The sequence below is a fragment of the Anastrepha obliqua genome, chromosome 5 (assembly GCF_027943255.1).
Source record: "Anastrepha obliqua isolate idAnaObli1 chromosome 5, idAnaObli1_1.0, whole genome shotgun sequence".
Lineage (NCBI taxonomy): Eukaryota > Metazoa > Arthropoda > Insecta > Diptera > Tephritidae > Anastrepha > Anastrepha obliqua.
In genome coordinates this window covers 80,774,608-80,918,786 of record NC_072896.1, presented here as the reverse complement: position 1 = coordinate 80,918,786, position 144,179 = coordinate 80,774,608, and the positions used below count along the sequence as shown (strand labels likewise).

Below are 144,179 nucleotides of genomic sequence, written 5' to 3'. Positions count from 1 at the left end.
GTGAGTCTTGAGCCCCAATCAATGTGTTTTGTATTGAGATCTCCAGCTGCAATAAATCTATTGTTAAGCGTCTTTATGTATTTGTCATATTGATCCGAGTTTATTATGTGTCTAGGTGGACAGTATATGGAGGAGATAGATACTGGTCCATTTTTGTCATAGCTTTGTACTGCCGTGGATTGAAGATAAGGCGTCGAATATTAGAGTTGTTCATTGTGCGTAATGCTTGATTTAATAATTATAGCAGTCCCTCCGTGGGCTCTTCCATCAGGATGGTTTGTCACATACACTTTGTATTTAGGAAATTTCAGAAGACTTTTATCAGTGAAGTGTGTTTCTGCAATCAATGCTATGTCAATATCTTTTTGATTGTTTCAAAAATTGTTTCAGTTCTAAATAGTGCTGTGTTAGTCCATTTGCATTCCAAATTAGAATTTTAATTTTTTCACTTTTGTCCATTCATATTCTTTAAAAGCATTGTAATTATATTCATCATATTTGTCATTTGGTTGACTAGGGATTTTACCATGTCTTTAAGCTCTTCAATATCATTGTTTGATTCAGATCTGTTAATTATTTCCTGCTCTGCTTTATGTTCCCTTGAAGAAGATGCTACATCAGCATAGCTTACTCCGGGAATTATGTTTGTTACGGCTGTTGTTATTGGTGTATTATTTTTATTTGTATTTAATGTTGGTTCTTTATTACGCAGAGGTGGAAATCTTTGCATTTTAAGTGCTTTATAAATTTCGCATCCTTTGTAGTTGGTAGTATGCTTACCTCCACATAAAGCGCATTTAACTTCCTTTATTTGGTTTTTGCATTCCATTGTAAGATGTCTACCAGCGCATTTCACGCAAACTGGATCCCTTGTACAATAATTTTTTGTGTGAAATGGTGCGCTTATGGTGAGGTGCTTCAAAAATGACTATGCAGTTCATTAGCTTGTTTATATTGTAAATGTCTTTGTTGTTATCACTTGCTTGTAGTTCGATGAAAAATAATGGTAGTGGTTTTTTTGTTGATCTTTGTATTATATTAGTAATGTTAAGTACTTTGTGGCCTTTTTCGTTTAGTTCTTTTTTAATTTCTTCTTGGTCTGTAGAGTGGTGCATATTTCGTAAGACTACTTTAAATCCTCTTTCACTTTTTGGCCTAAATGTATACAGTTTTTCATGAATTAATTTTTTAATAAAAATTAGTTTTTAAAAATATTTTTTCAAAAAATCATCCTAATTGATAGAAGAGTTTAAAGTTAAAATTTCTGCTGTACAGATTTGAAAATTACTCCAAAAATTTTTTTTTTTTTTTACCTAAAAATTATTTTCTAAAATTATTTTTTTCAAAAACTCCCTAGTTGACAGAAAACTTTAAAATTAAAGTTCATTGGAAAATTCAATTTTTTTTGTCCATAAGTTTTTTTTATAAAAAACTAATTTTTAAAAATATTTTTTTCAAAAAATCACCTTAGTTGATAGGATAGTTAAAGCTCAAAATGTGAGCCGTACGGATGTGAAAATATTTTAAAAATTCCATTTTTTGTTTTTTCTAAAAAAATTCTTGTAAAATAATTTTTTTTTGTTGTATTTTTTTATAAAAATTAGTTTTTAAAAACCTTTTTTTCAAAGAGCCAGCCTAGCAAACTTTAAACTTAAAATGAAAGAAAGAAATAAAACTTAAGAGATTTTTTAGGTAATTTCAAAACGGCCTAGTTTGCCTCAAATATGAGCTGTAAAGATTTAAAAATGCCTCCAAAAAATTTTTTTTCAATATTTTTTTTATAAAATTTTGTTTTCAAAAATATTTGTTCCAAAAAATCACCTTAATTGATACCAAAGTTTAAACGTAAAATGTGAGCTTTACGGATTTGCAAATATCTTCAGAAATCAATTTAGTTCAGTAAATAATTTTTCTTTTAAAAATTAGTTTTTTTATTAATATTAGTTTTTAAAAATATTTTTTTCCGAAAAATCACTTTAGTTGGCAGAAAGTCTAAACTTAAAATGCATCATAAAAATGTTTAAACAATGTATCAAAGAAATAAAAATAAAGAGAATTCGATAGATAATTTCAAACCGGGTAAAATATGAACTGTAAGACTTGAAAATGTCTTCCAAAGAAATTTCAAAAAATGCTTTTTTTTAAATAAGTTTTTAAAAATATTTTTTCCAAAAATACAAACTAAAAAAAGTTTAAACTTCAAATCTGACTTGTACGGATTTAAAAATATCTTCAAAAATTCAATTGTTCTTCTGCATAAATTTTCTTATAAAATATTTTTTTTATAATACTTTTGTTTTATAAAAATTACTTTCATATATATATTTTAAAATTAAATAAAAGGCATAAAACAAATGTGGTTTTCGTAGGTATTTTCAAATCGGCCCGATTCACGGAAATCTTAATATTTCTGCAAAATATTTTAACAGTCGTCTTCAATTATAATAAACTTTATAAAACTGATGACAAACAGTAACGACTTGTTTTTTTTTGGTGTGAAAATTGATTCACCTTGGTGCATATACCGGGTGTTTTTTTAGCAGCATGTGTAACTATGGCTCGACAGCGGAGAAAAATTCAAAGATAGACATCTCCGTTCAGTAAGGTTCGGCAAGTCATCTTGAATTGGTTAACACCAGAAAAATGCTTCCAAATAGTGGAAATTAGCTTTGAAAAAAACAAAATTTGTTCGCGAAGTTCATAGAGCGAAGTGTTAACCCATTTTCGGCAGCTGGTCGATTTTTCGACCACCAACTTCGGACTCCAATATCTCAGAAACTAAATGTAAATTTATTGATCAGTTCTCATAAGTTTTAAATTTGGAATTTAGTTAATTTCTAGAGCATAATTTTTTAAGAAAAAAAGGTTCAGGGCAGATTTTTGTAAAAGAATGAAATTATCACTATTTTTACGTGTTTTTTGTGCAGATGAAAAAATAATGAAAAACAAAAAAACAAATAATTGTTACTAATTTATTGTGAAGAGAAAATATGAAATTAAGAGAATCAAAAAAGTAACATATCGATATTGCAATAATTTGTACTGTTTCATGGACGTAAACTTTAGTGGTCGAGAAATCGACCGCTGGCCTGGAACTGTCATGTAGGATAGAACAAAATCCAGCAATATGTTTTTCTTATTGAAAGAGATGGAAGTGAGTATCTTTCTGGAAGAAATGTTCTGAAATTGGAAAAAATGTTTCCTGAAATTGGTAAACAATCAATCCTTTTTGTATACGTATATATAATTGCACTATTTTGTAGGCTCAAAATCCCACTATGATCTCTTTACATTGCTTCTTGATAATAATATTATCACAACATCACGCCAATCGAAATACGTAGGTTTATTGGAATATTGTACCTATCGGGGTACCATACTTTGCCACACATTGACCACTACTGGTCTGCTCGACCGGACATGGGGGTTCCAATTGTGAAGCAGGCTATGAGTCGTAATCGGTTTAAAAAAATTAAGCAGTTTTTCCATCTTGCTGACAACACGAATTTAAACGCAGCAGACTGTTTTGCGAAGGTTCGTCCTATTACTGACGCTCTCAACAAAAAAATTTATCCAGTTTGGAGTCTTTAGCCATAATCTCTCTATAGACGAACAGATGATTCCATACTTTGGACGCCACTCCTGCAAAATGTTTATCAAGGGAAAGCCAATCCGGTTTCGGTTTAAAACATGGTGCTTATGCTCTGAAAGTGGGTACTTATTTTCTAGTTCATTGTACGGGGGAGCAGCAACCCCTCACGATAAAACTATTGGTATAGGCGCACAAACAGTCTTAGACTTGCTTGCCAACGTATCTGACCCTGAGTGTCACATCATTTTCTTTGATAATTTTTTTCTCTTCATACCATCTAATGTGCCCTCTGAACGAACGTCGATTTTTTGCAACTGGTACTATACGCGAAAATAGCGAATGGGCGATTCTCCTTTGAGAAATTTAATAAAAGAAATACGAGAAACATTTGACCAACTACTTCACCATCAGCAAGAAATATTGACTGTTCGGTGGAATGATAATGCTGTAGTCAATGTTATAACTAATAACTCCTCAGTCAATCCAATTATTAGCACTAAAAGATATTGTCGGAAGAAAAAACAAACTATCACTATCCCGCAGCCAAAAGTTATTCAAGAGTATAATCATGGCATGGGTGGTGTGGATCTCCATGGTAATGCGGTGGCAAATTATAGAATATGTATGAGAGGAAAAAAATGGTGGTGGCCAATATGGACAATGCATGGAAACTTCATTGTATGATGGCAAAAATTGAAAAGATAAAACCACTCTCACAATTTGATTTTCGTTCCAAAGTCACAACAGAATTATTGAATTACGACAAGGACGAGGACGAGTATGAAAACGAACATGGAGATGAAGGTCCATCGAACCTTCCTCGGATCAATGAAAGAGTACACGCCGTCATGAAAAGCATTGAAAACAAATTTCGGCGGTGTAAATTTTGCAATAAACATACTATTTTTACTTGCAAAAATTGCGATATTCCTTTACACACTAAATGTTTTGATGATTATCATAAAAATTTGTAAGCTGACTTTTCTATCAATAAAACAACAAAAAAATATTTGTATTTGAAATAAAATGAAATAAATTGACTTCGTGTGCTAAATTTTTTTCATAAATGTTGTATTTTTTTTTTAATATATTTGACTGTTTTTGGCCAGCGGTCGATTTTTCGACCAGTCCATATCTAAAACACCGATGGTCAGAATTTTTTTTTTTTTTAATTTTTCTTGATTATGGTCCTATAAGCACTGACTAAAAAGGAAATGGAAAAATTATGTCGAATTCTTGTAGCGGCCGAAGATGGGTTAAAGAAGGCGCCGAAATGTCGATTCGACGTCTTTCTCAACACGTTGGTCTTTCGCTTTTGCAAATCTTACGTAAGAATTTTGGCTTAGGTGTCTATAAAATACAGCTAGTGTTAGAATTGAAGCCAAATGATCATCGTTTGCGTCGCATCTTTGCTGATTGCGCTCATTTAGATTTATTGGAAAAAGTTATCAAAAATTGAACTAATCGAAAGAACCATGTAACTCGTAGCCGCGGCGGATATATGTATATTCATATTTTATATTCAAAAAATAAATGCCATGAAATCATCCACCAGATTATAATAAAAAAAAATTATTCCAAGAATTATTCTGTTTTGTAGTATGACTTCAAGCTTTTAAGCTCTTAAGAAAACACCCGATACATATGTATTTATGTATATAAGTATAAGGGCAAACATTTATTTCTCGACTCAAACTAATGTATTTGAAAAAATTAAATAACTGTATTGTGTCCTGCGCACTGGTTGTTATTAAAAATATTTGGCCGATGACAGAGCAGCGTTTTTCCGGGTATTGATACTGAATTGCATAATTACCATTGTCAGTAACAATACTGAATGCATAGGCATGCATGAAGGTGTATATAAGTAATGAAAAGTTCATTAACTGTTTTTTCCCCCAATTTAGTTTACTATTCTGAAACAAAATATTTTTTCTGCTTTTAACCGGGGTATTTAATTACACAGCGCAGCTTAAAGCTTGCCACCCATTGCAGATACATGCGGATATATGTATGTACTTCATTTCGTTACTTACATACACTTTGAGCTAAAAAATTACGAATACGCTTTATATAAGTAATCCGAAAATGGTTACAAAATCTTTATTTTTATTGTATGTTTTTCCGCTTCATCTAGCATGCGGAGTTGGTATTAAAGCTGTTTTTTTGTAACTTTATGTCTGAAAGCCGTAGACAAATATTAAAAATCGATACAAAGCATACAAAGTCGATGTCAATATAATTTGAAATATGAAGTCGAATTAGCTATTGCTGAGTAGTTCTCTTTGGTCAGTCTTTTTTCATATTTTTGGTATGAATACTCCTTCTGTTCTTCTCCACACAGTTGAAATGTAGGCCATTACGAGACTATCTTGAATTATTCCCATAAGATATGGTAGAATAACATTGCATGGCGGTAATACTACCGTGCGGATTCCATCAGCCCCAGGGGTTTGTATGGCTTAAAGCAGCAAACGACCCACTTCTGGATTCCTGGGTAAAGCGATATTTATACCCAGTCTTCAGTCCGATTGAGTCGACCTTTAGAACCCAGTACAGGACTGATGAATATGAGTCATTGTCTGTCTTCCTGTGTCATCTGAAATTTGCTTTCCTAATCTCCCTACCATATGTAGTATTTTTTTTTTTTTTGCGGGAAAACTAGCAAGTACAGCACTCAGACATAATTAAGTCCCACTAGAACTCCCTTCTAATTTTCTTTAAATCTACCCGACCTCCGAAGAAATTTGAGTAGATCTTGTGGTGCCAAGGAGCCAAGGTGGTCGCTTCTCAACATATCAGTGCCAAGGCTTTCAAACCTGATTCGAGCGAAGGCGGCGTAGATGCACAGGAAGTGGTCCGCCATCTCATCCTCCTCTTCACAAGCTGGTAGAATATACTGTGTGAGATGCCTTCCTTTTCGATGTTCTTCGCTCACAGAAAGTGGCCCGTCATCAGTCCCACCAGCAGTCTGCACTCCCTTCTGCTTAATGAGAAGAGGGTTTGCGACAGTCGATCGGGCATGCCAGGTAACATCAGTTTAGTCCATCTGCAGCCTCTCACAGCCTCCCAAGCTCGCTTGTGGGTTGTAGTAACCCATTTGCTAACCGTAGCTTTGATGCCTGCCGAAAGGAGTGGCAGAACGAGACCCATGCTAGCTCCAGACTATTACTATATGCCTACCGACATAGGTCAATCTGGATTTATAGGACTCCACTACCCCGGGGGGGCTGTCTAAGGCCATGAGCGCCGTGATAGAATAGAATAGAATAGAATAGAATAGAATAGAATAGAATAGAATAGAATAGAATAGAATAGAATAGAATAGAATAGAATAGAATAGAATAGAATAGAATAGAATAGAATAGAATAGAATAGAATAGAATAGAATAGAATAGAATAGAATAGAATAGAATAGAATAGAATAGAATAGAATAGAATAGAATAGAATAGAATAGAATAGAATAGAATAGAATAGAATAGAATAGAATAGAATAGAATAGAATAGAATAGAATAGAATAGAATAGAATAGAATAGAATAGAATAGAATAGAATAGAATAGAATAGAATAGAATAGAATAGAATAGAATAGAATAGAATAGAATAGAATAGAATAGAATAGAATAGAATAGAATAGAATAGAATAGAATAGAATAGAATAGAATAGAATAGAATAGAATAGAATAGAATAGAATAGAATAGAATAGAATAGAATAGAATAGAATAGAATAGAATAGAATAGAATAGAATAGAATAGAATAGAATAGAATAGAATAGAATAGAATAGAATAGAATAGAATAGAATAGAATAGAATAGAAACATCTCCTTGTATTTCAACGATGAGCCATACTTTGGTGGGTCAATCTTTAAAAATATCAATAAATTCATGAAAATCTTTAGTCAGGTCGCCAGTAACGCCGGCATGCGATCCCCATGCGACAAGAACTGAAAATTAGCCAGTAACGAGAACCGCAAGACTGGTTTCAAAGCTAAGCACGATATAAGGGTGCCACACGAATTAAGTAAGTATAACCATTTGAACCTTTTTCACATCTGTGTCTTTTTGCTGATAGGTGAAGAAGTCAACACATTTCTGAAACTGATATTAAATGATGTTGAAACATGTGTCACAGATAAGAAGAACAGTCGAAACTATCGTCGCTAAATTGCGGTGAGCCAGCACAAACAATTGCTGACCTCAGATGTATAGTCACGAATGTTTTTCGGCTTGTTTGCGGCAATTGAAAGAGAAGGATCCACTAATAGTTTTTCTCAGCGGGTCAAACACTCAAATTGGGCATCTACTGGTTATCTGATAGGAGCAGGTGATTACCTGGAAGAGTCAGAATATGTGTGTGTCTTTACGATACACTACGATGGTATTTGGCCAAATAAATTTGGTCACGAAATATTTTTGGCTTTTAATAGTTGCTGATACTTTTCTTGGTTAAATTTGAGGACAAATTCCATACAGTTTTATGCATAAAAATGACGACTTTATCGCATATGCCGTCTCACTATCACAGAAATAGGGACGAGAATGTTGGAAGAAAAAGAAATTTCGGAAATAACAGAATAAAATACTATGTTTACAACCACCAGTGTGACGTCTCATATTCTGTCTGAGAGCGGTATAGTGGTACGAGATGGACGCCACATATGTATTCTGTACATTGTGCATAGTCTCATTTGCCCTTAACCGGTTGAATTAGAGCTTTTTCTCTCTCTCTCCCTCTCTTTTGATTTTGTGTGCAAATAGGTGGCCAATAACTATGGTGAAAACAAAATTTTAAGGGGAACTTTGGCTGCCACGTCACGAGAATATTCGCCAGTCGAAAACTGCGCGCTCATTTCATACGTATTCACGTACTCGTCCAGTCAGTCTGATCAACAGACGACAGCGAAGTACCATGATTGAGGGCTGCGTTGACTTTTTTCGTACATAACCAACCTATTTCGTAACCAGATCGCTGTCATGACTCCGGTTACGTCAGCAAATCAGCTTATTTATTCAAAATCGCTTAAGCTACTCCCACTTTTCAAGAATATGAAAAATTTTCTGACACATAGTTGGCCTCAAATGTTGCATGCGAAAATGAGCTTTTTAAGTTTGTTATCAATAGGGATGATTATTTCCGGTAATCGCAGATTTACTAAGTATTCCTGAAAATCGCAAAAGCTATAGAGCAAAATGGGGCATATTTGATTTATATCGAAAAATCTTAACTACATTAATTCTATTGTGATAGTGGAGGTGGAGCAAAAAACGAACTGGGTATTTTATTTGATCATTAAATAAATGTATATTACATATTTGAAAAGAAAAAATTACATATTTGCCATATTTGTTCATTATAAAACTATTTCAATTCATGTCAAGATGATACGTGGTATCTGTTTTTTTTTGTTTTTTTTTTTTGCACATAGTGTAAATCTGCTCACATGACAGCAACTTGATACATCATTTCGGCTTTTTATAAATTTAGTTGTTATAGTATTTTATATATACTTATATATGTAGATATGTTCTTATGTATTCGTATCGTATTTTTCTCACTCCGCTCTCAGCCGACAATAATAATTCACAAAAGCGTTTGTTTTGTAACACTAACATAATCCATTTGGGTTGAATTGTATTCAATTTAGCTGCGTTATAATTCTAATTGAGTTTTGACTATTGATGGTTTCAAATGAATAATTACGGCAAAATTAAGCTAATGGCCTCAGAGTAGTCAAGTGAATTATTCGAATGCATTTACGAAACCAATACCCAAGTACCTAAGTGTATTGTATGTGTGTATGTATGTGCGTATGTGTGTATGTGCGTATGTATGTGCGTGTATATTTAAGTAAATAACACTTAATTGCTCTGCGAAATTTCCATAGAGAAGTTAGATCGCTTTCAAGGAAAATACTTTAATGGATACTGTGACACGTGGAACTATTTACACGCGATATAGGAAAATTAATTTACATACATTATAAAAAGCTCATTAATATAATTGACTGTGTTTGTGCTACCTGTTATCGAACACTGAGAATGAAAGCGGAATTGAACTTTTCAAGGATTTAATTAATTGAGGGCATTCTGATTGATTGCATTTGATGCAGTGAGTCAAAAGAAAGCTTTTAAATTTAATTATTCGATAACTAAAAATAGTTATTTTTGGTAGAAACTTTTATGAAAATATTTATCTATTTCTAAATATAGTATGTCGTGTGCACATTTTTACTACTGTGATATTACAAATGACTCTATTTTATTAAATGATGGTTAAAAGGAATAGCGTGAGTAAACCGAAGGCTAAGATATTCCAGCTTAATTGCGGTTACTCAAATTTTTTTTTCGATCAAGGGTTTGCTCTAGAAGCCACACTTTGACTTCCCGCATAAACGACGATCTTAGACTAATCGACCCGAAAATTTTACAAACCAGTCTGCGTGTCCAGGTTAACTGGTAAGTTAAGAGTATAAAAGAAATTCAAGTTCAATATTTTTTATTTCTTAATATTTTTGGCTAGCTCGGACTTCAAAATACAGGACATTTTGAAGAAAATAATTAAAATTTTTTTAGTTAATTAAGGCTTCAAAAAAAACAAGTATGGGAAAAAAGTAAATTTTATAGTTAATTCGAGCCCTAAAATTCAGGAAATAGCGAAGAAGAAACTTTTAAACTTTTTTAATTAGTTCGGAGTTCAATATAAAAGAAATGAATAACATACAAGGAATTTTGAAAGGAAAATTCAAATCTTTTAGCTAATTCAGACTTCAAAATACGGAGAATATTCAGAGATACAAATTTAAATTTTTTAGGTAAGTCGAGGCTTTAAAATATAGGGTGGGCCATGTAAAAGTTGCTTTTTGAAACGGCTATAAAAAAAAAAATAATCAATATTTTTCCAAACTTTTTTTTAATTTTTAAGACTGAACATTGTCATTTATGAATGAAAAATAATATCGATCAAATGACAGCCTCGACTAGCTTTGCAGTAGCCCATTCGAGCAACCCAATTTTTAAGCACATTTTCGATTGGTTGGGCTCCAATTTCATGAATGGCAATTTCGATTTCGTGTTTTAAAGCATCAATCGTCTCTGGATGGTTCGCATAGCATTTGTCCTTAACGGCTCCCCATAAAAAATAGTCCAACGGGCTTAAATCACAGCTCCGAGGCGGCCAATTGATATCAGAATTCAAAAACGGTAGTCAAAAGTTCGAGTGTAACTTTGGTAGAGTGACAAGTTGCACCGTCCTGTTGAAACCAAATGTCGTCCATGCCATCCTCTTCGATTTTTGCAAACAAAAACTCGTTGAGCATGTCACGGTAACGCTCGCCATTTACTGTAACCGCGGAAGAAGAAGAAGACTCACCACTTTGGAAATAGGTTCTCAATATTTCCCAATTTTGTTCAAGCGTATAGCGTCCCATTTCGTAAATGTCAAACTTTTAAGTAAATTATGAACACATTTGACATGCCATTTGTGTTACCATTTTCAAAAAAATAGGTGGTTCCAAAAGCAGACGTTATATGGCCCGCCCTGTACAAGAAATTTTGAAGACAATTTTTTTTCATTCTTTTCAAAGTACAAGAAACGACGAAGAAGAAGATTTTTATTTTTTGAATTAGCTCGGACTTTAAAATAGGAGAAATTTTGAAGAAGAATATTTTTATCTTTTTTATTTAGATCGGATTTCAAAATACAGGAAATTTTAAAGAAATATTTTTTTTAATTTTTAGCTAGTTTGAATTTCAGAATACAGAAAATTTTGGAAAAACACGTTTTTAAACTGGTTTAGTTAGTTCCGACATCAAAATACAGAAAATATTTTTTGATGGTTAGTAATACAGGGTTGGCCATATTAAACTGACCCATGTGATTATTAAAAAAATATGGAAAAAGAAACATTTTTTTGTGTTTCATTGTGAAAAGCATTTAATTTAGTTCAAGGAGATTCGTTTACATCACTTTTAAAATATGATATCGCGCAAGTGGTCGCCCTTAGCTCGTATAGCGTAATGTGCCCGTTTTTCGGCGTTTTCCATAGTTTTGGCCAGCGTCTCGGCCGATATGGCGGCTATTTCCCGTCGGATATTGGCCTTAAGTGCGCCCAGTGTCTTTGGCTTGTTGACGTAAACCTTAGATTTCAAATTACAGTAAAAAGTTATAGGGTTACTCAATGGGTCAGTTTAATATGGCCAACCCTGTATTTATATGAAGAGCGGTCCTATTTCCCTTTTTGATCGATAAAAATAGTAATCGAATTTTGAATTTATTAAAATATTTATTAGATTAAAATCGATAAAGAAAATTATCGATATTAAATGTAGTAAATTATTAGTAAAATAATGGCAGAAATGTTACATAAAAATACCACATGAAAAGATTTAGCTGTATTCGATAGCAATGGCCTGTTTTTCAGAAATTGGGTATCAAAAATTTATTTCCGTTAAAGATATAGCTAAGAATTTATGATCTTTTAAAACTGGATGAAAAAAAGAAAGGTCTAAAAGTCTCAAAAAAAAAACAATGTGTGTACGGTTAGGGACAAACTCGATAAAAAGAATTTATTTGTGTTAAAAATAATAAAGCAACGAAATGAACAATTCTTTAAAAATCGATACATTAAACACAATTCACTGTAAGTTCAAGAAATTTAAGAATAATTGTACAGAATAATCATACGAATGTTTATAAAAAATTATAGAAGGAAAATAGTTTAAAGCAGCGATTTGAGAAATTGATTAGAAATCGATAAAAATAAAAAAAAATCATTGTAAATGACTGAACCTATAAGAGAGGATATGCGATTAAGGAAGCGCTATTAAAAACTTAATCAAAAACAAAAACAATATACCAATAAAATTATGTTATCGATAAATTATTGATTATGAAATTAACAAACAAATAAAGAGTTATCGATAAAATGCTCTCAAAGCTTGATATATATTTGGGGCATTCTTTGCCAACCGGACACCCCCATCTGCCCAGAACAGTTTTTATAAAAAAAATGTTTCCCTATGCCGAAATAAAAGCTTATGTCATGTACTTTAATTTGTCATGTGGCACTTTTTAAATACTAAAAAGCCATTCCTTCCAAATCTCAAACAAAAAGGAAGTGATTATTAAAAGATTTTCCAATTCTCCAGAAGAAAAAAAAGTTTTACTGTGAAAAAAATCCTGTATTATGAAAAAAAAATCCAATTTCAGCAATTTCCTTCACCAAGAGTGAATTCTCGAAAAACCAATGCACTCATAAAGAGTGACTGTTTGGTGCGGTTTATGGGCCGGTGGCATCATTGGACCGTATTTTTCCAAAATGAGGCCGGTCAGGCAGTTACTGTGAGTAGTGTTTGCTATCGTGAGATGATAACGAAGTTGTTATGGCCCGAATTGGAAGATATAGATGTGGACGATATGTGGTTTCAACAGGACGGTGCCACTTGTCACACAGCTAACGAAACAATGGCTCTTTTGCGCGAAAAATTTGATGGCCGAATAATCTCACGTCGCGGCGATGTCAATTGACCGCCAAGATCAAGTGAATTGACACCGTTGGACTTCTTTCTTTGAGGTTATTTGAAAGAAAAGGTCTACGTCGATAAGCCAGCAATAATTCAAGAGCTAAAGGATGAGATAATTCGGCACATTAACGGCATAGAACCTCAATTATGCCTCAGTGTCATATAAAATTTGAACCGTCGGATGGAGGTGTGTCGCCGAGGCCGCGGCGGCTATTTGGCCGATGTTTTGTTGCGTACGTAATTGAGCTATACCAATATTATCATAATAAGAGAAATGATAATAATTTCCTAAAACAATTGTATTTTATTCAAAATCAATACCGACCCTTGAAACTTAACCACCCTTTCGAAAAGGGTTGTTATATCGTACATAATATTTATAATAGATTCTGGCTTGTGGTGCCATATAAGTTATGCTTGTCAACATTCATGAATGCATTATGCATTACGTATACGCCATGCCGGTCTCGACTGAGTAGTTATTGATGCTTAGTGAATAAATTTAATTAACTCTTTTCACTTTTGGTGGACTTCAAATCAATTCAGTCAATTCCGTAGTGAAATTGCATTTGAGACCATCACGGAAAATGACCGAAATATACCAATCCGCCTTAGGCTCTGAATAAACTGACTTTTTCGCATTCATTACCATAAAAAAATGTGTCGTGTCTAAAATGACAATCAAAATCTGCATTTCTGTCTAACCGCTGCAGACAGTTAGCAAAGAAAAATAAATGTTTTGTATAAAATTATGTTTTAGGCGATGGAAAAATTCGCTGAATTTAAAATTGAGTGCTAATGACTTGAGGGTAAAGTAATATTTCAACAAAATTAGAAGCAAGAGAATACAAACATTAGTATAATGATGAAATAATTCTTGCATTTTTATTTCGCTTTGTAGAATTTTTAATTTTTTCAGTGATACAAGTTTGTGTGTCGTTTAATGCTATTTAAATTCAAATTCATAATCAAATTCACCACGAAACTCGAAACTTTCTTGCGGTTTGTGAGCACTAAATGAAAATCGGGGGAAAAAAGAAAATCGCAAAATGTAAATCTACAAACAAACTAAGATGCTGTCAAACAATAAACAGACCGACTGGCGCACCATTAACATGGCCAAAACGGCCATTGTGGCCGGGAAAGCAGAAGCAGCAACAACATCAAAATCAACAATGCCATCAACCTCGCTATCAACCATCATTATTACTCTACGCAACCAAAAAGCGGTTTTACACATACACACACACCCCCTAAGAGGTGCGGTGGGTACCCACTCTGGCCACTATCACACGCTGTGCAAATAAAATGCCGACCACAGCACCCAATTTTAATTAGTGAAATTATTCTCTGTGTACCTTCGACAAACGCCTCGCCACTTATGCGGTTCCCCGCCTCTAAATTACTCACAAATACAGCGCCAGTGTCATTTCGTGTGACTTGAAGTAGGCGTGACTGGCTCACTTCAAATGTATGCGCGTAAGTGTGTGTGGGTGTACGTTGGTACGTCATGAGGGTCAGTCGCCTTTCGCTGAGGGCATTGTTCATTGCTTGTTTAGTTTTATTTTTTTCTATTTACTTTTGCTCTTCCTTTATAAACATATTTTAGCTTTTATGCGCTTAAGTACATTTTGTTAATTGTGACGTCTGGCTTGCTTTTCACGGCTACTCATTTCCACATTTTTCTTAAGTGCATATCTGTAGGTTTGTGTGTGATCTAAGTTAACTTGTTGACTTCTGTTTGGTGTTTATGAACACATTTGAAGTAAAATTTTGTAGAGATGACTTTAAAACCTATAACGGAATATGCGCTTAAATAAAAAAGAAGCTGAAGGAAATTATTGTATAATTTATTGAAGATAAGAAATTGTCTAGTAGAGTGGTCCATCTACACCCCCAAGCCAAAAAGGAAACTCAAGTTCGTATAAATGAAAAGAACGCATGGCGGCATTTCTTGAAAATGTTTACTTAGAATACTAGTCTCGATTGCCATATTGGGAAATACGCCTTATGCTAAAATAAGTTTAGTTATTAGGCTACGTTTTGGTATGTTATACACTGATGTCAGAATAGGGCTTTCAGATAAGGAGTCGCGTTAAACTTTGTTCTAAAATTTGGTAAACCTTTTACCCCAACTCACGCCATTCTTCAAAAAGCAAATAATTATAACGCAGCTAAAACGTCGCGCGTACCAGGAGTAAATTTAATGAGATAAAGTAACACTTGGTGACGATGAATTTTCAAGTCGCTCGTGTATTGGAATATCCCCGAAAACATTAAAACAGTGTGTGATTTCTTCAAAAAAAAAAAAAAAATTAAATTATATCTGAAAATCATTGAAACAGAATTTTGGATGTCTCAGGCAACTCACATTTTGACACGGTTTTAAGGTCTTCGTACGACCACTTTAATATTTGTGACACACAACTTGACACATCTCAAACAAATCTTTTGCATCGAGTATTGTATGAACATTCGAGCGATTGAGGGATCCAAGCATTGTCTTCTTATATTTACTTGTTTTAAGAATTGTTTTTTTTGTCCTGTAGGCTTTATTGTAATAGGAAGTAGAGGGAAGAAAAACTACAAAAAAAATATTATTTTGAGATTTGTTCAATGTTGAGAATTTTGGTATAAATTTTTTTTAAATGAAGTATCTTCGGTTCTTTTTAACATTTTAATAGAACGCGAACACCTCAAACCGTTAACTATTCTAAAACGTGAATAAGGCGAGAAAGTTTTATAATATGAAAAAAAGCGTTTCAAAGTTTGCACTTAGTTTGCATTGTGCTCAAATATCTCTGAACTTGGGGTAAGTAATGCTCCAATAGTTAAATTATGCGCTCTATTTGTGGTTGCGAGCAACGCGCCAAGCATTTCAATCGCAATTCCGCATTGGCATGATGTCTTAAATTTGCTGCATAAAAATGAATTTTACGAAACCTCTTTGCTTGATGTGAGAAAGATGGGTTGCTGAATTTAAACACGGGATAAGGCAGTGGAAAATCGTCGAGTGAGTGAAAGAGATTTAGTAGAAGCTCTAAGCATCTCATTGGGCAGTTGAAGCAATGTTTTGACTAAAGTATTGGGTTTGAGAAAGCTGTGTGCACAAAATTGGCGGCGCATTCCGAATACGCCAATAATGGAACAAAAACACATTCGAATGGGACTTTCTCAACAACATTTAGAGCATCTCCGAAAGGATAAAGTGGTTTTAGTGGTTCGATTCATCACTATGGATGAGACTTGGGTCTATCACCATGATCCTAAATCAAAACAGGAGACTAAAGAGTGATGTGAATCTGTTTCTTCGACTCCGAAACGAGTTCGTTTGCAAAAGTCCAGAAATCGGCCAAGAGAGTGCTCGCATCAGTAATTTGTGATGCGAAGAGAATTTTGCTGCGGGATTACTTGCGAACTGTCAAAAAATAAATTTTGAATATTGTTGTAACCTCTTAAATCAGCTGAAAGAAAAAAAAATCGTGAAATAAGACTCAGTAAGCAAACGAAAAAAAATTTTCAAATGCACAAGAGCATTTTGACAATGGCTAAAATCGATCTGCATCCACTGTATTCACCAGATTTGGCTTCTAGCAGCTTACATTTATTTCCCGACCTAAAAAAATGCATACGTGGAAAGCGTTTTTCATCAAATGATGAGGTGATAAGAGCTGTGGGCACATTTTTTGCAACCCTTCCAGGTTCTCACTGCAAGGATGGAATCAGTAAATTAGAAACTCGTTGGATCAAATATATTGATGTTAATGTAGACTATATTGAATAGTAAAGTGTATTTCAAACCATAAAATTGAGTTTATCTTATCGAACCGCAAACTTTATCGAACAAAATTTGTCCAACAGTGGAGAGAATTTTAGAAAAATTTGCTGAAAGCAAAGCAGGGTTGGGCATAATGCACTATAAAATAAATGCAATACCACTACTTCTTCAGTGATAGTTAAAACACGAATTTAATTATCACTGAGGGATAGTGAAAAAAAAAATTAAATATCACTAAACCTTTAGTCAACTGGCTTCTGGTCTATCGGAGAACAAGCCGCCAAAATGGGCATCCCTCACAACACATACTGTCATAGTTGTAAACAACCGGAGAAAAAGGAAAGACTATGAAAGGACAGAATGTTAACCCTGGGCAAACCGCTGTTCGAGAGTCTCGAGTAACTGTCTGGCATAGACGTCAACAGCCTAATAAGGTTCCTAAACCACACAGATTGGATATAGTCTTGCTGTAAGTAACTGTTAAACAAGTTGGTAACGAGGATGTGGCAACAAAATGGTGCGGAAGCGCTAGTTGGATTCTGGATGAATCACCACTCTAACCAACCAAACCTTTAGTGAAAGTGGAAAAAATATTAAATATCACCTTTAGTGACAGTGAAAGAAAATTGCACTACCACTAAATATTTAACGGCAGTGAAAATCTTTAGTGAAAATTAATATTTTTAAGTAACATAACCGGGCTTCTTCAGGAATGAAAGTAAGGTTATACGAGCGGAAAGATTATAAGGAAATGTTTTTACAATAAATAATAATATTTAGTAGAAGCTTCTAATTACACCCCACCAAAGCGGTGCAAACTATCATCTATTATCATTCTTAAAGTACAAAATAACTTCAGTTGCTATAGGTCCGCCATAGGAGTCTATAGGTTAGGTTAGGTTGAAGCGGTTGTCCTGTGGGACACACTCAGCCTCATAGCCCATTGTGGTGCCGCGTGGGGAGCTTGTCCCTATCTCTCCTAAAACCAGTGTGTGAACTGCGGTCTTCTAACTCATTAAAAAATTATCTACCCAGAATAGTAAACTTGCGTCTAGATAGAGCAGGGCAGTGGCACAGTAGGTGCGAGATTGTCTCTTCCTCGTCCTCATCTAGACAACTTCTACAGAAGTCATGTGTTTGCACACCCATCTTTTGGGCGTCTCTACCTATTAGGCAGTGCCCCGTTATGACTGAGATCAATGTGCTAAGACTGTGTTTATTTTGGCTTAGCAGAGATTCTGTGCGCTTAGCATTTAGAGTCGGCCACAGTTGACGTGCGATTTTGCAGGTGGCTTCATTACGCCATCTTTCGTTTGCTTTCTTTACAATTTCTTCAAGGATGTGTAGCTTACATGTTTGTAAGGATATCCCTATGTCATTATCTATGTGCTCGTCAGACAATTTAGTGCCGAGTCTTGCTAGTTCATCGGCTCTACAGTTACCCTCAATGTCGCGATGGCCAGGAACCCTTGTTACCTTTAGGTGAAATGACTCGGCCATCTCGTTAAGAGATGTGCGGCATTTCATGGCTACCTTGGAGGTTGTCGACTGTTTTGTGAGGGATTTTATTGCCGCTTGGCTATCAGTGAAAATGTAGATATAATTTCCGGATATCGCATCACACTGTATCAGTGTCGCGGCTTTTATTATTGCCATCAGTTCAGCCTGAAAGACACTACATTAGTCGGGGAGCCAAAAACTGTAGGAGATCCCCAGATGTTCAGAATATACACCTAGAAGTCTATAAGTATACAATAATTTTCAGCTAAAAAAAGAAGCTAAATTTAGCTGGTTGTATTATTTTATAAAATCAAATCGATGAGGAGTTAATCAAATTCGAGAAATAATGTGTTACGGCTGCAATTACTCTCTTCTTCTATCGGTTGTCTTTTGAACTTCAGGAGATATTCTTTAACTTTATCGTGACTTGTATATGACTCATCATTTTCTAGCAAGACTTTTCAAAATTTTAATTTGATATCGGGAACAATGCGATCCCAGGAGTTAGAGTGCAAACGAAAATATTTTTCAAACCTTTCCAGTAACATATTTTGTTCTCTTCAACGGAAGTCGAGAGCTTCCGCGATAAGTTGTATTACTCCTTCATATTTTTCCAAATATTCAATTTCTTCCTCATCAAAAGTATACATTTTCAACTTGTAGCATAGTTCCCCTAACTTGTTTTGGCTTCTGCAATTTCTAGAGTGTCAAATAAATAGATCTGCTAATGACACCAAGTCGTCGCGAATTATTTCCACAGATTTACTTAAAGGAGGGAGCCTGGTTTATAAGGTCAAAAAAATCAATTTTTTTTTTTAAGCGATTCCTAATATATGTATTTCAGAATATTCACACAAAGTTACAGAGCCTAATTCTCAATATTTCTGTAGATACAAAGCCAAAGGTAGGCGAGCGTTAGGTAGTTACGCTGTGACCGGACAGCTATAGTACAAACTTTATCTTCTTTTCTCGACTTTTCATTTTTATGATTTCTTTGAATTGGCGTACATGAATGAAAAAAAAACGAATGAACCTTTTGAAATGAATCATAGCTTGTTCCCTTCAGTATTAAATTCTCTTCTATTTAAACTATTAAAAAAAATATAAAAATTTTTCAAGATTTTTATACCAAGTTGAAGTGAATTTTTTCTTATAGAAAGGCATTTTTTTCTTTAAAACCTCCAAAGATTTGAAATTTTGGAGTTTCTCTCAGTTTTCTTAGTTCATCTAGAATAAAAGATCACGATAATTAGAAATCCATTAGAATTTCTTGCTTTAGATAATAATTACGAGCTGTATCTTGTACGCCAGTTGGAAACTCCAGCGTTGCAGCGCTCTACTAATTTCTATGTTAAACATTTTTTTCAACTTATTTTAACCAGTACAAAAATTTTTTATACTTTCTAAATGTTCATTAACGTAGTACGCGTAACGCCTACTACGTTAACATAAAACTATTTAAATCAAAAGATTTGTCCAGAGCACAGAAAATAAGAATGTACAAAGTACTGATACGACCCGTCCTTACATATGGTGCAGAAATATGGACGCTGAAAACAAATGACATTCATCAGCTGATGTGCTTCGAAAGACGTATCATAAGGAAAATATATGGTCCGGTTGCAACAATAGATGGCAGCTACCGCATTCGCTACAATAATGAAATCGAAGAAATCGTTCAAGGACAAAATATAATACGTTTTATCAAAGCCCAACGAATTAGATGGATTGGGCACGTACTGCGCATGCCGAAAGAGCGAAATGCTAGGAAAGCTTTTATTTTAACACCAATTGGAGGAAGAAAAAGAGGACGCCCACGAAAGCGATGGTTAGATGACGTCGAATCAGATCTTAAGCAAATGAACGTACACAACTGGAGAGATGTAGCCATGGATAGAATAAAGTGGAGAAAAATTGTTGATGAAGCTATGGTCCACCACGGACTGTGAGGCTAAGAAGAAGAAGAAGAAATGTTCATTAAAAGATAGAAAAAACTTTTTAGTGCTAAATTAATTTTTTCCTTAAAAAAAAAAATCGCAAAGAGATGCATTTTTTAGACCTCATAAACCAGACTCCCCCCTTAATGACATCGCTTAATTACACTGCTTATATACCAAGAAGCATTTTTTGTCAACAAACTAGTTGAAAAATAATATCGGACTTAAGATATGATTAGTTAAAGATAATGTTTCCCTGAAAATTTAGTGACACTGGAAAAAATTAACTATCACTATAGGCTTAGTAGTAATGCAAGAGATAGTGAAAAAAAATTAGCTATCAATAAACTTTAGTGATAGTGAAAAAAAAGGTTTAGTGATAATGCAATTTTTATTTTTTTTTTTCAGTAAAAGTTTATTGCTAGTTAATTTTTTTTCACTATCACTAAATTTTCAGTGCTAATGGATTTTACATTTTATCATTGAATAGACGACAGTGGTAGCGCATTTTAGTGGTAGTGCAAAAATGTCCAAACCTGAAACAAAGGACGAGTCGAAAGGATTTTTTTTTCATTTTCGTGCGACTAAATGCCTTTATTTTGTTCCACTGTAATTTAATTTAAATTTATTTTCATTTTGTTTGTATTATTACTAGTTTTATAACATTGTGGCATTGCATTGATTTTTGGCATTTTTTTCCGGATGGGCTCTGGTGTTTTCTTCCATAGAAAAAAAGATTCTCGTAAATCAACGCGAAGTTGAAGGTACTTCAAACTTGCACTTTATTATACAATTCAAACGGCTATAAGCCGCATACTCGAAATGGTTTTTAAAAATTCCAATTAAAACTTTTAAAAGTTTTATGAATGAAAATATATTTTTAATCTGCATAGAGATTAAAACGTCAAATTTTAATAGTTTATGTAGAAAAACAAACTATATTTTTTATTAGAAAAAAATTGAAATTAAATAAAAACTAAATTAATTGTCAAGACTTTCTGCACTAAAGAGTTTTCCAATAACAGGTGCTATTTTGAATAACCCGCTATTTCGGTAGATGTCACTTTTGAAGCTGTCATTTTTTGATATTTGACAAGTAGAAAATAAGCCCTTAATAAAAATGGAACGATACACGATAAAACAACGCACTGAAATTACTAAAATTCATTATAGAAATAGTCAAATTTGGCAGAGACGGTTCGTAAAACTCGACCATTTTTGGGTCAGCGTGAAGCACCTTGTCGGACCGCAATACAGAAATTGGTGAAAAATTTCGAGCTATTGGGACAAGTTAGTGATGTGAAGAATAAAAACCCGTGCACGTCGCTCAAGAACAGCCGAAAATATTGTTGTTGTAGCCGAAAGTGTTGAAAAGAACCCAGGTTTGTCCATTCTTCGTCGTTCTTTGAAATCAGGCATTCCACAAACGTCATTACACCGTATTTTGCATAAAAGTTGAGGCTCATAAAGTCCAGTTTACACAAGAACTCAAGCCGACCGATCATCAACAACGTCGTGTCTTTGCTAATTGGGTCGTTGAAATGCATGAAAATGATTCGGGATTCCATCGAAAAATCATCTTGAGTGATGAGGCCCATTTTCACCTCGGTGGCTTCGTCAACAAGCACAATTGTCGGATCTGGGGCTCAGAGAATCCAAGAGTTATTGTTGAAAAGCCTCTATATCCTCAACGTGTGACTGTTTGGTGCGGTTTATGGTCCGGTGGAGTCATTGGGCATTACTTTTTCGCAAATGAAGCTGGAGCTACAGTTCCGGTGAATGGCTTGTGCTATCGAGAGATGATTAACGATTTTTTATGGCCGAAATTGGGTGGTATTGATCTGGACAACGTTTATTTTCAACAAGATGGCGCTACGTGCCACACAAGTAACGAAACCATTGATGTTTTACGGGAATAACACCTCTTACAAAAAACCCTTTACAAAAGAGCAACATGAAATTTCCAGTTTACAAAAAAAAAAAAAAACAGGTTTGCTGAATTGAAGAATATTATGTTTCGGGACGAGTCCAGGAATCCGAAATTACACCATATAAATTTGTTATACGCATTCCTGAGGCCCGCTTTGCTTTTGAGTGCATTGTAGGAAAGTCACATTGCCAAGTGTTCACTTAAAAATGTCAGACTACTTCAAAACTACCGAATAAGACCTGGTACGATTTTCTATCTTTAGTATCCAAAGATTCAAAAATCATAGTATCAAAGTCAGTTTCGATATCAACACTAAGTCGTCACGGAATAATTTGGGCCATTCAGAAACGACCGATTGAGGTAAAATCTGTCTTCACTTTGTATTTTCAATGCTGTATTCCATCAAATATCGCTCCAGGTTCCTAAACTTTGGCATTGTAAAGTTGTAACGCTTGACAAGTTGTTCATTGCGTAACTATTATACATGAACATCTTCTTCTTCTTCTTGAATTGTCTATCCATTGCTGGATGCGGGCTGTCACATTTATTAACTTAAATACATCAACTCGGTTTACATTTAAATGAACCTGCATGCAGGCCTATGGGATTTGCAAAAATATACCTAGGGATTAAACTACAGTAGCAAGAGCTTGTAATATAATTTGAACACGTTTCTCTACTTTCTCCATTATGAATGAGTTCTCCAATCGCCCTCAGTCCAGTCCAGTCCACAGCTGCTTTCGTCTCATGCCATATTTTCCTTCTAATTTTCCTTCGATTATTATTTGGTGCCTCGAACGATGCAACCTTCGTCCTATTTGATATTTTCTTAGAAACTCTGCATTTGTGATATTATCAGTCCAGAGAATTTTAGTTATGAAAGGCCAATTATCTTCATTCCATGTTTTATCACGAGTCGCCTATTAAAGTTTGTAATTTGTGAAAATATATACCAAAATCAACTACAAGACAAGCTTGTCACCATTACTTTAGCCAACGAAAACCTTCGCCACATGACACATTTGCTTTTTATCAACTTTTATGTCCGTCACTTAAAACGCTTTTAAATCGGTTGTTGGTAAAAAGTTCGCAATCAGTCAACGGAAAGTATCCCATTTGTACTATTCTCCGATAAAACAAGAGAAATGAGGAGAAATGGGAAACGTGCTAATTTATGATTGATAAAGATTTCAGATAGGTTGATGTTTTGTGAAAATAATTTTATGCCATCCAACGCTTACGGCATGCGGATGCTTGTATGACAAGAATACAAATTGAAATGGAGATACTCGCGGACATTAGGGTGAACGGGCTTAGGAAAAATTGTAACGAATAACTTTAGCGCGTCCTGCAAATGGTTTTACTATATGGGAGAAATATCAGCGCTTAGGGTTGACAATATACAACAATTCTAGGGGGTTAAGCGGTGCTTGTCTTCTTCTCTTATTTGAGATACACAAAAGAAAAGTAAGGGTTCAGGCTTCTATATGAAATTTCCAGTTCATTAAGGCGCAAGAAATGTCTTAAATTTTTTTTTTTAATTTAAATTTTATAAATTTTTAAAATTTTAAAATTGGTTTTTAATTTTTTTTTCAATTCAATTCAACTTACTTTTGTGTGTTCGATAAATTTATAAAAAATATTTTATTAGTGCGGCTACGAACTACTGCATTAAGGAGCTATTATTAGTTTTGTGAAGTGACTTTGAGCTGCGATCAGAAATATCGGTTGTGCCTCCTGCATGAATTCAGAGTGAACTCACGTTCCTCAAAAAATTTTAGTATTTGTGCTACTTTATGGATATTTTTTCTCCTCTGAAAAATGCTTTCAGAGATGCTTATGTCTCGCATAGGGATCAGTGTTGTGTTTAGTGGGCTCATCTTCCTTCTTGTCAGTTCCAGTTTCATTACAGTATTATTCCTAGGTTGCAAGATGATAACTCAATCAACCTCGAATTCCTGTAATGATTCTAAAATTATTCCTATTTAATTCCATACAATATTTATATCAGTTAAGTCAAAATGACCTATCACTGATTTTGATCTCGATGAAGCCGATGGGTTGCCCGAGTATGATCTTTTTTGCCTTTTCTCTACCTCCCGAATAAGGGAGGAAATATTATCATTTCCTAGGCCACAAAGTGGGTTTGGGCCTATAAGTGGGGACTCTTCGTTCCCAGTAATTCCTATGTACCCTGGAACCCATAAGTTTCGCACTTGGTTATTTCGGCCTAAGATATTCAATTTACCAAGACATTCTGGCAGTAGTTTTGATGTATCGTGCAAAGAGTTGAGAGTGTTGATTGCTGTTTGGCTATGAGTAAAGATAGTTATGATTCTGATGTTAAAGCGAGCGCATCTTTCTAATGGCTAGACTTCCAATTGAAATATATTTATTTTCTTGCCTAGAGCTTTTGAGTATCTTTTCTTCGGCCCCCGGATATGATACTATCATATTTTGATTTATGTTATTGGCCTTAGATAACTTTTCGTAAGTATTTTTATTGCTCAGTTCAGTCTTGAAGCGTTTGATAAAACTGAACATCGCCAGCATCATATCTCATGTGATTGAGATCTCCGGTGTTAGTTCAACAAGAATATTAAACTTCTTCCGATTTTTATGAACGCCTGGTTCATTGTTAGATTCGGTTGTTTTTAGAATACCCCTCCTCTTGTTTGGGGGAGAGACCTTTTTTTTGCGGTTAAAAAAGTTAAAAAATTTTTAAATTCGCAATTTTTGTTTCTGATTTCAAGCATCGTAGCTCATTTTAAAGTGACCAGTTGACTTTTTATTAATAATTTATTTGTTTTTGAAATATCATGTCAGTCGTTTTTATCTACAGCCTACCTTCAGGACGCCATACCACCCGCATTTATCAAACAAAAATAAAAAATTATTCAGAAAAAAGTAAAAATTTTTCGCACTAACACCTGAAATAACAGGTCTCATCACAACAAAATTCAAAATTCCGAAATTATGAATTGCCAAAAAATCTTACTTTTATGAGCGGCTGATATCTTCTTGCTTAAGCCTTCTTTGTGATAAAACATATATAAAATCGTGTGTCAGGGCATTACTCTGTATCATCTTTCATGTGAAAATAGGCATATTCCATGCGAGCATTAAAAAGGAACTATCAGTGCCTAATTTTCATGCAGATTTTTTATGAGAGAAGGCATTACAAGATATCTTTGGATAACCCATCTACTTAACTGAATATGAACTCTACTGTTTCTGTTTCAAGTGCCTAATTTTCATGCAGATTTTTTATGAGAGAAGGCATTACAAGATATTTTTGGATAACCCATCTACTTAACTGAATATGAACTCTACTTTTTCTGATCGACCAAACTTCATCTTAGAAGACACGCCGCAGCATACGTTTTTCCAAACGAACACCCTAGTTTACATACATACATGCATATATAAGTTCATACCAACATCATTGTTGAAAAGGCTCTCTGAGCTAAAGTAAAGTCAAATAACAGCGACAGGCTGGCATTGGAAAATTGTATTTGTTATACATCGACAATACTCGTATACCCCAACTGCGGCAGCAACAGGAGCACCAGTAGCAACAGCAACAACAGCGGTGACTGCAAGTTGCAGTGCACGTTGCAAGAAATCAATCCGTTCGTTAAGTCTATTCAATTACCCGTCAGCTACACTTCAATATCAGTCAGTCAATGTAAAATAAGCGCCGCCATGCAAAGCCATGTACGAGTAAGTAAGAGTTGCAAGTAAGTAGCTACTATTTCAAGTGCACGCAAGACACAAGCGAAAGTATATGCTCAGCAGAGTAGTGAGGGCATTGAGGGTACAGAAATACTCGACATGAAACTGGAATACGAGAAAGTGGATATATTTTAATGCTGGAGTATGCAAAAGGGACGGCTGATAAGTGCGCACCCTAAGGAATGAAATGTAGGACTTAATGAGGGAATAGTATAGCTTTTTATATTTTGTATTATTCAATGCAGTATCTCTCAAGCGAATACACACTTTTGATATCATAAATATAAAGTCTTTGTGTGGCTGAAAAATATTTTTTTCATGTTTTTTTTCACTTCAAAATAATTTTCTATGAACGCCCTCGTCTAACTTTTTTGCTACAATCTGCGTCCCCATTCCTCCTTTTTTAAATTTCAGAAAACAGCAAAAATTCAACGGCAGCCAGGTCAGGTAGCTTTTTTAGGCGTTTCTCGCAAGCTGATATTTACAAAGATATTGTTGTTGTTGTAGCAGCATAAATATTTTCATAAATGTACGAGGAATGCTACTGGAGTGACAGTCATTGGACAGTCGTTCAGGTAACGTATAAACGACTGTCGTGGGAACGAACAACTAACTCTCTCATCATCGTTGCTTGTCGAACGGTGGTAACATGCGCGGTACCAAAAACCCACTAATTTTCTCAATATCTAAATAAGTATTTTTATAAAACCAGCCCAATTCATTCCTTGCTAATCTGCATTTCTTCTTCTACCTCCCACAATTTAACTGTGCGATCGGCTAGCACAAATTTTTCAACGTTTAGTACATTTTCCTCGATCACAACCATCAGTGGGCGAAACGACCACAGCTCTCAATTTTTTATTGAAGTAACCAAACTCATTTCTTTGCCATTGTGTGTGAAGGTGTGGAGTTCTCAAGAAGCGATATTCTCTTCCAAAAATTTTTGTGACGTATTTCCTTTTTAACAAGAAATTTCAGTTTCCGTTCAGAATTTTGTTTTGCTTGTTCCGCGAGTAGCTGCTAATGAAGTACATATTATATAATACAATTTTTTGTTATATTACATATTTATAAAGGGTCTTTCAAAAGTGACACTTAGATGACTGTGGTGAATAATTCCTAGACGGTACATTTTTTAAGTAATCTTTGACATTTGTCAAGTAGACAATAAGTCATTCGGACTGTAAGGGGACGACTAGTCATCGTTAAACTCCTTAAATCGTGGTATTACAGAGTGCGACAGTAAAAGTTATTTAAGTAAAATTTCATATGCACGTGAAACTATAGATTCGATAGGGCCATGTATGCTAAGTATGTAGTTTTTCATTTTCTCGTTAAAAAACTAAAAAAAAAATACTTTTAAATATTTTAAAAAATTAAATAAAAAAATATTTTTAAATATTTTTACTCACGCCAAGATATTAATGTAGATGGATATCAAACGATTAAAAACGCTATTAAAAGAAGTTTTTTTTAACTTTTCGTCATAATATATATCATAAAATAGTATCCCTTAAAAAATGTATACTTAAATATTCTTGAATATTCTTTATTAATTACTTTAAAAAAAGTCAATATTAATCAATCTTAATCAAACCCTTAAAGAAAATTGTGTTTACTTTTCACCAGAATAAATATCGTAAGATAATATCCTTTAAAAAATTTATCCTCAATTTTTTTTCAAATTTTCTAATGAATTTTTCCAAAAAAACCAATCTTCTGAAGCAATAATGCCTCACCTTCATTCACTTTGCTGTTTTATAAAAATGTAAAAAACACAGTAAAGTATACGCAATGGACACCTCTGCAATGTTTGCTGCATTGGGGCTTTAAGGGGGAACGCCACTGTGGGGAGTTAAAAAATAGTCGATTTTTGGGACTTTTTTTTTGTAAGTAGGAATGATTATGCGAGGATCGGACTAAAAGCAATTTCTTATAATATATATGTATGAAACTATGTTGATGTAAATTTTTATTAAAAGATATTGAAAATTGACAAATTTATGTACATAAACGTAACGAGTTAAAAAAAATTACGTCATCTGGTGGCAGCGATACAGCAATGAATAATCATCCTAACTCCAAAAACCAAAAATTTTATTAATCTACATAATAGTGGCTATCGTTGTACGTAGCGGTTTTTTTGTTTTTTGTTTCGTTGACCAAATGGTGGTGATTTGAATTTCGATGTGTGTTTTTCACCATTTTTTTGATTTTCAACAGGCCCCAAAAAATAGTTATTTTCAAAATTTTGAAAATCGGCTACGTACAACGATAGCCAATACGATAACAAAAAGTTTGAAAGAAATCGTTGCCACCGTATCAAAAAAAGTCGTTTTGAGAAATAAGCGTTTCAAGTTTTCATTGCGTATTCAATAGTTCTGCATGCAGTTACATCTATCTCGTATATCTCAGTCAATTCTTAAGATATTAAGTTTGGCATGTTTTTTTGCATATTTTTGAATATTTATACCTTCAAAAAAAAATCGATTTTTTTGAGTTTTCACAGTAGCGATCCCCCTTAAAGTCCTTTAAAAAATTATATTGAGAAAGAAAATGAGTACGCAGACACGCTATTTAAAAGCTATGATTTTTCTTCTATTTATTTATTTATATCTTAAATTTTTTCTGAACAACAAAAAAATCTCTCTTCTGTCACACGGCGTTATCAGCCGCCCCTAGTAGCTCGTCTTGGTTTGAGATGAATTGAGTTGCGACGTGTCGTCGAATGTTAGCAAACGCCGGATGTGGGCCCTTAAGCCATCATCGATGTAGCGGCAACATATTCATCTTGTATTACTCGCTATTATTTCGTGTCGCTGCGGGGAATATGGCAAGCTATGCAGCAGATACCAGATAGAGAGCAACAGAATGTCTATACTGTCATTGTTGCAGCACCATTGTCATGTTTCAAATTACCGGTATGTTTTTCCAACTCCCTGGTGTAGGTGCCACACATACACACAACTAACTGTTTCCGTAAGACCGAATGAACGTGTTCTATCTCCAATCAAAGACGGAAGCTGCAACATTATTATTTCTTAGGAAACAAAAACAAAAAAACAAGAAGAAAACATCTATATGAAAATGCAAGTAGCAAGTATGCAGCTGCTGGAGGCATAGTATGGAAATGTGTGGCAAAAAATCGAGTGGTTAAAAGCGATCAGTACCACCTTCATTGAGAAAGTGGAGAGTATTGTTTGCTGCGTTGCACAAAGTTGACAAGACTAAAACCGTGATTCAAATTTAGCACGTAGCTAAAATTCAAATAACAATTTTGCTTTCACTTGACTCCATCTGAGTGATGGATATTCTACTATGTACCTACCTACGAACGAACAATTGTGTCGGCATTTTATTGACTAAAATTTTGCTAAGCTTACATGTTCAAGAATTGCTCTAATTAATTATGCATAAGTTCAACTTTTTGCTGCTGAAATATTTGAAATATTAAAACTTCATGCTTGGCTTCTGCCGTAAAGTAGTGCGAAAAATCATTAATAATCCACGAAAATTACTACAGCCAATTCTAGGCAGGTGAGTTTCATAGTCAAGTATGTACGAGTAGTATTTCTCCTTCTGTCATAAATATTTTGTGAAATTTGATTTAGTCACACACCTTAGTCACGCTTTAATTTACTTCTGAACTCTCACTTTTACTAAAACATTTCAATCAGAATAAGAAAGTACTGTGGGAAATTTTTTTAATAAATTATAAAAATTGTTGAGATTTATTAAATAAATTCTTTTGAACTAGAAATTTGGGGAAGATCTCGACGTATAAAGTTTGCTACTTAACTCTGAATTTGTTAATCTTTATCCATTCGACCAACACTGAAACTCTTTTTGCATATTACGAAAAAAAAAGATTTGCTCTTCTTGCATGATTATATAAAACTGCACTTCATAAATAAGTAGCCGCTATATTTTCTCTCTTTCTAGGACTTCTTTTGCTAAAAGTGGTTGTATGCTACATTTTTCATTCCAAAACAAACTAAAAAAAATTAAAAGGACTTTACCCGTATGACGCAGATTGCCCTCGAATTATGTAATATAATGTTTTTCTTTAATGGTTAAGCTCTGAGATAAACAGGGTGACACACAATTAGTCATCTATTTTGTTTTAGAATAATTTTTATTAAATTAAAAAATATATTTTTGAGTGTTGGAAATCTTTATTTTGGCCTTTGTTTTTCTGTTTGTATACTGCAGCTGATTAGTTCACAAATGCCAAATATGATTGACGTACGAGCCATTATAAATCTTCCGATAGGGTGATTAATTTTGCGCCACTTTTTGTGAACAATAAATAAATAATTAGAATTGAAACTGGTTTTATTCAGCCCGATACTGTATATAGGGCCCCCCGGAGATGTTTCTCTATTCCCTTTCCTTCCATCGATACAAAAAAGCTCAGAAAATTTTTTGGTTTTAATCTCCTACTACTACAAACGGACTTAAAAAAACGACATTGTGTTACTTTAAGAAAATACGTATTGTGAATGAGAAGAAAAGAGTAATGTTCAGGATAACTTTTTCAAATAATTTTTTTACTAACAAAGTGTAAGAATTTGACAACTTAAACTTTACAATTAAAAAATGCTTAAAATTTCTTTTTAGGTCGAATACTATCAACGAAAGTCAATTAGAGTAAACTATGGAATTGCCAGAGTTTAAAAAAAGTTAAAAAAACCTAAAATATGGTGAAGGTTTTTTTCTTTTTAAATAGATGCAAGTTTCTATAAGCCTCAAAAGAAAGTTAAATTTTGAGAAGAAGTGAAAAAGAAAGAGAAAAATAGAAATTTTGTTTCAGACTTACTAAATTTATAGACTTACTACATATAAAAACAACCAAAGCTTCCATTGGCTCTGGAGTTCATCAGAATCACAGGAAGTTTGAAATTGTTGCCGAACTAATACCTAAAACATCAATGCCATGGGACATTGTGCTCCCGATGTTCAGTTTTGTTAAACGCTTCAATACTAAAATGAACAATAAAAATACTGGAGAAGAGTTACTTAAAATCACCGAGATACACTAAACCATTATAACATGGTATAAGGACGGATTTCTGATAAAGGAAAGTACAGTGGCGGGTGTTGCGGGCCGAGAAAAAGATACTCGGAAGTGCTACCTAAAAATGCAACTACTTTTTAATCGGCAGTCTATGTAATGGAAGGAAGGGCTCATTTTTACCTTTATCCATGATAGCGAGGCAGCAGTGAAGGCTCTCAACCTGAGCTAGTGTTTGAATGGCTTGATAAGCTGAATATCTTAGGTCAGAACAGCCAGGAAGGTGTTCTATGGGTTTTAGAGCACGTAACAATTACTGGCAAATGGCCAATAAATTAGCCAAGATTGAGTCTACCTCGCTAGTAATAGGCCCAGACCCTGGAAAGGGTAATTTTTCCTCTCTTATTCCGGGGTTACAGGACAAAAAAAGTCGATCATACTGGAGAATTCACCGGGTGTAACAAAATCAAAATCAATGATAGGTAGCTTTGATCTAAACCTTAAGGGGGGAAGTCCATATATATAGAAGCCTCAAAATCGGTAATTTTTTAAACACATTTTTAAAGGCGATAAAATAATTATATCATTTTGAAGCTTTAACACAACTTTATTTAAACTTCAAAATTCCAAAAAATAATTGTTTTCATTTTGTTTTTTTAAATGGCGGCTCAGGATCATTTCTTGTCGGCTGCCTACGGCGCGAGGTCCCAAACTGCTCTATTTATTACTCTTATCGATCTGAAACAATTATTTTTTTATTACATATTAACCGAAAGGGTCAACACAAAATATAAAATTAAATAAAAATAAAAAATGCCAGAATTTTGGGCTATTTTATTGACATTTTTAACCCCCAAAAAGTAATTTATCAACGCGAAATATCTGAAATTTTAGGTTTATTCTTCCGATAGTAATGTACAGAAACTTCAAACAAATCGGTCTATAACTTTTTGAGTTACAACACGAGTTGCTTTTAAAAATACAGTTTCGACATAAATGAGTTTAAAGTTTGAGTTACAGGAGCGCGCGTAGCGCTCTCTACATAGTTAGTGAGCTATGGAAGCTATAATATTAGGAATTTCCACATGAATTTCACAGTATATTCTTAGGAGACTATACTTTCGATATATCGAAAAAAAATTTTTGAAAATTTTACATGGACTCCCCCCGTTAATGGAGTTAAATAAAAATACTTTTAGAATCATCACAGGAATCCTAGGAGGACATTGTAGATTAAATCATCATCTTAATAATCTGAGGATATACTCCAATGGAATTTGCAGGTTCTGTAGCGTTGAAGATGAAACCATCAAACATATGTGGGCTTCGTGCGCAGCACTGAGGCACAAGCGACACGAACACCTGCCTAAACATATCGTACCAGAGGTTGAAATAAAGCACAATAAAATATGAAAAATACTAAAATTTATGGAGGAAATTTGCCTCAAAAAAATACTCTAAATCCACGAAGCAGCACAATAGACCTGGATTGGTTTTGGGTGAACCAGTGCAAAGTCATAATGATCACTGCAAAATGATACTTGTGTGCGAAAGTTTAAAAAAGCTATTATTTTGTTCAAAATGTGTTTATATTTTCTAATTAAAACTAATTAAAGCATCAATAAAGTAAAAGAAAAGTTGATCGGTAACGGCAAATTAACCATCAGAGAGCGCCAGAGGACTTAAACATTGCTTATGAATCCGTTCAGGACATTGTAGGTAATGATTTGTGTTTGCGCTGTGTTGTTGCAAAGTTGGTAGCAAAGAAATAGAATTTCATGCAGAAAAGGGACCGAGTGGATATCTCCAAAAACATGACTTCCAAGGGTAAATGTAACCCAGCATTTATGCAGCGCATCATTATTGAAGACTAGGCGTGGTTTCGTTATTACGAGACGCAATCCAGACATCAGGCGAGTGAGCGAAGAGTTCCGAATGAACCAAGTCCACAAAAACGTCACATCGTTTTTAGCCAAAAAAGAAAGCGATGCTCACGGTATTTATGGATTACAATAGTATTGTAGACTAGAAATTTTCGCCAGGGATTCAAATAGAAAACTATTATTTAGGCGTTATAAGACGTGAAGCAATTCGCCAAACAACTCGTGTATTTTGCAACATGATAACGTACCGTCGCAGAGTGTTATCATTATCCGAGAATTTTTAACGTAGAACTAAATGCCTACCATCCAACAACCACCGAATTCACCTGGTAGGCTGGCTGTGATTTTTTCTATGTAATCGAGTGAAAAAATCTCTACGGGGAATACGTTTTAATAGTCGAAAGGAAATAATGGAATAATTTAAAAGGTCTCTAATGGCTGTACCTAAAATAGAGTTCCAGTTGTGTTTCGAGAGCTGGACCTAACGTTGGCATAAGTGAAATGCGGTTGATAGGCAGTAATTTGAATGCGATTATATCAATTTTGAGGAATAAATTTGTAGACTTAGTTTTCTGAATATATTTTGGGAACTTTTTGATCAAGCTGATATTTTGAAATAGCCAGAGAATGTTCATTACAAATGGGTAGCTTGTATCCAGCGCATAGCTACACCGCCTTACATCGAAGTGAGTCACATAGCACAACTTGCAGTAACTGGTAAACGGTCGATTACATTCTTTGTGGGCTCTACAGGAGCTACTGCTTCGACAACAATTGGACAACCTAAATATTCAGACACTACTCCAATGGCAATGCCCGGCCTTCGAACGTATTTCTGTCTTGAAAATGCTACTGATAAGAAACAAGCACTACAAATAAGAGCCTAATACCCAATACAGGATATTTGCGCCAGTTATATTTATTTATAATATGTATATTTCAATTTTTGTCGCGAAGTTTCGATATTCATTCTGTACATCGTTGTCTGTGATCTGTTTTCTATTTCGATCTTTGTAAATTGCTTCACGAGGTCCTTCAGAAAACATTGCCATGAATTCGTGGATATCGTAGAAGCTTTATATGCTGTAGAATCGTAGAAGCTTTATATGTTTTGATACACACATACATATATACGCGGTTAGTGCTGATATGTCAATGCTTCTTCTTGATTGGCGCGATAACTGCTTAAGCTATTTTGGCGGAGTTAAGCAAAGCGCGCAAGTCGCTTCGTTCTCGTGCTAGGCAGCGCCTGTTGGAAACAACAAGTAAAACACCTGATCTTTCCAATACAGAGAAGGACTTTATTCTTCTTCCACCGCATCGAACACTTGCAGAGCCGGCGCGTTTGCATCCATTAATTTATCCATGTCAAATATGTTGTACAAAATTAGTACGGCCCTCTTTGCATTCTTCGCTTCATACCAAACATTTTGTTCATAGTGACTACTTTCCTTTCTGTGCATTTGTAATGCTGAATCACAGCAGGTTTTTTCTTTGGGTCAGAAGATATCCTACTCTGCGTTTCGATATGCTGATGACAAATTTGCCGATTTAGTTTTATTAAGCACATCATAAATTTACTATTTTAATCACCAAACTGATTTGAATTTATTTCATTCGGGCTGGTTGTCTTCATTTTTTTAGTATGTAATTTATTTATTTATCATTAGAGTTCCAACTCTACATAATTGTGAAGTCTTCAGGAATCGTGCCAGCCGAAGACTTGTAAAAAAATCTTCACAAGTAATGTTACGCTTAGTGGAAGCAATGGTCTGCACAAGACTATAGTGCTAATGATGATGATGAATATTACGACCTGTGTTTTTATATCTTCCAACGAAGTCCATTGCTATTCACTCTTCTTGCTCTCCTTGGTTGACTTCACGAGTTGTGGCTTCTTTATGTGAAGCACTTAAAGTGCAATGAATGTTGAGCAGAAGTGAAGACGGGGTTAATTTCTCTAGCTCCTCTTTTTTCCAAAGCCCCATGCGTATCCTACACCAAATTTCTTTCCAAATTCAAGTGTTTAACTTCAGTGTACTACCGGTGTACATTAGTGTAGAATTTCTTTTTCGTAAACACATAAAATTATTTAATTTATCTCAATTTTCTCTGACTACAAAACACTGTACAAATATTATATTTCCATTGCAGCCCTATTTCCCTCCTTCACACCTCAACCTGTGCACCTTCTAAATATATTGAAAGTCTATGTATTCGTACATCTACAATTTTACTTTCCTACTGTTATTTGCCCTCTGACATTATTGCCATGAAAATGAACAGAAATTAATAATTTACCAGGAAACCACTTTACTGGACAGGAAGAAAGTTTTCAGAAAGTGTGTGCGTTGACTGCGAATGCCAGAGAATAGCAGCTAGAACCAGATATGCACGCATAGAAGCGAAAGGCAAAAAGTAAGTAAAGTTCAAACGCCTACAAAAGTTCTGTTCTTGCTGCCTCTAATGGCAAGGAAAGTAACCACGCAATAAATAAGTGTAAATAAATTATTTTTCTGCTCCACGCATAGACATTCAGTTGATAACTGTGTATAGGTGCGAGCACACACATACACATATGCATTAGTAAAAATCACATTAATAATCGTAACTGATGTGTAATACACCAGGGTAAAAGCTTGATATTTGATGCTCTACCTTTTGCTGTAACGGTATCTTTCAGCTTTCACAAACAATATTTTGATTACTGTACTTCTTGTGGTTTTATTTTTATATCTCTATGGGCGCGTTCGATATGTCCAAATGCTCTGTTACTGCAAATCTATTCAGATACCCCAGTATAAATTACATGTCTTGAATAAATTATAATACTTCATTTGCACTGTTCCCTTCTAGGGGCCTTCAGGAAATTAGTTGTGTGAAGATTTTGTGAATTTTATTCAGTGTAGGGAAGGCCTCAGCAGTACTGGTAAATATCAATATGAGTGGCTTACTTATGTACAATACTAGTAGTTATATTTAGTTTTGGCGAATCTCACTGATATTCTAACTAACATGAAATGTCTTAAGATATTTTGTAATAAATGAATAACAAAGCTTATCAAAAGAAATTTTTTATAAGCAATAAGATTCGTTCAAGGAAATATGGTAAAGATAGACAAGAATTATTAATAGTCACGAGTCAGTATTCTTTTAGCAGAACCAAAATGTATGCGTAGGCAGTTGTAGTATCCTTTTGTGTGAGTGAGTAAGTGCAAAGTGGTGCAAGTATTTTGAACAATATCATAAATTTTTCTGAAAATTTACTTATTTTTAGGCTTGAGTGTAGTAAGAAGGAAAGTGAAAAAATTAAAAAAAAATGTATAACTTTTAGATACATATATATATATATATATATTACGAGAAATATTTAAAAATATGGTATAGAGTTTTTGAAGTGACATTTAAAATTTTCTTAATTTCTTATTTCATATTTTTAACATATAATATATTTAAGTAATTGTATTATTTTTTTAGTATTAAATTTACTTTAAAGAAGTTATGTGGTAATAAAATTGTAACTTTCTTCAACAAAATTTTTGGATAAAAAAATGATTTTTCGCCATTTTGGGTAAACATATCCGTGGGACTCTTCTTATTTTTTTGTTTTTTCTAAATATTCAAATACGCACAGTGAACTAGTGAAAAATAAAACTCACCACAGAATAATTTTATTTCCAAAATATAATTTCTTTTTCAAACTTTTTTTTAGTGCATTTTATGGGGAAAAAAAATTTATCACAATTTTACAAAGAATCGAAGATATTTCAGTTCACAAAACTAAATGGCATAATATTCAGTATTGAATAACTCTAAAAACTATTAATTACTTGTAATGGTTTAGCGTTAAATGAACTTTTTAAAGATAAAAAATTATACTTTTTGTTTGTTCATTTTTTGGAAAAAAAATTGTTTTTGATAATTTTCGAAGAACACTTCTTCAATGCTTTTATTTAATTTTTTTTAATAGTAGCACTAAATGAACTTTTTAAAGATAAATATTACAATTTTTTTTTTAATTTTTTGGAAAAAAATATTTCTTTGATAATGTTTGAAGAACACCTCTCCTTATTTTTATTTTTATTTTTATCTTTTTTTTGTAATAATAGAATTAAATGAACTTTTCAAAGACAAAAAATTACAACTTGAAAAAAAGTTTTGAAAACAATTGTGTTAGATCATTTTTGAACAACACCTCTGACATTTTTTATTTAGTTTTAATAAAAGCATTAACTGAAATTTGTGAAGATACAAATTATAACTTTTTTTTAATTATTTGGGAAAAAAAATTGGTTTTTATAATTTGTTAAGAACAGCTCTCCCATTTTTGTTTTTATAATAGCATTAAATGAACTTTTTAACTTTAAAAAAATATTACTTTTTTTAATTTTTGAGAAAAAAAAAATGGTTTTTGATGATTTTTGAACAACACCTCTGCCATTTTTTATTTAGTTGTAATAATAGCATTAATTGAACTTTGTGGAGTTAAAAATTATAACTTTTTTTTTAATTTTTTGGGAAAAAAGATTGTTTTTTATAATTTGTGAAGAACACCTCTCCCATTTTTGTTTCTATAATAGCATTAAATGAACTTTTTAACGTTAAAAAAATATTACTTTTTTAATTTTTGAGAAAAGAAATTGTTTTTGATGATTTTTGAGCTAAACCCCTCAATTTTTGTTATTTTTGTTTTTAATATTAGCAATAAATGAACTTTTTAAAGTTAGAAAATTATAATTTTGGAAAGCTAAGTTTTGGACATATATGGTTTTTGGCCATTTTTGAGGACTTCAGTCCAATTTTTTTTAATAATAGCATTAAATGAACTTTTTAAAGTTAAAAAATTATAACTTTTTTTAAGTTTTGGAAAAAAATGGTTTCTTTTTAATTTTTGAAGACTCGTCTCCCATTTTTTTATTTTTATTTTTAATAATAGCATTAAATGAACTATTTAAAGATAAAAAATTACAATATAACTTAAAAAAAAATAGAATAAAACTGTTATTGATCATTTTTGAAGAACACCTCTCCCATTTTTTTTTATAAATTTTTAATAATAGCGTTAAATGATTTTTTTGAATACAAAAAATTATAACTTTCTTTTAATTTTGAAAAAAATATTGTTTTGAAAGTATTTGAAGCACTCCTCTCCCATTTTGTCTACTTCTTTTTTATTTGTTTTTAGGAACAGCTGAGACTCATAAATCAGTAATCTATGTATGCGCATAAATACGCACAGCAAACCAGTGAAAAATAATTTGGTTTTAAAACCTACCACGAAAGCTTCTTTTTCCCCCCAAAAATTTTATTAAAGAAAAGTAATTTTTCGCCAAAATATTATCGTACACTTCACGAGTATTTTATGGCCAAACGAAACAGAAGAACGCAAAAACTGTTGACTTAGTAAGACATCGTTTTGGAAATTATATTTAGGAAATTTGCTTAGAAAAGCATTTTTCTGGTAAAAAATTACATTTCAGGTAAAAAGTTTATTAGAGAGGCGTGTAATTTCAAAATCGCGTAAAAAAGACCGTGTAAAAAGAGAATTGGTTCTATATTTACTTCCACCACAATAAGGGAAAATCGAGTTTTGTTGTTGTAGTAGCTTAAACATTCCTCATAAATATTAGAAAAGCGTTGCTGAAGTTACAGTCCTTGGCCGGACTTAAGTCCAGTGACGTCCTATTAAAGTGACGACTGCTGTGGCAATTTCATGCTATTCTCTTGCTCTTCTAAGGTCGCAGTGCGCCTCTTTCCCATTACCTGATTGATTCATGAGCTGAAATTTAAACGGCGTGTGCTCTTTCATTTTTCCCTATTATTTACCTCATATTTAGCGGCTTCATTTTCTGATTTTTCCATGAATGACTCGTTATGCTTTCAGAATACCAGCAAACATTCCTCTGGTGCGTCTATACTAATGCACATAAACTTTTATTGAATAATTTGCATGTATTACACAAATACTAAGGTAAATACCAGACACAAAAAAGTCTGAGTAAAAGCAAAATATGTAATAATAAAATTAAATTATTTCCCAACACTTTTTATTAAGTCGCATAGAAGAGAATGTGTCTATATGGGCAGGCATGGCGAGGATGAAGTACTTGAAACTAGAAAAATATGCGACCAATTTCGTTTGCCCACCCGTTAAAGGAATTTGCACCGCACTTTCAACCATCTAAACAAATAAATAAATAAAAGAAAGAAAGAAGAAAGCAACAAAAAACCAAAAAAAAAAAAAGAAGAGTCAGAGCAATGGAAACCGTGTAGGACTGCTGGCATGCTAGCGTCATGCCTTGAAGGCGGCTGTGTTGATGGCAATTTTGGCGGCATTGTTGCCGAAAAAATTTAAGCTCCATAATCTTTTATGCATGATTGCGACAGCGTGCCTCAAATATCGAACAGCAGCACGCAAATATGCAAAACATGCGTCATATTTGTATTATTTTGTTAACCTATTTTTTTCATCTTGAGACAGAAGAAAAAGCTAAGATTTTAGAACTGACAGTCAAATTGAACAGAGGATGAGTTATAAGTGAAACCAACACATGTTAACATATGGGCATGAGCACACATACACATAAAAGTATGTTATGTACAATGTAGTGGGGGGGTGTGTGCGCCTGGTTAACAGTTGTAAGAATATAGTACAGTAGCTGTGCATTGAATTATGAACGAGAAGGTAGTAAAAATAGTAAAAATTTCAGCCGCTTAAAAAGTATTGTATCGGAAGTTTTGGGCATGCATATCACTCATAAACTCTGAGAAGGTTAATAAATAAGAAACTTTATTGATTTTGACATAAGTGCTCATAGAAGTATGCCCCTAGAATATTTCAACAATTTTCAATGTGTAAAGTCTGAAGATTACGGCTAAGCAGTTGCGCGCACAAAAACCGCGTTTTTGCAACAAATCTTTTACATTTGGCTCTTAACCTGACCCCCAAAGAGCTCTTCATAATTGGCAATTTCATAAGCAACTCCTAGCTTTCACAGTTCTTTGTACAGAAACTGTATCTGTTTGCATAATTCGAAGCGTAGTCACGCGTTAGCGCACAAACAGCTGTTTGACAAGAGTCAGTGCGTGCTGATGGCGGCTGGATGGATGAATGCATGAATGTAGGAATGGACGGAATATTTATGAATGCATGTGTTACTGTGTGTGTGCTGCAAGCACTTGCCATGGTCATGGCATGGCGCGGAATTCAAATGATGCCAATATATTTTGCATATAAATTATATCACGCTTTCACACGAATGCGTTCATAGTCAAAAAGTCACATCCGTAATGCGTGAAATATTTCTACGTTTATGATTTTTATAATTTAATTTTCTCAAAGATATGAGGGTTTTAAATTCATATAAATGAAGTAATCCATTAATAATAAAAAAAAAAAACATTTACATCGCGGTTTGTGCGCTTGGCTCCTTCTCACGCCTCAGCATTAGCAGGCTATGTTCAGTAAGTTGCGCTAACACAAAAAAAAGAAACAAATGGCAATGATCATATTTTTCCATCACTTGCATATGACTTTTATGTTTCAGTTTGATTTATCATATAAGCCAAAAAGGGAGTCTGAGCTTGGTGAAGGCCTATCGGGGCGGTGTGCAGAAATTCCTGAAAGAGCGATTCAAGTATTTTTGAAATGGTCTTCAACTTTTTCTCAAAATTAGTTTTTTCAAAGACTTGAGTTTAATAAGAAGTAAAACGAAAAAAAAATCCAATATTAGGTGTGCAACTAAGTTCTCGCTATTTTTTTTTAATGAAAATACAACTTTATTCTGCAAAAATGGTTAGAAGTGAATCATTAAAAGTATTGCCCATCGCTGGCTACTACTTTTTTCCACCTTTCTGGTAAATCTCGTATAGCGTCGCGTTAAAACTGTTCCTCCTTTGAGGCTATCCACGGATCAAGCCATTTATTGATGTTTTCATATGAATGGAACTGCTGGTCAACTAGACCATGTGCCATCGATCGGAACAGGTGATAATCGGACGGCGCAATATTTGGAGAATTTCGCGGGTGGGGTAGAATTTCCCATTTCACTGTTTCCAGGTAGGTTTTAACGGGTTTGGCAACGAGAGGCCGAGAGTTGTCATGCTCTGGAATCACTTTTTCATGCCTTTCCGCGTATTGCGGCCGCTTTTCACGCAGTGCTCGGCTCAGTCGCATCAATTGAAGTCGATACCAATGCCCAGTGATGGTTTCGCTTGGTTTTAAAAGTTCTTAAGAAATAACAGCAACTTGGTCCCAACAAATACATACCACACACAACATTCGCAGCGTGAATATTCGGCCGAGGCGACGACGTAGAAGCAGGACCGGGCAGTCCCCATGACTTTATTTTCTTAAGATTGCTACAACGAATCCATTTCTCATCACCCGTCACGATGCAATGAAAAAATCCCTTCCTTTTTTGCCGCTGGAGCAGTTGTTCACTGGCGAAAAAACGACGATCAACATCCCTTGGTTTTAACTCATAAGGAACCCAAGTCCCCTGTTTCATGCATGCAATCGCTTGGAAATGGATTGGCGGGTAACTCCTAATACCGAAGGAAGCTCTTCTGCATTTTGAGCAATGCCTCCAATTCAGCGCCTTCGAAGGTTTTTGGCCTTCCTTCACGCGGACGGTCGTCAATATTAAAATCACCGTTTTTGAAGCGTCGGAACCAATCTCGGCATATTATTTCACTTAAAGCAGCATCTCCATAAACTTTTTGTAGCTCTCGATGCGCTTCAGCCACCGTTTTTTTTTTTCGAATGAAAGAGGAAAATCAAGACTTCACGCAAATGACGATTATTCCGCACAAAATCAGACATTTTCACAAAATCAAAAGCATATCATACCAAAACGAAATGACTAATGTGTCGAAGAAGTTTGTTTACCATATGTCTAAGCTTGGTTTATGACGTTTAGGTTATTGGATTAGAATCGACTAGCACACACTGCTGGCGGCATCTATTGACAAACAGCGGGAGCTTAGTTGCGCGCCTAAGAATTTTAGGAATTATTTCAATGTTGAGAATTTTCGTATAGAGTTTTTGGGTCGAAATATCTTTGGTTCGTTTTAGTATTTTCATAAAATGTAATTTTTTTTTCAACATAAAATATACTTTTGAAAAATGATGTATGTACATATCAGAAATATATCAATTCTTTTGTTATAAATTTTTGTGATTTTTTTGTTTTCAGCGCTTTAATTTTTTTTTTTTTTTTTAATAATATTTCAGCTGTGTTGCAATCCTCTGTAATCTCTGCTAGTTTCATGAAAGATTGATTGGTTTGTTGAAGAGGTGATTCACCAAGAGTTAGTGAGTTAGTTAGTATATACATCCGCACGATTTTATACCCACTTCCTAGCTACCAACAAGTTATACGGATTATTTCTTCACCACTATATCCAGTCTGTGCGATGGAGAAACCTTATAAGGTTGCTTACATCTATACCAGCCTGCTCTTCGAGATTTTCAAAAAGCATTTTGCCAAAGGTTAACATCCTCGTCTTTCGTAGGGTAGGGCATTCACACCTTAATTGGAAGCTAGTTTACTTTTTCTCCGGTTGATTACAACTAAGGCGGTGCATATTGCAAGCGGTGCCGAATTTCGCTGCTTGCTCTCCTATGGACCAAAAGCCAGTTATCACTGATGTGAGTCTACAAGCATACCTTCGTTTCATATTGGTCAATGTTGACATTTGTTTGAGATTGTAGGTGGGCCATTCTATTCACATCATTTTGCATATCGTCTGGTCTTTCCATCTATAGTCGGCGAATCGGAGGTATTTTAAGGAAATTGCATTCTTGATTGCACCCAATGGTGTAAATATCGATTCTGCAAGAACGTAATTCATTACAGATTCCCCTCTTGCTAATTCATCTCCTTTTTTGTTATCTTCAATCCGATGTCCCGGGACCCAGATTAAGGTATGTATCGTTATAATTTTCACTCTATATGCTAAGGCTACTCCTCCTTTGTTACATCAGTTTAGAGGTTGTCACAGCCGAATCCATTGCTGGGATTGCACCTTGCACCTATCCGAATGAATTGCTAACCTACAAGCTTCCTCAGTTGCCAATACTTCCGCTTGAAATACCCTGCAGGCATTAGGAAGACGTAAAACCTATATACCTGCTATATATGATGCCTGTCGAAGTTGCTTACTGAGAATTATTTATTCCATTCCTTCCGAGATGGAAAGAGAATAGCAGGATTCCTATTGAATGTCACCGTTGGAGCGATGTAGCCAGTCCTCTCCGAAGTGAACTGAGCTTGTCTTAATAATGCATTGGCCTGACCATACGTTTTTTCTTTTCAGCGACCGCTTCATTTAATATAAATGCACTCATTGTTGCCATATTTTTGATATAGAGATCTACCGAAATAACATATGTTAGTGCATAAAGAAACTCCCTAGGACATGATCGAACTACATCGACCATTATTGCACAGGCTTGTTTTTGTATTCTGCCAAGTAATTTGATATTGTAAATTCTTCCAAGCGCCTTGCACTAAACTGGCGATCGATATGATAAAATTGGTTGTATAACCGCCTTATACAAACACTAAGTTTACTCACGTTGAAGACTCCATCTTTTTCCAGGCATACGTTTATAGGCATACAGAGCAGGCTCCGCACGCGGCATCGCAATATGTTATGGGCCTGAGTGTGTCCCACAGTGGACAACCGCTTTAACCTAACGTAACCTATCGAAATATATATTTTTATAATAAACGCCTACACCCTCTTTGCGTGTTTGGCCGGGCTCTTCCTCCTATTTGTTATGCGTATGTTGATGTTGTGCTACAAGTGAAGATACCTACAATTTTAAGCCGACACCGCGCGGCAGATGACGCTTCTTTATGATGAGTTTTTCTTGGCAGAAATACTTCTTCCGTCATTTGGCGTTTCATACCAGTAGAATCGAACCAGTGCACTAGCGCTAGGTGGAATGATTGAAGTCTGGCACTATCCAGGTAGTGCCGCTAAGTCTCCGTTTTTATACTATTATGAGAACTCCAACGGGCAGATATCCAACCAGAACTTTTGGTGTAATGGAGAATATTGATGGGGCTTACGTTGGAACATAGCCCCAGTATGCCAAAGAAGGGATCACTTAGTGACCTTAAACGTCTAGCTGCCAAGCGCGGCTATTAACAGAGAAAATACCCAACAGTGTCCTTCTGTGAGAGGTCCCCGCAGCTTCTGCAGTGGTGATTAAATAGTAAACCTAGCTTTTCTGCATATGTGCCGATCGTCCAATGAACGGTAAACATAGCTACGAGTTTGGAAATTGTATGGAATGGAGTCCTCAGACCTTTCTGCGTCCAAAGGGTTCTGAACGTTCTGGAGCCAAATGGTTCTTAAAATAGTATACAAAGCATTAGAGCTTCGCCATTCTGAAGCTCCGGAGCTCTAGCGCCCAAGCGAAATAATATTCACTTTAGAATTCTCACAAAATTTCATCTCCTCAAGTCAACTATTATTATGAAAAATTTTGCTCTTAAAACCGCCTTGTCACACAAATACAAAGTGTTAATCGGATCTTTTGTTCCATTGACAAGACCTCGTTGACTAGCTGTCTTGCTGGAAAATCAATAGAACTCAGAAATAATGTTATGTTTTGCAAAGCCAATAGTTTAGTAGACAAATAATCTTTGACTTTGCCCTTTCATTTCGCGAAAATCTACTAAAGTTTCGCGCAATATGTATATAAAATAATATTTTCGCAGAAAAATAAAAAACAAAACAAAGCAAAGCGAAATAAAATGGCGGCATGTTGATGATGAAAGCGCTGGGTGGATAGATTCGATGGATATACAACTATTTGTATATCCAAATTTCTTGCAATTGTCATTGCGTAACGCTACGTCAGCTCTCCTGCAACCGATAGCCCCTTGGCAGTGCAGTCGCATGCCATGGCTGTTGTTTGACATTTTGGCTGCGCAATGCAATGCTATCATCAGCGCCAAGCTAAGCCAAACCAAGCCAAGTCAAACTTTGTCGTCGTTGCACTTTAGGGTTTATTTATCTGAGTTCGTTCCGAGTTTGTGATGCTTCAGTTTAGTTGTTGTACGTATAGAGCGTTTTTGTTGTTGCTGCTGCTATTTCGTTGTGCATTGTTGAAGCTAGTTTGTTTTATACGAAAATTCTACAGCGAACAACTCAAGTGCATTCAACTATTCCCTACGAGCAATTCCACTTTTGCTGTTATTCAGTTATTTCATTCAATGTTTTTTTCTTACTTTGTTTTTGCTTGCTTTTTTTTTCTTTTATTTTTGTTCTTGTTGTTTTGAGTTGTTCAATTGTGACATTGCATTGTCATTGCAATGCGATTTCTTTTCGGTTGTGGTTTTAAGTTCGCCTTTTGGTGGTTCTTACCCTTGTTTTTGTTGTTTTTTGTTGATATTATTTCTTCTATTTATTTAGCTCTTTGTTGTTCATTGCCATTGCTATTATTTTATTGTTGTTGCTCATAGTTATTTGTGCCTTAAATAACTTTCGTTTTTTTCTCACAAAGTCCTTGGTGGGTTGCTTGCCTCAGCATAAAACACTTGAGTGGGCTTTTGTTTTGTTGTCATTGTTCTTTTCTTTTTCTATTCTATTTGCCCTCTACTGATTTTATTCCAAGGTTTCTTAAGTACTTATTGCACTCGTGTCATTCCATATTGAGGTCACTGCACACAGCTTACACAATTTAGTTTTTGTTGCTTTTACTAAACTACTGTTGCTTTAAATAGATTTTTCTACTCATTTATCTTCGCTTTAAAAGCATTTGGCTAAAACGATAGAAGAAAAGAGTTATTCATTTTTGAGCTGCAACAAAAGAGTTCTATTATGTTTTTAGATACAAGGAAATTGCAATTTTTGGTAGCTCGTAGGTATATCGACGACGACTGCAGCCTTCTATGATATTAAATATGAAATAAAAGCGCAACCTATTATTTTCTTTTAACTCATTATCTAGTGGTTAAAAAGTTTCTCATAAAATGAGTCTGCCATTAGATGGTTCCATTTATCTGTCGCGCAGCCAGGAATTAGAAAACAGAAGAAAATCTCCGTTTGCAACCTCTTCAAATTTTAATTCTTTGAGTGAAAAGTTTCACTAATTATCTGCCCCTTAAAATGCCAAAGACATATTTTTTACTTTTTGATTTTTTGTTCTCCCATCCCGGCTGGCATAAAAATGCTTCTGTGGACATGGCAAATTTAAACAAGGTGAAGTCACTGAAGCAATAAAACATTTATATGTATTTTGTTTTTGCAATTTGTTAGTATGTGTGCCAAAATTTCAATCAAAATGTAAACAAACACACGAGACAACAACAGAGAAACACCTTGCTTTGAAGTTCAAAACAACAAATCCGAGGAAAAAAATAAAAAAATCATTGGCTCCACTAACAACAGCTTTAAATGGACTCCACGATGCACATAGTTAAGGTGCGTGGCCTACATCAGACCGTTAACCGGCTCTCAGAGATTTCGAAGTAATCAGCTCATTTGCTGATGTAAACCTTTGGTTTGGTTTGCTTAGGAAAGAAATCAACAGAGTCTCCACTAATATTACTTCGTTGCATTCTAAACAACGACTGATTGGACGAATGTGAAAATACGTGTGAATTGAGAGAGCAGAATTTTGCTGCCGCGTTTCCGATGACGGGCCAGCCGAAGATATTCATAAAATGTTGCTTCGGCTGCCAAACCTACTAGTCTCTCATCCTCGTGTATGGGCTCCCCATGCGTTTGATATTTTTGTTTTATGTTCCCCCGCTCATAATTGCTCTCTGTGATTAATGTAAATTTATGACACATAACTTGGTATATCCTAGCAACTGTAAATGATATGATTACACCGCTCATGACGAAAGAGTGCTTTCATGATCAAGACTCATACATAATTTTTATTCTCCTTTAAAAAAGTTAGTCTTAATTTTAAAGGTAAAATGCCAAGCTATAATTTTGTCATAATTAAAAAAACTATCGAAATTAAAAAAAAAAATATCTAAAACAAAACTTTTCTTTCCACTTTTTTACTTAAATACCACAGAGGTAATAAAACCACTTATCTTTTTCCACAAAATATGGTGACCTGTCGCTTCAAGTATCTTTCTGGTTGCGACCGCGTTTGTTTGTATTTGCCTAGCGACAAGCCGGGGTTAATAAAAAGTGGAGGAAAATTACAGTTTTAAATATTTATTTTGTTTTCCTTCGGATCAACAATCATTTGCACGAAAACAGATTTCCACGAATTCAAATCATTGAAGCCTTTTATCTCGGCAGCTACTCAATATTTCAACCAATTCATGCTACTTACTGCATAGTAAAGCAACTTTACCAAATTTCATCAAAATCGAAGCTACGAACTAGGAAATTTTTTGGCATTGACCTGTTTTGCGGCATATAATATATCAGTCCATTATTCTCAGCTTGATGGTTGATCTTGCAGAGCTAGTGATGGTTGACCTTGCAGAGCGAGTTTCGTATTTGATACAATATTGATCTTGAAGTATAGCTATCTTTTGTGTTACTAATGTAATAACTAGTGTAATAATTACCTTGATAAAAAGAGTACACAAGGAGTGATCAACATCAGACTGCTAAACGAATTTGAAGGAATCAGCAGATCTGCTGACGTCAATCTACACGGCTCGTATACGAAAAAAAAAAAATAATTGCGCTGGTGATATGAGAAAAAATGAACGCAACCCCACTGTTTGTTGCGTCTAACTGCTTGGACTAGCGTCAGAATGCGTGTGAAAAAAGGGGACAGAATTTTGCTGCCGATGACGTAGGAGGCAAAGTTCCTCTCACAAGTGTGATTCAGATGATCAGACCTTGTTAGCTATCATCCTTGATTAACAAGCTATCTACAAACGACTAACGACTCTAGATCTCTTTGCTATTAGCAGTGTGAGTGGTCAAAGCGAAACAGAAGAAGGATGTTGGAGTTCGAAAGACTGAGTACGAATTTTTAAATATCGAAAATGTGTGAACACAATTTTACAGTAAATTACGTAAAAATAGAAGCAATAGAAAAAATAATTGGATTGAGGATATCTAAACCTAGCATGTGTAAATTAAAAGAAGTGAAGGGAATCGGAAGCCAAACGGCTGGGTTCCATTTGTTGCAGTGCTTCCCAAACGAGAGTAATGAGAATAAAACGCCAGACACGGAGCCACTACTAGAACTTAGCGATTCGATAGTTCCATCCTATAGTTTCATTATTTAGACCCACAATACGAAGTAAAAGTAAATACTACTCGATTACACTCACATGAAGGGGAAGATATAAAGGCAGAGTTTTCTCGCTCTTATTGGACATTCAAATAGCTATGCTATCTTAAATAATTATTTAATAAATAATTAAAAAAATTTATTTAATTCATGAAATAATTTGTATGTCCAAATTTATTGTATACTGTATTGTATTTGTATTTATTTGGATATGATTTCGAATATTTGCCCACCTCCAACTTTCCTAACGAACTGCAGTCTATCAGTAAAATTTTGAGGGTCATTTTCGAGAAAATCTGGTCATATTTCTGCTACAACCCAGTCAATGTTGGCTTCCTGCTCACCACTTGTAGCTGGCTTGTTAGCGTACACTGGGAGGACTATTTTTTCGATTTTTATGATCACGGGATTTTCGGGATCTCGTTACTGAAATATTGGGATTCCGGAATCAGTACCGTGACTTACATATTTTTATTTTCGACCAACTAAATTAAAAAAAAACGCTACAAAGTTTGCTATAAAAATTAAGTCAATGCAGGTTTTTTTACTATAAAAGGCGATTTTTCTAGCTGAATTTCATTTGCTTCATAATCCCGAGATGCTCAAAAATACTATCCCGGGATTGAAATCTCTAGCGTACTTCAATGTATCGAAAATATGCAACGTCCTTAGCGTGCATCAATATCTTATAAGAGTATAAAAAGATACAAATCCCGAAAATGCCGGCACTTTTGATACTTAGTCCCGGAGTTTTTGGTGACTTAAATAATAACGGTGTGTCTGGATTGACCTCCCTAGCTTACATTAATGACTGAACATATCCCACAAAAAATAATCGAGTGGTGTGAAGTTATAATATATGAATTAGCCGGCCAGTTAGCAGGGCCAAATCGAGAGGTTGAAAGCATTACCTTTAAATTTCGTTTTTAACAAATGAATAATTTTCACTAACGAAGCCATTCAGTCAAGAATGAGGCTCCTCACTGAACATAATTTTTTGGCAAAAAAGCAACTGTCTCTAAATTTTCCGCAACAAAATTAAAAAAAAAAACCTATGTCGATTGATATGATGGGTGTGTTCGCCGCACTCAATAATTGCAGCAGTATTGCGACTCTGTTACTTTTTGATGGCCTGTTGCTGACACTCAGCTGATTAGCTGCCACAATATTGCAGGTGTTCTTTCACGTCGAACGTTGTTTTTTTTTTTTTTTTGAAAATACGAAAACTTAGACCAATAACTTCGTTTCAGTCGAACCTAATTTTTATATAAAACCAATAAATAGATCATATTAGACTCGCAGGCGGTATTTATTATATAAAAACTAATCTTTCCTCTACCATTTCTGCATGTAAAAAAAAGTAAAAAGCTGGTGCTGCCCATCAGATTGTCAACATTTTACTGACAGACTGCGTGGTGCTGGTATTGTGCAGCTCTTATGAGACAGAACGTGATCCTATCGTATAAAAAGTAGCACTACTCCAATTATTACAGTTAGAACCCAACCGATCTTGAAGTTATTATCCAAAGTCTTTTGTCACAATGTTGCCAAAAATTATAGTTTAAATTTTTAATTTTATCTCTATCTGAATTTTTCTGCTCTCTAAGTTTCTTTTCTATACTAAAATTCACAATCGAATTATTCACACTGACAAAAAAAAAAAAAAAAAAAAAAAAAAAAAAAGTTCGAATTTCATTGCTCTTTAAAACCTCGTTCTCAGCAAAGTGAATGTCGCTCACGAGTTTTCATGCAGGAACGCCCCTTGGATTGTAGCTGCTCTGTTTTGAACTCTCTCTGCGGAGGATACTTGCGAAGCTGCTAGAAAAATTAAGGAGTTACGAACAAAATAAAAATATTGCCTGAAAACAATTCACCTTAAATAGAAATATATTTTTTACTAAATCTTAGCCTATAGTTTTATACAACTTTTTTGTTCTCCCTCACAACTCAGTGTGGACTAAATACATTTGAGCCGCTAAAAAAAAAAAATATTCCGCCACTATTGACCACAGCGCCGGAATACTTATTTCGCTCTGAAACGTGTATGAATCAAAAATTGAATTATTCCATGAAATCAGAATCTTAACGGCGCACTGCAAACCGGCAGTATAGTGGTTGCAGTCTGCAGTGGTCGCTAGGCTTGTCAGGCATGAAAACAATAGTCCTAAAAAATGCAAATACCAAAAGCCAAAAGCAAAGCGCTTAGAGCCTTACAACAAAAACAAAAAAAAAAAAAAATCATAAAACGAAAATCACAAATGGCAGCCGAGTGACTTTTATTGAACTGGTAATCCATTGCGAGTGTTCCCGTTACATCCTTCAGTGTTGTTTTGAGTGTGCCGCAGTTTTTATGTCGTGCACGATTTGTGATTTTCCCTGTTGTTGTATTTCGATTTGTACTTCAGCTGACGTTTTTTGTTATTGTACTCGTTACACAACCACTTCATGTTTGCTGTAGCCAAACACCGTTATTTTTTTATATCTCTGCTTTTATGCGCCGACTGTTTTTGCTTTTTTTCTGTTTGTTGTCGCTTGCCATTCCATATTTGAATTTTATGGTGTTTTTTTAACGATTTTCTATTTGTGTTTTTGTGTTTTTATAGATATCAGCTTCAGTTTATCGATGACGGAAGTGCGTATACCGAAGCATATCATGCGGCATGAGGATGCTGTGCTGGGTTGCAAATACGATTTGGATGGCGAATCACTATACTCAGTTAAGTGGTATAAAGACGGTTTTGAATTTTATCGCTACGTACCGCGGGATATGCCACCTGGACAGGTGTTTCCACTACCGGGTGTTGATGTTGATGTAAGTATGCGACTGTATTTTTATTGAATTTTTCTTTTGCTATACTTGGCCACTGAATAAATCGCTGAAAGCCTAGAAATTTTGCGTGCTAAGATTTTTTAGTAAAGAGGCATGCAAAGTACCAGTTGTCTAAGAAAGCTCGTACGGTATTTGAAACTTCCGATAATCTTCGTGCTTTATTAAGGGTAAAAGTCATGTTTTAAAAAAAATGTTTCAGCGGCACAGATTATTCGGCTATTTTCATTTAATAAAGTAGTATTTAAATAACATTTCTCCAATTTTTTATTGCAAAGTATTGAAAATTGAACGAGTGTGCGGAATTTCAGAAAGCGCCGCCAAAAAAAGTTGGAATTCAAAAGAATATTAAAGGTGCAAAGGACTGCATGTAATGGCATTATCGGAGCATGTAGAACTTGCCCCAGTGCTGTCATGAATATCGCTTTGCACTTACGACTTTTACGTTATTTTCATCGCTGCTCAAAGTGCAATCAGATTAAATGAGGTTGGCCTCTGGAGTCAATCTCTTCAAGAACAAGGTAGCATTTTTGAGCGGTTAATACCGCATTTCTCTGAACTTAGCACAGACCCCTCTATTCGCAAACTGGAGTTTGAGGGTCTTGCTAGGACAACCATTCCAAGTAGGTAGTATTGGAACGAGGAGAAAATCTGCACCGAAGCTGGTACCTCGGTCTTCACTGGCGGCTCCGACATGGAATCGACAATTGGTGGGATTTTCTCTAAATCAGGCAATTTTTCTACATCGTTAAAATTGCAGAATACTGTTAATGCTTTTCAGGCATCAGGCTTTGTAATCCTGCGGGCATGTAAAATGCTAGGGAACGTGGAAGCGATAGAGATAGTAACATTTTTTTCCAACAGTTAAGCCGCGATGAAGGCTCTGACTACGCCATTTTATAGATCTAATCTAATAGTAGTAATAAAAATAATACTGTAGTAAGCAGGAGATCAAATATTTTGGGTGTGCAGATACCATTTCTTTGCACAGGAACACAACGGGAAATAAAAATGATGATGAATTTGTCAGAAAGGGGACTGAATTGATCTTAGAGTCCTTCCACTCGCTCCTCAGCATCCCTCGGACTCCCACCCGCTCCTCATTGGGAAAATACTTGCTATTTTAGTTTCAGTGGGCTTTTACATTCATTCAAGAGTTTCTTTTTACAATTTTCTCTAAACTAGAATTACTCACTCACTTTGAAGTAGCTAAAACATTGTACAAAAATATTAAATTTTTATATTGTTTATTCTTAAAGATGTTGAATTTTTTTTTCCATATAAAAAAATTTTGTGCATTTGTTACAAAGCTAAAATGCTTACGCTTAGGGTGATCAGGCCAGTCGCTGTTTAATGAAGAGTTCACTCCTTAGTCGCAGAGGCCGATTGTGATGTACTGGAGAAGATGCTCGAGGTATATTAGGTTTGGGGCAGGTTTTTCTGTAAATCTCTGGGTGTACAAATATTCTTACTTCTGTCTGATTAGAAAAAAGTAGATATTTCCTATGACTTAAGACTGTTCCCATTTGAAGCTTACTCAAGCACAACATCTACAAAACAAGCTCACAATAATATTTTAAGTTCTTCAAGGTCTCATTTTGACACCACCATAATTTGAAACCAATTCGAGAATTGCTAAATATTTCCATAGTTTCCAATACCAACTCTTTGTATTATTCACTTCATTCTGACAAGCACTTATAAGTAAGATAATCAGGAGCATTTCCACCATCTTCAGAATTTGGGTTGTAAATAGCATACGGCGTCGTATGGCAATCCTAACGCAACTGCCATTCGCGAAACAAATTCTAGGTCTGATATAAAGATGCCTGCCGAAGTTGTTGCTATTCATTGGGATATGGAAATCCTCGATAGAGACCTGCATGTGCATTGCAAAGATTATTAAAGTAGCTGTAAGTAGAATTACAATGAATAGGAACCAGTCTGGCATTTTCTGTGTAGATTTGCATATTTTATTAGCAAGCCGATGATCACTTTAGAAGCGCTAGAGTGTAATTTTTTCTTGGATTTTTACAATTGCAGTCTACACAATATTTTGAATTTTCTCAACTGTACTTAGTTGTTGCTTCGGAGTTGAATTCTCAACAGTTATCTGCAGCTAAATTATATTTTTTAATTATAGAAATAGAGGTATACTACACATCCGAAAAGTTTGTGAATAGGTTTCAGGTTTTATCCACAACTTTTAAAACTACAGTATAGTGCACAAATTTAAGACTACCGTAGTTTATAAACCTTTCTCAAACTTGGAACATAAAGAAACATAAACTTGTTAGTATATATAAATCCGGATTCATTGCTTAGAGAGCCTAGTTTTTAATAGTTCTCGAGCCATTCCTTGTTATGGGATAACACACCATGAAGAAGAAGCTTAAAAGTGAAGAAGAAAGGCTAAGAGTCGTGAGTGGTAACAAATTATGTGTTCACGACAGGCAAAGTCTTTATTGGAGGCGGAGTATAAGCGAATGAGTTTCAGGCAACTCATAACCCTCTCTGAGGACCAACGGAGAATGCTCACTGGGTATTGCGTAGTCATCCGCACAGGAGTGAGATATGGTCCACAGACTCCTGTCTTTTCTGCGTACACCTTCTTCCCGAATGTGGCGCTACAGCGCGAATAATGTTGAGATATCTTGGGCGAATATGGCCGGATGCGGCCTTAAGAAAGGCATATACGCTCAAGCCCACCCAGCTTTATCTTCAATTTGTTAAGGGAACTGGGTTTGGATGCGGTTCTATGATGAGTAGAGGGCGCATAGAATTATTAGGTCGAAGTACAAATCTCATTATTATTCATTCATTCATACATAAAATGCACGCGAAAAAAAGTTCTACGCAAAAATACTGTAGATTGCGTAGCCGGAGTTGGACTGATGAGGGTTATTATATTTATTATTCAAAGGCATTCAAATGCATGAAAAAAAGAATTCTTAGTATATGTAAGTATACAGTTTTATTCTATAAAGTCCAACCCTTAGAATTTCAATTAGGTTCGTTGCCCAAAATTAAATGCTTTTGTTAAAAACTAGAAGAAAATACAAATTTTGGTACTTTAAATTTAATACATATATTTGACTTCTACTCTGGTGGTCTTAAATTTTCGCGCAATACTGTACGTAAGCATAAGCAAGACTCAGCAAAAAAAGGTTTCGGTCAATGCTATATAAACCTTTGTATTTTCTATTCCCGCTGTTATTTTCATCAAAAATAGTTAAATACGATTGCTCCAGTTGTGTGACCTCCGCCCCAATGTATGGAATATCGGATTAAGTGGAAAGTCATGTTGATCACTTGCCATTGAAAAGGAAAAAATTACACCAATTGAAAGAACAACATACAGAAAAATGAAAAGAACTTGCGGCTTCCGCCAACAGACAACATTTTCGTAAAAAGTTGTGGGAAAAGTAAGTTTGCAAGTGTTTTTGAGGGTGAGCTTCACTGCTTGTGTGTGTGCTTCCTTCTTACTTGTGTGGGTGGGTATAAAGGAAATCAACTTCTCACTACTCGAATAACGCAGATACGTATTTTCAACTTGTGACAGTTTCAAAACTGACAACAACAACACCTTTATACTAAACGCAAAACATTTTTCTTTATCCTTTGCCTCTAACGGAAAATATACACACACACATACACACTAAAGCAATATGTGGTTGCGGCTGCGGCGGACGACAAAGCTGCAACAGTTGATTGCTTAAGAAAATATTTACGCGTGCAAGCGAACGATGTGGTGATTGTGTATAAGAACCATGCAACAAATCGAATTTTCTCTTAGCGAGTAGCGCGGAATCAAAGGGGATGCCGCTTAACGTTCACTGCCCAGCAAATATTTGTCACTGTATTGAAATTAGTATGTGGTTACAGTCTTTTGCTCTGGTTAATATTTTTTTAAGCGAGTTTCATTGGTCACTGAACTTGCTTGAACTGGGATTTTATAAAATTAAAATTAATTTATTGTATGAAAGTCAGGTTTTGCGGTTTCGAAAATATTTCAAATTATTTTTGGTTTTGAATTTTCCTTTCTTTCCACGAGTTTTTATTTAAGTAAGCAAAATATGAATAAAAATGAAAAATATCTAAAGAAGTTCAAAGAAATATTCACTTATTAATATTTTATATTAAAACGTTGTGTGCCCTCCATTGCAGCTTTTTATTTCCACAAAACGACTTCGAACAAAGTGAAAAAGGGTAGGTCGAGTCAATTTTTCTTCATTCTTTGATAGCTAAGCTCATGAAAGCCCTTGGTGTAGCACTAATAACTGGAACAAACAAATGTTTCTTGAAAATACCAGATAGGATGTTGACAAAATTACTTTTCAGACAGAGGAAGAGTGCACTACGAACCCTGATAAGACTAATTACGACGCACAATCCATGGGCACGACAAATGGACCATCATCATTGACCATCTTAGTTTGAGGATCACAGACTTAGATGGCAGATTTTTCGGTCTGATGCATTGAAAATGGATGAGCTACACTCCCTTTCACTCGACAAAGTATTAAGGTTCATAAAACAAGGAAAGTTTGCAGAGGAGCAATGAACTCCCACCCCACTTTTGTGCAATTATCCTCTAAATCAAAATCACTGAACGATCGTCACACATGCGGAAAAGCTAGGTTTGCCATTTAATCCTCATTGCAGAAGCTGTGGGGACTTTTCAGAGAAAGAGACTATACAGCATTTTCTCTGTAAATGTTCGAGCTTGGCAGCTGGACGACTAAGGTCACTGGGCACTCCTTTCTTCGACAGCCTGGGGTAGTGTGCCAACCTAAATCCAATCAATCTCCTTCATTATATCAACAGCTCTGGCTGGCTGTAGATATCTGCCTGTTGGAGGCCTCATAATGGCGCTTTAGAGCTACTTGGTCATTCACAATTCCTTTGTAAGTATTTACATTCAACTTACTAACCTCCTTAGCACCACGATTGGTGAGAAGATGTCGGCGAACCTTGTAGCCTTTCGATTGATTATTACACCTTTTTCGATATAAATAAGGCACTTTATTGAGCATAGGCCTCAACAAAAAGTTGTTCTGCATCTTTTAAGACTGTTGCGAAAGCCATTCTTAAATTCATTCACGCTTTATGACTACTTTTATGGCCTTATCTTGTAATTTCTGGTAAGATCCAGTGAATTCTGTTACAATTATTCCTGGCAGTCATTACTTTCCTCCATTTATATGCTGCAAGAAATATTTTTAGAATTTTCTAAAATTATAAAAAAATGTACCATCACTAATCAGAGTGGTAAATTGGCATCTACGGAGAAACAAACCCAAGGCTCTCTAATGAGCTAAGATCCAGACTGAGATTTTGCAGAATTTTTAGCCCTCCTGCAATAAAATAAACTCAAGAGCAGCAATTTTTTTATTCAAAGATAAATCACACATAATTCATCAGCTGTACGTAATACAGAGTATATATTTTGTAAAGAAAGCAGACCTTCATGATTTACCTGCCTCACACTTTCTCTAAACCCTCAAAGTCACACCTTCAAGAATTCACATTTGGCGTTTTGCTTTGAAAAGGCCATTCAGAAGCCGCATGCTTCGTACTTGCAACTTCATCAAGTATTTATTATTATCGGAACATAATGTACTGTGACCTCTAATGCAATCTATTGGCCTTGATAATAAGCCTAAAAGTAAAATAAGTCTAAAACTTAAGTTCAGCAATTCAATCCAATATCTGGTTGAATTTCAATATCTTCTCCGGCCTTTTCTTCCATATCACTAAGGCGTTTGTAGTCGCACCACCTAGGTGTGCGAGTTTTCGTCTTGCGAGTGGTGCGCATTTGCAGATGATGCACCCTGTCGTTTCATCATCCAGTTCGCAAAAACGGCACACGATTGTTTCTACTGATTCTAGTTTCCTAAAATGATAATGAAGAGAACAACCTTCAATATAATACGAAGTGAGAGGTCGTAAGCTCTATCTGCATGGCTTTCCTCTTCTAAAGGGAATGATAAACCGTTTACCCTGCCGCTGTCCTGGACCCTCCATCCAGTGTCGTGTGGATTCCCTGTTTTCACAGTCTTTGATAACTTCATTTATATGAGTTTTAAGGGGCTCACAAAGAGGATTTAGTGCATAAAATTTGATATATCAGCTAATTTCGCTAGACAGTCAGAACTTTCATGTCCTGACACACAGCCAAAAAAAAAAAAACAAAAAAATGGTGTTTCTTGCTCTTAAGGTTCTGAGAAGAGTGAAGCATGTTTCATCGAATTTGAATGTTACTACTTGAACTTAGAGTACATATAAGGCTGCCTGGCTGTCTGACTAATTTGATTCCTCTGTCATAGATCTTCGCTTGAAAGACTGTGGGGTAACTGCATATTGGCGTCGATCTTTTAAAGTTCAGCGAAAAGGCAGTCGCACCAGTTATACCATCTGCAGCTTGGATCAAACTGTGTACCAGATTACCACGTCAGCTTCAATGTCTGGGTTATCTATCTTAAAGAGTGCCCGGCCTGTAATTGTGACCCTAAATTTCCTAGAGGTCTTTAGCGCAGAGAGAAAAAACATATAACGTAGAGGGAAAGGAGAGAGAGAGAGAGAGAGCTATAGCTTATACATATCTTAAATGTACTTTAGGCTATTTTGCCTGAATTTTTCCTTGCGGTTGCTAATTTCTAGTGAGAAATAACACTGCCTACTTTTTGGCGCTTGTTTGTTGGTGCAAACTTATAGGAAAAATAATTTTTCTTGCCTACTTTTTGGCGTTATATTTGCTTCATGCCTACTGCTTAGAGTGTTTTTTGGTCCCTATTTTTTTTGGAGGTTTTTTTTTGGTGTCTAATTTTTGGCGCTTATTTCCGTTTCCTGGCTAGTGCTTGTGCGTCCATTTTGGCGTCGGATTTTTTGGTACTGCCTTGCGGTAATTTGTGCCATTGCTGCGGTCCTGGAATCGCTGCGTTTGTGCGGGTGATAAACGCTCGGAGAAGTGCGCGTTGTTGTCACGGTTTGCATCCGGCGTTTACCTACACCGGTCGACCCTTCTCCGTTTTTTGTAAATTTTGTCTATTTGTATTCTCTGCAAATGTTGTGAATTTATTAAGATATATATTCTGTCCCTCTCTCTCTCTCTCTCTCATTCTCACCCGGGTCTCTGCCTCTTTCTTTGTCTGCCTTGAAAGTTTCACTTCTGTTACGTATATTACTTACACTTTCTGTGAAACCTGTGCTTTGAAACCTCCGATCCTTTGTTCAGAAATATTATTACGTAAGACCCAGTGCTCCTAACATAGTTTACGTGCTTAGGACAAGGAAGGATGATACTCTCACTAGTACACTGTGGTGGAATTGTAGGCTGGATCTCATTGCCTAAGTTATGCCGACGGACACCCCTCGCAGCAGTCTACTTAGTTTAGTTCTTGTTTTTAGTAGAGTTCTTTGCCTATTTATAGGCTTCCATACTAAGCAAGCCCTGCATCAAATAAATTAAACTTCTCCTCGTTGCTTGTATTTGTTTATTAGTGCAACAGTTATCCTCATAAGCAAAGATATTTATTTCGAGCCTTTCACTTTCAAAAGTTTTTCCTAATGTAAAATATTTTGCAAGACTTCTACTGCATGCGAACTGAAATGATTTGTGAAAAACTAGTCCCTTTACAACACCTTCCAATTTTTACTACAGAAAAGGCAAACGATTATATATGGATGTGTACACACATACATATATACTTACGTACATAAAAAGCAAGAAGAAGCATGATAGAATGTAACGAAAAGTTAACTAATACAATAACGAAAAGTTTATCTTATTGTATCAAGTTTGCGGAGCAAGCGAGTAGTAATTCTACAGAGGCAAAAGTGTTGCTGACAGTCGCCAAGCTAACAACAGCAACAATAAAAACTAAGAAAGGAAACTACAAGAGCAGAAATAACTCTGAAATACTTTTGCCAAGCTGTCAAGTGGCACAAGTGTTGGATTCATCTAAGTGGGTGTGAATATAGATTTTCAAGAGAGCTGCTATTGCTCGCTTTCTCTTCTTTCCTACAAACGCCATTCTTATCTTAAACTATTTCAAATTTTTATGTATTACTTTATTATGGCGTATGCTTCCTCGAAAAGTTACTATATTTGTAGCATTTAATAAAAAAAAACTATAAAATATGTAACAATAATTGTGTATAAATAATATGTGAATTATTGTATGAAAGTCAAACAATTAGAAAGTATTTTTGATTGTAATGCAATATTTACTATATATTAATTTTCCTTTATCAATTATTTCCTTGCAGCTTCTCAACTCCACAGACAATGTAGTGGTGCTGCGTCGTGTAACGTTGCAATCAACTGGTCGTTATCGTTGTGAGGTATCGGGAGAAGCCCCGTCTTTCCAAACAGTGTCGGGGCATGAGGACATGATTGTTGTGGGTAAGTTAATTATTCTGCTATATTTTATTGTACAATATATTACACGCACATACATACATATATCTCACGTATTTTTACAACTTTTTCGTGCCTATGAAATTCTACTCTCCTCTAGTTGATATTCTAGTTGATACAGTTTTTGAAATAATCTGCAGAATAGTTTCCATACAAAATTCTTTTTTCTAAGGCTTTCGCTACTAAGGGGATTTAAGCAGTCCGTCACCACAGACTCGCTAGAAATGTATACGTTTTTGTTTAGTAATATAGGCCTTGCTTGTCACTGAATATCTTAGAAACTCAAACTCAATAAAAAAGTAATTTTTTCAATACTGCCACATATTTGTTATGATGGCCTATTTTAGATATTTTATGGTATATACCAGGGCCACAATTGGTTGACAGGCAAGCTGTAGTGTTTTACATAGCTCAGTTTTATTCAAATATGCAAAACTTACAACAAATTATGTCTAAATGAAAACACAGTTGTCCTATGGCTCATATTGGGTGTGATAATATTTGAAGCATGGATCGATACATAGATCAATTGCTTGGCCTGCGCGCGTAAAATAAGTTGCCGATCTTTTCTTTTTTGAGAACATACACGACATCTTAACCTTATAGCTAATTTTTTGGAAAATGAGTATTCGCTTTAATGGATCGCGAGCTCGTAGACGGCTGAGCGCTAATATGGTGAGGGATGGGTTAGGTTGACCTTGTGACTTGAAGTCACCCATAGACCGTTTCGATCCACAGTGATGCCAGATAGAATACATAAGTTCTGCGCTTTGCGAACTTAAGGAGACATTCAACCCACCTCTCTCAATAGTGGAAATTTGATTTGACGTTTTATTTCCTCTTTTATCTGTTATTTCTCCTATAGTGACCTTGTGTTTCATAGCAATGCCCAAAACATCTCTTTTGTCTTTCCATTTTTGTACAAGAACAGAACCTTTTCTCCTAAAGGCAGTTTCTTCTTTTTGTAGTTTAGTTGACACAAGTCTCAATGGGTTTCCTTTAATATTTTTTCTAAGAGTGCCGACAATATGTGAATTATCTTTATGTAAATACTTACCTAAGCGGACACTATTGCAAAAATCGTCCATAAAAATATATTGGCTTTTACCACAGTAATACTTAGTTATATTAGTATTGGAGTCATAATTGAATTAAGCTAAACCAGCTTCAGATATTGGTGTCGGCTGTTCTACGTGAAATCCCAGCTGATCCCTATATGTGACGCTTGGTAGCAAACATGATGTGAAATAGGAAACACGCAATGAAAAATAGTAAACTCAGTACTTTATCAAGCAGCCATTTTTAGTTGTTAGGACTTGGTTCAAATTTTATTAATGACTTTTGTTCATTAACATATCCTTTAACTAAAAACAGAAAAAAATTCGGACTTTTGAACTGACATACATATAAAAAAAGTGTAAGTACTGCAAAAAAAAAAATACAGAAATAACTCGGAGTTGTGTCATTGCTTCCCGGCGGGCAACTGCTATTAGGAAAACACTTTTCCGATCATTTGGTGTTTCGTGCCTACAGCGGGTTTTAAACCCGGAGACTACCGAATGGTAGTCATGACTCAATCCATTTGGCAAAAGCGTGCAAGTTAGATATCCCAAACCAAGATACTTAAATGTATCAACAGCCTCTTCAACTCTTCAGAAGTTCTCACCACGTGTTTAATTTTTGGCGACTGGGAACATGAAAGAGTCGTTAGGCGATAAATCAGTCAATAATTCTGGTTCTCCTTCAAATAATCAATTCTTTGGGTTGCTGTGTGAGATCGTTGTTGTTATGAATAATGAGTTTTTTGTTGTTGTTTTTTTTTTTCTTTACAAATAAATGATAAGTCAAAATCATTTTATTTTAATTTTAACAGCGCCCAAGATAGCCTCCATCACCCAATATTTGACATGCCAATACATTTATTTCTTTTAGCTGCGATGTTTATAGGGAGAAGAAACAATTGCTTAGTTGATCAATAACCATCATGAAATTCGTCATTGAGATTAGCACGTATCCGTTTGAATTCTACAAACCAGTCCACACTGGGCCAGAAGACCCGAGTGAGTGGCCAAAAATAAAAATTTTCGACTTCATTTAAACAGGAAATTTATAACATCATCTTATTTTGAGTAATTTTTTACACCAAATTATGAAGTTTCATTAGTTTTTATCAATTAGTTTTTTTTATGTAACAGTTCAAAGTCAATGTTTTAGTTCGATTTTTAACACTTTCAAACAATGTTTATCAATAAGTTGTTGTGAAAAATACTACTCAAGATGTTATTATCGTCCATAACTTTTCTTTATGTATATCAAAAAATAATTTATAATTGAAACCATGTGTATTTATGTTGAATAAGTTTTTTTTTAACATTTAATCAAAAAAAACTGTTTTTTATTCATACATGACTTACTTTGAAAACAAAGTTCCCCGAAGTTCCCCTATCAAATGAGTTAAATTTTATGCCAAATTGTTCGTAAAGAAGTATTAAATAAGGTATATATGCGCCTTTTTGCGCCTTTTCATAAACATGTCTGAAATATCGATATTAGTGTGAGAGAAATCTCAAATAATTCTGACCCATTAATGTTTGAGCCAAAACTACCGAGGGAAAATCGAGTTTAATTCAGTGTTTGCATTTACTACTTCAGAGCAGCAGTAGTACCCCAAATAATGCTCTGCTCTAACTATGTAGTTAAACATTGTCAGCTACAGAGTAGAGCTGATAGCGCACAAGTCAAACTAGGACTCCAAGCTATGACTCTAACTGCGCAACAGTCAGAGTCATAGTAGGAAAATAATTGCGTCGTAGTTTTACACAGGAGCTCATAGTCACTAAAATAAAATGCGCAGTAGACCAAAAACAGAGATTGAACTTTGTCCAGAAAGATCCAGAACTGTCCAGTACCTCAGAGAGTGAGAGACTCTCAGCAGATCGTTCGGTCAACCACTGCAAGCTTGTATGTTACCTTGTATCCTTGGTATCCAATGCCAGCAACTCTTCATAAAATCTTGATTCATGCTGGAGAAATAATAAGACATTGTACTTTACCAGTTGGTGTATATGGAGAAGAGGCATCTGAATCGAGAAACAAAGATTACAGAAACTTCAGACTCAGGCACAGTAGACAATGTGATAGGAAAACAAACTTGGAGGATCTCTTTAATCGATTACTAGATACTTCTGATCCATTACTGTCTAGTATGAACAGGTTGTCTAGAGCTAATAACAGAAGACGTTTACCACTTTCAGCAGAAGTTAAACAGTTACTTTTGTTAATATAGATACTCAAAATATGGAAAATGATCATAGCAGTGCCAGTGCAAATGAAGACGAATATGAATCGGAAGATGAAACAGAGGCCGAACGCGATCATGAAATGATTGCGTCTAATGACGTTCACAAACTTCTAGATGAACTTGAACTATCAGAAGAAGAAACTTCTGATTCTGAATAAATTGAGCTTAAATGCAGATTCAAAAATTAAGTCAAATTAAAAAAAATTAAAAATTACAAAAATTACAACAAAAAAAATTAAAAATTACAAAAATTAAAAAAAAAATTAAAAATTACAAAAATTATTGTACAAAAAAAAATTAAAAATTACAAAAATTACAAAAAAAAAAAATTAAAAATTACAAAAATTACAAAAAAAAAATTGGGATACTAAATCGTACTAGAATCCTCCTCGCGGTGTATCCTGGGTGTATGAGTACAGCTAATTCTAGACGTATTTTCTTTGTTCTAAACCCCTAGATTCTGAGATTGAAACAAAAATACTGATTTTTTAAATTTTATGTCCGCCATTTTGGATCCGCCATTTTGAATTTCTCAAAGTTGACATTATATTCGTAATGTACATTGTTCTAAACCCCTAGATTCTGAGTTTGAAGCAAAAATACGGATTTTTTAAAATTCATGTCCGCCATTTTGGATCCGCCATTTTGAATTTTTTAATTTTGACTTCAGATTCGCGTTCATAGAGTTAAAAAACTACAATAAACGTGGTTTTAATCGGTTTTATGGCCTTTTCCTAAGAAAAAAGAGTTTTGGCCACTCACTCGGGTCTTCTGGCCCAGTGTGCAGTCGATTATGGTAGTCTTGGATGGCGCTTCATTATAAATAGTAGAATGAAGCCAGCCGATATTGTCCTTTTTGAGTTATTTGAATTATCTGAAATAGGGTAAAAAGTATCGCACGAAAGTGTACACGAGAAATGTCGATTTTGTTTTACAAAATTGATGATTTTATGACGCTATTAAACCAAAACAAATGAATTTCTCATCTAGCACTGATGTTTACCATAAAATTTTAAAAACTTCACATCTTGAAATCTATTCAGCCGACAAATTTTACCTAATGAGAGATTCCAAAAACTTTTAGTGTTGTGCCTAAGTTTAGTATGTATACTACTGTGGGCAAAAAGTAAGGTGCATTTATTTGTCAAACTTCACGGAATTAAAATTTCGCTCTAGTTATTTTTTTCGTGAGTTGGCAGCACTGTTAATAACATCTGGGCCAACTTTCATGTGAATGTCATTATAAGTAATATATTTACGCTTGTGTTTACCAAACGACCAAGAGTGCATTTTTCGATTTTTACAATGTCTGATTTGATTGAGCAGAGAAGTGCCATCAAATTTTGTTTGCGGAATGAAATTTCGGTTGTGGAAACATTTCACATCTTTCAGAAGGCATTTGGTGATTCGACCATGTCGCGGAAAAATATTTATAAGTGGTACAAAGACTTGAAAGAGGGTCGAGAACGTGTTGATGACATGGAGCCCTCTGGACGACCATCGACGTCAACAGATGACCAACACGTCAATAAAGTGAAGGAGTTAGTGCTCAAAAATCGACGGTTGACTGTCAAAGACCTTACTGATATGATCGGAATATCAGAAGGATCTGTGAAAACCATTTTGAAAGACCATTTGGGCCTACGAAAACTCAAATCTCGTTTGGTACCGAAAACTCTCAATTTCTTGGAAAAAAGTCGTCAATGCTTTCAGACTATCAGGACAAGCTCAAATGCATCATTACGGGAGATTAGACTTGGATTTATGCTTACGACCCTGAATCAACCGACCAATCTAGCGAATATCGTGCTAAAGGCGAGGCCAGACCGAAAAGAGCACGTCAAAGTCGATTAAAAATAAAGGTCATGATGACAGTTTTTTTCGACTTTCGTGTTGTGGTGCACTATGAATTCCTTCCACCTGGCCAAACTGTTAATAAGGAATATTATTTGAGCGTTATGCGTCGTTTACGTGAAGCAATTCGTCTAAAAAGACGAGAATTATGGGCCAACAACTCTTGGTTTTTGCATCACGATAATGCACCGTCTCACACTCCACTCGTTCTTCGTGACCATTTCGTACGATATTACTTAAATATATTAAAAAAAATTGATATTATCTATCTTCTTTCTTTATGTTTGGAAAAAAATTATGTTAGTATAAAAAACAATTAATTTTTGATTATTTTCGAAAGTCACTTAGAGCCTGTTTTTTATTTTTATAGAAAATCATTTTTAAAACATTGAAGATTGATTTTTCGTTGTCAGTTCCTATGTAGTCTCATTTGAACATATCTCAACTCATAACTCATAAATAAATATTTTTTCTTTAACTATGTAAAATTGTAAAAAGTTTAGTAGTAGAAAGATAGTTGGGATTTTGCGTATTTCCGCTTTTGAAAGTAGGTGTTATAGGGCCGCCGTAATCGAATGGCTTGGTGCGTGACTACCATTAGGAATTCACAGAGAGAACGTAGGTTCGGATCTCTGTGCAACACGAAACTTAAGAAAAAGTTGTTTCTAATAGCAGTCGCCCCTCAGCAGGCAATGGCAAACCTCCGAGTGTATTTCTGTCATGAAAAAGCTCCTCATTAATAGTATTGCCATTCGGAGTCGGTTTGATACTGTAGGTCCCTCCATTTGCGGAACAACATGAAGACGCACGCCTCAAATAGCAGGAGGAACTCGGCTAAACACCCAGAAAAGGGTGTACGCGCCAATTATGTATGTATGTGTGTGTATAGGTACCACTTTCCAGACTCATATTAAGAGACTTACTGATTTTTAGTAATACTGGGTAATCTATTGCCAAGACATTATTAAGCAAAAAAAGCGCAAAATCCAGTATTCAGAGCAGTTGTGTGGTGTAAATAAATATAGAAAGTTAAACAAGTATTAAGAAATAATAAAAGCTTATATTAACATGTTTAATTTCGAAACATGTCCATATAAGTATTGCAGCATTTCACGCTTCAAAAATAATTAGTTTCATATAAACTTTTAAAATATGTAGGTATAAAACTGATTTACCCACTTAAAGCCTATGGGGGTTTTCGCACTGTTGAAAGTTGTTCCTTGCCAGTTTTGAATTGCTTTTAAGTGTTACAATATTATCTAGCAATTTTTCCGCACACGTAAATGAAATTTTCAATTAAGTTGTGGCAACAACAGGCAATGAGGTTGCAACGCAACACGTACGCAACAGCAGCGGGCAATTTGCCAGCGAATATATCGTGATGCAAGTGAAAATGCATTGCACGCATGCGAGGAGTAGATTTGTAGGCATAAAAACCCTTTTTAAATATAAATAATTATAATAATAAAATTTAGAAATAATGAAATATATTTTTGTAAAATGTAAAAATATTGTTAAAGGTAAGACACATTTTGGAGCCAATCGAAAGGTAATTAGCGAATTTCTAGAGGCAAATTTCTTCGGCATTATCGCAGGGATTAAGTGCAACTAATGCGGATTGAGAATAAGAATTTATTCTCATAATTTAAATGGGCTAGGGAAATTTTCGATGACCGAAATATGATAGTTAATATGTGTTCTGAATGAAAAATAATAAAACTTGATAGTTTGCACTAATTATTTTTGAACGGTTTGAGAAAATGTAATTTAAGATTTTTTTAAATAAATAATTATTTCTTAGTATCAAAGCAGCTAATACAAACATATTTTACTCACGAAACTATCCAATAAGTAAATCAGCTATTCACTAATCTGCGTAACAACTCTCTGTTACACAACAATTTTAATCATAATTAACTGCACCTATAATCCCGATTAACGCCGCCGCCTGTCTAGGCTATTATACATCAACTATAACAAATTTCTATTTATGTATTTATTTTTATACAAAAATGCAAAAGTCCTTCCTGACCTAGTACTTAATAAATCAAAAATAAAATAAGGATAAAATAAAAAATCAAACGAAATGAAACTCGAGATTCCATTAAATTCGCAAAGAGGTCGAGCAATAAGTGCATTGGCTTCGTAATTCATTTTTTATACTTTGAAATAAAAGGGGGTAAGAGCTTAAGAGGTAGTTAGTGGCAAGAGAAATGTACAATCAATATCACCTTGAATTAAGTTAGACACAAAAGGCAACGAAAATCAAATTACTATAAATTGATTATTGGCAAGTGAGAGCTATAAGCGAAAGAAAATGGGAAAAATTCAAAAATTTTAGGGCAAAGTTAAGAAACATCTTTTTGAGCCGCTCTCTAAAGAAGCGAAGCATATTCCAATCTAGACCAGACGAATGCGGTGAACAGGAAGTTAATCGTGGGTCTAAGAAATATCTCAGAAAGCCCAAGATCTAGTATAATTTTAAAATGATAAAGTTTTAATGAATAAAAGTGAAAACTTGAATAAAAAATTACACCAAGATACTAACACATTAGCATCCTATGTAAATCAGCAAAAAGTTTGGTGATATTGTGACTAAGATTGCATGAAGTAAAAAGTTCTGACCATTTTTTATCGAATGCCTTTAGTGAGCCCAATCGTAGAAATTTACTTGAAGATTTTCATAGTATTATTAGTATAAAAAGTCCTTTGAGAGCTTCAAAATAAAGGGCATAGGGAAACAGTAATGCTCGACTGATTATCTCTTGATTAATTGTTCGATGAACTAGAAGAACGGCGCTATTGCTTCAGCGAAGTCACCTTCTATGAGGAGGCGCATTTTCTCAACCAATTTTGCACTGCCCAGTTATGACAAGCGCTCAGCACAGGTGGCGTCAGTTGCAAATTGGCTGCACTCGAACGCTATTTTCGATGTGATTTTTCAGCAGTTGATGAATTAACAGACCGATTGGTTTTAGGTTGAGAAAGGAATTCATCAGACTCAGCGTGGTTGATTGCAAGCTCAGTTAGAAAAATGCTGCAGAGATACAATTATTACAAGTTCAGCGTATTTCACTAGTTATATTTTGATTTATTTTTAAGCCTGCGATGTACTAAGCCAATATATAATTACATAAAAAACTGGAAATTGTTTTCTTTTTCTGTCTAAAAAGTTTCCAAAATTGAGTGCAGAAAAGATAAAAGCGGCAAATTCAGAGCAAATTTCATAGACACTATGACAGTGATTGAGAAAATGGCATGGAATGAGTTTGTTTGGCTTGTTCAAAATTTCTTAGGAAATAAGAAAAGTTCTGACTATTCTCAGCACGTCGAACAACTAATGGGTCACTTCCAAAGGGTTGGATGTAATCTGAGCATTAAGTTACACTTTCTTCACAACCATCTGGACTATTTTCCAGCCAATCTTGGGGATCTCAGCGAAGAACAGGGCGAACGATTCCACCAGGACCTTCGTACGATAGAGGAACGCTATCAAGGTTACTGGAACACACACATGATGGCCGACTATTGTTGGAGCATTAACAACAGTTCTATGCTTTCAACTTCAGCAAAGAAATCATATAAAAGAAAATTTTTTTAAACTTAAGAAGGCAATAAAATAAAATAATCTTTAAATCTATAGTGTTTTATTACAAAAAGTCAAATGTGCCATATAGAGTCATATAGAGCTGATACAGGAATCTCAGTTACAGATTTGAAATTGTCATTAAAATTGGACTAAAAGCATGTATCATAACCAAATCATCAGAAATGCTGTTGTGCAGTGTAATTGGCAAATCGCCTTTTCAAAACAAAGAAATTCCCGAAAGTAAAGAAGAAGGTTAAATAATCTGGATGACTGAAAGTTAGAAAGCAGTCGTCGAGAATTATGAATATACCGAACTTAGGGTAAATGGCTGCCCTTACGAAGGGTCCAGTGGACAAATATTCAAAATTTGTCCGTTGGGATACCATACAGGGGGAGGGCAGGGAAAGGAGAAGGGTAGGAATCAGACAAATGGAACCAGACAAGAAGAAGGGCTTTGATTAGCTGCGGCTTTGTGAGCCTTAGAAGTTACCTTCCCGAAGAACACCCCCTTGATCTACCCGTGGCTAGAAGTATCTCACGTCTTTGCATGTTTGTGCACTAGCCCAGCGCTTGCTGAGTCTCCTGAACTTTATTAACTACTCTCTACTATTTATTAATTAACTTTGCTTGTACAAGGGGGCACAAAATGAATCACTCTATCGAGAGATTTATAGTTTTTATTTTTGCAAATGGCGCCGTACACCAATTATACTTAACTCTGATGAACTAGACAGCTGCAGTATACAAACAGAGAGGCAATGCAATGCTGGAGATCAAAATATGTAAAGATTTCCAATTTTTATTTGAAAAATTATTTTGAGTAAAAAAATTATTCAAAAACAAAATTCGATGATTTATTTTGCGCCAGCGTGTATTTATTATAGCCTGTTTAAAGTTTTCCGTATAGATCAATAAGGCAGTAGATTAGTTCAGCCCCTGAGGGTAAAGCGCCCTTCAATACTATCCACGCTGTATTTTGGAATCTTGATGAGCCTCTATTATAAACTTCTTTACGGACGTCTACCAGACTGTGTTTATGTGGTATAAAATGATACCTTTTACTTCTCTATAAGCCCTGTGAACTATTTGAGGTTCAAAAGCTTATTATTTACTATCGCAATGTAAATTCTTTTAAAAAAGAGAGCTTAAAAATGTATTGCATATTTCTTTTGTGTTAAATGAACTGTTGCGTTCATTGTAAAAAATTGATTGCAGCTACCCATAGTTAAATTTATCAACGAGTACTTTTTAAAAACATTTTAGCCCTCTGGCGACCTTTCAAGTGCTACTTTAATTAAGATTTCCAACCAAGGGCATCTCACAGTCCCAGCATGGAACCCAAAAGTCATCACCGATTGATTTGCAGATGTACATCTCCACCTCCAAGCTGGTGCTTGCTTGTTTTGGTTCGCGGGCGGTATTTTAATACCAATCCACCCCACATATCTGCAGGTCATTCCTAAAGCCGCCACCTGGGCCAACGGGATACAAGCAAAATCACATTTACTGTATTGGTCTAGGTCTTTCATCCTGAGTTGGAGCCATTTAGCTAAAAACCATTGAATTGATTTACTTACCTCCTCGCTTTGTGAAGTTGCTGAAAAAAGTATCTGTAACATTAACATACATACTCGCCCCGTGCATATACATATCTACAGCAGCTTCAGTGCCAAGTGATAAATGCAACACGCTGGCATCGTATTCCATGGATTGGTAAGCGCCAGCGTTGTTGGCGCCGTTAATGTTGCTGCTGCGAAACTTATGGCGGCCGTTGAGATTGCTTTTGTTATTTTATTTATTGTTGTTGTGGAAACAACATCTTATTTTGTTCACACGACGTATGCACAGAATGATAATGAAATTGAATACAAAGTAATACCAAGGCATGATGGCAATTATATGTACAAGGTCTTTCGAGATCGAGTTATTTTTTTCGCTGTGCTTTTATTTTGTTACTTGTCAAAGGTCGATGGGGAGCTTTGTGATTTTTAGAAAATTTGTAATTTACAAATATGAAGGCAATTTTCACTTAAACACCGTATAAAAGCCATTTAAACCTATAAATATGAGGAAACTGTCAAAATTGCAATACAAATTCGGGCAAAATAATCATTTCAGCAGAGCCCTGTCTAAAAAGGTAATCAAAAAATTTTAGTCGAGTGGTTCGGTACTGGTTGGTTGGTTAGAGTGGTGATTCATCCAGAATCCAACTAGCACTTCCGCACCATTTTGTTCGGTACTAGACATAAAATCTTCAAAGAATGTTCGTTGCGGCTACTAAATTGCTTACATCGATTCTGTAAGGAAAAGTGTTGAAGCAGATCAACATTTGTCAATTGAATGACATTCACAGCACATCGAGATATGACTAAGTTAACAACTTTTTTGGTATTTTACAATTTTTTTTTCGGCAAAATGGTTTGACAGTCGATTCAATTTAAGCTCGGCCATTTGAAATGAATGGTGTTCTTAATTTTGTCATATTGTTCCCAGTTTCAAAGGTAGCGAATTTTGAAAATTTCCCTTAGAGCGGCTGAGAGCTCACTTAGTAACAACTTTACATGATAAAACTGGAAATGAGAACACAATTTAAATCTTAAAGCATTTATAATATAGACGAAAAATTCATTTTTCAATACTTTAATTTTTTCCACTTTTTCTTTTCATACTGTGTTTAACCAAATTTTTTGAATTTTGATTTTTTTGTTCATAACTCCCTCAGTTTCAAACCTATTGCTGAAATTCGGCAGAAAACTGTATTTTAATAAAATCTCAGTTATTTCTGAAAAGCCTAAAGATAGAACCACGTTAAAAATTTAGCTCCCATAAAAATGATTTCTCAAACACGAGGCTCCCAGCGTCTATAAAAGAAATTTTCGATTTGCAATTTTTTTTTGCAAAAACTGAAGCAAATCTGCAAAAATTGGCACGTCATTTAATTTAAAAGGCTTCGATTAAGTTGAATCAACTATCAAAACCTTTGCTGATATTTTGATTTTGCAGTGTTATTAATGATATGGTCGAATAAGGATATATGGTTTCAACATGACCATGCAAAATGCCACACAGCCAACAAAATAATCGTCTGATGACACACGAAATTCCCGAAAAGAATACGCTGAAGATGTACGGCAGTGATTTGACCACTGGTTCGGTCCGATCCAATCGCTTACACCATTTTCTCTGCAGTCTCACGAACAGACTTAATGGAAATAAACCAAAGCCAACTGAGGCTTTGGAAGCAAAGTTTCTGCGCGAAATGGTTGTGATATATTCTCAATTATACCTTAATGGCATGGAATATTTCAGCTAAAGAGTGGAAAATATCATTTAACACTCATGAGCGGCCACTCATTTAACACTCATGACTTTACCCTCTACTCGCTTTTATATGCCAATAAACAGATAACAAGACTCCATTCAAAATTTGTGTTTAATTTGCATTTAAAAAAGGAACTTCCACTTGCAAGACCCTCTTCCATTTGCATTAATAATTTTTTTTCTGCCTTGCAAGAAAATATCTGATTTCCAAGCGTGAATTCGAGTGAGTGTGTAATTAGTATTTTCACAGAAAAGTATCTGTCTCTATATGTACTTCAGCATCATTGAAATTCGGGTATTGAATTACCTTTGAAGTGCAATATCTTTGAGCCAATTTGAAATTATTACTGAATTGTACTTTTGACAGTCACCTGACTTTCAAGAGAGACAACAGATTTATTGTTGCCATTGTATACTCTTGTAGATTTACAGCGAGAGTTGTGTTTTCTGGAATTAATAATTTACATACTGCAGCTCAAAGAATTGTGAGCAATTTTTATATATACAATATATATATTTTTAACATATACTTAGGTATACAATCATTAATCACTAGGTATATAATCACCTTTTTTATAAAATGTACAGCGAATTAGTGATATGTAAGTTCTGAACACCGTGAAAATATTTGAAGTATGTACACATATTTACGTAGTTCTGTGTACGTTGGTAAATAAAACAATTTTTTAAAACACTGTTGACCATTTTTTAATTTTCATGCCTGCCTTGACACTTTATCATCTATACAATTTTTGATTACTTGTTGTTTAGGCTAATTTAGTCACTTATTCTGTATATTTTCTATAAGAGCAGTTATTCTGGGGGTTCGACGTAAATATACCTCGGATTTCGTCTAGCAATTCTTACTAAAGTTTAATCGGGTAAATTATCAATCCTAATGAAGCATCATTTAATTTCATTTTAGAAGAGGGTTGAAAACTATGACAAGGTGTCTCATTGTGCACAAAGGTGTCTTCGGTTATTACGTGGTTCGATGCCACTAAATATGGCGCGTTAATCGATGCAATTGAAATGTCTTCTCGTTTTGAGCTAATGAAGGACATGAGGAGAGTGGAGGAAGATGCGATCTCCCTACGCAAGCTGGTGATAAGGTCTATGTAGCAGGCGTTGAGTTGCCAAAAGAACACTAGCGACGAAGTCCAAGCTGAAGTATCCAAAATGGCTGAGCTGCTGGATGTAATGCCGAACAACAAATGTTCGTGGAAGGCAGCAGAAGACAGAAGGCTCCCTCGAACCCCCGTGAGATCACTGCCATTCAGCATACAACAGATACTCCCTCTCACGCACTGTGTAGGACACAGCTTCAATCGCGGAGCTAAAGCCGAGTGCCACGATTCAGATACGAGATCTTGTTTGCTTGACGGGGAAGGCGGAAGTGGAAACAGCAGGAAACTGCTCATCAACCAAGAGTAACACATAGAGACGAGGATAACGGCGCCGAACGCACGGGAACAAGTATATGCTTTTCTCACGTAATCTGCAGAAGGGGTCGCAAAGCTTGCTTATCGAGATCGGCTATATAAAAATCGGCTGGATCCGAGCAAAGAAGCGGCCATGCGAACGAAATCGCTGTCTTGGAATAGTGCACACACAAGCAAACTGTAGTGGCCTTGAAAGAACGGATACGTGTGTCAAATGCGGGAAATGAGGCATCAAATAAAACACTGCAAAGCAGCTCCCAATTGCATTCACTGCGGGGACTCGAATTTATGTGAAATAAAGTAAATAGAAATGTTAGGTAATATAATCATAAGGGCCGAATGGAACAAAGTTAAACTGACTAAAGTAGCATGCGAGGGTACGCCATAGGGTACGCCATAGGGTGGCCACTTCTCTGCCTACCCGCTGTTGATGAGTTACTAAAGAAATTTGAAGGTACGGCATCGAAGCTAGTATCATATGCAGCTGACATAGCCATAGTAGTGACAGGCAAATACCTAAACACCGTGTCCACCAATGGACAAGACAGGCAGGCCTAGGGATAAATACCGATAAAACGGATATGATACTTTTTACTAGAAAGTGCAAGATCCCCTATTGGCAACCCCCGAAGCTAAACGACTTGAAACTAACTCTTAAAAACCACACAAAGTAACTACCTTGGAATAATTCTGGATAGTAAACAATCATGGAAGCACAATATATAAGAGAGGAAGAAAAAGGCCAGTAACGCACTATACGCATGCAAAAAGATTCTGGGAGTTGCATGGGGTCTATCTCCTGCCATAATATATGTATTTGTGCTACTCAGCTATAGTAAAGCCAATATTACTATACGGCGCTCTGGTGTGGTGGACTGCACTAAGAGGACCGCCATATAAAAAGCCTACGGCAAGTATTCAACGTCTAGGTGCACTCTGCACAACAGGTGCATTGAGAATTACTCCAACGGCAGCGCTTGAAAGTAATACTCAACTTGTCAACGATTGATATTGCGGCGGAATGCCTAGCAGCTAAATCCGCCGTAAGACTTAGCGCAACAAGCGAATTTACCTGTAAAACATTCGAACATAGCTCAATAGGCATTACTTACAGGGTCCAAACGGACTATATGACTCTGAAATGCAATTGGGTGAAGAAATTCCGAACAACAATAGAAGAAGAGGGATGGAAAAAAGTAATGAAACCTAACCCAAATACTCTTAATATATTTACTGATTTCTCGAAAATGTTTGACGGAATAGGGGCAGGGATTTACTGCGCAGAGCTAGGCATCAGGCAGCTATTTAAGCTTCCTGACCACTGCAGTATCTTTCAAGCAGAAGTCTTTGCTGTAGGCAAGGCTGATGAAATAACATTCGCAAAGACATCAAGCAACTCCGAAATAAATATATACGTTGATAGCCAAGCTGCGATAAAAGCAATCAACTCATATGAAATTTCATCTAAAAATGTTCTAAGAAGCAGGGAAGCCACAGATTAGCCACAGACAGACAGTTGCATATCTATTGTCTACCCGGACATAAGGGCATTGCAGGAAACGAAATTGTAGATGAGATTGCCAAAAGCGCTGTTTACAAACAATTTGTACAAGAAAATGACATTCTGAAACCTTTAAGTACGGTATACAAACACATCGCTGCGGACATGAAAATACGGATAGATTCGAAGTGGAATAATCTAGCCACGTCATCTAGCAGATAAATACGTCCAATTCGTACTAGCTCTGTCTAGAAAAGAAAGCAGGCTGATAGACCAAAATTTGCTAGCGGTGCTCGCATACAAGATAGGAATTACAAACAATGATAGCTGCGGATTTTGCAATGAACTAGAAGAGAGGGAAACGCTAGAACAACTTCTATATTCTTGCCCTGCATTAGCTAGAACCAGATTAAAATGCTGAGGAGCTTTACAATATGAGAAGTTAGAATGTCAATCGGGGATAGAGCTCCAAAGTTTACTTAGATTCGTAAAAGATGCAGACGTATTACAAGATGCCTACTACAAAGAAGCGTAAGGGTCTAGCTCCATCCGGTAACACTAACGATCAATAGATGATGGCTTTCAGCCAGCTTGGTCAACCTAACCTAACCTAAATAGAAATGAAATAGGATTCAAAATAGAACAATATGCTTTAAACACAAAATTAAAAAAAATTAGATAAACAAAACAAAAAACCAAACTATAAAAATTAAATCAAATTGAACTAATTAAAAATAAAATAATTTAAAATAAAAAAATTATTTGAAATTAGAAAAGCCAATAAATTTTAAATAAAATAAATTAAAATTAAAAAACAGAGTTTTAGCTAATTAATTTAAATTAAGGTAAATAAAGCAAAATAAATAAAATGCAATAAAATAACTGAAATAAAATAAGTTAATATAAAATGAAAAAAAAATATATAAAAAAATAATAATAAAACAAAATATAACGAAAAATGTTAAAAAATAACTAAAAATTAGATTAATAATGAACTTTTAAAAGAGTTAAAAAAAATTTAATTTATAAAAATAAAATAACTAAAAATGAAATAGAGAATAATGAAATTAAATCCATTGAAATCTGGATTCCATTTCACTGCGACCAAATAACATCAAACACATACTTTTTCTTATTATTTTCTTTCTTATAATTCATTACTGCTGTAAAAAAATGTTCCAAGTATTGCCAAAAACCTTCGAGATGTTCAACCTAAGCAGCTACAAAAGATGAAAGGCATTCCTATATATATAGTGTATGCAGGGTCGTCCATAGCCGTTATTTAAAAAAAAGCATACATTTTCTGTATGTTACTGGCTTATTTGAAAGAGCAAACAGTATTACAATAAATGCATAAAAAAATATAAAAATTTACCAAATTTCATGTAACATCTAAAATTTAGTAAATTAAAATTAAATTACGTTACTTATGAAGTGTAATATTTGAATGAAAGGAACGAATAATAGAAGAATTCAGCGAAGTATGTATACAAGAAATATTTTACTTTAACTACTAGTGGAGTATCGGGCGCCGAAAGTAATGAATGAGGCGTATAAAATAGTACAGTGCTTGATAGCACCGCTAGTGCTAAATAGTACTGCCCAAATTATTTAAGTATTGCTCTTTTAAAGTGCAGTATATCCTTAGTAGCTCTGAGCTTAAGCCGTATTTTATTTCATAGACGGACACTGCAGACGATCAGATGTTATTACTAAGCTATATGGAAATAGATTTCATAAATACAATTTAAAGCAACTTGCCATAGCGAAATACTGTCCAACAACATTGAAGCTTCGATTTACTTTTCCTTGAATGACTCGTACGTCTATAGAATTTTTAAAGAACTTAAAATTCTGTCTCCACCAAGCATATTTAAAAACTACCAATAATTCTTCAGAGCCAGAAGCAAGAAAAAATCAATAACTATATGCATCTCCGGTAGACCTACGCGTGCACCGACACACAAAAGGAACGAGTTGACGCTTGTATCTAGTCTAGCGTGTAATCTATGCCAGCTGAATGACCGGAGAAGAAACATTTATACACCAACGCTGAGCGTAGGTATGCTAGGCAGGCCTTAATTTACCAAATGTGTAGGCACAAGTGCCGTATGTATGTATGTATGTATGTATGTATGTATGTATGTATGTATGTATGTATGTATGTATGTATGTATGTATATATATATATAAAGCACATTTACATGCACTTACTTATTGTAAATATATCTACATGTTTATCTTTGTTATATATACTACACCTACATATATATTAATGTAACCGTAAGTGTATATGTATGTGTGTATGTGCGTTTGGCAGTTATTGTTGGATATGCTTTGTATTATTCCACTGCCAGGGCAGCAATGCTTGTCCTAACAGCACACAAAGCAATTACATATAGATGTACATATATTTTTTTAATATATGTGTGAAAATATACATTACATATATATGTATGTGTTAGTATACATTTGGTAGAATGCAATTGTTGCTACATTAAAAATGTTACCAACGTATAACAAAAGCCTCAGTGGATTCTAAGTCTCGGTGGCACAGCATAATAATAACAACAAAGACAGCTGTGACAATAGTTGAAGCAACGACAAAGCACTGTTGCTCACACTCATACCCATACCAAGCCACAATGCCTTTATCTAGCCTTCAACAACTCAACCCTGCGCCACCATCAGTTCCCTAACTACCTCATCATACGGTTGAGCTGAGCGCAGTGCATTGCCGCAACACTTCGCATAAAGTACGGGTAGTATTGTCTGACCTGGATGGTTGCCATTTAGGTCAAAATGAAAATCATTGAAGTTTTCTACTTTTGCACTCACATGCACACAAATTTATATATAAACACATTCGTAGTTACACACATACATACATACATACATACATACATACATACACACTCACACTTAACTCTCGCTGTCCGCTTGGCTGTCCATATGCCGAAGTGACATATGAAATTCAGTGCAATGAGTTGTTTAAAAAACAAACAAAGCAGAGAAGAATGGAATGAATTGAAAGCAGAACGAGACCCACCGGGCGTATACGCAATACGGTTGTAACGAGATAAACGCAGCGTGTCAGCAAAAAAATATACAACACAATTTTATGTCGGCTTGTGTCTTTAATGTACTTTTCTACAAAATGGGCAGATTTATTATATTGTAAAATAACTTGTAAACTATATTGATGTTACGGTTCTTTTGTTGTTATTTCTTTTACACAAGAAATTCATGTACGAATATGCATTCACATTTGTTGTTCTAGTTTAATATTCATATTGAAAAATTGCAATAAAATTGAGATTGAGCGACAAATTTATGCATGTGGGGAGAAAACTTGGAATTAATGGGGGTTTGATTGAATTTCATGAAAACCAAAAATAACTAGCTGTTTATTTACTCGCTTATTGTACGTACAACAGCATGGAATAGTAAAAGTTGTACAGGTAAAATTTTATATGCGCGCGGAACTATGGATCTTGTATTGTAATGCTGCGTACTCAGTTATTTACTTTTTTATAAATTACATATTTTATAGAACTTGAAAATTTCGAAGCACTAAATTTTCAAAAAACAATTTTAAATACTTGAGCTCATTCTATGATAGGTTAGGTTAAATTAGGAATAGGGACAGTCGCACTTGTCTCATTTTGTCACACTTGTCTCGAACCTTACATTCCTGAGACTTCTCAGTACCAATCCTATTTGGGAACCCTTTTCGATGCTATCAAGAAAGGATCATTTTTCTGCGCAGGGCAATGCATGTACACAGGAAGTGCTCCACGGGTTCGCCTTCTTTAATATCTTGACGGCTTCGAAAAAATTCATTATGCGGTACCCCTTGGTATCTGCTTGCCTTCCAATTAGACCATGCCCTGTTTGTACCTTTAACGGTTTCCTCATATTCGGCCTCCTAAGATTCAGTAGCGATTTTGTGCGGCCGTGGTTTCATTCTAGCCAAGTTTTTCTGCTTATTTGGCAAAAAGGTGATTACTTCCAAAGGACATTAGCAGCATTGATGTAGTATCTGTATATTAATAATTTGTTAAGGGAATCGGTATTAGTACATTTTTGCAAGCTCATCTACTTTACAATTACCTTCCATATTTATATGGCCTGGCACTCAGATCAGGTATATTTTAAAATATTGCCATACTTCGCATAATATTTTTATGGCTTTTAACTATCATTTTTGACGACTATTTTAATGACTCTAATGATTTCAGAACTGCTTGACTATCCGAGTAGACAAATACTTCCTTCGTAGTTAGGAGTATCTTCTCTAATGGCAATAAGCCCTCTCTTACGGCGATAACGTTTACCTGAAAAGCACTAAAGCAAGCGAAAAGAGGCTCGGATGTCCTGAATAAAGTAGGAGGATATACTTGTTCATCAAGTTTGGGGTCGTTACTCTCTGATACTATTATGAATATCAAATGAAGTAGGAAGTATTCAGTTATGACAAAAAAAAAGATTTGGTTAATTTGTGCCAGCACAACTTTGTTTTGGGACCAAATACCCAGCGCATAAGCTTTTGGGGATTTTCGGGCCGTCATTGTACTAGTATAGTGCATACTGGGGGAGTATGCCCTCATATCATAATATATATTAATACATATAATTTTTAAATCATTAGGGAATAATAGAAATCTGCCTAGTAAGAAGCAAGTTTCGATATTATTAATAAATAAAGTGAATAATAATGAGCCAAAAATACTGCCCCGTGGTAAGCCAGAGATCGTGCAAAACATTTTTAGGAAAGTGCCATCAATCAAACTAACTAAACAGTAAGCCCACTGAAGGAAGACAGAATAAGACCCAAATGGAGTAAGCCTTGGGAGTAAAGTTTTGTGCGATATTCTATCCAATGCTTTAGAAAAGTCCATATAAATTTGGGACTAGACTGGTGAACAATATTACTTTGCATACCTCAACTGGCATCCAATCAAAATAGTGAGGGAAAAACACAGCCAAAACATCTGCTCTAAGACTGGAGATGTCAGGACAATTCTCATAGAGGCTTTCTGGTCACATTCTGGATTTAAAGGGAAGGTCAGACTATGTATTCCACAGGTTAAATTTGGGAAAAAGCCTAGCCTCATTTTAGTGCAAAATGTATAGCTACAAGGTCTAGAATACAAAATGGGTCCAAAATGGCGAAAGAAGTAAGAGCAACTGTCTTGTGTCGGCAATTTGATCTCTAAAAGTCTTTCCGGCTTCCTTGTCACTGTTGGATATTTCAAGCAGAAACTCTGGAACTAACCCCTCTCGGTTGGGGTGATCGGACAAATATTTTCATTGATAGCCAAGCAGCTATTAAAGCAATCATGGGTCCTAGGACTAACTTGGAATTTGTTCAACAATGCAGATTCAAAATGGATGAACTTTGCGGAAAGGGACAGGTCGCTATTTACTGGATACCAGATCACAAAGGAATATAAGGAATTCAGAGAGCCTATGGGCCCATTAAAGCTGGTATTTGTTAGCCGAGATTGAGCACGTCAGATATATACCATCGTTAGTCTATTGCCCACTGTCGTTGCTTAGCAACAACGCCTCTTTACTGCATCTGTGTTTCACATTTTTCGGCCAGAAGGATCGCACAGATGGTTGAGGACTTCGCTAAATTTTTGGTGTGTCTGCACTATTACCGCGGTTTTCTGCTTCCTCTTGCTAGCGCCACTGATTCAATGTGTAACTGGATGCAAGGATGGAAAGGATAAGTGTTTGGGGTTGTAGAATAATTTTTTTTTTTTGTGTTTAGAAACAGGGAAAGTAGGTAAATTTGGAAAAGTGCGAGGACCGTTCTTTACATGGGAATCAAACCCACAACCTCTGGAATGACAGGATAGTGCGCTTACGTAGTTAATAATAAAGTGTGTAAATTAAATTCACATGACTTGGGTTACTTAACTGAATTGTGTCGACTTTGTAGTCTTTTGCGAATACATTGAAGAAATCATCAGTTAAACCTGCGAGATTACTTAGCGTAACTGTTTAGTCCTCCATATTTCAGTAATGGAATATGTGCTCACAACACCCAACTCGAAAATTTCCGTGAATTTATCGACATTTTTAATGCTTGTCCTACTAGAATAAAATCACTCGGGTCAGCCAGTTGCTATTGGAATACCATTTTTAGTACATAAACAGCACACATTTTTCTAGCCGCTAGCTTCGACTTCTCCACCTAGTGAAATATATTTCTTAAGAATATATCGACTATTCTCGTTTCCTACCTCATTTTGGAACGCTGCAACTCGCTGTAACTGAAGTCAAAATTTTTCTTTGAATCTGCGCGTGATATTTATATAACTCACATGAAGCAATCACAACTTTTTACTTCATTCAATATATCAATTAACATAATTAACAGCACATTTTCTACCTATTTCTTTCATTAAAATAACTCTTCGCGCAGAAGTTGGAGATAAGCGCACTAGCATTGTTTATTTTTGCACTTCATTATTGCACAATTAAAACAAAATATACCCGCATATAGTTTTTAATGTCTTTTCCGTTAATTAATGTTATTTACAAATTTGCAAATAAAAAAAGTGTATTCTAGTTTTGCTCAATACACTCAGGCATGCAAATTAAATAACGCGCTGTAAACTCTTTTACGTTCTTACTTGAATGTTTCGTCGTAAAAAATATATATTTTTTTATTTACATTTTAAACATTTCGCACACACACACATTCATATATTTTTGCATATATTATATAATATTAAAACGGCATATAGAAGTGCTTAAAATATTTGTATAAATGAAATGAATGCCCGGATAAATGTCAAATAAATGAATGCCGCATGTTTTATGCATGAAAGGTTATGGCATACACAAAATGAGTTTGTTTTGGCAAACAAAACGAACACCACTTACATACATACACACACATACACATACGTGCATAAGTATGTGTGTACAAGTGTAAATGCTTGCAGGCCTTAGCACTAAAATAAAATGCAATAAAGCCCCCAATGACAGACAATACATTAACAAATGGAAAATTTTTAATTACAAAAGTAAAAAATTAAAATTTCCAGCTTTAATGACGAACATGACAACTGTGACATTGCGATAAATATGATTTTAAAGGTAATGAATGAGAAATATACTGTATATGTGAGTGTTGTGTTTTTTTCTGGCGTATATACTTTTCTGTTAGTGTACCTGTTAAATACTTCTTTTATTTCTTAATTTAAGCCAATGATAACTTTAGGTTAGATCATATTGAAACAGTTGCCCTGTGGAATACACTCAGGATCATAGCCCATTCTGATGCTCCGTGAATAATTTGACCATATCTCTCCTAATCCAGTGGGTGCTTTTCAAACATTGTAGAATTTACCTTATCTCTGTAAAACTGAGGTCATCCAATTCGTTCGAAAATTGTCTACCTAGACAATAAACCTATGTCTGGATGGAACAGAACAACGGCACAGAAGGTTCCAAGGTTGTCTCTTCCTACTTCTTCCGTAGACAACTTCTACAGAAGTCATGAACACCCATTCCCTGGGGGTGCCTATCTATTAGGCAATGAAATCAGTGCCCTAAGATTGTGCTTACTTTGGCTTAGTAGAGATCCTGTGAGTTTACCATTGAGCGTCGACCACAGTTGTCGGGCGATTCTGCAAGTGGTTTCATTACTGGTGCATTCCACTGTTACGTACAGAAGAGTTCAACTAATTTTACGGTTTATATTGCAAATCGCACTTAATTGTTTTATCAGATATATACTTTTTTTCTCTAATTTAATAGATTATATACTAGTCTTTAATAGTGCGAAGAAACATTTAAAAAAAGTCATGAAATACTGAAGAAAAATGCACATAACCCACGTCACGTACGGGACACATCAAGTCCATCAAAATTCGAATTCGTTATAGTTTTATTCAGATTTCAGCGAATATATTACAGGTGCATAAAAAGTGTCTTCGAAGGAAATTATAACTAAGAATCAAGCTTGCTACTAGCGAAAAAAAATATTAATTAAAGCACATATTTATAATTCAAAAACATTTTTTTATATTTGTCACGTACAGACAAGTCGCGTCACGTACGTGACATAGTTCAACTTAAATCTATAACATATGTAAAAATCAATAGGTAAATACAGTTTTGTCTTGAGAAAGGCAATGTTTTCTGCACTCCACAACTTTCTCCTCAGTTTTAATAAAATCGAAGTTGGAAACTCCAGTTATCGCTTTGGCATTGTCCCACGGCGATGCACTTTTAATCCTTTCATAAATTTCAGAGGATGGCACATAAATCACACGGGTTTTTGTGACTAATAGAGAAGCTAAATCAGAAAAGTCCTTGGCTGATTGGACAACAACATGTTCATTTTGGCTCATCATTTTCTCTCTTACCAGTCTTTTGATATTTCCGCCAACTCCGTCTATCACACCTTTTCCATGCGATGTAGCAAAATATTTCAAATAAAAGAGCCTTTTGTACTTTTCACTCAACATTGATGTTAGTTTAACCATAACGGTTCTTAAATTCCGATGAAGGGCCGTCAGTCCAAATAATTTCCGCTGAAGTTAATATAAGTCTTCATTTGCCGTTTGCCAATTGCCGTTGTAAAAACTTGCAGCAGTAAATAAAAGAACACTTGTTCGTGACCAGAGTGCACTTTGAACTTCATTCTGGTCTTCACAGAATGCACATCGCACATTTTCATTGCGTTGGTCTTTTTGAAATTCACCGGCTTGAACTCGTTTTAAATTAACATGCTTCATCATATTAGGAGGTTGAATTAGTTTTAAAGGTGACACACAGATGGCGCTATTTATCACTTTATCGCGTTGGCAATACTGAATATATATTCATGACAAAGCCTCATCCCTAGGCTTTGTTTATCAGTATCTGTCATTTCGCTGAAGTATAAACAACGCAGTGTTTTCGTGCTCCGAGTATGTCAACTTTCGTGCCGTCGAAACGCAATTTGCGGGAAGCTTTGCTTTTCTGCTTCAATTTGAAAAAAATACAGCCCAAGCCCGTGAATTGCTGCAGGAGGCCTACCCAGACCATACTCCGTCGATTACAACATGTGAGTACTGGTTTCGACGATTCAAAAGTGGTGATTTTCACACCGAAGACAAGGAGCGTCTTGGCCAGCCCAAAAAGTCCGAGGACGCGGAATTGGGGGAATTGGTAAACGAGGACTCGTGCCAAACCCAAGAAGAGCTTTCTGAATCGTTGGCCGTTGATAAATCAACCGTTTGCAAGCGTCTAAAAACGATGGGAATGATCCAAAAGCAAGGACATTGGGTCCCGTACGAGTTGAAGCTGCGCGACGTCGAACGGCGATTTTTCACGTGCAAATTGCTGATCGAGCGACAAAATCGGAAGGGTTTTTTGCATCGGGTGGTGACTGGCGACGAAAAATGGATCCACTACGATAACCCAAAACGCAAAAAATCATGGGGTTTGCCTGGCCACGCATCAACGTCGACGGCCAAGCAGAATATTCACGGCAAGAAAATCATGCTCTGCATTTGGTGGGATCAGGTCGGCGTCGTATATTTTGAGCTGCTCCAACCGGGCGAAACAATCACGGGGGATCGTTACCGACTGCAATTGATGCGTTTAAGCCGGGCATTGAAAGAAAAACGGCCGGCAACGGTAAAAAGGCACGACAAGGTTATTTTGCAACATGACAACGCTCGGCCGCATGTTGCTCAACCTGTCAAAAAATACCTTGGAACGCTTGGCTGGGAAGTGTTACCCCACCCGCCGTATAGTCCAGACATAGCTCCCTCCGATTATCATTTGTTCCGGCATATGAGTCTCGATTTGGCGGACCAGCGGTTCTCCTCGTACGAGGCTACCAAAATATGGGTTGAGTCATGGATAGCCAAGCAGCGGCCAGAATTTTGGAGAAACGGCATCCGGAAATTGCCCGAAAGATGGGCGAAAGTTGTAGCTAGCGATGGCCAATACTTCGAATAAAATATTTTGTACCGTTTTTTCACAATAAAGCCCCAAATCTTAAAACTAAATTCAACCTCCAATAATATGGATAGAATCAATCAATTTTTTTTTAAGTTCAGCTGAACTTGTTTCGTGGTTTACTAAACGTAGTTTATTTTCTGAATTTTTTCCCATTCCTTCCATGCACAGATTGTACTTAAATCCATAGAAATTAATATTTTTTTGCCATCAGAACAAGTAACACATTCATTTTTCCAGCACTTCGAATTCAAAGAGGGATCACATTAAATCATAGTCCACCAGTCGTTACAATAATTTTGTTTCAAACCTTTCAATTTGAAAATAGAATTTTCATGAGTTAAACATTTGCACTGGTCTGAAGGTGTGTCTTTCATTAGCAAAACGTTTTTCGGTCTTAGACTAAAAAATTTTGAAAATCCAATTTCGATATTAGGAAAAAATTCTTTAAAAATGAAAAGGCTTCTTGTAGGTACAAAGTCAAATAATGCTTTTGACAATTCTTCTTAATGCCGTCATCGTCATAACGAGTATCGACAACTGATATGCTAATGTTTGGGCTTTCTGCTAGAGCAATGTTCATTTTACGCGCTAGTTCTGTAACAACCGCTTTTTTCATTCTTGGTGACTGAGGCAGTGCTTTTAGAGACTTTTGAACAGCTTTAGATAAAGTCTGTTTCCACTTGTACGGAAATTCAGTACTTACAGGAGAATCAGTAGGATTTTTAAGTTCAACCCGCTTTTTTGCCCTTTGCAATCTCTTCTTATCCCTTTCGTTAAGTGAAATTGCTTTTAACTCACCTTCAGACAAATTTTCTGCTTTTCGTTTACGAAGCTCACGCAATCTTTTAGTCTCATTAGCGATAAAGTTTGGATCGTTCTATTTTTGCTTTTCTCGAAATTTTCGCATGCGGCTAGCACTGGTTGATGGTTGCTGGTCGCTCATTTTTGCGTTATTGAGATTTGCAGTACAAAAAAGGGTTTTGTGTATTACAAACGCCAGTAAAAGTTGAAGATGTCAGATAACTTATTCTTCGGCGTCACGTACAGACACTTTATTATCACCAAGAATACATTGTAAGCAAAGCGATATCAAACAAAATTGTTTCACCAGTTTTTAGACCGCTAAAAATTTGATGTTAACAGAAAAATTCAATTTGTATAGTCGACTTGTTTTACAATTATTAATAGAAAAAGGAATTAAGCGTCACGTATGGGACATCGAAACTTACCTTTCCGTTATGATTAATTTCTTATCAAAAAAACACTTAACCAAAAAAATGAGTATACAGTGAAATACAGCGGACCATACACTATATAGCGGCACATACAATAGCGGCAGCGACCTCGCAAAAAGTTGTATAAAGAAAAGTCCGAGAAAAAGTCCGACTTGTTGTTACTCTCAATAAATAACGGTATTTACAAAAAATGATTTACTCACTACAACTTTTGTAAATTACTATAGATGAGAACATAATCTCACTATGTACGTGCAATAATATATTGTATAAAAAATGCATATTTGTAAAACAGTTCAGAGTTCCACTTTTTCATGGAATGCTCCTACTTCATCTTTCGCTTGCTGCTCTTAGGATTTCTTGAAGGATAGGTTAGGTTAAATGGCTGCCCTAGCTAAAGGGACAAATGTTAAGAAATTCGTCCGTTGTGGTGCCATACATGGGAGAGGAGAAAGGAGATGGGAAGGAAGAATAAGTAGTTTGCATGTTTGTAAGGGTATCCTTATGTCAACGATCAATTTGGTATCAAGTCTCGCTAGCTCGTCGGCTTTGCATTTAATCTCAATGTCGCAATGGCCAGAAGCTCATGCTAACTTTGTGTGAGATGACTGACTCAGCCATTTAGTTAAAATCCATTGTATTTTGGGGATATTAAACTTTTAGTCTGACTTCCAAATACTGCAGGTCTTCACCAATCGTTGTCTCCGTAAAATATTGAGAATTTTCTGGCCCAACACGATTTCAAATACTGACCTGTGGAATCGTTGTAATTAGACACTAATGCGTCTGGAAATCTTGAAAAGAACATGAGGCTGGTTACGTGCCCGAGGTGTTAAGAAGAGATCAATCTGGCATCACCCGCAGCGCAATCGACAGAAACCGTCAAGGCCGCGGTCGTAGAGACAGGTCAGCACTGACCTAAGAGAGGAATCCGGAAGCTGTCGTATTCAAAACCAACAAAACCTGGAGCGAAATCAAGAGGTTGGCGACAGAGGGAAATGGAGTAACCTTGTCGCGGCGCTTTGTTCCCCCGCGAAGCCATAGGACCATATATAATTGTATATATATATAAACTACTAGTCAAAAATTGTATCTTTTCTTCAACAATATATTCAAACACGTCAGCAATTTTTGAAGGATTTGCAATAGGTCCAAAGTTACAGACATTATTTTTATTTCCACTCTAAATAGTGTTAAACGAGTAATTTATTAAAATCCATACGTAATGGTAAAACCAAAGCTGGAATATTTTTAATTAAAAAAAGCAGAACCCCCATCTACTTCAATTTTTAAGGACGGTTTGAGCTTAGTAATTTCATATGAGACATCACCGGAAGACAACTTCAGAGAGGAAAAATTGACACGGGTGTTTACTGAAGAATCGAATACACATTGAGCACTGTCAGCACAAAAATTTGAATTGAAAAATGTGGCAAAAAGATTAGCAACTTTTCCTCGACAGAGACTGATGATGGTATGCCATGGGTAGATTTTATGAATTTTACAAAACTCTAAAATGCCTTCGAATCCACTCCCAGTACGAAGCTACATTAAAGAAATTTATCGCAACATTTGAACTCCTTGAGATATTTCTGATATTCTGCAAAAAGAAAAATTGGCTTACAGATTGATTTCTCATCGTTTTTTCCCTTGACCTTGCATTTCCTACACATGAGAAAATCACAATGTTTTATATTTTTTATTAGTATATACGTTTATATAATATATTATATGTAGAGATGAAGTAAACACTTATTATATTTGAAGATTCAGATGTAAAAATATTTGTTAGGTAGGTATACAAGATCACTCAGTTTCAGGTAGTTTAATAAACTGAGTTTAAAATCTACACAAAATAGCTTTATAGTCACTTAGTATTGTAATTTTAAAAGCTGTTTTATACATAACATTGACCACTTTGTTTTGAGTAGTTTAGTACTACATATTAACTTTAGTGAATTAATATTTCTGATCAGTCGATTCGGATCGACAGCATGAATTCTACTTCCCATCCTCTCGGATTTTGGATCCGCCAATGTCCTTTTCTTCTCAGTTTCTGTTTCTCTGCCGATGTATTTCTATTGGCATACAGGGTTTGATTGAAAAGTAATGAGCCTAATTTTTTTTAAGCAGTTTTATTAAATTTTTTGGCTTATACAACTAATATTCTTCAAAATAGGTCCCTTGAGCGTCAATACACCGCTGGAAGTGGTTCTTCCACTGCAGGAAACATTTTTAAACTCATCCCCCGGAATCGCGTTCAATTCGGCTTTCACGGTTTTATGGATCGCCCCGAGGGAGTCGAAACGCCTCCCCTTCAGCTTTCTTTTCAGGCACGGGAACAATAAGAAGTCCGGAGGGGACAGGTCTGGGCTGTAGGGAAGGTGGGGAAGCACCGAAACCCCCATATTGGCCAATACTTCACGACTCTTTTTCACACGCAATTGCTTTTGTTCATCAGTCGAAACCTTTGGAACCAATCTGGCACACACTTTGCGCATTTCAAGCTTTCCGGTCACGATTTCCCGCACATTGTAATAAGTTAAATTTAATTCTTCACTGATCTCACGTAGACTAGCACGACGGTCAATGTTCAAAAATTCAAGAACCCGGTTCACATCTTCGTCTTTTTGCGTCGTCGAAGGCCTTCCAGATCGCTGTTTGTCTTCGACGTCGTCCCCTCCTTCCTTGAACGACTTGTGCCACCGTTTTACATGGGCACTGGACAGCCTCCTTGAGTAGCCCAATGGTTTCAGTACTCGTTTTGTGTAGCTTTACGCAAAATTTGATCGAGTAACGTTGCTCCAACGATCGCTGCATTTTCACCACTGCAAAATCCTAACACACTTTTAAAACAGCTTTCACGCGCGGAGCGATTTCGACTGCAGCGCTGTTGCCAGCGAACTGGGACCAGTTTCTAGTGGAAGGGGAAGGTCCCACGATCATTTTCCCCCACCAGCCGATTCGGTTGATCACTTGGCAGATGCTCCGCGCGGGAAGGCTCATTACTTTTCAATCAAGCCCTGTATATTATAAAGTCCGTAAAGGGTGTTGTGTCAAGATTTCTTCGTGTTAGTCAGTCCGTTAGATTATACTGGGTTTTGCGTCAAGACTCCCGCACATATTTTTTTATACTTATATACTGTCAGCATCGAAGGAAAGTGTACGCCCGATATTCACAAATTTTGTCTGTTTTGTATTTATTTATTGATTTGTCTTTTAATTTTTCTTATTTTTTTATAAAAATATTCTTCATACTACAACAAAATCATATCACCCAAGTTTTCAAATTTTATACGAATTTACAAAAATTCGGAATATTTTCAATAAAGTTTCAAACTTTTTACTCATAATATTTAGTGAATTTCCGGTTATACAGTTTTATACCCCATTGAAATTTGGCATAATAAAGTAGAAATTTCAAATGGGTGAGAAATCACATTGATTTTTGAGAATTTTTTCTTTTGCTGGTAGTCTCGTGCATTTTCTCCATTTCACGCATGTCTGAAATTTTTTTTGACGTGGAATAAAAGACCGAACACCAAACGCCGTCAGCATAAAAACAGGGATTCCCGAAAATCAAATCAGTTTAATATCTTTTACTGTTTCAAAAGGGAAAACGTAAACAGAGGTATCCACTGCGTATACTTTACTTAATAGGATAAAAGTTCAACTGTTTTTATGAGACACAACGAGTTTGTGGTTTGTGGTACTACGTACACCCTGGCGCTCACCCAATTTTTGGTGAACGCTATTAGAAAAAACTTTTGGTGTTTCCTACACAGAAATTCCAACCTACGCACTTCCGAATGGTAGTCACGCACCAAACCATTCGACTACGGCGGTGACCAACTACACATATATACCTTAAACTTATATTTTCTTTAAAAAAATTAGTTCAGAATTTTCAGGGATATTTAATGAAAAATTGCCCATTTATTATTATGACGACTCTTTATGAATGTAGTGAAACACTGATTGTCGTTTAATATATTTATCCCAACTCAACATTGGATTTCTCAAAATTCTTGTACTACGCTTAAAGCCAGCGCGTATTTCAATGACTAATCTGTTCTTCGTTCGTAGATCAACATCTTTCGTTGAGTTTTTCTTTTTTTTTTTAATTTATCTATATATTTATTATATAAAAAGAAGTTACATTTCCTTGGTGATCTTATAACTCAAGAACCGCCGAACCGATTAACACAAAAATTTTAGAGTTCTTTTCTATCTTTGAGGAGGTGGTTTGTCTGAAGTTTGATTAAAATCGGTGCAGCCGTTCCTGAGTTATGACATTTTATGTGATTAATGGTTTCCTCTCATACGAAATGCCTGTATGGGAAAAACAACAACAAATACACAGCCGCTTATGAGCATTTCTGTTGTACTGTTGTGGTTGTAAGTGTATTATGTTAATATTAATTTGCTGTCGTTGGAATTCAGTTGAAAGTTCTCTTATGTGCTTTGAATTCTTTTATATCATGCTCTCATTGCGAACAGACATACTTTTGGTGAGTGTTAACCATGTGTTTGTTTTAACCACGTACACACATTGAACTTTGAATTAAATTTATTTTTATATATTTTCGTCCAAAATGACTTGAAATAATTTTCAATGTTTTGCATTTACATTCAATTAGTAATATACTGTACTGAAGAAATGTCACGTGCAAGACGAGCAAACATTGGCAGACGTTCACGTGAATCAAATGCTACAGCGTTAAATCGAAGATCACAAAGTGAAGAAGATCGTGTTCGACGAAATGAAGTGGAAACACAACGACACAGACGGAGAAATCAGTCGGTTAATAGTGAAGCACCAAGAAACCGTCGTGGGCGTACGTCCGTTTATGATATACGTCAAATGGAACGCGCGGCTTTCTATTACGATGCCACCATTGATAACAGCATGCATGCCTATATTGGCCAAATGAATATAGAATGCATACATTGCAAAGCAATTAAATTCAGAAACGAAACGCCTGGTATGTGCTGTGCTAGTGGGAAAGTCAAATTGCCGGTGCTAGAACTTCCGCCAGAACCTTTGCATTCATTGGTTTTTGGCAATTCACCAACGTCGAAGCATTTCCTCTTAAACATTAAAAAATACAATTCATGCTTTCAAATGAGATCTTTTGGAGCTACAAATATTATAAGAGATGGATTTATGCCGACGTTTAAGGTTAAATCTTCGTTTGAAATAAACAATATCATATTTAATTTATGTGCCGTCCCTGTGTTCGATGTTTTTAAAAATTCAGATCCGTTATCTACATATATTTCTCGAACTTTACAGATTCAAGGTCAAATAAACCATAGAGCTGGGTCTTTGCTACCATTCCCAGATAATGACCATACATTTTTGCAAATATATTTTATTGGTGAGGAGAATCGTGAATTAGATCAGCGCTGCGCAATTTCGACGAATGCGAGAAGATCAATCGTGAATGAATTGCAAGCAATGTTCCATCAACACAATGAATTGGGGAAATTGTTCAAAGTGGCACTCGATCTGATGCCCACCGATGGCCACAGTTTCGGCCACGAGATATTTTTTTGTATCGTAGAAATGAGCAATTACAACGTATATCAGAACTCCATCGCTGTTATAATGCATTGCAATACCCCATTTTGTTTTGGAGAGGGGACGATGGCTATCATATTAACATACCAATGAATTCGAATTGCAAGTCATTTTGGACGAAAATATCATAAAAAATTGAATGCTCCAGGAGGAACTGGAAAAACATTTTTAACTTTATTTATTTTAGCATAATTTATTTAGCGTAAAAAATTGAAATGGGAATTAAAGAATCAAAGTTTAATTACAAGTCAAATTTTAAAAAAGTACAGAAAAGGCTATTGTGACATCTTTAGAAAGTATGTTGAATGAAAAAAATCAACTAATTCAACTGTTTAAACATTTTACGAGTTCTATAAAGAAAACTTAATATGAAAAATTTCTTGCGATATAAAAAAAACATTTTATGTATGGTGGTGCGAAGCCCACTGGGTAATGCTAGTTTTTTTATAAAAAAATGCTTGCCGAGGGGCGACCGCTATTAGAAAACCATTTTTCTTCATTTTCGTCGTTCACCAAGATTGGAACCTACGCTCTCTCTGAATTCTGAATGGTAGCCACGAACTTACGCATTCGACTACGGCGGCCAATTTAATTTACTTATTTAAATATTCAAAGTTCTTTAAAGAGTTTAATTGATAAGAATATGAAAATTTGAGTGTTCAACATTGCCATATAAAATCTATGGTTTCACGTGTGTATGAAATTCTTCCTGAATAATTTTTATTATCACGCGATGTTATCAGTATTGTAATGGAATTTTATTTCGACATAAAATTTGCAATTTGATTGAGTGAAGCTTTGCACCAACACTTGTGATCCTATGGAAAACAATTCTGTGCAATCTGCTACGAAAAATCTGCTCCCCTCGCTGCACAAATAAATTAGTAAATCCTTCGCAAATATTTTCCATTTTATTTCTGCATTGGGTGTGAAATATTTTCGGTTACACAATATCCATTTCAAATAAACCCATTCGAAGTGTTACATTAGATGGTTTAATGGAAAAATGTTGTTCACTTGTACGCGTCCAAATATTCTCCTTATTTGCATAAACTCGCTTCATATTTGTTTATTTGTTTGTTTGTTCATTTATGTGATTATTCGTGTTGACTGTTAGTCACTGCTGACTCTTGAGCACCACGCCACACTGGCAGGCAACTGCTACTGACAGCGTATTGTGGCAGTGGCATGTTCCAGCACAAGTATAAGTGTGTATGTACCTATGTATGTAAGCAGTAGTCGGTGTGGGTAGTTTTTAATTACTTAATTTTTATTACGTGCACATGTAAATTTTACAGTAAATAAATTTCAATGGACATTTTATGCTTTTGAAATTTGACTTGCAGCAACATAATGTTACAATGCGTTATGCGTTCCGTTATGTTAGCAGTCATTTCCTGTGCCCCCTTTCTGGGGACTGGCCTGGTGCTGCGCTGCGTTTGGCTATCAAATTTTATGACGCATATTTTATGGCGTACAATAGCAAATACGAGTACGTAGGTAGAGGGGAAGCAGCTAAAATTTTATAACAGCACCAAGCAACACAACTGAATGTGAAGCATAAAATTTGTTGCAAGGGTGAAATATACTTACAGTGCTCAAATTAATGCAAGCTCAAGCACAAGCATATACATACGCACATACTAACAAAATGTATGCTCGCGCATTATAAATGCTGAAATGGTATTTCTTTACTTGCAGAAAACGGGTTGGCTACTTGTAATTTAACATTTTTGCATAGCTTTCAAGCTAAGAATTTTGAATCTAAAATTTGAAGTATAAAGCGAGCAAGCCATGGATGGGCTAATGAGTAATCGCATTGCGCCTTTTTTTAAACTTAGTACTCGTAAAACAATCTAGCGTTGGACGAATTTTGTATATCGGAATCATTTTTTGGTTTAGGCCGAGATCTCTGCTCTTTGATAAGTTTCGTTACTTTTGATCTGCGCAGGTGCAGAAAATATTTGATTCATACTCCCCCTGAAAGTGCCCTGAAGCGCCTATTTTGTGTACGATTAAAGCAGCTGGCAACTTTTGAATGATGTTAGGCAGGAATTTCCTAATCAATAGCACAAAGGAGCAGTCAAGCAACCTTTCGGTATCGAGCTAATATAGAAAGGTAAATTGTTAGGGCACTGTTTCAACGCTTCCGGCTTAAGAGCAAATCAGGACCTGCAGTACATGCAGTGTACCAATAGTGCAGCTGCAAGTGAAGGACTGCCTTTGAGCAAGCAGTTGACTATATACATAGTGATATAGAAGAGTAATCTTTAGCTTTCCACTAATCGAACCATAGTTCGGTAAAATATAAGTTTGATATAACCTCCAGCACAACCAATATTCATCAAACTGAGTACAGAAACCAAAGAGAGCTTTTCTGTACTCATGTTCTCATACATTTTGAGCCAAGCACCAGACTATACTTTTTCCATTTCAAATGATTTTTGATATTCTGTGTTGAAATCTGAATTTAGAATAACCTTAACATGACAAAATTTCAGATATTTCGACACCCGAAAGCAAAAGCACGATTTTTGGTGGTAACAACTTAAGATACATAACCCTTTCCGACCTATGGCAAATCTAGCCAACCAATTGGTATGCATTTTTGTTCCCTATCACTTTGGTCAGTGTAGAAAATAGCTAAACAGTTTATTTCGCCGAATCTTATGTGTATCCTTTATTTCCAGAATACGCACAATTGTGGCGTTTCGGCCTGAATATAAAAAAAAAATCTATAAATAAATACAAATGCACGTTGCTAGAAATGTTAATTTATTTTATTTTTATTAGGCACTTTTATTATTTTTCTGTATGATATTTCGCAAAACAATTTTGTCTTTTATTTAAACACAAGTAAGCTTTACATTTGGTACAAAATAAACGTGTGCGGGATTTACAACCAACACGCCTGCAACATCTTGCTGATGACAAATCATGCTCCTCTGGTATATGATTGTCCCTATCAAGCCTCTTTTCAATGCATGGCTGTTCAGATGGTCGATATTTTTTAGATACACTTGGAGTTTCTTCTTCTTCGGTATCGGAGATATACTCTTCACGTGGCCTTTTCGCAACAGCTATCAGTTGCTCAGCTAATGCTAATCTAAAATTTAGTAAGTCATGAGAATCCGCTCGAGATTTCGAATTTATTTTGCAAGGTTCTCTGTACTGTACCCAAGAGTTGCAGCATGCAAGATCAATAAAATGAATTAAAACTTTCAACGTCCACTTACGAGTTTTGAAAAACGATCGGTATGCCTCCATTAATTGATCACATATATCTACCCCTCCCATAGACTTGTTGTATTCTCGCACTATCCTTGGAGCCGATACTTCAGCATACCTCTTTTCCTTTTTTTCCCACCGTTTTACATTGGAAACGGGCCCGCAACCATAAGCTGATGTTGCCAAAATTACCGCTTTGGAATCCTTCCACTGGACCACGACAATATTATCCTCGCTATGACAAAATTCTTCCATATCACCCCTTTTCATTTGCCTTTCATTGGTAAGGTGGATGTTTTTTATTCTGTTCCTCATTATAGTCCCTGTAGCATAAATACCACGGTTTAGTAAAGCCTGAAGGAGTGGTATTGTCGTAAAGTATAGGTCAAAAAACACTTTTGAACCTTCTGGAAGTGTTTCAACCAAACGTAAAACAAAGGCTGGACCTACGCCTAAGTTCGTATTGGAAAATGGTGTCGTCTTTCCTTGGTAGATTTCAAAATCGAGTACCAGCCCTTCAGATGTCGTTAATACTTCGTTCTTTAATCCCACTCCTCTAGGTTTGTTAGGAAAACGTTGTCTCACGGGGCAACGACCAGTAAATGCGATCATTTGCTCATCTATGGAATAATTATCTCTTGGCTTTCTAGGAATGCTCCGACATGCCGATCTTACAGCTTCAATTAATGGATTAATCCTCCAAAAAACATTTGATTGTTTCTCTGCTTCTGTCACTTCATTTTCGTCCATAACATGGAGGCACATTCGCAAAATAAAAAAGCGACCACGGGACATTGTATCAGCAAAAATTGGAAGCCTCGTTTTGGTCTCCCAGTACATGCGCAATCTTGGATAACGTATGCAGCCCATCGCAATATTTATGCCAAAGAAATTCTTTATTTCACCAATTGTAGTCCCCAGTGGTTTTCCTTTCGAAAACATATGGTATCTGTTTGTGTATTCCGCAACGCGTTTGAAAAAGTCGTCATTAAAATATTTATAAAAATAGTATTTATGGGACTCCACATCTATGTTAACTTATACAGAAATGGAAGCACTCTCTTCCAGATTCATTTGCAGATTCACTGTGCGCGCCAGGTAACTCCCAAGTAGCATCTCGAAGATCATCATCGCTACTAAAGTCCTCCAAATCCGAGTCTAATAGTACACCCAATATTTCGTCTTCAGTCAATTGCTCTGATTGAAAAAAAAACAAATATTTCGTTAAACAAGTCCTAACACGCACAATTGTGTCACTTCAAACTAAACTGGCTGTACATTAATTAACGTCACAAAAATACACTTAATTTCACTTTTTAATTAAAACTTCTTTTGTTATTATTATGACAACACATTTTTTAAATATAAATTTCTCGGTTTACACAATTAAAATAATTTTTCTAACTTACTCTTTCGATTCATTTTTGCAAATGATTGAAATGCAACATCAAAATAGCGAAATTCGCGAAAAATAACGGACACCAATAATTATTCGTTGTGTTTTAATTAAGAAAATAGCTCGCAGAATTGTGTATATCAGGTTAAATTGCACTAGCGCAGATATTTTCGGAAATATTAGGATTTAAACTCACACGCACAATTGTGCGTACACGGTCGGAAAGGGATAAGTACATATATTTAATGTTTTGGAAGGATCTTAGTATTATCTCAAAGTACAACTGCTCCTTTTTGAATCCATTTCCTTCTTTTTCGTGATCATTTAAGTTTATGGTTATGATGTGGCAACCAAAGCTCAATAATCTCAATGGAAGCTGCCGCACCAACCAAGACCGAAAAATGCGCGCCAAGTTCGGTCGAATGTAAACGTTTTGCTTACCGTTTTCTTCGATTGCAGGGGCGTTGTGCATCTCGAGTTCTTGCCACAGGGTAAAACGGCCAATAAGGAATATTACCTTCAAGTTGTGTGCAATTTTCGCAAAGCAATCCGCCAGAAACGCCCGGATTTCCCAGATCTGGCCCCCTGCGACTTATTCTTGTTCCCGAAACTGAAGAGGCCCATGAAAGGACGACGCTACACTACGATTGACGAGATAAAGACGGCATCGAAGGAGAAGCTGAACAAGATAAAAAAAAAGTATTTCGAAGTGCTTCGAAAATTGCAAAAAAACGTTGGCACAACTGCATAATATCTTAAGGGGTTTACTTTGAAGGGGCAAAATAGATATTAATGAATAAATAAATAATTTTTGAAAAAAACACAAAATTTGCGATACTTTTTGAACACACCTCGTTTATGTTTCTTAAACACCGTTAGTTGAATTTATTCTGAGATTGTATTTTGGTACAACTTCGGAAAGTCTAGTCTAAAATTGTTCTTCGGTTTCTTATTTTCAACAAAACGTCATAAATCGTGTCACTGCAAAAGAAATATAACCTCCGGCAGAACTTTCTACAGACAGTGGCCACATTTGAAACAAACTACTTCACTTTGGTGATGAATTTAAAATATTTTTCACCCATAAAATTGACTTATTCCAATTTGCGTGGCTACTATAAATTCGCCCCCTACCATCTCGTCTCATATGCACCACGTTGTAGCACTGTAAATATAATACTTCTTTTTTATATATAAATGTAGGTCATACTACAATAAAAATCATATAATGCAAAGCTTCAAATTGTGTTAAAAATGTTAGGTAAATTTTCTAAAATTTTTCTGGTTATGTAGTTTTGTAGACTATTAGTTTCAGGATAATAAAGTGTAAAAGTAAGTACAATATACGGTTAATTTTTGACCTGAGGCGACTCGCTCCTTCTTCCAAACAAAGTGGATGCTCGAATTTGTTTGGGTAGAAGAGAAAGGTGTTTTGATTCCTTCAGCAAACGAATGGTATGATTGAGAAATACTCCCGAACATCGACTAGCTTTAGCAGCAAATACTAAATGCTTCATTAGTTAAAAGAGTAAAAAGTAACATAGTTTTACATATAAAATTAAGGGTCCTTCAAAAGACGCGTCTAGATGTTGTTTTAAAATAAAAATATTAAAATTTATTTTCTGTCAGATTTTCACTTTTTTATTCAAAATACGCCTCTTAAAAATCATGTCTGACAAATCATAGCATTGAAGTGTCTGTGTACAGGTAAAATCCGGCAAACCGTCGATTCATTAATGCCTAATTGTTGAGAAATTTGAGATATCGGTGTTGAAGGTTGTTCAGCAACACTTTGCGCTACGGCAGCAATATTTTCTACATAACGTCCAGCTTTGGGACTTGCAGTTCTTTCTCTATCGTCAAATGAACCATTTTCTTGTTGACCCAACCTTTATATTGTTGACTCATTCGGACGATTATTTCCACAAAAAAAATTAGGAACGATAAGTTGTTCTTAAAGATCCATCATTTTAATAATAATTTTTAATAATTTTAACACGTTCATGGTAAAAATTGTTATATGACATTAAAAAAAGCCGTCTGGAAATTATTCACTACTGGTATCTAGGCGCCACTTTGAAAAAACTTAAAAAAATGCTCTTTGCTGTAAAATTTCACTAGAAACAGGCACCTGGTTTATTATGTTCAGCTATGCTAGTGTTTAGAGTATTTTCGTACTTATTATATACACACTCTGTCGAGAAAGTAATTGGACGATAATCAATCTTCAAAACAAAAAACACTGTTATCCATTAAAATGTATTGTCTTTATACCCTATAACATGGAAGGCTTCTGGAATAATTCACCCATGCCAAGGCAAAATATATTTTGAATGCATTTTCCGCATGTTTCTCTTCAGCGCACGACATTTATTTCTACTTGGAGATTTTATGCGATCCAGAAAAAAAAAATGAAAACTCAACGAAGAATTTGAGCAAGGAAACTGAACCTGAACTGAAATTCTATGAACTACAATATTTAATACCCATTTGTTATTTAAAATTGTGATTAGATGATTTAAAATTTTTTTGAAAATTTTTCAAGGTTTTTTTTTTTAATTTTCGTATGTGTTTTAAACTTTGATTTATACGCCATTATTGTAGAATTAACAGTATTTTCACAAAAAAATTTTCAAAATTAAACCAAGTGAAAAATAGTTAAAACTTATATAAATATCGTGCATTAAATATTAAGCTGGCCACGGGTGTATGTATTTTACCAACTAATAAAGGGGATTTGAAAGAGGTAACTTGAGTTTCAGAAAGAGAAAGAAGTGGGCCGTTTCTCATTTCAGTCGAATATGGGGGTGGTTTCATGGTATTTATTCCGCTATTGTTCAAAATTTTATTAACAATGTTTGCCTTCAAAGGTGGTGTGTTATAATGTTACGAAATCCATGAGTTAATCTGCGACAATCCGGTCTTTTCAGGCGAATTTGTTACTAGAAATGCCGACTAACACCCAGATAATATTTGTTGCTGAATATCTGACCTTGTTTTTGAAATAATATTTTTAGGCGACTAATTTCTGGTACCTTTTATATCTTTAACTCATATAACTTTTCTTCATAATTTTCACGCAACTGCGAAAATTTTAAATTTATTGAGCTTCGAAGGCAGTTAAAAAGTGCGAATTTGAAATTAACTCATAAAAGTGCATGACAATTGAGAGGTCCTTCCAGTGGAGAATGTCAATAGTAATGTCATTCAAATTGCTCTACAACGGAAGGGACACTAATAACAGAAATTAAAAAAGAAATTTTTTTATGTCAACTTTCATTTATGCAATTAGTAGTAATAATCTCGCTCAATATACGGTTTTACCAGGCAACGTTTCTCACTTTTGTGTATTAACCACAACACACAAATCTCTGTGTACGAAACTCTCCCTCTCTATATGTATAGATATGTATGTAAGCCACACATATTGCATAACAGCGCCGCCCTCACGCATTTTCATTAACACGCATAGCCTTACGCTAGCGCATATGCATGGCTACCCCTTTGTCTCTGCTGAACTCTAACAGGTTTTGCTTGATTGTTCTCTAACCCACAAAAACAGTCCCTTTCTCGTGCGAAACTGATTTTGCACGCTGTTATGCATTTCAATTAATGCCACATCGTTTATAGTCTCAATAGTCTCACCCGATGCTTTCTCCGTTCTTTTCTTTGCAGTTACACCAAAGCATGGACCGCAAATAACCGGCGGTCAGCCTCGATACCAAATTGACGACATTGTGCGCGTGAACTGCACGTCGGCGCCATCCAAGCCTGTGTGTCATCTCAGTTGGTTAATTAATGGCGTACATGTGAATCGTACATATCTGCGGCCATACGACCCAATCATTGTCGGGCGTGAGGGTTTGGAAATGGCGCGACTGGGATTGGAATTTCGAGTGCGTAAACGATTTTTCAAACACGGCGACATGAAGTTGAAGGTGAGTTGAATATTTTTTTGCATTTTACCTTTTCTGTTTCACTTAATAATTTGTTTGTGGGGAGTTTGATTGTGCGCTTAGAAAAAAAAAATATGTTGTGTAAATAATCCGAATGCTGGTCCAAAGCTGCAAGTAATTATTGTTGCCTGTAACTTACTTTTAAAAACCGACTATTCGCTTCAATAAGCCAGATTATGATGTATAAATTACACGGGAGTTCCATAGTAATGCAGGTGCGTGTAGAGCTGCTTGTTGGAGAGAGTATTGGTGGCAATTCAGAAACTCTGGACACTTATCTTATGTAGAAAAAAGATTTTCAAATAGTTCGCTGGTGTTGGAGTGGTAAAAATAACAAAACTTAAAAAAAGAAAGTGTGTGGTAGTTCACGGAACCCGCACGATTGAAGTGAAACTTCTTTTATCAACAAATCAATAATTTAACTATTATTTCAATATAATGCATGCAGAAGTCATGGACAGCATGGAATGGAATTTTATTAAACAGAATTATTTATTTATTTTAATATAAAAAGAAATGAATTTATTGTACTCAATTACATTTGGTTCTCGGCATTGTCATTATCATTATTGGATTCGTTTTCCAAAAATGAAACAAGGGCTTTATGGTAACTGAAATACGTAAAAAATGATCTACATTCTAATCTATCAAGGTATCGATGAAATACTGCATCAATGGTAGTTCCGCATCTTGTTGTTGGTACTTCACCATCATTAACCATATTTAAATTTAATTTTTCTTTGAGGAAACTTATTAGAGTCTTTGATCGCTCTTCTGCAAAATTGACATTAAAGTCGCCACTTAAAATCATCGGAATTTGATAATCATGTTGTCCTAGCAACTCAGACAACATAATTAGGTCCATGATACTGATGAAATGACCGCCCATCGACTGATCGATTTACGGATAAATGTTCTTCATCGATATCCTGATGCACAGATGACAAATTATCACTTATCGTACAACCGGAGGATTCACTGTCACGGTGTTCAACAGTAGCTCTTAATTTTTTACGCTCCAAATACTCACGTTGCCGTTCAGCACCTGTTTTCGGTTTCCGTTTTTGTTGATTTGATGCCATATTTAACAGAAATCAATCAACAAAACAAAATATGTTTGTAAGATTTGCTCAAAACTACACACACACTCTATGACGCGTCTCGCGTTACTAATAATATTGTGTTTGGGAGAACTGTCAACTGTTTCCACCGAAATGCGTTCGCAAATTGTATGGTCTTTGGTATGGTAAACAGATTTATGATACATTATTTTGCGGCGACAGCACAGCGCAATAGCCCAGCGGCTAGCAATGTGGGCTTCCGATCCGAAATCCTTGGTTCGAATCACAAGAAAATTTTTTTTTTTTTTTTTTATACATTTATTTCATTTTGTTTTATGATATGTTTATGAGCAGATTTTTTTCATGGCAGAAATACTCTCGGTGGTTTGCCATTGCCTGCCGAGGGGCGACCGCTATTAGAAAAATGTTTTCATTAATTTTGCTTTCACCGAGATTCGAACCAACGACCTCTCTGTGAATTCCGAATGGTGATCACGCACCAACCCACTCGGCTACGGCGGCCGTCAATCAAATGTCATATTGACAAATTGCAATCATTGTTGCCATATTTCGCCAGTCTTTTAACAGATGGCGCTGGCATAGCGTGAGTTTTACGTAGTTTAGCGTAGTTTTACTCCTCACAGCGTTTCATCCACGCCACGCTTTTAACAGATGGCGCTGGCGTAGCGTCACATATCGATGAAACGCTATGGTTTTACTCCTCACAGCGTTTCATCCTTCGAGACAAAAGAAGTTTCACTTCAAAAAAAATAAGTGGCTGAAGGGACTTCTCGGAAAGTTAAAGCATTTCTATTTTATCTCGGTCAACTTCGAAGCGTTCAAAAGATACTACCCAAAAATTTCATTATCAACCTGAAAGTACGCCACTTCTATTTGAATGATTTTGTCAAATGTCCACCATTTCCTTAAGGAATGTAAAGTAAATAACTATTGGATACCTAAACTTAAATTATTGCTACTAATCAACTCCGCAGAAAATTCAGCTGAAGTGCAAGTATGCGTATGTAGAAGTAATTATTGTATATCGAGTTTGTGTCCATTGCACATAAAAATAAGCGAATGACCAATTTTTGGCTGACAACAAAGTGTACGTAACTACCGAAATAAACACACACAATTAAGAATGCACACACATACACGCAGAGCGAACAATAACAATATAAATCTTCAAAGACGTACATATATTCATTGACACACTTGCAATTAAATTACATACACACACACAACAGTTTATTGACTGTCATATCAGACAGTGGATGCCGTCCTCCATACCACACAATAAACGGCCCTCACGCTCGTACACATAAAGAATATAACCGAAGCGTGAGGTTGCTGTGAAAGCGCTCAGGGCGTATTTGTATAGCTTGTTGTATTTGTATTGCGGTTGTCCGCACGCTTGGTGGCAATTGTGTTAACAGGATTCTGTAAGTCATTAAAGTGCGTGCCAAGCAGAAGGGTATGTGTGTATGCATGTATGTATGTATGCATTTACGTCTCTAGGTACAGTTTGGCAAGAAGGTGTTATTACAAAAAGAAAATTTTTTTTTTTATTTAAACTTGAACAAATTGCTGGTTCGCATAAAAATGTAATTAGGAAATTGAGTAATAAAATGAAACAAAAATTTTATTTCTGTTAATTTTAACATTTTTCAAATTTTTTTATTGAAAATCAAATTTAGCTAATTCATTAAAAATTTAATTACCAATTAATATTAAAGTTAAACTAAAATATTTGATCAAAAATTTATTTTTATTGAATTTCAGTTTCTGTTCCTATACTGTTATTTGTTTTTTTTTTTTTTTTGTTTTTCGAAATTAACAATTAATAAGATTAAACTTTTTTTTAATTTAATTCACTTTTTATTTATTTAATTTAATTTTACTGTTTTTGAAAATTTTTGACATTTTTGTTAAATACAATTTCTTTTGTGTTGATTAAAATTTATTATTTTAACAAAATTTGAAAACTAAGGATTTAACAAGTAATTCGAATTTACATTTAAGTTAAATTTTATTATTTGCTTAAAAAGCCTTATTAAATATGGGGTTATCTAATAAGAGGTGTTATTTTGATACTAAAAAATAATATTTTTTAGTATAAACGATCGGTTGTTTATTTCATTATAAAGAGGTTTGTGGTTAATAGTGGAAAATTACATCAGGCAAATGACCACCATGACCACGCTTACAGGACAATATCCATTTCATGAAATTTTCAATAACCGAATTGCAAAGTGGCTACCCCAGCCTCACAAATTCCATCTTTGAGGTCTTGAATCGACCCTGAGCTATTGGCGTAGATCTTCTCTGTCACGTGGCAACAAAGAAAAAAGATACAAGGTGTTAAATCTCAAGATCTCGGTGGTCACTTGTGATCACCTCTTCAAGAGATAACACGGTCCGGAAACTTTTTCCGTAAAAGATCAATGGTTTCGTTGCTTGTGTGGCAGGTAGCGCCGTTTTGTTGAACATAAACGTTTTCCAGATCAAAACCTACCAATTCCGGTCACAAATCGTTAATCATCTCTAATCGAATCTAAATGACACCTTTTATTGGAAAACCCTTTATAAATTTTACATAACATTTTAATTAAAAACTCACAATAATAATAAAACGTCTCGCATTCGGAAGACTTAAATGAAATTTATGTTAATTAAATTTATACATTAAAGTTGTAGAAATTTGTATGAGCGGTTAATTTTAATATATTTAAAAAACAAACTTTACTATTAAGTCTTAACTTTTCATATCTTTTCTTTATTCAAAATGAGCAATCGATAAGAGGCAAAGTTTTTATAAATTTCATTCATTTCTTAATTATTAAATTTATATTTTCATATGAAAAATATTTGAAATTTTTTAATGTATTTATTAAAAAAACTTTTTGGAAATCAAATTTTATTATAGTGATTAGAAATACATTTTTATTAAGTTTAAAATTTTAATCCTATAATAAAAGTTTTTGATATTTGTTTTTGGATTGTTAAATTTTTTTATTAAGTATTTTGTTAAATTTGAAATCTTTTATTCAAAACAAAACAACATTTTTTTTTAACTAATTTGAATTCAAGTTGGAACTAAATTTCAGTGTCTTATTAAAATTAAATATCTTCGAATTTTACATTTTATTTTATTGAAAATTTACTATAAAACAAGCTTAGAATTTTGGGACATTAATTTATGATTTAATAATTTTACATAAATTTAAATTCGCAATTTGTTTTATTAGATTTTAGTTCTTTTATTAAAAGTTTATCGTTTTATTTAATAAAAATATTGTATTAAGAAATCCTATTTTTTTTTGGAACTCTTTATCCAAAATTTACGATTAATATGTTATTTTTGTTAATGTAATTCAGTTGTTAATTACTAAATTTAATTTTAATATTTCTACAAACTTTTGAAGTTTTCAGCAAATCAAATTTTTCTGTTGTAAATTGAATTTAATAATTTTATAAAAAATTTAGAAACTAATTAACTAAAAATGAATTAAAATATTGCATTAAAATTAAATTTAAAAAAAATATTTATGTTTATTAAACTTTTCTATATATTTATTTATTTTTGTTTGAAAATTAGTTACTTATAAGAAGAAAAAATTTTTATAAAATTCATTCCCCTATTAATTACTGTATTGAAATTTTTGTTTTTGAAAATTTTTGAAATTTTTTATTAAGCTACTATTTGCATTAGAAATTAAATTGTATTAATAAAAAATAACTTTGTATTAAGTTTTAATTTTTTTTTTTTAATTTTTGATATAAATCCATTTTTTTATAAATTTGTTAAAATTTTTCAGAACTTGGATTCTTTTATTGAAAACTAAAAACTTTAAAGTTAATTTGAATTTACATTGAAATTAAGTTTTATTTATTAGTTAAAGTAATAAGAAAAGATTGAGAATTTGAGAAGATTTCTATTAATTAATTTTATAAAGATTGATTCTGAAATTATTTTATTAAATTTGAATCTTTATATTCTAAATTAAACGGTAATATTTTAGTAAGAAATAAATTTGTAATATATTAAGTTTAATTTTTAGTCTTTTTGAATCTTTTCATATTTCAATACTGTGAGTTTTGTTCAAATTCTTTAATAAATGTTATTAGGTGCGCAACTAAGTTCCCCCTGTCAATAGATGTCACCAGCAGTGTGTGCCAGTCGATTCTAATCCGATAACCTAAACGTCGCAAACCAAGCTTAGTCATATGGTAAACAAACTGCGTTGACACATTAGTGATTTTGTTTTAGTATCGTACGAGTATAGGTACTTTTGGTTTTGTGAAAATGTCTTATTTTGTGCCGAATAATCGTCATTTGCGGGAAGTGTTGATTTTCCTCTTTCATTCGAAAAAAAGACAGCCGCTGTAGCGCATCGAGAGTTACAAAAAGTTTATGAAGATGCTGCTTTAAGTAAATTAACATGCCGAGATTGGTTCCGTCGTTTCAAAGACGGTGATTTTAATGTAGACGACCGTCCGCGTGAAGGAAGGCCAAAAACCTGCGAAGGCGCTGAATTGGAGGCAGTGCTCAATGAGGATCCGTGTCAAACACAAGAAAAGCTTGCTTCAGTATTAGGAGTTACCCGCCAATCCATTTCCAAGCGATTGCATGCTTTGGGAATGATTCAGAAACAGGGCCGTTGTGTTCCTTATGAGTTAAAACCAAGGGATGTTGATCATCGTTTTTTCGCCTGTGAACAACGGCTCCAGCGGCAAAAAAGGAACGGGTGATGAAAAATGGATTCATTATAGCAATCCGAAGAGAAGAAGGTCATGGGGACTGCCCGGTCTTGCTTCTACGTCGTCGCCTCGGCCGAATATTCACGCTGCGAAGGTTGTGCTGTGTATTTGGTGGAACCGAGTTGGTGTTACTTATTATGAACTGTTAAAACCAAGCGAAACCATCACTGGGGATCGGTATCGACTTCAATTGATGCGATTGAGCCAAGCACTGTTCGAGAAGCGGCCGCAACACGCGGAGAATTCAATTCAACATTTCTATTTTAAAACTAGAATTTTTTAAATTTATTTTGAATTTACAAAACAATTTTGTAATAATAAAATTACTGTTGGGTTGGCGCCAAATTGTTATCGTTAGAAGAGATCGAGACCTTGAGCATAAAACCTCTCTCGCTCGAAGTTGAAATCTTGTTATCTTCACCTTTACGACACGCGAAAAAGGTGCATGCTTTATAACCATAACGGTTCACTAGAGATAGTGGTAGTAGTGTTTTGAAGTTAAGTCTCCCCGTCAGTTTATATGAAAATTAGCACACTAAAATTTTGATACAATTGATAAGTACAAAAATGTGATATGATAATAAATAAATATTATTAAAAAACTTTGACCGCTCTGGCCATACTTGTAGGTCTAAATACGATAAATAACTATACGGATGTGCAAAAAAATTTAATTTTAATACAGAAATATATGTATGCACTGAAATTAAAAGCTAACTATAAATTAGCTCCTATAAAAACACTTTCTTGACAAACTGTGCGTAGGTGACAAACAGTGCCCGTGTAGGTACAGTGTGGCGTATACGTAACATTTGCTCAAAATCACTAGGCAAGTACATAAGTAGGAAGGCTATACATTATACATGCGACACGTATTGTACTATTTGAGATGCCTGCAATGTTTACACTGTATTTTCTTTTATTACTTTTCCACTTGTTTGCTGTAGTAATAAAAGTGGGCCAGCGAAATGTGCAAGTACAGGAACGGAAATTTGTGAATGCGACGATGAATGTTGTTTGAATGCTACATACAAGTTAGAGTGTGTGTACAGTAGTATTGGCACTGGCTAGCTACTCATGAGTGTTTGTGTAACTTAGTAGCTGTCGATATGAAGAAATTTATATTTCAAGCTTTCTTTAGTGGCAATCTTATTTAGGTAAATATAAATAGCATCAACCCAGCATTTGTTGGTGTGTATGTATGTGTGTGTGTGTGTATGTGTATATGTGTGGAGTGGGTGAGATACTAGTGTGCGATTACATGAACTTAATTGAATTACATTACATTTTCAACATCATTCCATCTTAGCAATTGATTAAAGAATTCTTGTTTTTATTTACATTTTACAGTGTGTGGCCAAAATATCGTCGGTTTATTGGCAGAGCAATGAAGAGAGTGTAGCAAATGAAAAGCATCAGAAGATACCGGTGCTTGAGTCGCGTGAAACCGTTGTAGCAAAATCAAGATTGCGCGACAAAGCATTAGAAGGTAAGTAAAATAGACCACAGACCAGAATGAGTTAGGAGTTGTCAAGTAGAAAAGTTTAAATTCAGAGCCATTACAGTGCTTAATAACAGTAACAGAGTGCTTAGTAATTTTTTTTTAATGTTTTTCAGTTAAAATTCTTTTTAATTTCACTTGTTACTACTACTTATATTTACTTCATTCTTTACGAAATAACAAAGGATTAAACAAATTTGCGTCAAAGTTTTGAGTTTATTAACGTAAAATTTTAGAGTCTCCAGCTTTATAGCCTAATGAAGTTTGATTAAAGTGTAATTTGATTAATTAAAAAACCGCGTCACTTAAAAAAAATATGGTTTGATCACGGCTCATGCGGTTTTCTTCCAAATAAGCACTCAAATTCATAAAAACTGGTGTTGGGCTATTTTAATTTTTATGCAAACGGTTTTGCTCATTTTTTTACCACAAATTTATTTTAACAGGTAATAAATTGCTGGAAACCATCAGAAAAAATTCAAGCGAATTACTAGCCGCTTAAAGCGTGTCCTTGCTTTATTAAAGTTTCATTAGACGTATTATTATTATTATTTTTTTTAAACTCGAATGAAAAATTCCAAATATAAACAAAATTTGTAGAGTTTTTTCTAAATTTTGTGTAAATGGTGTTTATGAGCCAAATTTATATGGTTTTAGCTGAATAATAAAATATAGGGTTTCCCAATAAGAGGTTGCAATAAGGTCGTTGCTTGTGTGGCACGTAGCGCCGTCTTCTTGAAAACAAACGTTGTCCAGATCAATACCACCCAATTTCGGCCATAAAAAATCGTTAATCATCTCTCGATAGCGCAATCCATTCACCGTAACTGTTACTCCAGATTCATTTTCGAAAAAGTAATGGCCAATGACTCCGCCGGACCATAAACCGCACCAAACAGCTGAGGATAGAGAGGCTTTTCAACAATAACTCTTGGATTCTCTGAGTCCCAGATCCAACAATTTTGCTTGTTGACGAAGCCACCGAGGTGGAAATGGGTCTCATCCCTCAAGATAATTTTTCGATGGAATTCCGGATGATTTTAATGCATTTCAACGACCCAATCAGCAAAGACACGACGTTGTTGATGATCGGCCGACTTGAGTTCTTGTGTTAACTGGACTTTATAAGCCTTAAGACCCAAATCTTTATGCAAAATACGGTGTAATGACATTTGTGGAATACCTAATTCCAAAGAACGACGAAGAATGGACAAACCTGGGTTTTCTTCAACACTTTCGGCTCCAAAAGCAACATTTTCGGCTGTTCTTGAGCAACGTGCATGGGTTTTAATCTTAGCATCACTAACTTGTCCCAATAGCTCGAATTTTTTCACTAATTTCGTTATTGCGGTCCGACAAGTTGCTTCACGATGACCTAAAAACGTTCGGGTTTTACGAGCCGTCTCTGCCAAATTTTATCATTTTTATAAAGAATTTTAGTAATTTCAGTGCGCTGTTTTATCGTGTATCGTTCCATTTTTATTAATGGCTACTTATTCTACTACTTGTCAAATATCAAAAAATGACAGCTGTAAAAGTGACATCAACCGAAATAGCGGACTATTCAAAATAATACCTGTTATTGGAAAACCCTTTATGTATAACGTTTTTATTTTTAATTTACTCGTATCTCCAAATAGGTACTGATGCTTTCCATTTCAATTCAACCGGGCTACTCGGGTCATGTTCTTCGATTTCGATGTAACTTAAATATGTTGCTCTCTGGTCAAAATAATGAGACACGTATTTTTTTGTTCGCCCGAAAAAAATTTTTTTCAAGAGTTATCGGCAATTTTGTTTTTTGCCTCAAACTCGATTTTTTTTAATTATATAAGAAAAAAATTTTTTGAAATGCCCATAACTTAGTCAAAAATGAACCGATTTTAATAATTCTGGGTTCAAAATGATCGTAATTACTTACACAAGCGACTTCATGTAGAAACAATTGCAAAAAAGTAGTTGAAAATTTTTTATTTAGTAAAAAAGAAAAAAAATTTAAATTTTTTCAAAATTCAATATTTCAAAAAGTGCATTTTTTTTTTTTTTATAACTTTTTCCAAATCAAAAAAACATCTCAAACTTTAATTGAGCTGCATGCCTAGTAGCTAAAATGCGTTGTTTTTGAGTAATGAATTTTTAAGTAAACACCCTGTTTCGCACTTTTTGTTTTTTGCAAAATAAAAAATTTTCAACTACTTTTTTGCAACTATTTCTACATGAAATCGCTCGTGTAAGTAATAACGATCATTTTGAACCCAAAACTATTAAAATCGGTTCATTTTTGACTAAGTTATGAGCAATTAAAAAAAATTTTCTTATATAGATTATTTCCATTTCAATTCAAAAGGGCTATTCGGGACATGTTCTTCGATTTCGATGTAACTCAAATATGTTGCTCTCTGGTCAAAATAATGAGACACGTACTTTTTTGTTCGCCCGAAAAAATTTTTTTTCAAGAGTTATCGGCAATTTTGTTTTTTGCCTCAAACTCGATTTTTTTTAATTATATAAGAAAAAAATTTTTTGAAATGCCCATAACTTAGTCAAAAATGAACCGATTTTAATAATTTTGGGTTCAAAATGATCGTTATTACTTACACGAGCGATTTCATGTAGAAATAGTTGCAAAAAAGTAGTTGAAAATTTTTTATTTTGCAAAAAACAAAAAGTGCGAAACAGGGTGTTTACTTAAAAATTCATTACTCAAAAACAACGCATTTTAGCTACTAGGCATGCAGCTCAATTAAAGTTTGAGATGTTTTTTTGATTTGGAAAAAGTTATAAAAAAAAAAAAAATGCACTTTTTGAAATATTGAATTTTGAAAAAATTTAAATTTTTTTTCTTTTTTACTAAATAAAAAATTTTCAACTACTTTTTTGCAATTGTTTCTACATGAAGTCGCTTGTGTAAGTAATAACGATCATTTTGAACCCAAAATTATTAAAATCGGTTCATTTTTGACTAAGTTATGGGCATTTCAAAAAATTTTTTTCTTATATAATTAAAAAAAATCGAGTTTGAGGCAAAAAACAAAATTGCCGATAACTCTTGAAAAAAATTTTTTTCGGGCGAACAAAAAAATACGTGTCTCATTATTTTGACCAGAGAGCAACATATTTAAGTTACATCGAAATCGAAGAACATGACCCGAGCAGCCCGGTTGAATTGAAATGGAAAGCATCTACTGTAAATAAAAAGAAAACATCATTATGACTCAATTATAGTCACTACTATAAAAAAAACTATGTTATTAAAAACTAAATGCCCATTAAATTCGACAAATTATAGCAATAACTTAAGTAGATGCATTCAGTTTGATTTTGATACCTGCACTGCTTCCAATTTTTTGCTTAGTTTTTATTGCAAACCAAATTGCATTTTGCTATTAAGAAATCAATTTTTATTAAGTTGCAATTTCTAATTTTTTTTAATGAAAGCTTTTTCAAAAATTTCATATATTAAAATTTTTCTCTTTGTTAAAATTTTTCAAATCTTTGACGAAATATCATTTTGGGGGGAACAAATGCATTAATTTCTCATTAACGGTTGGAGCGATCGAATCTCTTAAAGTAGCAATCAATTTAAAGTTTGTGCTCTTTGTCAAAGCGATATTTCACACTAAATTATTATTAAAATAAACACTATTTTACTGTTTTTTTTGTGAGAGAGTTAACAATGGAAGTCAACAAATGGAAAATTCATTACATTTCAGAGTTTTTCTTTCATAAAGGCGAAAATGCAAGTAAGCGCGTTGAAATTGTGAACGCTGTTGAAGGTGTTTATGGTGCCGTTGCTAATTAATTACGTGCAAGTTGACCGTCTTGTTAGTTGTCGTAGCACCGCCCAGGTGCTAAAGATTGACCATAACATAGTTTTAAAACATTGGCGCACAAAATGTATGCAAGAATAAAAGATTTCTTTTTCCCCAAACAAATATTTAATAAATTTATAAATTTAAATATTTTATGTCGGCCTCGGTAGTCTAGCGAAAGTGCACTAGCGTGCCATTCCAGAGGTGTGGGTATGAGTCCCACGTAAAGCACGGCCCTCGCAATTTTCCAAATTTACCTACTTTCCCTGGTTCTAAAACAAAAAAAAAAATTCCCGAATCCCACTCAACTCCAAAAACTTATCCTTTCCATTCTTACTCCCGCACAATGACCTGCGCATTATTTGCATTGTGGCTGCTAAAACAAGCAAAACAAAGAAAAGCACACAGTTACACATCCGTGGTAATAGCGCAGACACACGAAATTTAGCGAAGTCCTCAACCATTTGTGCGATCCTTCTGCCAGAAAAGTTTGACTCACAGATGGCGCTCCAAGCAGCAGGAAGGCGTTGTTCCTAAGCAACGACAGGTGGGCATTCCCACTAGTCAGGACTGGTAGCGGCAGGCTAATCACCTACCCTGTCAGAAATGAAAACAAACTAACGAAACTAAGGCAAGACTGAGTTTTGTCGAGGCCCTATTCTCCCAAAAGGAGTGAACAAGGAAAAAAAAATATATATATTTTATAAAATTTTGATTTATTTTATAAAAGATCTTACATATATTTATAAATATCTATTTTATGATTTAAATAAAAATTTTGAAGTTAATCAAAGCAAACTAACAAGAATAATAAAAGGTTAAGCATTTTGAGATCTTAATTAAAATTTATTATATATTTTAGAAATTTTTTAATAAATAAACATTTTTTTATTGAGCTTTTAAATTCATATTCATTTATATTACTTTATTAAAATATTAATATAGTATTTTATTTTATTGCAAACTGGTTAATAACAAAACGAAACTTCAATTTGAATTTAAGTTAATTAATTTTAATGCATTCATAATTTTATTTAGAAACGACAATTGTTGCAAATTAATTTTGTATTTAAGTTATTTAATGCTTACTTTTAGTTATACTTTTTTTTATTAAAATTTTGTTTTTTTTTACTTTAATAATATTTCTTTTTTTAAATACAAAGGTAGGCTCTTCTTAAAATACACTTTTTTAAATGATGTTTAAAGAAATTGAACTGTTTTAAAATTTGAAATATGTATTTTTATATTTCTTAAGAACCGGAAACAAAAAGGTTTCATAAATTTCATTTTACTTAATTGAAAACAGTTAATTTAAAGTAGCCAGCTTAATAGTGTTAAATTTGAAAAATAGTTAAAGTGAAGAACTTATATGATCAATTTAAAGTCGGCTATAAATAAAGATAACCGTACATTAATTTAAAGAGTTAGGGGTTGATGATGATTTTCAAACATTTTTTTTTCTTGCTACTCAATTGATTTATTTTACAAAAATAAAAAGACATCATAATTACACCATGTTTCGACTTGACTTTAGCAAAATTTAAAAAAAAAAGAGGTTGTCTGTAAAGTCGGTTTACTGACGATAGTTTAACGTGACAACGTCATAAGAAAATATTGATGGAATGGTTGCAATTTTCAAAACAAAATTTTAATTTCATTTGTTTGATAGATATTTGTTATGGATATAGAGGAGGAGGTGAATGGAATTGCAATGGAATAGGTCAAGTTATATTACATTTACACAAACGTGTAAAATGACGAAACATTTATCAAATTCATGAAAGATATCTTCAATTTCGATTGTGCATCAGATGTTAATAAGTCAACAACACTAAGAGGCACCATCATCGATTTTCCTTTTTCAAGACACTTTACACTCGAAACACTCCCTTTCATTTCCTACTTTTTCTATCATCGTCCTATTCTCAACAGAGAAATGGTTCATTACCATGCACACAGGAAGAAGGCATATGCAAATACAAGTATATGAATTTATATACCTACATATGCGCATATACATACATATATATGCTCACTCAAGTAGGACAGAGCCAGATGTCGAACGTTGCCGAACGCGGGGGCCAATTGTGCTCTTTGTCGTTCGTTCCGCGCTCTCGCTTGCAGTTCAAGCACATTAGCTTACACTTGCTTGCGTACGGAATAGATTCGTATATTTGATATGTCCATATGACTTGTATGCTCATTACATATAGATTTGTTCTTTTTGAAAATTGCGCGAAATTGTATATGTATATGCATGTTTATATACATATATTAGTATACAACATATCTTATAAGGTATATGGTAAATATTACCATACATTTTTTCCTTCATATATAATAAAAAAATTAATAATAATAACATTAAAACAACAGGTATTATTAACAAACTTGGTTTTATTTTAAATTCTTCAAGTAAATCAAATTAATAATAATCAATAAGAAGGCATATGCAAATACAAATGCGTGAATTTATATATGTACATATGTGCATATACATGCATATATACGCTCACTTAAGTAGGTGAGAGCAAGATGTCGAACGTTGCCGTTCGTTTGCTTTGTTCGTTCCGCGCTTTCGGTTGCAGTTCATTCAAGGTAACGGCAATGAGCAAGGTAACGACAAATGAGCAAGGTAACGACAAATGAGCAAGGTAACACTAATGAGCAAGGTAACGACACATTTTTTCGTGCGTGCAGCCGGCTAAATCGAATTATAAGACGTTATCACGTAAAAAAAAAATTATTAATTATTATACTTCTTGAGAAGCGAGTTCGGTGAACATTTTATTTCACGTTCGGGACCTGTCAATTGGCCACCCAGATCGTGCGATATAACGCCTTTAGATTATTTTTTGTGGGGCTATGTTAAAGCTCATGTCTATTCAGACAAGCCTGCTTCATTTATATGTGAGATACGGGCCGAAACATTGGAATGAGTATGCCAAAATTGGACTAAGAGGATGGACCATTTGAAGCGCAGTCGCGCACTATGGACTGTACTATCGATTTAAATAAAAATTTCATGCATTTTTCTGAATTTTTCGTGTGTTTTTTTGAAAAACTTTCCTATGGCTCTTAAAAAATCACCCTTTATATTGTAGAATTAAGTGGTTATATACGCCCAGTAGAACCAAAAATGCGCTAAAAGAAAAACTGCTTTTAGAAGGGATAACAATAATTTTATACATTGTTTATTAGTACTTAAACTTTATAAAAAACAGCATTCAACTTTGCAACAAGTCCACAGAGCTATAAACATAATACTAGATGATATGGGTAATTAAAAGTTCTGCATAGCTGTCTACCTAGATATTGCAAACGCTTTTGACAGGGTGTGGCATAAAGGACTACTGCACAAGCTAAGCGAAATATTAGCAGGGAATCACTTCACCATTCTCAAAAGTTACCTGGAAAACCGACATTTTTTTATAAAGTTTGAAGACGAATGCTTAAGCATGATGCAAATGACTGCAGATACACCCCAACGTAACGTCCTAGGGTCTCTATTGTACCTGATATTTACAGCAGACATACCGATCCTAACAACAAAAAATTGGATGATAGCCACATTCGCGGATGACACGGTTCTAATGGCATCCGATCAAATAGAAAAACAGCTACTGACATTCTTCAACAAACAATAAATAAATGGGGGGCAATCGATAAATGGGGAATAGAAGTCAATAAAGATAAAACAGCACAAGTAATTTATATAAATATGAAGCCTAAGAAACGCAAACTAACAATGAAATATAAATCCTTCCTAGTGCAAAGTACCTTGGCATAACTATAGATGAAAAGCTAAATTAGAAAGGACAAATAGAAAACAAACGAAATGAAATCAAAAACAAGTTCAAACAAGTACTGGCTGTTGGCTGAAAATTCTAAACTAAGCCTTAACATCAAAGTAGTGATATATAAATCTATAATCTCACCCGTTTGGAAATATCGCATAGAAATCTGGGGCACAGCAAAAAGAAACCAATATCAAAATAATTCAAAGGACCTAATCTAAAATAATTCGAACACAAACACAAACTAACACAATCGGAGAAAGTGGGAAAACGAAGGTTAAAACGATTAACTCCAACAAAACTCACAATATAACAAAACAAGAAAAGAAAAAAAAAACAAACAATAATAATAATTATAATATTTAGAAAATAATATATATATATATAAATATAATTGGCGCATACACCCTTTTTTTTGGGTGTTTGGACGAGCTTCTCCTCCTATTTGTGGTGTGCGTTTTGATGTTGTTCCCCAAATGGAGGGACCTACAATTTCAAGCCTACTCCGAAGGGCAGACATTTTCAAGAGGAGTTTTTTCATGGCAGAAATACAATCGGAGGTTTGCCATTGCCTGCCGAGGGGCGACCGCTAATAGAAAAATGTTTTTATTAATTTTGGTTTCACCGAGATTCGAACCAACGTTGCGCACCAACCCATTCAGCTACGGCGGCCGCCGTATAATGTAGCATAATCTGAGGCAAAATTGAATGTTTATCTAGCATTGGTTAGAGAACAAAGAATTCCAATACTACTTTAAAAATAATTACTTATGGTTTAAATTTCACAGATTGTAATTTAAAAAAAGAAATAGTAAAAAAACAAAAATTTAAAAACTGTATGAGTTATCATGCAGATCGTGCCGGAAAAAGTAGTGTCGAGAAAAACGAGTTTAAAGTTTGAGGTGCAGTAGCGCGCGAATCGCTCTCTACCTAGTTAATAGGCTGCAGAAGCTATGATATAGGAAATTTCAGGGTGAAAATTTCACAGTTTATTCATAAAATACTGTGCTTTCGAAATATTGAAAAAAAAAAAATCGATTTTTTGAAAATTCTGGACGTATGTATGTAACCCCTTAATATAAATAAATAAGTAAATAAAAAATTTGCTAAAACTAAATTCAAAAATTTTAATGTGAAAATTTATACTCGCAAAAGTGTGCTTTATCGATCGGTGAATTTCAAAAAAAAAAAGTTGTTTTTGCTTATTATCTTATATATTTTTATTTTCCTCTGACTCTGACTTAGTGGGTATTTTTAATAATAATTGGAAAATTTTTAAAAATTATTAAATTTTCTTTAAAAATTTCTGTCTGAAAACTTTTTATGTTTACAAAAATAATATAAAATACAAAAATACTATCGAGCCCAAATAAAAAACTTTTAAACTGTTTAAACTATTTACTTTTACTTAAACACTTGCCCTAAACTTTTGACGCACCCTGTATTCTTGTGTCCGTAATATATTTATATTGACATATTCCTTAATGCATTATTTATTATGCATTAATAAATCGGGTATCGCTTGATTGCCGTTTCATTAGCATACACTTTGAACTGTCCTTCTCCTTCTTGTTGATAAATTCATTACTCGTTATTTTCTTCTTTTGTTTTCAATTTCAAACTGTTCTCATTTTTGTTATTTCAGATAACCAACTTAAAGATGCCAGCACCTCATCAGCAGCCACATCAACAGCCACGACGTTCATTCCATTAGCCGCTCAAAATTCGATACTTCTGCAATTCACGCCAACGCTACTCCTACTCTCGCTGCCGTCTTTAGCAGCTGCTCTGCCACTGTTAATAACATTTCTGTGTCAATATTGCCAATTTAATATTAGTATGCGTCGACGAGGCTATCGATTGCTGGCGTGTCATGGTCACTGCAGCTATTGGAGGTGGTGGAGACACAAGTTTTACTCGGTTGGCAGATGACAATTAGCTCTGACATATTAAATGTGATGGCCGTTGCAACAGCAACAACAGCAGCAGCAGCAGCAGCAGCAGCAGTAGCAGGAGCAGCAACAGCAATGGCAATGGCAACGGCAACAGTAAAAGCAATGAAAGTTCTCAGCTGTTGTCAGTCTACTCGTACATACATAAATTGTTGAGGACAAATTCTATTCGCGTTTTTCGTTGCGAATCATTTAATTTTTGATTAGATCATCTCTAATTGTACTGAATTGCAAATGCTATAAGTGTTTGCCATTTCAATGGCAATGTAAAAATGAAGAAAAGATAGTTTTAAAATTTAATAATAATAATTTAAGCAGAAAATAAAATAATGTTAAAGATAAAAGATGTTACCTAATTTTTATATAATAAGCATTTTTCATTTTTAATTTTTTTTGGATTTCCAAGTGAGAGGGAGAGAGCGCGTTCTTTGCTGAATATTATTGATCGCTAATTTGAATTTGTTTCACATTTTTTCTGACAGCTAAATTATTTATTTTTTTTCAGCCTATAAAATAAATTTTTATTAGTTAAAAATTTTTTTTGGTTGCTTTTAAACTTCATAATTGTAAATCCACTGCATTTTAGTATAGTTTCCACACATATAAAGTTGACTGCTTTAATTTTGAGATAGAAAGTATAAAAATAAATAAATATTTATGACAGAAAATTAATTTCCAATACATTGGCCCTCTTCTATTATATTTGCCACTTCTCCGCTCGCTATCTATCTGCTCGGCTCACTTGACAAAAAACTTGCTTGTAAGAGCAACAATAAAGTTATCGAGCAAGATTCATTGCTAGCGAGTATGGTTATGTTGTTGTTGTTGAAGTGGTTGAGTATTTCTACTGAAATAAAAATTCTAATTAGCGACCAGCACCGTTTTACTACCACAGTCCTTGTGTGATGATGTCTTGTTTTCTTCTTTTTTTTTTTGTTTGCTTCTATATAAGTCAGATCCATTTAGTGAGGTCCAAGTATAGCAGCAAGTTCTTTATCTCGATGTCTGAGATCAAATGAATGGCTGTAAGAAATGCTTACCGAAAGAGCGAAGGCGTGCCCTAGCTAACCCTGAACAATCACATAGGTAGTGGAAAAGACTTTCCTTCATCCCTTCCGCTTGACAGCTTCTGCAGATGGGATTGAAGGGGAAGTTGAGTCTGGCTGCATGATCCCCTGCCTTACAATGACCTGTAAGGATCGCAGTAATGCGTCCTTTGGATTTTGTACGCCGGCCATGTGGTTTTTGTTGTAATACATGTAGTTAATTGCGTCCACCTTCTTTCGACTAAAGCATGATAGTGTGAAGAAATGGATGCTTTCACTGTGTTGAGTGGGGTGGAGACTGCCACCACCTCTGTTTGCTAGCTCATCCGCTATCTCATTACCCCGTATGTTTCTATGACCAGGAACCCATATCAGAGTAATTTCAAGCCAATGACTAGACAATTCTAGTTACTCTCTACACTGTAAGACTAGTTTGGATGAAATGGAGTTGGAGTCTCAGGCCGTGATAGCTGCTTGACTGTCTGAGAAGATATCTACACTTGCACCAACTTCCTTGTAGAGTTTTAGTGATTGAGTATGGTTACACCTCATAAAACTGGTATAACTGACTAGTTTACAAACAAATGTAATTTTAAGCAGCTCTTATCCAACGTTACCACGATATAATCATTTATACCAGTTGCTTCATTATTCACCACTTGTTAACGCTTGGCAAAAAGAAGAGGCCTATTGTCTCACGGAGTGCTTGAACTCGGCTTGATTCGAGAGTTTTCTAACCCCGGATTTCCGTGCTGTATTTGATTGTGTGGTACCCTTGGGGAACGGGCCTCTTGTGAGAAAATTTTATTTTATTATCGGCGACGTACTCCATATGGCCAAATTCTATTGATCTTCTCATAAATAATAGTTTTAATTTTTTTATTCATATTTCAGTTGACAGCTAATGTTTTTAATTAGTGTTACAGGTATTAAAAATTAAACAATTTCGTTCAAATGACTGCCACGACGGGCTTTACAGTAGGCCATTCGATCAACCCAATTTTTAAGCACATTTTCCATTCCAATTTCACGAATGGCAACTTCGATTTCGTGTTTTAAAGCATCAATCGTCCCTGGATGGTTCGTAGAAGATGAAGAAGACTCCCCACTTTATAAATAGGTTTTCAATATTTCCTCATTTTGTTCAAGCGTATAGCGTCCCATTTCGTAAATGTCAAACCTTTAAGTAAATTATGAACACATTCGACATGTCATTTGTGTTACCATTCCCAAAAAAATAGGTGGTTCAAAAAGCAAACGCTATATGGCCCACCCGTTATAGCCCATAATAAAGGCTTTTCATACTCTGAATGATTGTAGGGAGTTTTTTTTCCATACAACTTTATTCACTGCACTTTCCTAAACCTAACTTAGATCCATCGCTTGATACGGAGGGGCCGAAAATACGGCGTAGCGCATATCTCTAAACCTCAGTAGCTAGCCTTGAAATTAATTTTTCATAGTTGGGATTTAAATCTCGAAAATCACTCGTAACTTCATTAAATTTCAAATATCCAAGGGGCCCAAGCCATCATTTAAAATTTCCATTTTCATTGACGTTTTGGCATTGAGCTACTTACAAAAGTAAAAATAAGCGCTGAAAATATTTTCATTTGTGAAAAAGGATTTTTTTTGTTTTCTTCTTTATTTTGACTCATTTCAAAGAAGGTTGAAGAAAAAACCAATCACTGGGATGATTAAAATTTCAAATTTTATTCGCGAAGTTTTTGTAAATTTTTTTGTTTTTTGTTCTTTTGTAAAAAAAGTCTCCTACTTTATTCAAAGAACATCATTGATTTCATACATCGAATCTTATTCCAATTTAGAGCCTTCGATAGCTTATAAAGAAGTATTTCCATGCTACTTGAATTCAGAGATATTTCGCTTCATAAATACTTGTAAAGAGAATGTAATTCACATGTTCAGCAAATGTGAAAGAAACGTGAAAAAACAACCCCAATATCCTTAGCTTTATTACTGCGTATAAACAAATTTCTTCGAATTAGAGGACAACAATGACGCTTGGGGCTTATAAGGTTTTTATAGCTATATTTATCTGAGTTTATTGATAACTTGATTCTGCAAAACGAATAACCAAAAATAGTAAGCTCATTTTGAAATAGACCCCTTACACAGATTTTTTATTTTTTTTGAAGTGAAACTTCTTTTGCCTCGAAGGATGAAACGCTGTGAGGAGTAAAACCATAGCGTTTCATCGACATGTGACGCTACGCCAGCGCCATCTGTTAAAAGCGTGGCGTGGATGAAACGCTGTGAGGAGTAAAACTACGCTAAACTAAGTAAAACTCACGCTATGCCAGCGCCATCTGTTAAAAGACTGGCGTGGCGTGTCCTCGTGAAGTGAAACTTGGATAGATAACGAACAAGAACAAAGCATTCCTAATTTCAACTGTATCGTGAAATATAAAAATCCAGGCCCTCGAGAGGGAGGTGTCGCGATATATCACAACTCCACTGACACTTCAAGGATATTAACTCCTCATATGGATATCGACATGCATTCTGTACAGAATGTATCCGTCAATTTGGGAACGATTGGAGAACTATGTGCTGCAGAGTGCCAACTTGAAAATGGACAAGTAATTTTACTTGTCTCTCTTTATATTCATGTAAATAAGAAAATAGACGATATAATATATTTTATTCATAAAATATTGTTACCATATACTATGGCAGGGTCTGAGTTGCTAGGACAACATGATCATCAAATTCCGATGATTTTAAGTGGCGACTTTAATGTCAATTTTGCAGAAGAGCGATCAAAGACTCTAATAAGTTTCCTCAAAGAAAAATTAAATTTAAATATGGTTAATGATTGTGAAGTACCAAGAACAAGATGCGGAACTACCATTGATGCAGTATTTCATCGATACCTTGATAGATTAGAATGTAGATCATTTTTTACGTATTTCAGTTACCATAAAGCAATTGTTTCATTTTTGGAAAACGAATCCAATAATGATAATGACAATGCCGAGAACCAAATGTAATTGAGTACAATAAATTCATTTCTTTTTATATTAAAATAAATAAATAATTCTGTTTAATAAAATTCCATTCCATGCTTTCCATGACTTCTGCATGCATTATATTGAAATAATAGTGAAATTATTGATTTGTTGATAAAAGAAGTTTCACTTCAATCGTGCGGGTTCCGTGAACTACCACACACTTTCTTTTTTTTATTCTAATATTTTTGAATCAGCTAGATAAAGGAGCTGAGCCCGGTGTTTAAAATAAGCATTTATTAAAATCACAAAAAAAATGTTTCTCACAATGTTTCATTGAGGAACTTCCAGAAAGGGTGTCGCTTTCCAGGAATTACCAGAGCCTCAAGACTGAATCAATTTATCAAACTGCAAGATTGAAGAACAATGTCAACTATTCGTTAATTTCGTCACAGGAAGCTGGGGTGGTTTTCTTGCACAAATCATCTTCTCAGATGGAATAGATTTCTATTTGAAAAAGTGTGTAGTTTCGCTTGACCGCTCAGGCTATTTCTATGATTTCTATGGAAAAAATTTACAAAAGAAAAGAATAAAAAATTATTTTCAATTCTTTGTCACTGTGAGATGGAGTTGATTTCTATTTGCACAATTTCTTCGTTTCTATCGACTACTCATCCTATTTCTATGAAAGAGTTTTTCAAGAAAATTAATAAAAAAATATATCTTCAAACCCTTATCGCAGTTAATTTTATCCCGTTTCACACAAACCATGAATGCAGCTTACTTTCATGTAAATAATTATATTCATTATTGGCTCATGGAATTCGAAAATGATTGAAGTTTTCCAGCTTCGTATCAAGTGAGATTAACCTTACTAATTAAATATTCGCTTTTGTTTTTTTATTGTGATTGATTATTATTATAACGGCACTATGCACTGCGCCCTGAAAGATCTATAGTGGCCTCTTCATGGATTTGGAGTATTTTTCTGAGCCCAACTTCCTCAATAAATTTAGTATTTCCGATATTTTAATGAGATTTATTACCCCCTATCACTTGTGCCGCTTACGTATTAGTGATGGTCATAATCCCATCATTTGTTTGGTGGTTTCATCTTCGTTCCTACGGAACCTGCAAGTTCTATTTGAGTATATATTGTATGCCTAGCATAACAGATGTATACCTATGAAATGAGACTTTCTTAAATTTCTAACGTTTGTTAACAAAAAATGGTTACAAATTTAATCTTCAAAATAATAGCCATCGCTAGCGACACATTTTTCCAATCTCTCAGGCAATTTGCGTATGCCGCGTCAAAAAAATTGGCCGTCTTTGGACGCAAACCAATCATCGAGCCATTTTTTGGCTTCTTCGTGAGAATTTAAGCGCTGCTCGGAAAGTGCGTGGCCCATCGATGCAAACAAATAATAATCGGAAGGCGCCAAGTCTGGTGGGTAAGTCGCATGCACTAGCGGTTCCCAATCGTACGTCTCCACCAATTCCCGGGTCGCTCTTGTGCGATGTGGCGGTGTGGCATCAAGAAAAATTATTTTGTGATGCCGATCGGCATATTCTGGGCGTTTTCGGTATATATCGCTATTCAAATCGGCCAATTGTCGTTGGTAGCGTGCACAGTCAACTATTTCACCTGGTTTTAATAGCTCGTACCAAATCATACCACGCTGATCCCAGAAAGCACACAGCATTGCCTTGCGGCCGAAGCCATTTGGTTTGGCCGTTGCTTTTGGCTTGTGGCCGGGCGGACCATACGATCGTTTACCCTTGGGATTGGAGAAATACACCCATTTTTCATCACCCGTAATGATTCGATGCAAAAAAGACTTCCTTTTGAACCGGGAGAGCAGCATTTCACAAGCGGTTTCACGATGTCCGCAAATCGTACTTTGAAGGCACGAAATTCGATATTTTTAAGAGCGACAAAAAATGCATTGTTGTATGAAACGTAACAAACAATGAACTGAATATTGTTGACAGATGACAGACGAAAAAACAAGACATTTGAGAAGGTTTAAAAATACTGCTAGCGACATCTATGGTATGCACTGCCGCCAGAGTTTCTGTGATGATTCTCAATTTTTAACACTTTTGCGTCATTAGACGGAATAGTCCGCAAACAAAAACTCTCGCTTATTTTTGTTACGGTTTGAGAAATTATTTTTGTTAAAGTTTGAGAAAATATCAATAATTTTGGTTATCTTGTAAAATTTTTTTTTCGTTGGAACAAATAGTAAAAGCCTTGCCGACACAAGGTATTATGAACGCAATGTGTTTTGAGTACCTCGTACATTTCGAAAGGGGATGCAAAGGGGTTGAAGCTACCCATCCTATTTTGATTGCGTTAATCCTAGTGAATGGTTTCAGTACCTATGATATTCTTTGCTCTACTTCCTGCATAAGGGAAGAGAAACTACAATTTTCTGGGCCACAAAATGACTCTGAGCCTTAACTTAAATCAGTTTATTGGTCTACTCGTTAATTTAAACATTTATTTAAATTTTTAAACTGATTTTGAACACATCAATGCTTTCATTTTCTTGTTCACCTCTTGAAGTACGAAAGTCTCAATAGTCAATTATTTTCAGTTGAGAGATTACAGAAACAAATTTGTACTACGCTGCTTGACTGTCAATTGAGGTGGCTTAATCAAGGCGGAAAAGCTGCAGGCATTGCCAAGTACGAGGTGTGTTCAAAAAGTATCGCGAATTTTGTGTTTTTTTTTTTCAAAATTATTTCATTATTTATTCATTAGTACCTATTTTGTCACCTTCAAAGTAATCCTTCATTTCTTTTAAATCTTGTTCAGCTTCTCCTTCGATGCCGTCTTTATCTCGTCAATTGTAGCGTAGCGTCGTCCTTTCATGGGCCTCTTCAGTTTCGGGAACAAGAATAAGTCGCAGGGAGGCAGATCTGGGAAATACAGTGGATGTGGCATCATTAGTGTGTTGTTTTTGGCCAAAAAGTCGCGCCCAAGCAACGATGTGTGAGCAGGGGCGTTATCGTAATGCAAGAGCCAATTTTTGTTCTTCCACATATCCGGGTATTTTTGGCGGATTGCTTTGCAAAAATTGCGCATAACTTGCAGGTAATATTCCTTATTGACCGTTTTACCCTGTGGCAAAAACTCATGATGCACAACGCCCCTGCAATCGAAGAAAACGGAAAGTAAAACTTTTACATTCGACCGAACTTGGCGCGCTTTTTTCGCTCTTGGTTGGTGCGGCAACTTCCATTGAGATTGAGCTTTGGTTTCCACGTCATAACCATAAACCCACGATTTGTCACCAGTTATGGCCCTCTAGAGCAAATTGGGGTCGTTGCGGCCAGAGTCCAACATCTCATTAGCAATGTTCATGCGACGCTGCTTTTGGTCGAAATTGCGCAGTTTTGGTACGGTACGGCGGCGACCCGTCTCATGCCAAAATCATTCAAAAAAATCGAATGCCACTAGCCAATCCATATGTCTAGGACCTCAGCAACTTCTCTAACGGTGATTCGACGATTGGCCAATACCATTTTCTTCACTTCATCAATTTTATCGCCTGTTGGCCGCCGTAGCCGAATGGGAACATTGGTTCCAATCTCGGTTCGAATCTCGGTGAAAACACCAAAATTAAGAAAAACATATTTCTAACAGGGGCCGCCCCTCGGCAGGCAATGGTAAACCTCCGAGTGTATTTCTGCCATGAAAAAAGCTCCTTATAAAAATATCTGCCCTTCGGAGTCGGCTTGAAACTGTAGGTCCCTCCATTTGTGGAACAACATCAAGACACAAATAGGAGGAGGAGCTCGGCAAACACCCAAAAGGTGTGTACGCGCCAATTATATGTATATATGTTGAAGTGCTCGGGCGTTCGGCACGCTTTTCGTCGTTCACATCTTCGCGAACTTCTGAGAACATTTTGTACCACCGATAAACTTTGCTTTCTAGATGGCACAGTCAACATTCGGAATACATCCGCGCACATAATTTCGCTTTGCACACAAAATTTGATACAGATTCTTTGATCCATCTTTTTGAATAGGTAAAAATCGAAGACGAGCCGAAAGACGTGCAGGCAAAGCAGCTGTCAACAATTAACTGAACATTCAAAATGGCCGAACTCGTCGGCATGAGTGAGGGACATGAGTATCAACATATCGCCACAAAAAAATCGAGATTCGAATGTACGTAACCTGCGAGAATGCAAAATTCGCGATCCTTTTTGAACACACCTCGTATATGTAGGTAAGAAGATGATAGAATAAAATGATCTTATTAGTGCAAGTTTGTGTTTTTTACAAATAAAAAAGAGGTTAATAAAATTGTAGTATAAAATCAAAACTCAAGAGATATCAACATTAATGGTTGTGGTTGCGGAATGAAATTCCGGAATCTACTGATTTTATGACCTGAAAGTGGCACCTCCCCTTGCAGCTAAAGACAGTTTTTTAAATTACTTGAGTTATTTTTGTTTTTTTGTCAAAATAACTGTTCAATGCAAGTGAAGCAGATACAAAAATGTACATATGCTATTCAAAGGCTTTTATTGTATAAATACATACGTATATACATACATACAGACATAAGACGCAATGAATTTGTAAATAGAAACATATCCTACTGCTCATACTACATTTACACATCTGCACACAATCGCAATCGTTGTATGTACATACACTTGAATTACTTTAAAAGTACAAAACTATATCAGTGTAAAGCAAAACAAAACCAAAAAAAAAAAACGAAACGAAGCTAATTAAGTGTAAGTGTTAAAATAATTATTACTCTCTGATAGACTTAAAATATAAAAAAATAAAAACGGAATGCTTAAAAACTATATAAATCATATATTTAAGTTACAACTGTTGCAGAAGTGAAAGAAATGGCGTTTTGTCTGCTAACATCAAAAAGCTAATGTGAATTGTATGGAAATGAATTGAATTTCGCGCAAGTGAGGTTTATTAAAATCAAAAATATATTGTGTGTAAAGGCCTATAATTAGATTGTTGTAGATGAATTTGTATGAGGTGTGGCAAGTTCGAAAACTTAATAAAAATATTTATGAATCTTAATTTTTAAGATTCTTAAAAAAAATTAAATTATTCCCTCATTTAATTTATCTAGTTCGTTAGTTACTGAGTAAAGCTTTTCACTTGCTCCAAAGGCGTTTAGAAAATTAATTTTATATAAATATTACATATCAATTTATGAAATCTTACTCCTTAATCACAGCAAAATTTTACTTCTAGTAATATGTACTTATACAAGCTTCCAAAAGATGATGAAAATAGGCTCTTAGTGGAACTCTACCTCGCTTGCAATTTTTTTCCAGCAAGTCAGCTCTATTTTTCTTAGTAGTGGTTTAAAGCTTCACTTATGTTAAAGAAGTTAAAAATTCGTAAAAAAAGTCTTACTACAACCAAGATATGGATATCAAAGGAAAGACGAAAGTTTTGGCAAATGGAAAGAAGTCCATGTCTTAATTTTTTTAGTAGAAAAAATACCTCAAAAGTCACATTCGTAAATCTCCCCAAGAGTATCCCAGAAAAATAAAATAAAAATTCGATGCCAACATCATGTATATTTTCTTTCAAGCAATCGAGTTTAAGTTTTTAGCAAAAATGGTAAAAAAGGTGTAGAATAATTTCGAAATGAAAAATTAAAAAATTATTTTGGGTGGATGGTAAACAAATTTTGAATAATTTCGAAATGAAAATATTATTTTTGGGAAATGGAAATCCATTATTTTCTCAGTAGATGGTTTGAGTGATCGAAATCTCGTAAAGTATCGTTCGAACAATTTAAAGTTTATGCTCGCTGTCAAGGTGACACCTCACGCAAAAAAAAAAAAATGTTTTTCTGTTTTTGTTCATTCCATTCAATTGTGAGTTACATAAAGTTAACACTGAAAGTCAACAAAGAGAAAATTCGGTACATTTTACGGTTTTTCTGTTATAAGGGCGAAAATACAAACCAGGCCGCTGAAATTGGGAATCGTGTTTATGGTGTTAAGACTGTAACAGCAAATTACGTGCAATTTTGGTTTTGTCGATTCTGTTCAGGAATTTTGGGTGCAATTAGATGCACCGCGCATAGGCAGAATCGGCGTCGAAAAAAATTAATTTCTTTTTTCGCAAAAAATAATATTTTCATAGTTTCTTATTTTTTATTTACAAAATACCGTATTTTATTCTGTCAAAATTGCGCTAATATGCATTGGTTATACGATGTAATATATTAAAAGAATATTTTATTTATATTTCTGTCGAAAATGTTGATCCCTTCTTTTATCGCAGGATTTATGCCACGTGAAATTCACCATCAGCTATTGACGCCCACACGTGTCATTACTTCGCCTTAAAACAGCTTGCAATCGATGGGTAGGGCAGTTCTACTTGCCCCGAGAACTTCAATGACAAAGCGGGAAAAAATCAGTTTGATTAAAAAAAAATAGCTTTGAATAAATTTTGGTATCCTGGAAAAAAACACAATTTTTCGTTAAAACAATTTTAAATTTATTAAAGAAAAATAATTTAATCGAAATAATTTAAGTTTCTTTTAAGGACACTCAAGATAAATTTAATTTTTTGCTTAAGAGAAAATAAAAGCCATAAAATTATGAACTTTTTGGAAAGAACATTAAATTACCTTCGAGGATATGCGTGGATAAATTTGTATATTTATTTTGAGAAAACATAAATTCTGAACACACATTTTTTTAAATATTAAAACTTCTTCAAAGATATGTAAGGACGAATTTTTAACACTGAGTTTGGAAAAAAAAAACATAAAGTAATATAGGAAGGTTAGGTTAAGTGGCTGCCCTAGTTTAGGGCACACTTGGACAAATATTGAAAAATCGTCCGTTGAGATGCCATTTAGGGGAGAGGAGAAAGGAGAAGGGAAGGAAGAATGAGCCGTGGGATTGGAAGCGATGATGACCATGCATTTTACGACGACGCTGACGGTAGCTGCTTTACGTTCGTAATTAGCCGCAACAAGTTACTGATGAGCTTTACTAAATTTGTGATATTTTGGACCCGCTATATTTGAAGGCGTAGCGGAAAAATGAGAGCCCAGATGTCTAAATCTTTGCCAGACGAGAGCAGGGCAGCTGAGAAGAAGGTGTTGAGATGATTCCACCTCGTCCTCAAGACAGCTTCTGCATAACGGACTTGAGGCAATCCCAAGTCTCACCGCATGAACACCTAACGAACAATGTCCGGTAAGGATACTCAACAAATTTGAGAGCTGGGGCTTTGTTAGCCGTAGGAGTTCCCTCGAGCGTTCCCGATCTACCCGTGGCCAGAAGGATCTCGCGACCTTCCACGTTTGCGCACTAGACTAGCGCTCGCTGAGTTGACTCGAGGCCCATCTTTCCAGGAGCAGACAATAGGTTCTTAAGGGAACCCCAATCCTCTCATTTCGCGACGAAGCCGTCTCCAAAGTTCCCTGTCTAGACAGCTCAACAGCCCAGCAGTTACCCTCTATGCCGCTGCGACCGGGAACCCAAATGAGCCTGATGTCAAAGTATACGGATACAATCGAGAGAGAACCCAGACATTCCCCGAGCAATCTCGAATGCACAAACAACGCGCCCAAGGCCCTAATTGCCGCTTGGCTACCGGAGTAAATATTTACTTCCTTAACTGTAATTACCGAGGTAAGCAACCAATCCACTGCTTCATTAATTGCGGATACCTCCGCTTGGAAAACACTACAGTGGTCCGGAAACCTGAATTTAAGTTTGATGAGAAGCTCCTTACAGAATGCTCCCCCACCAACCCTCCCGTCCAATATCGAGCCATCCGGGAACATGTTTGCCATGCCTTGCTGCCAAATGTTGCACCCCGCCCACTTATCCCTTGAGGGAATATGAGTAGGAAAAGGTCCGCTCGGACCTAGCGTGGGTTTACAGGGATCCAGCACCATAGGGATGAACTCAAAATTTTTAAGAATGCTAGAGTGTCCGTAACTTAAGTTTAGCTTATGGCCCGAACACCTTAGTCTGATTGCGGCGCGTGCACTGGTAGTTTTCCACACAATGTCCACGGGTGCCACATTCAGCATAGCGTTAAGCGCTAGAGTAGGAGTGATACGTAGCGCCCCACTGATTCCAATGAAGGCAGACCTTTGTACCCTCTGCAGCTTCTTAACTGATACAATCTTTTCTAGCGAATTCCACCAGACAAGGACTCTGTATAGCAAGATTGGTTTTATAATCGTGTTATGAAGCCAAAGACCTAGTGATTGCCTCCGGGAGGGCATTATTAAAAGCCCCCTCAAGGCGCCTACAGTGAATTCCTTCTGATGGAGGGACACCTCGATGCCCTTAGCAATTGTATGCAAAGCAGAATCTACCGATCTGCCTTTACAGTAAGCATGTTGAGCGTAGGATAAACGCCCTCGAGGAGTTTCACTCCTTATGTGCAGATCAATCAGCCTTTCCAGGGTTTTCAGCAGAAACGAAGAGAGACTGATTGGTCTGAAATCCTTAGGGGATACATGTGAGATCTTACCTGCCTTGGGTATGAAAGTAACTCCCACAGCCCTCCAAGATATGGGTGTGTAGCCCCTATCTATGCAGCTCGTGTAGATAGGGAGAAGCCAATTACATGATACCTTAGCAGATTTTTGCAGATGAGCCGGTATAATGCACACCAAAAATATACCAATATACACACACAGAAATAGTGTTTTGGAAAAAATTTAGAGCTGTAGTATCCTCAAGAATAAATTTTGAATTTTATTTACTCAAGAATTTCAAGGAAAAAGCTCTAATTTTTTTTGAAGAAAAAATACATAAAAGAAAAAAAAAAACAAAAATATTAAATTTCCTTCGACGATATTCAAGGACAAACTTTTGATTTTGATTTGGGAAGAAAGGCAGGCAGCAAAAGATGCATTTTTAATATTTACTTTGAAAGAAATATAAACCGTGAAAATTATTTTTTTTAAGTATTACCTTTCGTTCAAGGACATTCAAGGATAAATTTGAAATTTCTTTTTTGGTCCAAAATATCAATCGTAAATGCACTCATTTTTTTTGAAAAATTTTAACTTTTTCAAGGACACTCAAGATATATTTTTCAGTAGTATTTTTACCCCAAGTAAATTCAAGAACAAATTTTTTATATGGCTTTTGGGCAAATACTCGTATATGAACAGTGAACGTATTAGTAGTTTCAAAAACACATTCCTTCTTCTTCAAGGCACATTTGAAAATTATATTTTTCCTTCAAGGATATTCAAGACCAAATTTTTGATTTGCTTTTTGGGCAAATATATAAACTGTAAGCAAATATTTTTTAGCAAAAGTATTAAATTTCGTTCAAGGACATTCAAGGATAAATTTGTAAAATAATTTGCAAAATAACGTATTAATTTCTTGCAAATAAAAGTTTCCTTCTTCTGGGACACTCAAGGATACATTTTGAGTTTGACTTCTGGGGAAAATTATGATATGATGTGAGAAGAAGGATATTCCAGGATCCTTTTTAAATTGATTTTTAAGACAAATACAAACTTTCAACGTATTGATCCTTTGAAAAACATTTTAATTGCTTCAAGGACACTGAAGATACATTTTTAAAAGTTTCCTTCTCTTAAGGATAAGTTTAAATATTTATTTTGAGAAAAATAAAAACTGTAAATATACACAAGTTCATACAAATGCTGGAAAAAATCAGAGTGTTTAGAAGCATACTCAATGGTCACTTTTTTATCCGATTTTGGTGAGCTTTGTTTTCTAAAAAAATTTAATATTTTTTTCTTTTTAATTTAGCTTTTAAGTCCTTTTCTCCGAATAATTTAAAAACAAGTACCTAATTTTTCCAATTTGCAAAAATATTTTTCTTACTTTCATTATACTAGTGAAATTTAAAAATTTCAATACTTTTAAATTTTTTTAATTCTTATGAGGCCCAAGGCGCCACACAAAACAAATAAATCTGATGCGCTGGAAAAAAACTACAACTGAGTTCCATAAAACGATTTTTCTGCTTATTTTATTTTATGTATTTCCCACCTCCAGAAACCCTTGTTTGGTATTTTTTAATAATATTTTTAATTTTATTTCAAGTGAAAACATGAGGGCTTGTTCATAATCGCATTGTAGATGTTTATAATCTACGTAATTTATTTGTGCGTAGATATTTGTACAAAATGCATTGCATTAAATGTTGTTAAAACCCAATAAATTGTAGATATCTGAAATTCCTAGTTTACTTCAATTACCTTTTAGCTACAAAATGATAGCAATTGAAAGTCAAAATAGAGCAACAAATACACTTGAAACTCGATTAGTTGTAGGTGAACACATTTTATTAGTTCTAGGCTAGTATAATTTATTATATAATATAAATAAGTAGTTGTAAGTTATATCAGCAGATGATAGATAAATAAATAATAAAGTACCAAGACAAATGCTGAAATTTCTTTGAAATCAATAAATTTCAAATGTCTATAAATAAAATCTGTAATTTTCGTTTCAATGTTTGTGATTCTACATTTTTCGGTAAAAATTTCAGGTAAGAAAATATTTCACACAAACATACCTATTCAGCAATCTTTCACTTCTCTTTACACAATGGAAACTGCCACACTCTGAAGCGTACATTAAATTATTTTATTATTTTAAAGGGCTCACTAGTTGAAAAAAGTGATGACTGCAGGATAAATAAAGATACAATTTTACCATTTGGTCGAACACTGACTGTATATGTACTTTCAAATTAGGTGAAACATAAATCCCGTTTGGCTAAGCGCAGGGCGAATTAAGAACTTTTACTTCTATTTGCTAATTTTTCTAAATAAGAAGTTTGACCTAAAAAGAATATCTTAACCCTCTGGAACTGACGTTGTATATAACAGACTCCAAATACTACAAAACACTATTTTGCTCCGTTCTTTTATAAGCAGATACTCTCGAATTTTTCGTAGCTTCTTATTACGTTCTCATGAGTGCGTTAGTGTATAAAAGGCAGTTGAAGTGAGCACACGCGTCGGTGTGAGTGAAAAAGTGTCTACAAGTCAACCACATCAGTATCGACGTAGGTGTCTGAGAAACCATCACCTCAGTATTTTTGTTATATTATCGTAGTGTCTCCTGAACAACGTATCAGTGAAATTGTTTCTTTACCTCATATTTTTTTTTAGTTTTGATTTGATGGAGCAGTTAAATACGAATCAGAGGATACACTCTTCCAAGAGAACATCATCTGGAACTTTTATAAGCCGTGACGCGCAGATACAAGAGTGGTTGGAGGAAGAAACCAAGCATGAGTTCAGCAATTTTGATGACGAAGGCACTGACCCCAATTTTCAGCCAGAAACTGAACTTTTAGAAAACGATGATGTTTCAAATGATGAAGCAGATGAAGAACTTATTGTTTCAAGTCAAGTCAGGTCCATCGACGAACAACAATTAAGAAATGGATGCTGACACAAAAAAAAAACAGTTATTATAGCATATTACAACCATACCAAAGGAGGAGTCGACGAAGTTGACAGAAAATGTTCGATATATTCAAGCAGCCGTAAAACTCGTCGTTGGCCTATGACAGTTTTCCAAACACTAATGGATATAATTGGTATTAATAGCTTTGTTTTGAATCAAATGTGTTCGGACAGTGATGATAAAATGAGAAGAAAAACTTTTTTACTCAATCTGGCATTAGAATTGGCGTTAGATCACATGAAATTTCGGGTGTATAATGAAAGATTGCCAAGAGAACCAAAAATGACGATAAACATGGTTCTCGGTAAAGATCTTCCCCCTCCCCCACCAACCATTCGATCTAACTCATCGAGTGGAAGAAAACTTTGCACAATTTGTCCGCCAAAAATAAAAAGAGTAACTAGATATTGTTGCTGCAATTGCTTAAAGCGAATTCGCCTCCAATGCTCTAAGCCACTTTGTGAAACCTGCAAACAAAATTTGCCACTTTTTATTACACGATTCATATGATCTCTTTTTACTAGACTAATAAGTTTAAGCTTAATATTGATAGAATGCAAACATGTTTTTTAATGATTTTTTTTAAGGGTTTTTTTTTAAATACATAACTTTTGGGGTACGAATTTTTAAGTAATGTTCAACATGAAATGATTTCTAACTTAACCACTGAATTTATCTTTATTCTTAATATAATGTTGAGTTCAAGTTTAAAAAAAAGTAAATGTAAAATATTTGTTGAAAAAAATATTCGTTGTTTTTGTATAGATATAAGTTTTAAGGTTTAATTTGTGAAATGAGAACAAAATCTGTTTAATATAAACTGCCATTTTAAATTCCATCTATATCCGTACCGACTCCCCCCTCTTTCCAAGCTTGCCTGCTCGAAAAGATAGCCCTAGCACAACCCTCAAAGCACAGTTTGCGAATGGAGAGGTCGCTGCGAATAACAGAGAAGGAAGGGGAGATCTGCTTCAAGATGCTACTATGTCCTACAGGACGTTGTCTCCAAGGGCCAATCTTCTTCAGCCTAATAGCACTCTGAGCAGCAATGGATTTAACCTGCAGATCCACAGGAATTAAGTGAAGATTAACGTGAGCGCAGCAGTGGGACATGTTCTACAGGCACCACTGATGCCCACACATGCAGTTCTCTGCACTCTCTCTAATTAAGTGGTGTTGTAGCCCTTCTGAAAAGCTACCCACCAAACTAGGCAACCGTATGTTAACATTGGCAGAACCACTAAGTTGTACAACCAAAGTACGAAACGTGGCTCGAGACTCCATTTTTTAACGAACATAGATTTACAGGCGCAGAAGGCTATATTGGCCTTCTTAACTCAATTTTCTATGTGCAGCTTCCAGTGGAGCTTGGGGTCAAGTATTACACCAAGATACTTGACTTCCGATGAAAGAGTAAGACAATGGTTGTTAAGTCTAGGAAGCTTAAAAGGTGGAGGTTTGTATTTTCTGGTGAATAGCATCAATTCATCTTTGTCAGAGTTGACTCTGAGACCGCAACTGCCAGCCCATCTGCTGAGTGCGGCCAGTGAACCTTCCAAAATTTCAGGCGTTACTGATGGGAAGGGATCTGATACCATTAGGACCAAGTCATCGGAATATGCTACTACCTTTACCCCACCCCTGTTTAAGCGAGTTAAAGCTTCTTCCACAGCTACTAGCCAAAGGAGAGGCGAGAGGACGGCGCCCTGCGGTGTGCGAATCTAGTGATTCTAGCCCCTCCTGCCACAGGATTTATTTCCCTACTACCAAGCAGGGACGAGATCCAGAGGTAGAGAGGTCTTTTCACCCCTAGCCTATTTAGAACCGTGACAATTGACTCCGCCGTAATGTTATTAAAGGCGCCCTCTATGTCTATAAAGGCCGCCAAAGTGAATTGTTTTCCCTCGAGTGTTCTCTACAGTCCCTACTACCTCATGTAAGGCTGACTCGGTAGATTCCCTTTCAGGTAAGCGTATTGAGCTGGAGAAAGTCTGGTTTCACAGTGCTCTCGGATGTGATAGTCGATCACTCTTTCAAACACCCTGAGAATAAGGGAGGTAAGACTTATAGGTCTGAAGTCCTTGGCCAGGACGTGACTCCTCCTTCCTGAAGACCACTTTGGTTTTCTTCCAGCTAGCAGGAACGTGGTTTAGCATGAGACACGCCAAGAAGATCTTTTGAAGAACGGGAACCACCACGGTTTTAGTCTTCTGAAGCATTACTGGCATGATACCATCGATACCTGGAGATTTGAAAAGGGAAAAGCTCGCGATTGCCCAGTTTATTCTGTTGACGTCGCAGGCAACTCCTCCTGCCGGTTCGCGTCTTCGTTACAGACTGGAGCAATAGAGTTTTCCGGGAAATGGGAATCAATAAGGATTTTTAAGTATTCGCCTGCAGATTCAGCCCACTCCCCGTTCTCTCTTTTGATAAGAGTTTTACAGGAGTGGTCCTTGGATTGGATCCTGCTGAGTCTGGCCGAGTCTTTTACGGATTCGATGGATTCGCGGTACTCTTTCCCAGAGTTGCGCTTCGCATCTCTAATGGCTTTCTTATACTCTTTTAAAACTCCTCGGTAATCTTGAAAGTTCCTTATTTGGTAACATTTGTTGAAGACTCCCTAACCTTCTCTTTCAAGTCGGTCAGCGTCTTGCCCCACCAGCGAGGAAAGTCTTTCTTGCTTGCGGTAAACCTTTTTTATTTTTAGACGTAGTCTCCTCTTAGGCTCATATACTTCGTCCAAGGAGCCAAGCCTGGAGAATAGGTGGGATGTGAATCCCTATTTCTATTAGTTGTCGTGCGTTGTCTTGATAGAAAAGGAAAAACAATCGACTTCATCGATTCAAATGCAGGCTAAGCACAAATAGGTACACCGATCTGGCTGAAACTTGGTGTGTGTTCTTCCAAAAGATACTACTAACTAAATATAACTTCGATAAGCGCCAGTACTCCCATCTTTCTGGAGGGTCGGTACATGAAGTTCGTAATTAACCTCAACTAGTTTGTGGAAAATATTGTACCAGAAGTTAAATAAATAAACGAAACACGAAAATGTATGAAAATTTCATAAAATTCTTCAGTCTCATATACATTTTTCAATTCAACTGTAAACAGATTTTTACTTGAACTACTATCACACAATTTTACTCTAGCAACTATTATGAAAGTAAATATTTATACAAAAGTTTGCCAAGCTCCTGCAACACCCAGTGGTTGCAAATAAAATAGTCACGTTTGTGTTACTTACACTTGCGGATATGAATATATTTGCGGTAAAATTGCATAAACCACACTTACGTTTGTGTGTATATATATATAGATATGTGCAACACGTTGTTTCCATACCTTATTTACTCACCTATTTACGTTCTTGTCAATGATACAGTCATAAGACCACATTAGTGAAGTTCATATCCTTTATTTACCAACCGACGCACTGTCACCGCATTTAGCTACTGTGTCTTGAGCAAACAAATATAGAATAAGCGAAGAGAAAAAAAGTCGTAAACAAAGCTACTATTTGCAATCCCTTTTTGCATCCATTGCCGTTAGTAATGACTCGTTACTCGTTGTTGTGTTTGTCCTTGCGTCTGCCTTGTGATATGAATTCTTTGCGGCAACTGTTTGAATAATGTCTTCCCCAGCTTTGTGCAGCTACACGCATACCTGTACATAAACCAGAATAATGAAAAGGAAAGTGACTTTATTTATTTTTTTTTTGCTTTTTTCACTCTCACGAGTTCATTTCCACCTGCTGTATTTTTTTTATTTTTCCCCTTAATGTGGAATAAAAAGACGAAACGCAGAGTAAGGGAACGTATTTTTGCATTTGAGTGCACCAGTGTTTGTTTATAAAAGTCTCAGTTTGTGCCCCCGGGGAAATGGCGAGGACATATTTCTTAAATTCTGTTTTTATTCATTTCTGTAAGATTTTATTTGAAAACATATTTCATCGATAAAACCATTTCTCACTCTCGCTAAAAACTTGAATTGAGTGAACATAATTTTTTATTCCGCGACCACTTTGTCCGCCATAGCCGAATGGATTGGTGTGTGACCACCATTTTTTTTTTTTTTTTGGTGGGTGAGGTAGGGTTCAAAAAGCCTTCGCACTTATAGCGACCGTCGTCTACTGCGTCGTGTGGTGTGGACACTAAAACGATCCCTCCTCTCCTTTTGGGGAGTGTGTGACCACCATTCGGAATATGTAAGTTCGAAATAGCAAAATGATGGAAAATTCTTTTTCTGGTAGTGGTCGCCTCACGGCAGGCAATGGCAAACCTCCGAGTGCATATATGCCATGAAAAACCATTTGCTGTTCGGAATGAAACTGTAGGTCCCTACAATTTTGGAACATCATCAAGACGCACGTCGGAAAAGGGAGAGAAGATCTACCAAATACCTAACAGAAGTGCAGGCGCCAATTATTTATTTATTTATTTAAGACTGAACTAAATACAAATGAAATAAAAAAAAAAATTTAAAAAAAATGCGCTGAAAAGTAGAAAATAGTGCACGCAAATGCACAAATACTACTGTGGGCAAAAAGTAATGTGAATTTGGTTGTAAAATGAAACATTTTTATTTATTCTTGTAAATCAATTTCATCCCCTTCAAAACAATCCCCTCTCGATGAAATACACTTATGCCAACGATTTTTGCAATCCCCGAAACATGCCAAATAGTCCATTTCCGGTATAGCCATCAGCAGATTCTTCGATTCAGCTTTTATCTCCTCAATCGACTCGAAACGCGTTCCCCGGAGTGGTCTCTTGAGTTTTGAGAATAGCCAGAAGTCACACGGAGCCAAATCAGGCAAATACGGTGGTTGCGGAACGATATGCGTGGAATTTTTTGATCTTTATTTTTGAACGACTTTGACGTGCTCTTTTCGGTCTGGCCTCGCCTTTAGCACGATATTCGCTTGATTGGTCGGTTGTTTCAGGGTCGTAAGCATAAATCCAAGTCTCATTTCCCGTTATGATGCATTTGAGCTTGTCCTGATAGTCTGAAAGCATTGTTTCACACACATCAACGCGACGACTTTTTTCCAAGAAATTGAGAGTTTTCGGTGCCAAACAAGATTTGACTTTTCGTAGGCCCAAATGGTATTTCAAAATGATTTTCACAGATCCTTCTGATATTCCGATCATATCAGTTAGGTTTTTAAAAGTGAACCGACGATTTTTGAACACTAACTCCTTCACTTCATTGACGTGTTGGTCATCTGTTGACGTCGATGGTCGTCCGGAGCGCTCCACGTTCTCGACCCTCTTTGAAGTCTTTGTATCACTTATAAACATTTTTCTGCGACATGGTCGAATCACCAAATACCTTCTGCAACATGCTAAACGTTTCCGCAGCCGAAATTTCATTCCGCAAACAAAATCTGATGGCACTTCTCTGCTCAATCAAATCAGACATTGAAAAATCGAAATATGCACTCTAGGTCGTTTGGTAAACACAAGCGTAAATATATTACTGATAATGACATTCACATGAAAGTTGGCCCAGATGCTATCAACAGTGCTGCCAACTCATGAAAAAAATAACTAGAGCAAAATTTTAATCCCGCGAAGTTTGACAAATAAATTCACCTTACTTTTTGCAAACAGTAGTATATCTCGCTTATCACGAACTGCAGCTATTGACTCTTCACTATGGAAGGCAACCGGAAACATATTGCAATCGACTTCATATACAAGGTTAGGTTGGTTTGGGTTGACCTGGCTAGCTGAAAGCCATATCATTGACCTATTGGTCCTAGGTGGTACCAGATGGACCAGATGTACATTTACATTTACATTTCTTTGTAGTAGACTTCTTGTAATAAACCTAAACCCCTTTGCTATTCTAAGTAAGCGATGAAGCTCAAACCTCGAGAAATATTCCAACTTCGTTTTTTGTATAGCTCCCAGACATTGCATTCAGTTTCTAGCTAATGCAGGGCGAACACATAGGAGGCATTCCAGAGTTTCCCTCTGCGATTCCCTTGTTTGCGATTCCTATTTTGTCTGTGTGTGCCTCTAGCAAATTGTGGCCCGTACGTAATTGTGGCTAGTACGAGTCCGGCGTATTTATCTGCATTCTGTGCAAACCTGATTTTCGCGGTTTTGCAAGTGGCCACCTCCTGTCTATCCATATTTTCATGTCCGCAACGATGTCTTTGTATATCTTATGTAGAGGCTTCAGTATGTCGGTTTCTGGTTCAAATTGTATGTAAACAGCGCTTTTAGCAGTCGCATCTACAATTTCGTTTCTTGCAATGCCTTTATGTCAGGGCACCCAATAAATGTGCGGCCAGTCTCTCTGCGGCTTCCCTGCTCTTAAGAATATTTTGAGATGAAATTTCGTATGAGTCTATCGCCTTTATCGCCGATTGACTATCAACGTATATATTTATTTTGTATCATAGTTGCTCGATGTCTTTGCGTATGCTATTTCTGCAGCCTTCCCTACAGCAAAGACTTCTGCTTCAAAGATATTGCAGCGGATAGGGAGTCTCAATGCCCGGATGCCTACTTCGTCCAACATTTTTGAGCTGCCGGTATATACTTAGTCAATCCTTAAATTTTGTGGCAATTTTCAGAATGCATACTTTTATTTAATTCAAAGAAAAAAATGTGTGAATTTACATACTATTAAATCTAAGAATAAATTTACTTTTGCTCGAAACCTCCACCTTTTGCCTTGACGTGGTCCAGAAACGAAACGCAAGCTGCTCGAATGTGCTTGCAGATATTTTGGTGAGGACAATGGCTTTTTTCAGCGCCTCGAAGCTGGTGAATATTTTAGTTCGGACCTGGCTCTCCTAAATGGCCCAAAGAGAATAATCCATCGGATTCGCGTCTGGTGAATTTGAAAGCCATTGTGTGGACGTTATGAAGTTCGGAACGTTGTTTTCTAGCCATTCTTGGTACACTCGAGCTTTGTGAGACGGTGCCGAGTCCTGCGGAAACGTCCATGGTCTTCCAGCAAAATGTTTGTCTTCCCACGGCTTCAAAGCAACCTCCAGAATACTTTCCCGATTATATTTCGCATTTGACTTGACGCCAAGCTCGATGAAATCGAGGTTATAGCGGCCCAACCATTAACTGTGACGGGTGCTTCCTCCTGGTGGCCAATCGATGACTCAAATGAACTCATATGAACTTGTCGGTATAAACGGTAAATATGAACGGTAAATAAACCCCTTTCGTTTTGGGAGTTTAGGAATTGCTGAAAACGCAATGTACGGAAATTGACCGTTTTCGACCAAACGAGGCAACTCCTTTGCTCTATCAAGTCTCCTCTGTTGCTGCCTTGGTGTGAGATCATGCGCCTTTTAGATCTTGTAAGACCTGACTTTGAAATAATTTTTCGGTATGCGGTGGATGCTACGGTCAGATATTTTTAGTTTTCATCATTTGATTGACATTTCGTCGGGGATTTCGCTCAAATCGCTTCTTCACGTTTTGAACCATGAACCGTCACGTGACGTTGCAGTCTTTTGATGACCATCTCCAATACGTTTTGCGGTGCTACCAGTATCAGCGTAACGAGTAATAGTGCGATAAACAAAAACTTTATTTACTTTGAGGTGCTCGAGCTCACGAACAATTGCTGCTTGTGATTTTCCCGTCAAATATAATGCAATCACACTATTACGTTTGAAATCCATTAATGACCTCTTTTCGCGTTTACTCTTGGCAAAATGCTTCCGCGCGAGCGTTCAAAAGTTGGTTACACTTCGAGCGCCGGATTCTGTACTTATAAATTATAGTCAGTTTCGTGACAAATTTAGCTTGCTAACAATGCAGTGGGGAGCATTGCAAACGCATTGCAGGGATATTACAAAAGTGAGGTAAAAGTGCAAGTGAGATTTACGAATTAATGAAAAAACTTAATATTTCGAAAATAATTGTTTGCCGCACGATCAATCGATTTTCCCAAACGTCTGAAGCGGCAGGCAGAAAAAGAAGTGGTCGTACTCGCGTGGTTCGAAACAGTACAACCATAAAAGCCGTTCGAAATAAAATTCGCAGAATTCCCCTTAGAAAGCCGGAAAAACACGTCCAGGGAAATGAGTGTATTGACCAGATTCATGTCAAGACTAATTACAGATGATCTCCACATAAAAGCCTACCGTCGCTCAACTGGTAACCTTTTGACAACGCACTAGAATAAAATTAGACTCGACAGATGCAAGCAGCTTCTTCGATGGCACGCGGTCAACAGCCATGAAAATATTATTTTCACAGATGAAAAAAATTTCACTGTCGAAGAATTTTTTAATAAGCAAAAGGGCAAAATCCATGCTAAAACTTCTAAGGATGCAGAAAATGTTGTTCCAATGTTTCAGCTTGGTCACCTTCTAGTCTCCGTAATGGTTTGCTGGGGAGTGTCTTGTAAAGGCGTTACATCTCTACATTTCTGCGAAAAAGGGGTAATATCGGCGCAAAAGTGTACCAAAATAATGTCTTAGAAGGTGTGGTGAAGCCGTTGTGCAGTACTCTCGTCAATGGAGAGCGCTGGATCTTCCAACAAGGTTCCGCTCTAGCCCATAACGCAAAAACTACCCAGCTGAGGCTAAAAACAATATTCCTGAGTTCATGGGCCATCTGGAAGTCCAGATCTGAATCGATTAGTCTACAGCTAGTAGTCAGAATTGGAGAACAGGGGCTGTCGAAGACCTCACAGCCTAATTTGGATAGTCTCAAACAATCTTTGGTTCGAGCAGCGACCCCAAGGTCAATGTAAATCGTGTGTGCTGCAATAGCTGAAGGGCCTTAGCGTTTGAAGGCTTTACAAAAGCAAATCTTGGCCATTTCGAATTAAAATTAAACAAATTTTTCAATATTTACATGATTAAATAAAACTAACTTCATTAAAAAAGTATTATAATTTCATATCTATAACGGACTTAACTTGTGGCAGAACTTATAACTAAGTAAATGAAGCTAGATTTCATGCCTCTTTTCCACCCCTCTCCTTCCATTGTTTTTCGGAATCTATACACTCATTGCGATAAGTCTTACGGCAGACTTAGCTGCTAGATATTCAGCCGCAATATCGAGCGGCGGCAGGTTGAGTATTCTTTCAAGCGCTGCCGCTGGAGTAGTTCTCATTGTCCCTGTAGTGCACCTAGACGTTGAATACTTAGCATAGGTATTTCATAAGCGGATTTGCTTAAAACTATACACCACACTCGAGCAGAGTAGAGTAATATTGGCTTTACTACAGCTATAGAAGGAAGCAGATTCCATATAGTGAATTAAGTTTCGTTCCATTTAGCTCTTACAGTTCTACATCCTAAAAGGTTCTTTATATATACTAATATTATAAAGAGGAAAACTTTGTTTGTTTGGTTGTTATGAATAGGCTCAAAAACTACTAGACCGATTTTAAAAATTCTTCCACCATTCGAAAGCTACATCATCCACGAGTAACATGGATTATATTTTATTTTGGAAATAGGGCTCGAGATATAGGTCAAAACGTGGACCCGGGTAACCTTCGGATGTGTATGTACAATATGGGTATCAAATGGAAGCTGTTGGTGAATGCTTTAGTCCAGAGTATTTTTCATGCCGCTCCGTGACTAGGGTCTCGAGATAGAGACCAAAACGTGGACCCTAGAATGTGTTTGTACAATATGGATATCAAACGAAAGCTGTTGGTGAATGCTTTAGTACAGAGTATTTTTCATGCCGCTCCGTGACTGGGGTCTCGAGATATAGGTCAAAACGTGGACCCGGGTAACCTTTGGTTGTGTATGTACAATATGGGTATCAAATTAAAGCTGTTGATAAGTGCTTTAATACGGGGTAATTTTCATACCTAGTGATGACTAGGGTCTCGAAATATATGCCAAAACGTGGACCCGTCGTGTCTTTGCACCGAATTAAACCAAACTTACGCACATTGTTAAGTAAGTATTGAAAATGGGTTTCGTAAAGTTTGGTTGTAATTCGGAGCACTGGCAACGGGTACAGCGTTCTTTTGAACCAGCCATAATGTCGCTTACTTTTTTAACGCTTGGGGCGGAACTGAACTGTCAAATTGACAGTGTGAGTTACAATGTGTCAATATTTCTTTCTGATTTCGATGCCATAAGGAAAAAACGTAAGTGCAACATGTAAAAATTGTTTGTGAATTTTTTTGGAGTGGATTTTGGAACAGTGAATAATTTCTTACGAAATTTGAGAATTTAATGTGAAATCCGAATGAAATTATGTGTTCCTGGAAAAAAATTTTTTTTTCGTTTTTTTTTTTTGAAAAATATAAATGGATAATGGTTAAAAAGGCTCCAATGCTTAATAAAACATATAAATTGAAACGAAAAATTCATGGATGATCAGAAAAAAAGACGATTGTTTATTCATATGCGTTGATTTGAAATTTAAAAACAATCTTCTTTTTTCCTGATTTTCAATTTATATTTTATATTTACTCAAAAACAAATAAAAAAACAAAAAATATTGTTTATGCCAAAGCGCTTGAATAAGGAATAAAGAAATAAATAATATGAAAATCATATATTTTCTGTTCTAAACCATATCTATTCTATTTTAGTGTGCCCAGCGAAGGGGGCCGGGTTTGCTAGTCCACGAATAAACAGCGGATCTTAAAATAGCTTACCGCGACTCATTATTGGAGTATTCACTAATGCCTAGAAAAACTCCCAAAGCATATTTTTTGTACTATAGAGCTTTCTTTACATCTACCACTAGTGAGTGTAACGCAATCTCTGGGAACCTGCTTATATGCGTGTTGTGACTTAGACATAAAGTCTGACATCCAATTTTCTCTAATGCGGGCGTCGAGGATTTTCTCAAGCGTCTTCAGAAGTAATGAAGTCAAACAGATGGGCCTATATTCCCTTGACAGTATGGGCTTGCTTTTATCTGACTTCGGTATAAACACAACCCTTGCCTCTCTCTAGAGTACATAGTCGAAGCTCCTGTGTATATCGCTGTTAGCCATGGTACCAACAAATTCCTCATCTTGTAGAGCATGGCGGTGAAAATGCCATCTATAACTGGTGATTTAAATGAGTGAAAAGTGTTTGTTGATCATTTTATTTTTTGTATTGTACTAATGTCTTCCGGAATGGTTACTAAAGGGTTTTCCATTAACAGGTATAAGTTGTACGGATAGCGCAATCGAGAGATGATTAAGGATTTTTCATGGCCGGAATTGGACGGTATTAATCTGGACCACGTTTATTTTCGACAAGATGGTGCTACGTGCCACACAAGAAACCAAACCGTTGATCATTTACGGGAAAAGTTTCCGGATCGTGTTATCTCTGGAAGAGGTGATCATAATTGGCCACCGAGATCGTGAGATTTAACACCTTGTGACTTTTTGAAGTGAAAACTTCTTTAGAATCGTTGGGAGTGATTTGAGGAAAAGTGAAACGAAAAAAGCGACCAACTTGGCTACGAAGCGTTATATTATATGTTGATATAAAAGTAGCGACGAACTAAATAAAAATAACTTTTATTTTTTCTTGTGATTCGAACCAAGGATTTTGGATCGGAAACTCACATTGCTAGTCGCTCGGCTACCGCGCCATGCTGTTGTCGCTGACCTAAAAGTTATTTAGTTACGAAGCGTTATATTATATGTTGATATAAATAATTTTTGTGAGCGTGTAATTCTCAAGAGTTTTATTAGGTTTATTATTTAAAATGTATTGACTAGGTAGTGTGGTTATCAGCTTAACATCTGATAGATCCTCCATCGGAGGACAACAAATGTTAAACTAATTTTTGGAAATGGGCGGAGTGCTTTATTAGGGGCTTGCTCCTTCTCTGCCACGGGTTGACCCGGTATTGCAGTACCGCCGGGATTTCGGCTTTGAATAAATACAAAAAAAAATATACTAGTACATTTAGCTTTGGTGGGAAGAGCCATAAATTTTTATATGAATGCATGTAGACGAAAATGGAATTTTTTGTTTTGAAATTTGCATTGTAGGACATTTCTGATTATTTATTGAAAACAGTTTTTTTTTGGTTTAGATACTGAAAGTCAGTTTAAGTGAATCGGTATAAATATTTCGTAC

The 144,179-nt window shown here is 35.3% G+C and overlaps 1 protein-coding gene and 1 pseudogene across 1 annotated transcript; both read left to right on the top strand.

Moving 5' to 3' along the window:
* Window positions 1-33,534: 33,534 nt before the first annotated feature.
* LOC129248850 (uncharacterized) lies at window positions 33,535-116,849 on the top strand. Its single transcript, XM_054888462.1, has 6 exons — window positions 33,535-33,580; window positions 50,736-50,944; window positions 59,231-59,366; window positions 99,486-99,748; window positions 106,942-107,080; window positions 116,347-116,849. Exons 1-6 carry the CDS (start codon window positions 33,535-33,537, stop codon window positions 116,631-116,633), a joined length of 1,080 nt encoding a protein of 359 aa, XP_054744437.1. The 3' UTR covers window positions 116,634-116,849.
* Window positions 116,850-143,792: 26,943 nt separating this feature from the next.
* On the top strand, window positions 143,793-143,979 carry LOC129249552 (U2 spliceosomal RNA; annotated as a pseudogene).
* Window positions 143,980-144,179: the final 200 nt, after the last annotated feature.

Coding starts and splice junctions, on each gene's coding strand:
- LOC129248850 (XM_054888462.1), top strand. CDS start 33,535: ATGGGTAGCTTGTATCCAGCGCATAGCTACACCGCCTTACATCGAA. Junction 33,581..50,735: donor CTACACCGCCTTACATCGAA/GTGAGTCACATA, acceptor GTGTTTTTATAG/ATATCAGCTTCAGTTTATCG. Junction 99,749..106,941: donor ACGGCGACATGAAGTTGAAG/GTGAGTTGAATA, acceptor TACATTTTACAG/TGTGTGGCCAAAATATCGTC.